This window comes from Salvelinus sp. IW2-2015, linkage group LG4q.2 (genome assembly GCF_002910315.2).
Source record: "Salvelinus sp. IW2-2015 linkage group LG4q.2, ASM291031v2, whole genome shotgun sequence".
In the NCBI taxonomy this organism is placed as follows: domain Eukaryota; kingdom Metazoa; phylum Chordata; class Actinopteri; order Salmoniformes; family Salmonidae; genus Salvelinus; species Salvelinus sp. IW2-2015.
In genome coordinates this window covers 10270362-10414540 of record NC_036843.1, presented here as the reverse complement: position 1 = coordinate 10414540, position 144179 = coordinate 10270362, and the positions used below count along the sequence as shown (strand labels likewise).

General features: G+C 43.1%; 2 protein-coding genes across 6 annotated transcripts; one reads left to right on the top strand and one right to left on the bottom strand.

Annotated features, from left to right (window-relative positions):
* Positions 1-63863: 63863 nt before the first annotated feature.
* Positions 63864-78556, bottom strand: LOC111963269 (transforming growth factor beta-3 proprotein-like). Of its 2 annotated transcripts, none has more exons than XM_023986600.1 (7): positions 77747-78556; positions 68980-69143; positions 67601-67730; positions 67331-67453; positions 66400-66571; positions 65786-65939; positions 63864-65438 (listed from the first exon to the last, which is right to left on the bottom strand). In XM_023986600.1, the coding sequence occupies exons 1-7, from the start codon at positions 78090-78092 to the stop codon at positions 65280-65282; spliced, it is 1248 nt and encodes a 415-aa protein (XP_023842368.1). In that variant the 5' UTR covers positions 78093-78556; the 3' UTR covers positions 63864-65279. The 2 variants fall into 2 exon arrangements, with proteins under 2 accessions (XP_023842368.1, XP_023842369.1); XM_023986601.1 differs by having other exon boundaries at positions 67346-67453.
* Positions 78557-92237: 13681 nt separating this feature from the next.
* Positions 92238-122474, top strand: LOC111963273 (Intraflagellar transport protein 43 homolog). 4 transcript variants are annotated; one of them, XM_023986606.2, is made up of 9 exons: positions 92238-92344; positions 92644-92748; positions 105670-105740; positions 109614-109652; positions 110891-110937; positions 120437-120509; positions 121498-121573; positions 121746-121808; positions 122185-122474. In XM_023986606.2, the coding sequence occupies exons 1-9, from the start codon at positions 92300-92302 to the stop codon at positions 122293-122295; spliced, it is 630 nt and encodes a 209-aa protein (XP_023842374.1). In that variant the 5' UTR covers positions 92238-92299; the 3' UTR covers positions 122296-122474. The 4 variants fall into 4 exon arrangements, with proteins under 4 accessions (XP_023842374.1, XP_023842373.1, XP_070299462.1 ...); XM_023986605.2 differs by having other exon boundaries at positions 109602-109652; XM_070443361.1 differs by having other exon boundaries at positions 121714-121808; positions 122185-122309.
* Positions 122475-144179: the final 21705 nt, after the last annotated feature.

Here is a 144179-nt window from a genome sequence, read left to right as displayed (position 1 = left end):
GAGATGGGCCTGACTCAAGGCTAGCTTCGGGTTTGGGCCACTCTGTAGCAGCTAGGTTCTAGCTATAAGGTCTAAAAATAGCAGATCCGTATCACATTGGGTGAGGCGGGTTGCTGGAAGGTATATTTAATTTTAAAATGGAAAAAGAGATTGAAGTATATTGAAATGTATACAAAAAAAGACGAACAAAACATAACATTTACACGGGACAACAACAAACACATCCGCACTGCTACGCCATCTTGGAACTCAATGAGAAGGGTGTGCTTGAAAGGATACACAAAGGATGCAAAGGATGCACATAACTCTGCAATGTTGGGTTGTATTGGAGAGAGTCTGTCTTAAATAATTTTCCACACAGTCTGTGCCTGTATTTAGTTTTCATGCTAGTGAGGGCCGAGAATACACTCTCACATAGGTACGTGGTTGCAAATGGCATCAGTGTCTTAACAGCGCGATTTGCCAAGGCAAGATACTCTGAGCACAGCCCAATCCAGAAATCTGGCAGTAGCTTCTGATTAAATCAAATCAAATTTATTTATATAGCCTTTCTTACATCAGCTGATATATCAAAGTGCTGTCAGCTGTACAGAAACCCAGCCTAAAACCCCAAACAGCAAGCAATGCAGGTGTAGAAGCACGGTGACTAGGAAAAACTCCCTAGAAAGGCCAAAACCTAGGAAGAAACCTAGAGAGGAACCAGGCTATGAGGGGTGGCCAGTCCTCTTCTGGCTGTGCCGGGTGGAGATTATAACAGAACATGGCCAAGATGTTCAAAATGTTCATAAGTGACAAGCATGGTCAAATAATAATCAGGAATAAATGTCAGTTGGCAAATATCTTTTAACAAACTATAGTTTTGGCAAGTCAGTTAGGACATCTACTTTGTGCATGACACAAGTAATTTTTCCAACAATTGTTTACAGATTATTTCACTTATAATTCACTGTATCACAATTTCAGTGGATCAGAAATGTACATACACTAAGTTGACTGTGCCTTTAAACGGCTTGGAAAATTCCAGAAAATTATGTCATGGGTTTAGAAGCTGCTGTTAGGCTAATTGACATAATTTGAGTCAATTGGAGCTGTACCTGTGGATGTATTTCAAGACAAACTCAGTGCCTCTTTGCTTGACATCATGGGAAAATCTAAAGATATCAGCCAAGACCTCAAAAAATTGTGGACCTCCACAAGTCTGGTTCATCCTTGGGGGCAATTTCCAAATGCCTGAAGGTACCACGTTTATCTGTATAAACAATAGTACGCAAGTATAAACACCATGGGACCACGCAGCCGTCATACCGCTCAGGAAGGAGACGCCTTCTGTCTCCTAGAGATGATCGTACTTTGGTGCGAAAGGTGCAAATCAACCCCAGAACAACAGCAAAGGACCTTGTGAAGATGCTGGAGGAAACAGGTACAAAAGTATCTATATCCACAGTAAAACGAGTCCTATATCGACATAACCTGAAAGGCCGCTCAGCAAGGAAGAAGCAACTTCTCCAAAACCGGGGGTGGAAGCATCATGTTGTGGGGGTGCTTTGCTGCAGGAGGGACTGGTGCACTTCATAAAATAGATGGCATCATGAGGCGGAAGATTGTGGATATATTGAAGCAACATCTCAAGACATCAGTCAGGAAGTTAAAGCTTGGTCGCAAATGCGTCTTCTAAATGGACAATGACCCCAAGCATACTTCCAAAGTTGTGGCAAAATGYCTTAAGGACAACAAAGTCAAGGTATTGGAGTGGCCATRACAAAGCCCTGACCTCAATCCTATAGAAKATMTGTGGGCAGAACTGAAAAAGCGTGTGCGAGCAAGGAGGCCTACAAACCTGACTRAGTTACACCAGCTCTGTCAGGAGGAATGGGCCAAWWTTCACCCAACTTATTGTGGGAAMCTTGTGGAAGGCTACCCGAAACGTTTGACCCAAGTCAAACAATTTAAAGGCAATGCTACCAAATACTAATTGAGTGTATGTAAACTTCTGACCCACTGGGAATGTGATGAAATAAATAAAAGCATAAATAAATAATTTCACATTCATAAAATAAAGTGGTGATCCAAACTGACCTAAGACAGGGAATTTTTACTAGGATTAAATGTCAGGAATTGTGAAAAACTGAGTTTAAATGTATTTGGCTAAGGTGTATGTAAACTTCCGACTTCAACTGTATAACACACTGTGGCTGAGGAAAGGCACTACTTCCAATATAAGTGAACCCCAAATCAATGTAGTTCTCATCATATTTCCGCCTCTTCGATGGTCCAACGTCCCTGTCTGTTTGGTGCTTTCCCGGGTAAAGGGGCAGTAGCTCTTTGGCTGCATCAGATTCACAACTGTCAGTGTCCATGCTAGTTGGGCTAACAGCAAATGTAGAATTACTGATGCTAGCATTGGATGTGCTCGTGGAAGCAGAACAGCTTGTGTCATCGACAGGTGCAGGTGTAGTACTGCTGGTAGAAGCAGTACTACCAGTAGAGCTGGTATGTGTCTCTATGGACACGGACCTTAGTTTTTTTTTAACCTTCAATACATTTTTGAGCTAACAGAATGAGCAGCAGCTATGTTTGGCTACATACGGACCGTTAGTGGAATTCCTGCGAGAGAGTAACGGTTAATGTGATTGGATGTTAATTATTTGACAAGGCTACCTGTATTTGACATCGTGTTTGTCATGTAGAGTAGGCCAGAAGGCTAAACTGGAAAACCTAACCTCTATCAAAATAAAAAGATGGCGGAGCCGTAAAAGTTAATCTGTGCAAGGGTGTTTATTTACATAGTGATTCCGGAATAAAAACAATAGTACTGCCATCAAACGTATACCTTATGGGACAGCTAAAAACAATGCTGTCCCATCCACAGCTCAACCCAAAATGCCTCTCATGAACTGAAAGAGAGGCTCCTTTTGTAGGGCTAGCCCCTCCCCTCAGAACAATTAACACTAATTAATTAAGCAATTACCTATTCAAACCTACATTTTCCATTTAACTAAACATACCAAAGTATATACATTGCAACAGGATTTTTATGAAACAATATCACAATATAATATTTACAAAATTACATCACTACTGACAGTGTCTTTCAATATGTCCATTTACACCTCTACTGACCCCCCCTCCCGGATCCGGGATCCTCCTCATCAGAAACGCTGACTAGCATAGCCTAGCCTAGCGCCACAGGGAATATCATATAATATAATTTCATGAAATCACAAGTCCAATACAGCAAATGAAAGATAAACATCTTGTGAATCCAGCCAACATGTCCGATTTTTTAAATGTTTTACAGCGAAAACACAACATATATTTATGTTAGCTCACCACCATATCCAAAAAAACACAGCCATTTTTTCACAGCAAAGATAGCTTTCACAAAACCCACAAATAGAGATAAAAATAATCACTAACCTTTGAACAACTTCATCAGATGACAGTCTTATAACATCATGTTATACAATACATTTATGTCTTGTTCGAAAATGTGCATATTTATAGCTACAAATCCTGGTTTTACATTGGTGCCATGATCATAAATGGCTCCAAAACAGCCGGAATAATTACAGAGNTGTTCGAAAATGTGCATATTTATAGCTACAAATCCTGGTTTTACATTGGTGCCATGATCATAAATGGCTCCAAAACAGCCGGAATAATTACAGAGAGCAACGTGAAATACAGAAATACTCATCATAAAACATTTATGAAAAATACATGTTGTACACATAATTAAAGATAACATCTTGTGAATCCAGCCAACATGTCCGATTTTTAAAATGTTTTACAGCGAAAACAACATATATTTATGTTATGTTCGAAAATGTGCATATTTATAGCTACAAATACTGGTTTTACATTGTGAACATGGCGCCAAAATGCTCCAAATTGTCCGGAGAAATTTTAGAGAGTCACGTAATCTAACAGAAAAACTCATCATAAACTTTGCTGAAAAATACATGTTGGACATATAATTAAAGATACACTGGTTCTTAATGCAACCGCTGTGTTAGATTTAAAAAAATTACTTTAGTAAAAAGCACAGCATACAATAATCTGAGACAGCGTTCAGCCATTCTCCGCCATGTTGGAGTCAACATATTCAACAAAAATACGAAATAACATCATAAATATTCTCTTACCTTTGATCAGAATGCAGTGCCAGGAATCCTTGTTCCACAATAAATCGTTGTTTTGTTTTAGAATGTCCATTTCTTCTGTTGAATTAGCAACTTTGGCTAGCATAGTGGAGCTCATGTGTCCATGAAAGTTTGACGCATGGAACGAAAAATTCTAAAAGTGATAATAAAAGTCTAATAAACTGGTCAAACTCAGTTGAGAATCCATCTTTAGGATGTTTTTCTCGTATGTATCCAATAACGTCCCAGACGGAGCATTTCTTCGTGTCTTCCTAAGGCATTGCAGACAACGATATGGTGCACCCAGGTGCGCAGCAAAATACTGCCAATATGGCTGACCTGTCACTCCAAAAGCTCTCATTCGGTCCCACATCAGGCTAGACACCTCATTCAACGTTCTACTGCCTGTTGACATCTAGTGGAAGGCGTATGAAGTGCATACATATCCATAAATACAAGGCAATTGAATAGGCGAAGCCTTTCACAGAGACCCATTTCAGAATTTTCACTTCCTGTTTGGAAGTTTGTCTGCCAAATGAGTTCTGTTTTACTCACAGATATAATTCAAACAGTTTTAGAAACTTCAGGGTGTTTTCTATCCAATAGTAATAATAATATGCATATCATATGATCTAGAACAGAGTACGAGGCCGTTTAATTTGGGCACTATTTTTTCCCAAAGTGGAAATGGCGCCCCCTATTAATTAATGAGCCATTCAGGACAGGCACTACAAAGTCAGCCCATTCCCTTAGCTCGGGTCCTTATCCAGCATACCCGGAAGCTACAGAGATGGAGAGCGAGAGGAACAGAACAAACAACAACGCGCTGATCCATAACATCAATAAGTATAATAAATATTGCTTATATTAAATATGAACACTTGTCTGTTTATTTCTTTATCCCATAACCGGTTACTGACGTGTGAAATGTATGTACTAAGATAGAGAAGTTAACTTGTGTGTCGACCCACATTGTTAACTTATCTGATAACGGAGCAGGGAGGAGTGATGAATGTGTGCGTGCGTTAAAGTACCAAATGCTGCCCGCGGCCAGTGACGGACTTCTACGTCACAGTGTTGTTATTTCGCTGAACTCGATGGGTATATTTTATTTTTGGCAGTGAAACGAGGCTATTAAGGCGAGGGGAAAAAAACTCACCCAAATGTATAGCACCGTTGGAAAATCTAAATGGACTGTTATGAAAATGTGACAAAAAAATATGTGAATCACATTTTTATTTGGCGTACCCCCGACCGCATTTCACTTATCTCTGGGGAATACCTGCCTTAGACCATCACTTATGTCCACAGATGCGGTAAAAAAATCTATCGAACTCAACCAAAACAATGGAATTGCCATGGATTTCCCCCCCAAAAAAATTGCCAACATTTAGGCTATTGTTTATATGTGTATTAAACAGTATGTTGAGGTAAGAATCAGAGTATAATGCTTGGATGGATGTCAACCCCAATACATGTTAATGTCATCGTTACCAATCAACTCCATTACAGTTTTAAAAAACGACTGACTACCATCAATGATTTCTGTATGTTAGCTTTGTTAACCAGCTTATATGACGGGAATTAGATTTAGCAGTGACTTCCTCTAAACCTGCAAAGGGACAAGTCCTACATAAACTCAGCAAAAAAAGAAACGTCCCTTTTTCAGGACCCTGTCTTTCAAAGATAATTCATAAACATCCCAAAAAACTTCAGATCTTCATTGTAAAGGATTTAAACACCGTTTCCCATGCTTGTTCAATGAACCATAAACAATTAATGAACAATTAATGAACATGCACCTGTGGGATGGTCGTTAAGACACTTTTTTTGCTGAAATTATTTTGCAGTGAAAATACCTAAATATATCCAAATCGGACACAAAGTAACCACATTCTGGACCTGTTACAATACATAAATCATGAATTTGACAAATATCCACTTTCTTAGATCAGATTTGTTGAATGTCAGCGTTTCATTGACTCCTTTACCGCATCTATAGCCTGAGTCGATAATCACATAATAATGAATTCCCCTCGACCACGCCCACAAATTGAGGAAAATAAACATTCTTTGCCATTGACCCCCATTGTAAAAGAGCCAACTTCGTCGTATAATTTTTTGTTAAACAGAAATAATAAAAAATGCCTAAAAAGCTGCAGTGTTGTTCAATGTACATGTAACCAGGTCAAAATTCCCGACCTACGGTTCGCAATGCTCCCGAGTAGGGATGTTATGTTAGAGCCCGCGTGAAGAGCCCTGTGGCTTCAGGTTATTCGGAGTGTGAAATGTGGGGACCCGGTGTCAAAGTAGGCTACATGTAGCTGTGTATGTTAAAACATTTCATCACAGGTAAGACATTTAACTTGTTAAGTATCGTCCGTTTGTAACGCCACTCACTACCTGTTGTCCTGGCTAGCTTAATTTTCCGGTTGGTAGCTAGCTAGCACTCACTCATGTGGCTGCTAGCACTGTCATGAAAAGGGGCATGAGGGAAGCCCTCCAATATTACTTTTTTTCTAAGTAGTGAGGACACTCGGGAGCAGGCAATGTTGAAAAGTGTAAGAAATTGTAATAGATACTGGTAACTTGTTTTAACAACTTCTCAACACTAGCTATACTTGACACAACATGCACCCATCCCCCACTATACCCCCACTCTTCGTACCCTTATAATAACCACAGACCCACACACACTCCCCTCCRCCATGAACAGGCCCCTGTTAAAACAAGCGCACATYCATTCTGCTCGAGGATGAGATTCTAAGACAAAGAACTGTGTMAAGAGCCAATGGAACGTCGACATCAGGCCCGGACAGGACTACCCACGACCCAGATCGACCAATCGGAAGGCCAGACTACAAGATCAACCTACTTTACTTGTTGCCTATATAACCAGCACAAACTGTTTTAGAGGTCTCTTTTCCGACGATTCCATACGAGTCAGACAGAAGGGGCCGTGCTGCACGATTTCTCAGATATCTTCACATCCGAATAAACTGTCTTACTATATACCGATCCACCCTGTCCAGCGTCTTGACTTGGTCTCATTTCTCTAGTAACGAATCATCAACAAAAGTAATGTTTAGACATTCTTAAATGTAGTTTTGTAATTGACTAAAACAAGCAGACAAAAATAAAATTGCGTTTGAAAAGGCCAAGTATTTGCTGTGAATCAGTGGGGTAACCACAGGTTGTTTTCCCCACAGGCGGGGGGCCCATGACGTCCTATCTAATACCGACTGAGTCTATTGGTTTAGTGCACTACCATACTCTGTTCATATACTGATAATGACTGTTTAGGCCACTGATTGCTTGTACAATGAGAAATTATCCAGGGTTGAATAAAGAAAGGCAGGGTGCCTGTCTGCAATACCCCTTGATACTGCATCTCCAGTGTGCACAGTTATTGGAATATTCGAATATCCGAACAGATGTTAGTATTCAAATACTTATGTGAGTATTCATAATGTTTTGTGCCCCAAAAAATTATAGGCCTACTTTAACACCGAAAATACATTTTCTAAATTAAAATATCCATGTGACATTGTTACATACAAGGATATACCATGACGTTTCAAATTATTAATTTAATAAAAACAAGCTTTTCAATGTAATGTAAACTCATACATCACCTTGGTCCGTACAATTGCCCTTATTTTAGCGCCCCAAAAACGTAATACTTCCAGATCAACTGTAATGTCAATACCATTGTAAAGCACAATTTCTCCCCTTTCCAACAGAATCTATTACATGACCTAAACGCTGCCTGTTTCTGCATAATTCTAGCAGGCAATGAGCCCTGTCGGGTCTTTTTAAAAATGGCGGGTGGGGAAGCGAAACTAATGCATGATAGTGAGAAGGAGAGATGTTGTGTGGGAAAATTGCTTTTTTTCACTCGATCTGTCCAACTTATCACCTTATCGCCTCTAAAATGTAAATAAAACACTATAAAGAGTTTATATAATGTGTCATTACATACAGTGGGGCAAAAAAGTATTTAGTCAGCCACCAATTGTGCAAGTTCTCCCACTTAAAAAGATGAGGGAGGCCTGTAATTTTCATCATAGGTACACTGCAACTATGACAGACAAAATTAGAAGAAAAAAATCCAGAAAATCACATCGTAGGATTTTTAATGAATTTATTTGCAAATTATGGTGGAAAATAAGTATTTGGTCACCTACAAACAAGCAAGATTTCTGTCTCTCACAGACCTGTAACTTCTTCTTTAAGAGGCTCCTCTGTCCTCCACTCGTTACCTGTATTAATGGCACCTGTTTGAACTTGTTATCAGTATAAAAGACACCTGTCCACAACCTCAACAGTCACACTCCAAACTCCACTATGGCCAAGACCAAAGAGCTGTCAAAGGACACCAGAAACAAAATTGTAGACCTGCACCAGGCTGGGAAGACTGAATCTGCAATAGGTAAGTCAAGCTTGGTTTGAAGAAATCAACTGTGGGAGCAATTATTAGGAAATGGAAGACATTTCTCATACTTTCTCATAATCTCCCTCGATCTGGGGCTCCACGCAAGATCTCACCCGTGGGGTCAAAATGATCACAAGAACGGTGAGCAAAAATCCCAGAACCACACGGGGGACCTAGTGAATGACCTGCAGAGAGCTGGGACCAAAGTTACAAAGCCTACCATCAGTAACACACTACGACGCCGGGACTCAAATCCTGCAGTGCCAGACGTGTCCTCCTTGCTTAAGCCAGTACATGTCCAGGCCCGTCTGAAGTTTGCTAGAGAGCATTTGTATGATCCAGAAGAAGATTGGGAGAATGTCATATGGTCAGATGAAACCAAAATAGAACTTTTTGGTAAAAACTCAACTCGTCGTGTTTGGAGGACAAAGAATGCTGTTGCATCCAAAGAACACCATACCTACTGTGAAGCATGGGGGTGGAAACATCATGCTTTGGGCGTTGTTTTTCTGCAAAGGGTCCAGGACGACTGATCCGTGTAAAGCATATATGTCAAGAGTCAAGGCCCGCGGGCCACATCCGGCCCGCGAGAAGGTTTTTTACGGCCCCTGGGATGATCTTGATTTATTATTAGAACCGGCCCGCAGACCGCAGCAAGCCGGCAGCCCCGAGATCTTTTAACACGCACCAATACTACATTTCCCACAATGCAACGGTGACGCACCGAGCAGTAGGCTGCTTATTTCAATATTTATTGGCAAGCAGTCGTCAGCACATCACAGTAAATTAACTTTCCGATACCCATAAAAAATGGCAAAACGGAAGGTGGACACTGAGAACCGGGGGTTTCAAACAAGGTGGGAGTCGGAGTATATGTTCACGGAGGTAGCTGGAAACCTGTGTGTCTTCTGTGTGGAGAAAGTGTGGCGGTACTGAAAGAGTATAATCTGAGACGACATTATGAAACGAAACACGCGGACAAAAACAAGAATATGGACATGGAACAAAGGCTACAAAAGGCAGAGGAATTAAAACGAGGCCTCAAATCTCGACAGGCTCTGTTCAAAAAGGGATTTTTTATATAAAGGAAATTTGTCTTTTGTGTCTGTTGAAAATTAAAGATTACTGACAGAGCCATAAGAAAATATTGCTTTATTTATCTGATCATATTGGAATATATTTGTTAGGTTTTCAGTAGGTTCAATTAGGTTCACTAGACTATATGCGTCATTTAAAAAATTTTCAATGAACATTCGAACAGTCCGGCCCTCGGCTTGTAGCTAAATTTTTTATTTGGCCCTCCGTCCATTTGACTTTGACACCCCTGGTGTAAAGGAAAGAATGAATGGGGCCATGTATCGTGAGATTTTGAGTGAAAACCTCATCTTTTTAAGTGGGAGAACTTGCACAATTGGTGGCTGACTAAATACTTTTTTGCCCCACTGTACCTATTTGAAGGTTTGTGTCGAATTTGAATCGGGTTTTTAGGGTGGTGCTAAAGTGATCATAGAAGTGAACAGCGGCTTTGAGAATGATGATCGCATGCAATGATGACGCAAAAAATTACTAGGTATCCCCCTTACCCCCGTCACTATCCATTTCTTGTTTTTAAACGATGAGTGAAGTGCTACACCTGGTGGAGAGAGATTGTAAGACAGTAATAGTTTCTTTATGCGTGCTGTACGTTGCGACATGACACGTCACAATGTAACGGAGGGTCCGTTTTTTAAACTTTTCTCCAACACTATAGAGCCATTACCATGTCGATCAACGCTTGAATAGAAACCTAGTTCACACCCCCGATTTTGAAGCTACAGTCCCATTAGTTTTCTTTGTAGCCTCGTGTGAATGTTGCGGTTGCGCACATTTGTACGGAATGGGGCGAGTTTACGTTAGTTTTTATGACGTGCGCACCATAGCCTTCACATGTGTAGCTTGTTGTTTATGTTGGCCAATCAATCAAAGTGGCTCAATGTGTAGCAAGTGGAGTGAGAGTTCACTAATGCAATGCTAGATGGAATAAAATTGCGGAATTAAACGTTTGCGAAATGAGGAGTAGGCTAGAACGAGCAACCAACAGGTAGGCTGTTGTTTTATCTGAGTGGGTTAGGGAGAAAGCACAGTGTGGCCTCAATTAGCCTAGCTAGCTATAGCTGGTTAGCTTAGCTAGTTTATCTAGGCTACTCCAGTCAAGACATGTACTGTTATATGGAATGATAAATAACATTGTGGCTGTTACAAATTAGCTAGTCTTGGTTGTAGCCGAGTAGCGTCTCGCTCTCTGCCGCCATCTGCTCGCTCCCACTCTGCAGCTGCAGCAATAGAGTGCCAGCCTCTCCCTCACACAGCAATGCTCAGGTTAAAAACTATGTCTTTTGGATATCCGACAAAAATTCATGATACTATTTGAATAGTAAAATAATTTCTCCACCCGTCACCAGCATACCAGCCGCTGAGGGGAGGACGGCTCATAAAAATGTCTGGAACGGAGAAAATGGAATTGCATCAAACACATGGAAACCATGTATTGGATACCATTCTACTCCGCTCCAACCATTACCACAAGCCCATACTCCCCAATTAATGTGCCACCAACCTCCCGAGTGGCACCACAACGGTCAAAGGCACTGCATCTCAGTGATCGAGGTGTCACTACAGACCCTGGTTCGATTCCAGGCTGTATCACACCCGGCCGCAATTGGGAGTCCCATAGGGCGGTGCACAATTGGGCCAGTGTCGTCCAGGTTAGGGTTTGTCCGAGGTAGGCCGTCATTGTAAATAAGAATTTGTTCTTAACTGACGTGCCTAGTTAAATAAAGGTTAAATAAAAACAATAAAAACAATGCAGCCACTTGTCCATTTGTCATTCACTTCACCTCTGTTCCTGAGACCTTTTGTGTTGCTTTGGGCAGCATTACCATTGTGCTTCACCAGTGGTATTTGCCCTCCCCAAAGGCTGTGGAGATGGAATGGTTCTTCGCAATCTCAACGAGCTTCACTGCCAAGGTAAACAGCCATTCCTCTCCTCAGAGAGACTGGAGTCTGAGATGCTGGGCAGTTGTATACAGTCACACAGAGCAGCAGGTTTAGAGTGGTGCTGAGGCAGTGGAGGCCTCATAAAGAATAGTCAGCTCTGTTTTTACAGACCTGCTCCTGTAGTTTACTCTGTGCTGCATAGCCACGGGAAGTAGGAGTGCTGGTGCTGCAGCACCCCCTGATAAATCTAAATAATTTTGCCAAAATTAGGCTGTAAAAAATATTTTACTCCTGACTGAATAGACAAATAAAATAATTCAAAATACTACACCATAGAGCATAATTTATATTTATCAATAGCTTCTAAAAAATATCTGTGAATTCATTTTTACTACACTTAAGTCGGGAAGGCCACAATTTGGGCAGCACACGTGCCAAATATAGAACAGCTTGTTGTATTGTGGCCATAGATATAATCCATACAAGGATTTTGGAACCTCTAACCCTGGCAATTTGACTGTTAAACTCAGTGGTACACTAGCAATGACTGCCAGTCCTGAATTGAATGGGGACTGCCATCTATGGATTATATTTCTATGGTTGGTTGCAGCTGTCAGTTTGCCTTTCACAAATTTCTAAATACAATCACGAGAAAAAACACAGGCCTTCCGTTTGGAAAGCAAATGCCTACTGCTGAAAGGAGAAGACTAATCTGTCTGTAGAAGCTTTTGAGCGATCATGAACGAACATCACTGTTTTTCAAATGAGCTTATCTTGAGATATTGGCATGAGCGCATCAGCCACCACTGGTGACTAGCCTCTGCTTCATCTTCATCATTGGGTGAGTCAGTGTCACTGGAAAGTTTATTTTGTAGCCTACACTATATACAGTGTCTTCGGAAGGTATTCTTACCCCTTGACCTTTTTCACATTTTGTTAGGTTTTACAGCCTTATTCCTAAATTGATGAAATAGTTTTTTCCCCTCATCAATCTGCACACAATACCTCAATGACAAAGCAAAAACAGGTTTTTAGAAATTTTCTTTGCAGATTCTCTCAAGCTCTGTCAGGTTGGATGGGGAGCGTTGCAGCACATCTATTTTCAGGTCTCTCCAGAGATGTTTGATCGTGTTCAAGTCATAGTTTTGATGTCTTCACTATTGTTCCACAATATAGACAATAATAATAAACAACCAATCTGGGCTTTATGTCAGAGTGGCCAGAGGGAAGCCACTCCTGAGAAAAAGGCACATGGCAGCACGTCTGGAGTTTGCAAAAAGGCATGTGAATGACTGAGAGCATAAGACAATCTATTCTGTGGTCTGATGAGACAAAAATGTAACTCTATGGGCTGAATGCAAAGCGCTATGTACGGAGAAAACCAGGTACAGCTCAGCACCCATCTAACACCATCCCTACCGTGAAGCGTGGTGGCAGCATCATACAATGGGGATGCTTTTCAGCGGCAGGGAGTGGGAGACTTGGAAAGATAGAGGGAATAATGAATGGAGCTAAATACAGGCAAACACTTGATTTGTGAGGAAAATAAATAAATGTTAGAATATGGCAGTAAAGCAACAAAAAGTGGAAAAAGTCAAGCGGTCTGAATACTTTCCGAATGCACTGTATATACAAAAATATGTGGACACTCCTTCAAATTAGTGGATTCTGCTATTTCAGTCACACTCGTTGCTGACAGATGTATAAAATAGAGCACACATCCATGCAATCTCCATAGGAAAACAATGGCAGTAGAACTGCCTTACTGAAGAGGTCAGTGACGTTCAACTTGGCACCCTCATAGGATGCCGCCTTTGCAACAAGTCAGTTCGTCAAATTTCTGCCCTGCTAGAGCTGCCCTGGTCAACTGTAAGTGCTGTTATTGTGAAGTGGAAACGTCTAGGAGCAACAATGGCTCAGCTACGAAGTGGTAGGCCACACAAGCTCACAGAACAGGACCGCCGACTGCTGAAGCTCCTAGCCTGTAAAAATTGTCTGTCCTCGGCTACAATACTCACATCCGAGTTCCAAACTGCCTCTGGAAGCAATTTCAGCACAATAACTGTTCATTGGGAGCCAAGTGTCAGCTGGAGTGGTGAAAAGCTTGCCACTATTGTACTCTGGAGCAGTGGAAACGTATTCATTGGGGTGATGAATCACGCTTCACCATCTGGCAGGACGAATCTGGGTTTGGTGGATGTCAGGAGAACGCTACCTGTCCAATGCATAGTGCAAACTGTAAAGTTTGGTGGAGGAGGAATAATGTTCTGGGGCTTTTTTTCATGGTTCAAGCTAGGCCCCTTAGTTCCAGTGAAGGGAAATCTTAACGCTACAGCATACAATGACATTGTAGACAATTTTGTGCTTCCGACTTTGTGGCAACAGTTTGGGGAAGAAATGGTGTGGAAGAACTTGACTGGCCTGCACATAGCCCTGACCTTAACCCCATCGAACACCTTCGGGATTAATTCGGGATTAATTGGCTGACTGCGAGCCAGGCCTAATCGCCCAGCATCAGTTCCCGACCTCACTAATGCTCTTGTGGTTTAATGGAAGCAAGCCCCTGTTGTAATGTTCTAACATCTAGTGGAAAGCCTTCCCAGAAGAGTGGAGGCTGTTATAGCAGCTAAGGGGGTATCAACTCCATATTAATGCCCATGATTTTGGGGTGAGATGTTCGACAAGCAAGTGTCCACATACCTTTGGTCATGTAGTGTATATCACGGCAAACGCATTACAGTTGGGACTTAATTTGGCCCCAAAAAATAGCTCAACAGAATTAAACAAAACACTTGCGAACTGGTTTAAACCTTCACAAAAGTTAACAGGCTATATCAATCAATCAAGTGTATTTATAAAGCCCTTCTTACATCAGCTGATGTCACAAAGTGCTGTACAGAAACTCAGCCTAAAACCCCAAACAGCAAGCAATGCAGGTGTAGAAGCACGGTGGCTAGGAAAAACTCCAAAGAAAGGCAAGAACCTAGTAAGAAACCTAGAGAGGAACCAGGCTATGAGTGGTGGCCAGTCCTCTTCTGGCTGTGCCGGGTGGAGATTATAATGGAACATGGCCAAGATGTTCAAATGTTCATAGATGATAATAATAATCACAGTGGTTGTAGATAGAGGTCGACCGATTAATCGGAATGGCCGATTTAATTAGGGCTGATTTCAAGTTTTCATAACAATCGTTAGTGAAATTTTCGTATTTTTGGACACCAATTTGGCAGATTTTTTGTATTTTCCTTATTTTTTTACACCTTTATTTACTAGGCAAGTCAGTTAAGAACACATTCTTATTTTCAATGATGACCTAGGAACGATGGGTTAACTGCCTTGTTCAGGGGCAGAACGACAGATTTTTACATTGTCAGCTCGGGGATTCAATCTTGCAACCTTACGGTTAACTAGTCCAACGCTCTAAACCACCTGCCTCTCATTGCACTCCACGAGGAGCCTGCCTGTTACGCGAATGCAGTAAGAAGCCAATGTAAGTTGCTAGCTAGCATTAAACTTATCTTATAAAAACCAATCAATCAATCATAATTACTGGTTAACTACACATGGTTGATGATATTACTAGTTTATCTAGCGTGTCCTGCGTTGCATATAATCGATGCGGTGCGCATTCGCGAAAAAGGTACCTAACCATAAACATCAATGCCTTTCTTAAAATCCATACACAAGTATATATTTTTAAACCTGTATATTTAGTTAATATTGCCTGCTAACATGCATTTCTTTGTGTCACTTCTCTTGCAACAGAGTCAAATCAAATCAAATCAAATTTTATTAGTCACATACACATGGTTAGCAGATGTTAATCGCAGTGTAGCGAAATGCTTGTGCTTCTAGTTCCGACAATGCAGTAATAACCAACAAGTAATCTAACCTAACAATTCCACAACTATACCTTACACACACACACAAGTGTAAAGGGATAAAGAATATGTACATAAAGATATATGAATGAGTGGTGGTACAGAACGGCATGGCAGATGCAGTAGATGGTATAGAGTACGGTATATACATATGAGATGAGTACTGTAGGGTATGTAAACATAAAGTGGCATAGTTTAAAGTGGCTAGTGGTACATGTATTACATGAAGATGGCAAGATGCAGTAGATGAATATAGAAGTACGATATACATATGAGATGGGTAATGTAGGGTATGTAAACATTATATTAAGTGGCATTGTTTAAAGTGGCTAGTGGTACATTTTTACATAATTTCATCAATTCCCATTTTTAAAGTGGCTGGAGTTGAGTCGGTATGTTGGCAGCGGCCGTAAATGTTAGTGGTGGCTGTTTAACAGTCTGATGGCCTTGAGATAGAAGCTGTTTTTCAGTCTCTCGGTCCCTGCTTTGATGCACCTGCTGACCTCGCCTTCTGGATGATAGCGGGGTGAACAGGCAGTGGCTTGGGTGGTTGTTGTCCTTGATGATCTTTATGGCCTTCCTGTGACATCGGGTGGTGTAGGTGTCCTGGAGGGCAGGTAGTTTGCCCCCGGTGATGCGTTCTGCAGACCTCACTACCCTCTGGAGAGCCTTACGGTTGTGGGCGGAGCAGTTGCCGTACCAGGCGGTGATACAGCCCGACAGGATGCTCTCGATTGTGCATCTGTAGAAGTTGTGGAGTGCTTTTGGTGACAAGCCGAATTTCTTCAGCCTCCTGAGGTTGAAGAGGCGCTGCTGGCCTTCTCCACAACGCTGTCTGTGTGGGTGGACCAATTCAGTTTGTCCGTGATGTGTACACCGAGGAACTTAAAACTTTCCACCTTCTCCACTACTGACCCGTCGATGTGGATAGGGGGGTGCCCCTCTGCTGTTTCCTGAAGTCCACAATCATCTCCTTTGTTTTGTTGACGTTGAGTGTGAGGTTATTTTCCTGACACACACTCCGAGGGCCCTCACCTCCTCCTGTAGGCCGTCTCGTGTTGTTGGTAATCAAGCCTACCACTGTAGTGTCATCCGCAAACTTGATGATTGAGTTGGAGGCGTGCATGGCCACGCAGTCGTGGGTGAACAGGGATTACAGGAGAGGGCTCAGAACGCACCCTTGTGGGGCCCCAGTGTTGAGGCCAGCGGGTGGAGATGTTGTTACCTACCCTCACCACCTGGGGGCGGCCCGTCAGGAAGTCCAGGACCCAGTTGCACAGGGCGGGGTCGAGACCCAGGGTCTCGAGCTTGATGACGAGTTTGGAGGGTACTATGGTGTTAAATGCTGAGCTGTAATCTGAAACAGCATTCTCACATGGGTATTCCTCTTTGCCAGATGGGTTAGGGCAGTGTGCAGTGTGGTTGCGATTGCGTCGTCTGTGGACCTATTGGGTCGGTAAGCAAATTGGAGTGGGTCTAGGGTGTCCGGTAGGGTGGAGGTGATATGGTCCTTGACTAGTCTCTCAAAGCACTTCATGATGACGGAAGTGAGTGCTACGGGGCGGTAGTCGTTTAGCTCAGTTACCTTAGCTTTCTTGGGAACAGGAACAATGGTGGCCCTCTTGAAGCATGTGGGAACAGCAGACTGGGATAAGGATTGATTGAATATGTCCGTAAACACACCAGCCAGCTGGTCTGCGCATGCTCTAGGACGCGGCTGGGAATGCCGTCTGGGCCTGCAGCCTTGCGAGGGTTAACACGTTTAAATGTTTTACTCACCTCGGCTGCAGTGAAGGAGAGCCCGCAGGTTTTGGTAGGGGGCCGTGTCAGTGGCACTGTATTGTCCTCAAAGCGGGCAAAAAAGTTGTTTAGCCTGTCTGGGAGCAAGACATCCTGGTCCGCGACGGGGCTGGTCTTTTTGTAATCCGTGATTGACTGTAGACCCTGCCACATCCTCTTGTGTCTGAGCTGTTGAATTGCGACTCGATTTTGTCTCTGTACTGGGACTTAGCCTGTTTGATTGCCTTGCGGAGAGAATAGCTACACTGTTTGTATTCGGTCATGCTTCGGTCACCTTGCCCTGGTTAAAGCAGTGGTTCGCGCTTTCAGTTTCACGCGAATGCTGCCGTCAATCCACGGTTTCTGGTTTGGGAATGTTTTAATCGTTGCTGTGGGTACGACATCGTCAATGCACTTCCTAATGAACTCGCTCACCGAATCAGCATATTCGTCAATATTGTTGTTGGACGCGATGCGGAACATATTCCAATCCGCGTGATCGAGAGCAGTCTTGAAGCGTGGATTCAGATTGGTCGGACCAGCGTTGAACAGACCTGAGCGCGGGAGCTTGTTGTTTGAGTTTCTGTTGTAGGCTGGAATCAACAAATGGAGTCGTGGTCAGCTTTTCCGAAAGGGGGGCGGGGGAGGGCCTTATATGCGTCGCGGAAATTAGTATAACAATGATCTAGGGTTTTTCCAGCCTGGTAGCACAATCGATATGCTGATAGAATTTAGGGAGTTTTGTTTTTAGATTAGCCTTGTTAAAATCCCCAGCTACGATGAATGCAGCCTCAGGGTGTGTGGTTTCCAGTTTACAAAGAGTCGATAAAGTTCGTTCAGGGCCATCGATGTGTCTGCTTGGGGGGAATATATACGGCTGTGATTATGATTGAAGAGAATTCCTTGGTAGATAATGCGGTCGACATTTGATTGTGAGGAGTTCTAGATCAGGTGAACAGAATGACTTGAGTTCCTGTGTGTTGTTATGATGATCACACACCACTTCTCGTTAATCATAAGGCATACCCCCGCCCCTCTTCTTACCGGAAAGATGTTTGTTTCTGTCGGCGCGATGCATGAAGAAACCAGCTGGCTGCACCGACTCCGTTAGCGTCCCTTGAGTTAGCCATGTTTCCGTGAAGCAGAGCACGTTGCAATCCCTGATGTCTCTCTGGAATGCTACCCGTGCTCGGATTTCATCAACCTTATTGTCAAGAGACTGGACATTGGCGAGTAGTATGCTAGGGAGTGGAGCGCGATGTGCCCGTCTCCGAAGCCTGACCACAGACCGCCTCGTTTGCCCCTTTTTCGGCGTCGCACAGGGTCGCCGGCTGGGATCAGATCCATTGTATTGGGTGGAAGGCAAAACACTGGATCCGTTTCGGGAAAGTCATATTCCTGGTAGGAACGATGATGAGTTGACGTTAATCGTATATTCAGTAGTTCCTCCCGACTGTATGTAATGAAACCTAAGATTACCTGGGGTACCGATGTAAGAAATAACACATAAAAAAACAGAATACTGCATATTTTCCAAGGAACGCGAAGCGAGGCGGCCATCTCTTTTCGGCGCCGGAAGTAGAAGGGTATATGCAGCAGTTTGGGCCGCCTAGCTCATTGCAAACTGTGTGAAGACTATTTCTTCCCAACAAAGACCGCTAACTTCGCCAAACGGGGGATGATTTAACAAAAGCACATTTGCGAAAAAAGCACAATCGTTGCACAACTGTACCTAACCATAAACATCAATGACTTTCTTAAAATCAATACACAGAAGTATATATTTTTTATATATAATCCAAGTTAGCAGGCAATATTAACCAGGTGAAATTGTGTCACTTCTCTTGCGTTCATTGCACGCAGAGTCAGGGTATATGCAACAGTTTGGGCCGCCTGGCTCGTTGCGAACTAATTTGCCAGAATTTTACCTAATTATGACATAACATTGAAGGTTGTGCAATGTAACAGGTATATTTAGACTTATGGATGCCATCCGTTAGAAAAATACGGAACGGTTCCGCATTTCACTGAAAGAATAAGTGTTTTGTTTTCGAGATGATAGTTTCCGGATTCGACCATATTAATGACCTAAGGCTCGTATTTCTGTGTGTTATTATGTTATAATTAAGTCTATGATTTGATAGAGCAGACGGACTGAGCGATGGTAGGCACCATCAGGCTCGTAAGCATTCATTCAAACAGCACTTTCGTGCATTTTGCCAGCAGCTCTGCTGTTTATGACTTCAAGCCTGTCAACTCCCGAGATTAGGCTGGTGTAACCGATGTGAAATGGCTACCTAGTTAGCGGGGTGCGCGCTAATAGCGTTTCAAACGTCACTCGCTCTGAGACTTGGAGTAGTTGTTCCCCTTGCTCTGCATGGGTAACGCTGCTTCGAGGGTGGCTGTTGTCAATGTGTTCCTTGGTCGAGCCCAGGTAGGAGCGAGGAGGGGGACGGAAGCTATACTGTTACACTGGCAATACTAAAGTTCCTATAAAAACATCCAATAGTCAAAGGTATATGAAATACAAATGGTATAGAGAGAAATAGTCCTATAATTCCTATAATAACTACAACCTAAAACCTTACCTGGGAATATTGAAGACTAATGGAACCACCAGCTTTCATATGTTCTCATGTTCTGAGCAAGGAACTTAAACGTTAGCTTTCTTACATGGCACTTTTACTTTCTTCTCCAACGCTTTGTTTCTGRATTATCTGCATTATTTCAACCAAATTGAACATGTTTCATTATTTATTTGAGACTAAATAGATTTTATTGATGTGTTATATTAAGTTAAAATAAGTGTTCATTCAGTATTGTTGTAATTGTCATTATTACAAATACATTTTGTTTTTTTAAATCGGCCGATTAATCGGTATCGGCCTTTTTTGGTCCTCCAATAATCGGTATCAGCGTTGAAAAATCATAATCGGTGGACCTCTAGTTGTAGAGAGTGCAACAGGTCAGCACCTCAGGAGTAAATGTCAGTTAGCTTTTCATAGCCGATCATTCAGAGTATCTCTACCGTTCCTGCTGTCTCTAGAGAGTTGATAACAGCAGGTCTGGGACAGGTAGCACGTCCGGTGAACAGGTCAGGGTTCCATAGCCGCAGGCAGAACAGTTGAAACTGGATCAGCAGCATGACCAGGTGGACTGGGGACAGCAAGGAGTCATCAGGCCAGGTAGTCCTGAGGCATGGTCCTAGGGCTCAGGTCCTCCGAGAGAAAGAAAGAGAGAGAATTAGAGAGAGCATACTTAAATTCACACAGGACAGCGGATAAGACAGGAGAAATACTCCAGATATAACAGACTGACCCTAGCCCCCTGACACATAAACTACTGCAGCATAAATACTGGAGGCTGAGACAGGAGGAGTCGGGAGACACTGGACACACCGACGATACCGCCGGACAGGTCCAAACAGGCAGGATATAACCCCACTCACTTTGCCAAAGCACAGCCCCCACAACACTAGAGGGATATCTTCATCCACCAATTTACCACCAACTTACCGGGGCGCTAACCCGGACAGGAAGATCACGTCAGTGACTCAACCCACTCAAGTGACGCACCCCTCCTAGGGATGGAATGGAAGAGCACAAGTAAGCCAGTGACTTAAACCCTGTAACAGGGTTTGAGGCAGAGAATCCCAGTGGAGAGAGGGGAACCGGCCAGGCGGAGACAGCAAGGGCGGTTCGTTGCTCCAGTGCCTTTCCGTTCACCTTCACACTCCTGGGCCATACTACACTCAATCATAGGACCTACTGAAGAGATGAGTCTCCTGTAAAGACTTAAAGGTTGAGACCGAGTCTGCGTTTCTCACATGGGTAGGCAGACCATTCCATAAAAATGGAGCTCTATAGGAGAAAGCCCTGCCTCCAGCTGTTTGCTTAGAAATTCTAGGGACAGTAAGGAGGCCTGCGTCTTGTGACCATAGCATACGTGTAGGTATGTACGGCAGGACCAAATCGGAAAGATAAGTAGGAGCAAGCCCATGTAATGCTTTGTAGGTTAGCAGTAAAACCTTGAAATCAGCCCTTGCCTTAACAGGAAGCCAGTGTAGAGAGGCTAGCAGTAAAGTAATATGATAAAAAATGTTGTTTCTAGTCAAGATTCTAGCAGCCGTGTTTAGCACTAACTGAAGTTTATTTAGTGCTTTATCCGGATAGCCGGAAAGTAGAGCATTGCAGTAGTCTAACCTAGAAGGGATGAAAGCATGGATACATTTTTCTGCATAATTTTGGACAGAAAGTTTCTGATTTTTGCAATGTTACGTAGATGGAAAAAAGCTGTCCTTGAAAGTCTTGATATGTTCGTCAAAAGAGAGATCAGGGTCCAGAGTAACGCCGAGGTCCTTCACAGTTTTATTTGAGACAACTGTACAACCATCAAGATTAATTGTCAGATTCAACAGAAGATCTATTTGTTTTTTGGGACCTAGAACAAGCATCTCTGTTTTGTCCGAGTTTAACCTCTCTAGGCTAGGGGGTGGTATTTTCACGGCCGGATGAAAAGTTTGCCCAAAGTAAACTGCCTGCTACTCAGGCCCAGAAGCTAGGATATGCATATTACTAGTAGATTTGGATAGAAAACACTCTGAAGTTTCTAAAACTGTTTGAATGATGTCTGTGAGTATAACAGAACTTATTTGGCAGGCGAAATCCTGAGGACAAACCATCCAGGAATTTATTTTTGGGGGTCACTCTCTTTTCCATGGTTTAAAAGGTCATTTACCACCTTCACAAGTGCAGTCTCAGTGCTATGATGGGGTCTAAAACCAGACTGAAGTGTTTCGTATACATTGTTTATCTACAGGAAGGCAGTGAGTTGCTGCGCAACAGCTTTTTCATTTTTTTTGAGAGGAATGGGAGATTCGATATAGGCCGATAGTTTTTAATAGTTTCTGTGTAAAGGTTTGGCTTTTTCAAGAGAGGCTTTATTACTGCCACTTTTAGTGAGCTTGGTACACATCCGGTGGATAGAGAGCCGTTTATTATGTTCAACATAGGAGGGCCAAGCACAGGAAGCCGCTCTTTCAGTAGTTTAGTTGGAATAGGGTCCAGTATGCAGCTTGAAGGTTTAGAGGCCATGATTATTTTCATCAATGTGTCAAGAGATATAGTATTAAAACACTTGAGTGTCTCCCTTGATCCTAGGTCCTGGCAGAGTTGTGCAGACTGAGCTTTGGAGGAATACGCAGATTTAAAGAGGAGTCCGTAATTTGCTTTCTCATGATCATGATGTTTTCCTCAAAGAAGTTGATGAATTTTTCACTGCTGAAGTGAAAGCCATCCTCTGTTGGGGAATGCTGCTTTTTAGTTAGCTTTGCGACAGTATAGAAAAATGTATTTTGGATTGTTCTTATTTTCTTCAATTAAGTTGGAAAAATATGATGATTGAGCAGCAGTGAGGGCTCTTCGATACTGCACGGTACTGTCTTTCCAAGCTAGTCGGAAGACTTCCAGTTTGGTGTAGCGCCATTTCCGTTCCAATTTTCTGGAAGCTTGCTTCAGAGCTCGGGTATTTTCTGTATACCAGGGAGCTAGTTTCTTATGACAAATGTTTTTTGATTTTAGGGGTGTGACTTCATCTAGGGATTTACGCAAGGTTAACTTGAGTTCCTCAGTTAGGTGGTTAACTGATTTTTGTACTCTGACGTCCTTGGGTAAGTGGAGGGAGTCTGGAAGTGCATCTAGGAATCTTTGGGTTGTCTGAGAATTTATGGCACGGATTTTGATGATCCTTGGTTGGGGTCTGAGCAGATTATTTGTTGCGATTGCAAACGTAATAAAAAAGTGGTCCGATAGTCCAGGATTATGAGGAAAAACATTAAGATCCACAACATTTATCCCACGGGACAAAACTAGGTCCAGAGTATGACTGTGGCAGTGAGTAGGTCCGGAGACATGTTGGACAAAACCCTCTGAGTTGATGATCGCTCCGAAAGCCTTTTGGAGTGGGTCTGTGGACTTTTCCATGTGAATATTAAAGTCACCAAAAATTAAAATATTATCTGCCATGACTACAAAGTCCGATAGGAATTCAGGGAACTCCGTGAGGAACACTGTATATGACCCAGGATGCCTGTAAACAGTAGCTTTAAAAAGTGATTGAGTAGGCTGCATAGATTTCATGACTAGAAGCTCAAAAGACGAAACGTCTGTTTTTTTTGTTGTAAATTGAAATTTGCTATCGTAAATGTTAGCAACACCTCCGTCTTTGCGGGATGGCAGGGGGTATGGTCACTAGTGTAACCAGGAGGAGAGGCCTCATTTAACACAGTAAATTCATCAGGCTTAAGCCATGTTTCAGTCAGGCCAAACACATCAAGATTATGATCAGTGATTAGTTCATTGACTATAACTGCCTTGGAAGTGAGGGATCTAACATTAAGTAGCCCTATTTTGAGATGTGCGATAACACAATCTCTTTCAATAATGACAGGAATGGAGGAGGTCTTTATTCCAGTGAGATTGCTAAAGCGAACACCGCCATGTTTAGTTTTGCCCAACCTCGAGGCACAGACACGGTCTCAATGGGGATAGCTGAGCTGACTACACTGACTGTGCTAGTGGCAGACTCCACTAAGCTGGCAGGCTGGCCTGCACCCTATCTTATTGTGGAGCTAGGGGACTTAGAGCACTGTCTATGTTGGTAGATAAGATGAGAGCACCCCTCCAGCTAGGATGGAGTCCGTCACTCCTCAGCAGGCCAGGCTTGGTCCTGTTTGTGGGTGAGTCCCAGGAGGGCCAATTATCTACAAATTCTATCTTTTGGGAGGGGCAGAAAACAGTTTTCAACCAGCGATTGAGTTGTGAGACTCTGCTGTAGAGCTCATCGCTCCCCCTAACTCGGAGGGGGCCAGAGACAATTACTTGATGCCGACATCTTTCTAGCTGATTTACACGCTGAAGCTATGTTGCGCTTGGTGACCTCTGACTGTTTCCTCCTAACATCGTTGGTGCCGACGTGGATAACAATATCCCTATACTCTCTACACTCGCCAATTTTAGCTTTAGCCAGCACCATCTTCAGATTAGCCTTAACGTTGGTAGCCCTGCCCCCTAGTAAACAGTGTATGATCGCTGGATTATTCGTTTTAAATCTAATACTGTGGGTAATAGAGTCGCCAATGACTAGGGTTTTCAATTGCAGCAATTACAAAGAAGGGCATATTGTACCCAACAAATGACAGCAATAGGCTAAAGATATTTATTTTTCAAAAGGCCTACTTTAGAACCTATCTTCAGCTAAATAGGGGCACACAATTAAAAAGACAGATCGAACTTCATTTAGCCAACGAAAATGTCTCTACAAAATACGTTTTGCATATTTAAAGAACTGGTTTAGATTAATAAATAAGCCTACAATAACAATGATACAAAAGAATGTTAAAACAAATTATAAATACAAATAAAGTTCCAAAATTACATCGTACCTGAACAGGGAGTTGCACAGTAGGCTGCATTTGGCCTTTTGTGTGGTATGAAAAAAATAATATGCTAATGTATTCTATCATGATTCTATCATGTTAAAGACGTAGAATTGCATGCAATGCGTTTATAAAATACACTTTTTTAAATACACTGCTAAAAATAATTCCCCATGTGTGGAAATCCTAAAAACGTGTCAGCTCAACTGTATGCCGCTACGCACATGAGATTTAAAGATACATGCAATTCTTTATAACATTTTAAAAGTTTTTTTACTGGACTAGATATTCACTCTTTTATGTCGGTCTGATGGTCAAAGGTAACTTATATTCCAAACTGCTGGGGCATTAGAAATATTGTGCTCTCTTTCTCTCGAAAGCCTTTATTGTGATGGATGGTTGCAACCCTTCCATTTTTTAGAACATCTCTGATCAGTGACTTGAACACTAATCAATAGAAGGCACTGTATTGGTCTAAAGGAAATGCCACATTTCTTTTTTACCCCCATGTGCCATCTGTTTTTACAGAAGCAGCTTGGATCACATCAGTCATTTTGGAGAGGGCTTTCCAAGTGTGTGTCTTGGGTGTGCTTTTCAAAGTTCTAGGCTATTCCTAATGCGAGTGCCTTTCTCTTGGTCTCCCTGATAGTGCTTGCCAGTGAGAGGTTCACAAGAGCTGTGCTCAACTCCTTGAGAGGGTTTTAGTGTGACTATTCTGACAGCGTCATTCATGTAGGTGAAAATTAACATTTTGACGATTTTCTGTATAATTTACTTTGGACAATTTTATAGGCGCTTTAGTTTGTGCAGACTATTTGGTCACAGTCAATAAAACCTTCAGGCAGGTTTAATGGTCTCTGAAGAACCTTTATATTGAAGACTGATAGTCTTTGGGAAAGTATTTTCAACTTCCAACACTTCTGGGCTTAGTGGGGTATTTTAATTAGGCCTGTGCATGAAAATAAACATTTTGTTAGCCGTTTTAATTTTGCTTTTAAGGGGCTAGCAGAGGAGTTGACAGATAGCTGCCTGGTGTGTGTGAAGCATCTTGGCAGCCTAATACATTGCATTAATAAGAGGGGGTCAGAGTCAACAATAAGTCAGCCACAGTCTGCTCCAGCCCTCCTCCGTAACCATGCTCTCCCCTCACATTGGGACAGTGCAGACTGCAGAGAGGGAGACTGAGAAAAGAAAGAGAGGGAGAGATGGAGAGAAGAAAAGTGAGCACATGGACACGTGAATATGTGTGCCACACTGTGTCACGTGAGTTCCGGGGCAGTTCAACCTGCTGGATGCTGCTTCTGGAAGAGGAGGCTGAGCAAGGGTTAAGCATACATGGTTGCTCTCTATTTTTACAGTGATATGTGAGTGACAATGTCTCAGACAGTTTGGCCCTGATCTCTGTTTTTCCAGTCCAGCCCTTCCTTATGTATGGAACTGTCAGGGAATTCCTGGAATGTCTGGCCCTTTCCCTTTTTAAAATGTTTTTATTTCCACAAACGAAGGAAGATGGGTTTAATAGAATTTATCTCAAAGAGTATTTGTATAGAGTTCAAGTTCACTTTTACATTTCACATTTTAAATGTTGCCTAATTGTCATTTGACCTTCATGGATTATCCTTCTTTCTGTTGTCAGTCCTTTTTATCTGATCCACTTTCTCCTTTTGTCTACCTTTTACACATTTTGACTCTATTTGGATCCCAGTTCATGTGAGGACTATTCTACTTTTTAACTGGAAATCCTCTCATAAAAAAACATATAAAAGACTGTTCTTGAGTGCACTACAGTAAGTTGCCATTTATGAGCTCTGCGGTCAATATTTCATAAGAGATTTTTATGAGATTCTTCACCTCGTCACTGGACAGCTCGGGTAAAAAAGTTCTCTGATAAGAACATGCCATCACTTTCTCTCTGTAACTTTCCATTTGGTACCCACTGAGCACCAACACAAAACCCTCTTTTTCCCCCTTTACCCGCAACAGTAAATTTGGCGCAGGGATCTTAGATTGCGGTATAACATTGTTGATGAGATATTAGGATAAATTACCTTGATTTCGACTTTGAGTGCTGTTTCTTTAATGTAGGATTTCCTGAGCCCCCTACAACTGGGGCCGGTGGTCTGTGCCAAACATACTGAAACCGTTAAGCACGCTGGTTCTTTAAGCAGCAACCACAGGGGTGAAGCATGATGGGTTTCAAAGAGTAGCTGGGCCCTTTGTTGTGCCGACACGTTGCCAGGATCTGCCAGGTATGCTGCCTCAGCACTCTGAGAAACAGAGAGAGAGAGAGAGACGCTGCTTCCCCACTCTTCTCCACTCCAGTCTGCTGACAGCCTGGGGCAGGGGGCTGCTGGCTACACTCACATTCATAAACACCATTATCCCTCTACTATGTATTACCCACCGCACCACTCACAACTCTGCTGTCAGGAGAAACGCTTGACTTCCCGGTTTTTGAATATTCCCGACCACATAGTTGAAATTATTATGTTTGATTTCTCCCAGGCATTATATTGACCTGAAAATCTCCAACATCAGGTTGAATGACCAATAGGTGCATGGTGTCTTGTTAGCTCTCTTTTGCTCGTTTACGACCAGCATATGCAGTAAAAGACGGACAGATTGTCTACAGCCTCTGATGTGTTCTGGTAATTTTACCCGATCCTGGATCAGACTCTTGGCTCAGGTAAGAATTCATTTCCAGTAAGTTATTGGGTACTTCTCTGGATTGGTAATAGTTGTGGTTTAAAATTGTGATGGAGCACCATGATTATTGTGTATTTTGGTTTGGAATACGTCATGGTTGGTGCATTCTACTCCCCTCAGTGAGGAGAACAGTGATGTGTGTCTCTCTACCTTGGCACCCAACCTCTTCACTCTTAGAAAAAAAGTGTTCCAAAAGGGTTCTTCGGCTGTCCCCATAGAATAACCCTTTTTGCTTCCAGGCAGAACCCTTTTGTGTTCCATGAAGAACTCTTTCCACAGAGGGTTCTACATGGAACCCAAAAGGGTTCTACCTTAAACCAGAAAGGGTTCTACCTAGAACCAAAAAGGGTTCTTCTATGGGGACAACCGAAGACACATTTTAGGTTCTAGATAGCATCTTTTTTTCTACGTGTGTACACTCTTAACTCCATCTCCTCCTTGATATCCACAGGGCCACCATCTCTGGTTCTGCAGTACTCAAGGACATGTCAGACCCTGGTCACTGCAACACACATACTGGTATTTTTGGTTTTGCTCAATATTTTGTCAGACTGTTGTTTTACTTGGTCGAAAGTTGTAGGGGCAGTTCATTCCAGTACATTGTGTGACTGTCCATTTGCAGAGCCAATTCGGCTCACCAGAAAACTCAAGAGAAACTTAAAAATGAACTGGGTAAAAAAAATGCACAGAAAAAATGGTTTGATGTCTTCCTCATTTTAATAAAAACCTAAATTGGACCCAGATGTAGTGCCGGGAGTGAGGCATCCCCTGAAGTAGGGGAGAGTGAAAATCCACCCTGGGATAAGGTGGCCATGCTAATGAGTCGACATAGACACCCTGGTAATAGCCCTGCCCCTCTCAGCAGGCAGCATGGACTAAACCCCTCTCTCCATCCATCTAACCCTGAATGTCAGTAACACACATCAGAGATGGGCTGATGCACACTACCATTCTGAACCCATCCACAAGCTCTGTGCTTCTCAATATTTTAGGCTCTAGTACTCTGTGTTTCATAGCTATCATACCCCACTAGGCGAAGGACAGGGAAGAGAAAATAAATAAGTTCTGGAAATACCACTGAGCCTGACGATGTCCATGTTGGCCAGCTAGACCAGACCAGGTCTTAGAGGTATGAACAAATGAAAAAATGAACAAAAAAAAAATGAACAAAAACAACTAATCCACTATGAAATCTCGCGTCTTGTGACGGCCGGCCGCCCAACAACCTGCCCGCTTGACCCTATCCCCTCCTCTCTTCTCCAGACCATTTCCGGAGACCTTCTCCCTTACCTCACCTCGCTCATCAACTCATCCTTGACCGCTGGCTACGTCCCTTCCGTCTTCAAGAGAGCGAGAGTTGCACCCCTTCTGAAAAAACCTACACTCGATCCCTCCGATGTCAACAACTACAGACCAGTATCCCTTTTCTTTCTTTCTCTTCTCAAAACTCTTGAACGTGCCGGTCCCTGGCCAGCTCTCCTGCTATCTCTCTCAGAATGAGACCTTCTTGATCCAAATCAGTCAGGTTTTCAAGACTAGTCATTCAACTGAGACTGCTCTTCTCTGTGTCACGGAGGCGCTCCGCACTGCTAAAGCTAACTCTCTCTCCCCTCTGCTCTCATCCTTCTAGACTATCGGCTGCCTTTGATACTGTGAACCATCAGATTCCTCCTCTCCACCCCTCTCAGAGCTGGGCATCTCCCGGGCGGCCCACGCTTGGATTGCGTCCTACCTGACAGGTCGCTCCTACCAGGTGGCGTGGCGGAGAATCTGTCTCCGCACCACGTGCTCTCACCACTGGTGTCCCCCAGGGCTCTGTGTCTAGGCCCTCTCCTATTCTCGCTATAACACCAAGTCACTTGGCTCTGTCATATCCTCACATGGTCTCTCCTATCATTGCTATGCAGACGACACACAATTAATCTTCTCCTTTCCCCCCTCTGATAACCAGTGGTGAATCGCATCTCTGCATGTCTGGCAGACATATCAGTGTGGATGACGGATCACCACCTCAAGCTGAACCTCGGCAAGACGGAGCTGCTCTTCCTCCCGGGAGGACTGCCCGTTCCATGATCTCGCCATCACGGTTGACAACTCCATTGTGTCCTCCTCCCAGAGTGCTAAGAACCTTGGCGTGATCCTGGACAACACCCTGTCGTTCTCAACTAACATCAAGGCGGTGACCCGTTCCTGTAGGTTCATGCTCTCAACATTCGCAGAGTACGACCCTCCTCACGCAGGAAGCGGCGCAGGTCCTAATCCAGGCACTTGTCATCTCCCGTCTGGATTACTGCAACTCGCTGTTGGCTGGGCTCCCTGCCTGTGCCATTTAACCCCTACAACTCATCCAGAACGCCGCAGCCCGTCTGGTGTTCAACTTTCCAAGTTCTCTCACGTCACCCCGCTCCTCCGCTCTCTCCACTGGCTTCCAGTTGAAGCTCGCATCCGCTACAAGACCATGGTGCTTGCCTACGAGCTGTGAGGGGAACGGCACCTCCGTACCTTCAGGCTCTGATCAGGCCCTACACCCAAACAAGGGCACTGCGTTCATCCACCTCTGGCCTGCTCGCCTCCCTACCTCTGAGGAAGTACAGTTCCCGCTCAGCCCAGTCAAAACTGTTCGCTGCTCTGGCACCCCAATGGGGGAACAAACTCCCTCACGACGCCAGGTCAGCGGAGTCAATCACCACCTTCCGGAGACACCTGAAACCCCACCTCTTTAAGGAATACCTAGGATAGGATAAAGTAATCCTTCTAACCCCCCCCCCTTAAAAGAGTTAGATGCACTATTGTAAAGTGGTTGTTCCACTGGATATCATAAGGTGAATGCACCAATTTGTAAGTCGCTCTGGATAAGAGCGTCTGCTAAATGACTTAAATGTAAATGTAAATGTATGATGGGCTGCAGCAGCATGATGTCATCTCAGAACAGCCTTTTCCCACATTCAGTGCTGAGTTAGATTGAGGCTGCACATGTGCTCAGCTCGCACTGCTGTGTTATTGTAAGTCATATCAGCATATTACAGTACGGTGAGCGCAGCAGGGATCATACTGACACCCACATGTTACAGGCAGACCAGGCAGGGAAGGCCCCAGGCTGCTAAAGCCTCACACATGTAGTGTACTGTACTGTACCAGTGATGGGAAACTCAGATGTGGCTGTTTTTTCCCTTCCCTATTTGTTATTTATTGTGCTGGAATTGAATAGCCAGGAACTGAGGTTCCTGATGTGGGACTCCGGGGATGTGTGATTTGGCCTCCCATGTAGCTCAAGTGGAGCGATACTGATAAAGACTAACGGAAGCATACAGTACTTGGAATAGTTTTGGGGGAAAATACTTAAATAATAATGAATGAAGATAAAACCATCCATCAGGATTTTGTTCTTGTCTTGTGGTCATCTACAATCTGTGGTCTTAAAGGGTTCACAGACAGACCTTTGATAGCAGCAGAGGGGGAAACAAGTTTGAATGGCTCTGGATTGCACCAGTTCTTTTTGCAATATACATGCCATTATGTGAAATGAGAAATGCATGGGCGGATAGCTTGTTCACATGACTTTCAGATCCCTTGTGTCTTTGTTTGGTTACGCCCGAAAGGAATATTTTTCATGTAGCCTTTGTGAGCGACACTGGATTATTTTCCCGCAGCGCATGTTGTTATTCAAGATTAATTGAATTCTAATTTCAGACCTTATCTCAGTTCTGTTCTAAAAATGTCTTGTCGAATTGTGATATTTCAAGTCTGATAATATTTTCTTTAACTCTTACTGTATGCAAATGTTATTGCATCTTATGGGAGGAATTTCCAGGAACTCTTCACTTTTTTGTGTGAAATGAGACCCTGGGGCTTCTATTTCTTTCTCTCCCTCAATCTCTCTCTTTCTTCCTTTACATGTTTTTCTCTTAGCTCCTTGTTCTTTAGGGCATAATTTGTTTGGCTGAAGGGGTGCTTTTCATTGTCACAGACTCTGCCGTGAACTTGGGAGGCGAGCCCTGACTCCCCCATTGCCAAAAATACAAAAGGCTTAGTACTAATGAGAGGTAATCCAGTTAGAAACGCGTGGAGCCGTTCAAAGGTTGGCTTTCCAGGTTGTGCCTTTGTGAGGCGGGAGAGGTTTCAATGTTTTCAATGAGCACCATGTTTGCCACGGGTCTACTCTCTGCTTTGCTTCTGTGATTGGTCAGTTTTGACAGGAAGACATCTGGGTGCAGTGGCTGGGGTGCCACACGCTGTCCTGTCCCCTTTACCTCTCGTTCGCCGTCTTACTACTCAAATGTGGAGAGAAATAGGCCAGTTAATGAGCTAATACCACATTTCAGTCTTGGTTACATGGTCAAGTGACTGACAATGAGAAGATGGTAGAAGGCCTAAATACTCACTTGACTAACCCACAGCAGTGGTATTTCTGTTCCACTGCTGTCTGAGCCTAACTTTTTGCATCAGAAAAAGCACTCTTAATTTGTCAAGCATACAGTACACATGAACTTTGGAACTATCTTTGATCTAATTTCCTCTGCTCCCATAGCCCCAGGCAGTTGCGAGATGAGGAGGGTCTTTGGGATGGGGAAACCAAGAGACCCTACAACCTGGTGAGAGGTGTCAGCCCCCAGCAGCATCCCACTCCAGGCAGATACCAGCTCCAGTTCGCCATCCTGCAGCAGCAGAAGTTCCAGTCCCTCCAACTGTTGGGCCAGAGCCACACCCTCCACCAGGTCAGTGAGCTGCAGACCACAAAATCACAGACTGGATGATAGGGTAACTCAGGTTGTGGAGTTTAGAGAGAAAGATTACTGCTCTTCGTGGCTTAAGATATGAGAGACAACAGTGTAGTTCTGGTTTCCTTGGGACTATTCAGCCCAATAAAATGAGACCTTGTCCTTCTGCAAGGAAGAGACATTGTCCTTCTGAGCATGGAAAACCTCATGTTCAGGTAGACCCAGATTATAAACCCTGCTAGACTATATACAGTGTGGTGAGCATGCATTAGAAACTCTCCTTCTCTGACTGGGCTGGAAGCTGCACACAATCCAATCCTTGGAACCTGTGTTCAGCTTTGTGCCAAAACCATTTTAGAGACTTTTTGTGATTTTCTCTGATTGGGGTTCAGAGAAACATTAGAAGTTGCAATTTATCCCTTTTCCTCTCTTGATGTTTCACTCTTACTCAAATAAAGCATAGATGTAAACACTTAGCTGGGCATTTGATTACTACTGGATTATAAATCAGGAAAACCCTCATCTCTTTTTGTCTGGGCAATATCAACTGCTTGTTTTTGTTAAGCAATGAGGATACTGTCTAAAAGTTCTGTAAAAAGGTCCCCCATCACTCGTGGACAAAAGCCTTGAAGTTAGCGTTTGCAAAGCTATTCTGGGAATTTGTCCTCCAACCGCCGAACAAAATGGTGCCCGGTGGGAACATCCTCACAGGGAGCTCGTTCCTTGAAAGCAAACATGAATTTTCACACCAAGAGAACTATTTGTTCTGCTGAGTCTACTGTTGGCTGTGCTTAAATTGGAAGGTGAGTAATCAAGGCTGGCTGTCCACAAGGGCTCTGGTGAGGCCACGCCACTGATTCGACAGCGAATAAGAAGTCTAATACCATCATTCACAGTTCATATCAGATTCTACATTCATTTTGGTTCGCATTTCAACCCTGACATTTTTTTCCAGGCATAACTATTCGAAACCTTTGTAGTTACAAAACCTATTAGTCATGCTTGACTAGTCGTCATGACAGATGTGATTTCTGCCATTTGCTGAAGGAGATTAAACTGAGAGCTTTGGGTTACTTGACAGTTATTTTGACACTGAGAAAACAGATAGGTTCTTGGTTTATCTGTATGTTTGCTTTGAAAGTGGATCCTTTCAAAGCAAACAGGAAATGTGTGTTTATTCTTCTTGCAGCATTTGTTGTAGTCGTTCTATGGACAAGGCGGCGTGGAGGCTGGGGAGAGAAGTCAGCTTTCGGGGTGGGATGATTGGATGCGCACATTCATTTAATAAATGTTTTTAATGCAGTTGCTCTCAAATCATTTTGTGGTCCAGGTTGGGTCTAATTAATGCAATTGAGGTGATACTTTTCTTGGCCCAGACTGGCTGTGTTACACAAGGCTCTCTGTGAAAGTGATCCCCTGTGAAAGTGATCCCCTGATCCCCATTCCCCTTCCATCCACTCCAATTACCAGCTCTCTGATTGAGCACAGTTTACCAGTTCACCAAGCCACACCAACCCACAGCCAGCCACACAGAATCCCTCCATCCATCCACCATTACCAGGTAGGGACTGGGGAGGAGCAGGGCCCACCTCTAACCCTGATTGTGATGCTAAATTGCAGGAAATGGTTTGCAGCATTAATTGCTGTGTGCAATCATATGCCATGAAGGGCGCAGAATTGAGAGATAGAGAGACCCAACCTGTTGTTCTGATCTCGAGTAACCCCTCCCATGAGCCCTTTACTGAGCTCATGGGAGGGGTTACTGTGCGCCTTGAGTCACTACCCAATCAGGGAACCCTCCTTTTAATCTCCTCTCCCTGATCCACCTGCTCTGATCCTCAGTCACTCTGGCCAGCTTGGCCTGAATGGGAGTCTATACGAACAGATGCCCTGCAATCCTGTAGCTTTTCCATGTGTTCCATGGCCTTAAAGCTCATTCATGTCTTGGGCTCAGAGTTGAATTGCCCAGTAAACCCTCCTTCCCAGACTGTGTCCCTCAATTGGTCAGAAAATAAGTCAATGCCTTGACCCTGCTCTGTAATGATGTGAAAAACCATCAAGGGTTTAGGTCTTATTGAAACAAATACTCTCTACATCCCTGCACTCACCTCCGCTGCCTTGTGGCCTTACGGGAGAATTGATTTAAGTATTTGGCTTAACTGAACACAAAAACGTGTGTGTGTCCAGGGGAGCTGTGTGTGTGCGTGTGTGTGTGTCCAGGGGAGCTGTGTGTGTGCGTGTGCGCATGTGCTGTTCCGGTGATCTACTTCGTGTTCCAGTTACTGGGTGCAGACTGCGCGGCTCCTCCACAGGCTTGGCCTGGGGCCACCTGGCAGCCAAAGAAAGGTGCCCTCCCTGGCCCTGCTCAACTGCTGCACAGCCGCAGACCCTCCAACCTGGAAATTCAGCTTCTCATTTATCAACGCAGAAATTACATCAAAATATTCCCTGTCAAGCTGCCGGCCCTTTGAAATCCTATGCTGGGAAGCTGGAAAACCATTAGGTTGTTAGATAGATATATAAAGTGGCAGAGAAAATAGCATAGACATGAGATGTGGAAGGAATGTCCGTGAAGCATTCCCCAGCAACACAAGCAAAGATAGCTCTTAAATATTGTCAGGAGGAACATGTTGTTTACCTGGTCTCTAGAAGTCATTAAAGAGACGTCTTGTCTAAACAACTATGTGTTGCACTGCGTCCAACTTCAAAATATGTAGAGCGTGTTTTGATAAAGGATGTCACTTTTCAAAGCTAATTGATGTAGTGGTCTTTTAGATCGGTGATATTTCACCTTATGTGACCTGGACCTGAAATCAAAGTCTGATCCTTTTATTGTTGTACTGAGAACATTTACAATTATGATAGATAGGTCATGTAGTGTACCTAACCACCTAAAGTATGTTGACACCTGCTTGTTGAACATCTTATTCCAAAATCATGGGCATTAACATAGAGTTGGTCCCCCTTTACTGCTATAACAGCCTCCACTCTTCTGGGAATGCTTTCCACTAGATGTTGAAACATTGCTGCGGGGACTTGCTTCCATTCAGCCACAAGAGCATTAGTGAGGTCAGGCACTGATGTTGGGCGATTAGGCCTGGCTCGCAGTCGGCGTTCCAATTTATCCCAAAGGTGTTCGATGAGGTTGAGGTCAAGGCTCTGTGCAGGCCAGTCAAGTTCTTCCACACCGATCTTGACAAACCACTTCTGTATGGACCTTGCTTTGTGCACATGGGCATTGTCATGCTGAAACAGGAAAGGGCCTTCCCCAAACTGTTGCCACAAAGTTGGAAGCACAGAATTGTCTAGAATGTCGCTGTAGCGTTAATATTGACTTTCACGGGAACTAAGGGGCCTAGCCCAAATCATGAAAAACAGCCCCAGACCATTATTCCTCCTCCACCAAATTTTTACAGTTGGCACTATGCATTGGGGCAGGTAGCGTTCTCCTGGCATCTGCCAAACCCAGATTCATCCGTCGAACTGGCAGATGGTGAAGCGTGGTTAGGGCTGTGGCGGTCGCAAAATTTTGTCAGCCGGGGATTGTCAAGCAAATAAAAGTTGTTCTCGTGGTAATTGACCGCTAATTAACAAACACATTTAGCATCTCCTGGATTCAAGCCATTGATGCAGACCTTTGGAACATCTACATTTTAAAAAGTGTAATAAATCCATGTAATATAGCCTACACCTTCACAATAAATCCATTATTTATTTTAGACAGGTCTAAAGAAGCATGACATGAAGAAAATGTAGTCTATTTCAGAAGAACAGCATAGCATACTCTGAGTTGTCCTTATGTTAGGGTCCTGATCTGGCTATGCCAAATGGCTGTGGGCTACACTAGTTAATTTAGCAGACAGGATTTGCTATGCCAATTGGCTGTGGGCTACACTAGTTAATTTAGAAGACAGGATTTGCTTAGAATTCCATGGCATTATTTTATAGTATGAAGAATACAATTGAACAAAGATGAATAAAATATTAATATTTTATTAAGCGCACATGCGGCTATTCTGTGTTTAGGTACTCCTATATGCTTAATTTAGAGCTGTAATGTAACTTTATTTGTTATACAATCGTTAGGCTATATGTTTAGATTTTTAATACATTGTAAGGCTGCATGATGCGACTCTAATGACGATTTGAAAAAAGTTGCTTGAAAGGCATGAGTTCTGCTTTGTTTTTTGTGCAGGCTGCACACATTATACATCAGTCTCTCATTCACAATTTGACAAGCACTTGATAATGCCTCGAATTTCAAGGCGGCATCCCCTTTGTGGCCATAATCCATGCCTTTTGCAGTCAGTGGCCGGAGTGCTGCGGTGTGCCCTTATGCCTGAGTGCTGCACGCTCCAAAGTAACTCTCACTCACATTGCTGTCCATCACGTGATCGGGTCTTTCTCACAGGCTACAAGTGAAGACAGACACATCGGGGACCCATCTGTGTGCATCCTTATCCAATTCCGAGGTGCATATTGAAGATATTGGATGAACTGTCCACATTCACTTTTCGTCAGCCAACAAGATGAGTAAGCCTAATGAACAGCTTAAGCCCTAGCCTGTGTCAATCTACTATCTCCCATAATACAAAAGTCAACCTATTCTATTCTTTGCGAGAAATAAATATTCCAAACATAGTCTGGGACAGTTGTGGGATGCAATAGACCCCAAATGAATAAAACCACTAGCATCCCCAATGTTTTCTGATGCAATGTGGCTGATGCAACAGATCAGAACATTTTGTTTAAAATGTTGCTAAATTATTAGGCTATTTCTTCACATTATAAGCGCAGCAATGCACACATGGTAGTAGGCTATAAGCACGAATGCTCCATTAGCAGGAAAACAGGTGCATTTTTGTGGTGAAAATTATCTTCCCCAAACTTGAAACTCACACGCTGCTTATGTATGCCAGTTAGGCTCTAAACCTATTGTAAAGCAGATGAATGTGCTTAGTTGTGATACAAACCTTATCAAAACATATAGGCCTATGGGCTAGGCTACATGAGGTGTGCGACTATGATTCGAAAAAGCCACACAAAATAAAAGGCAGATTCTTATGCTGGGCATCATTCACAAGTGATATATAATTCACAGGTGATAGGCTAATATTGTCACCAATCAGACTATTCTTGATTTAATTTTGTCTTTACATATACTTGTCACACCAGCCTTCACTTTGGCTCTCCCTCCTGTCCAGCTCAGGCGTTCGGCGTCGCTGGCCTTCTAGCTGCTGCTGGCAAACGCCCTTCACTCATCAACCCCGGACTTGTCTCGTCATCATTACACACACCTGGTTCCAATCCCCACTCTATTACTGTATATATACTCCCTCTGTCATTTTGTCTTTGTCGGTCATTGTAAATGTTGCTTGTTTTCCTGAGAGGAATCTCTCCTACTATTTCCTGAGTACTTTATTATTTTGCACTTTGGTTTTTGTCCCACTTTTATATATACAGTGGGGGGGAAAGTATTTAGTCAGCCAGCAATTGTGCAAGTTCTCCCACTTAAAAAGATGAGAGAGGCCTGTCATTTTCATCATAGGTACACTTCAACTATGACAGACAAAATGAGAAAAAAAAATCCAGAAAATCACATTGTAGGATTTTTTTATGAATTTATTTGCAAATTATGGTGGAAAATAAGTATTTGGTCACCTACAAACAAGCAAGATTTCTGGCTCTCACAGACCTTGCTAACTCTTCTTTTAAGAGGCTCCTCTGTCCTCCACTCGTTACCTGTATTAATGGCACCTGTTTGAACTTGTTATCAGTAAAAAGACACCTGTCCACAACCTCAAACAGTCACACTCCAAACTCCACTATGGCCAAGACCAAAGAGCTGTCAAACGACACCAGAAACAAAATTGTAGACCTGCACCAGGCTGGGAAGACTGAATCTGCAATAGGTAAGCAGCTTGGTTTGAAGAAATCAACTGTGGAGCAATTATTAGGAAATGGAGGACATACAAGACCACTGATAACTCCCTCGATCTGGGGCTCCACGCAAGATCTCACCCCGTGGGGTCAAAATGATCACAAGAACGGTGAGCAAAAATCCCAGAACCACACGGGGGGACCTAGTGAATGACCTGCAGAGAGCTGGGACCAACTTACAAAGCCTACCATCAGTAACACACTACGCCTCCAGGGACTCAAATCCTGCAGTGCCAGTACATGTCCAGGCCCGTCTGAAGTTTGCTAGAGAGCATTTGGATGATCCAGAAGAAGATTGGGAGAATGTCATATGGTCAGATGAAACCAAAATATAACTTTTTGGTAAAAACTCAACTCGTCGTGTTTGGAGGACAAAGAATGCTGAGTTGCATCCAAAGAACACCATACCACTGTGAAGCATGGGGGTGGAAACATCATGCTTTGGGGCTGTTTTTCTGCAAAGGGACCAGGACGACGATCCGTGTAAAGGAAAGAAGAATGGGGCCATGTATCGTGAGATTTGAGTGAAAACCTCCTTCCATCAGCAAGGGCATTGAAGATGAAACGTGGCTGGGCTTTCAGCATGACAATGATCCCAAACACACCGTCGGGCAACGAAGGAGTGGCATTTCAAGGTCCTGGAGTGGCCTAGCCAGTCTCCAGATCCAACCCCATAGAAAATCTTTGGAGGGAGTTGAAAGTCCGTGTTGCCCAGCAACAGCCCCAAAACATCACTGCTCTAGAGGAGTCTGCATGGAGGAATGGCCAAAATACCAGCAACAGTGTGTGAAAACCTTGTGAAGACTTACAGAAAACGTTTGACCTCGTTCATTGCCAACCAAAGGGTATATAACAAAGTATTGAGATAAACTTTTGTTATTGACCAAATACTTATTTTCCACCATAATTTGCAAATAAAGTCATAAAAAATCCTACAATGTGATTTTCTGGATTTTTTCCCCCTCATTTTGTCTGTCATAGTTGAAGTGTACCTATGATGAAAATTACAGGCCTCTCATCTTTTTAAGTGGGAGAACTTGCACAATTGGTGGCTGACTAAATACTTTTTTGCCCCACTGTATATACAGTATATAGTGCTTTAATATATTCAGTAGTTCTAAACCTGTGACAGCCTCCTGCCTACTCCTCTCTACACTTGTGACGGTCCAATTTCGAAACAGGGACAGCAGGAAAAAATACATGTCATCTATGCACTTAAATAGTGAATGGAGGATGCTTTTCCCGTGGTTCATTTTCATGCCAGCCAGGTAGGCCATACACCTGTTGTAAAGATAAACAATGTGCTTAGTATTAGGAAAGTTGAGAAATAAATATAGTAGGCCTAGCTTATAGAAAGCTGATGGGATCCTCCTCTTTGTAGTAGAGGCCATTTTCTCGCGCAATTGCATAGCCTATAGAAATGCTGCGCAACATGAACTTAGTCTCTCATGAAGTGTTTAATTAGATTTTCGAATACATTTGCATTGATGTCAGAGTGATTAGAGGGACAATAGGGTGCTGAGTACCAGGCAGTTAGCAAGTTTGGTAGACTACTAATGACCATCAGCAGCATCAGAGCTTGGAGAAGCCTGTGACATGACTTTCATTAATCTTGATGACTGTTAAGTATCGAATCAACTAACTATGTTTAATTGTTACTCGATTCAATTAATCATGTAACAATTAACATATTAGGATTTGGGGCACAACGGAAGAAGTTGTTTAACGAGTTACCATCTCCCGAATTAAACTCTAGATGTATTATAAGACAAATATCGATAAGTCATTTATTAATCATTACCTCATATCAGTCTCATAATTCTGAATGTCGCATACTCCTTGCATTTGCTCTAACCCCAGCTTTACTGATCATTCCGTACCACACAAATGTATTTAATTCTTTATTTACTAACTAACTAAAGGATAACACAGGATACACACACACACACACACGGTATAGGTTATTGATTAGAAACATAATACGATGGAAACCGGTCCCTAGTAGACTAACAACAACATGACTGCTTGTTTATCAAAAGAGGGAGGAGTAGAGAGGAACAAAGGGAGAAAGAAAGAGATACAAACTTATACACTTGGAACTATGCTCACAGTAATCATAATACTTTGCGCCGAACCGCCGCCCGTTTGGGCTAAAGAACTAATGAATGTATTTACGTGTTTGGATGTCTTCCTTTGTCGTGTATCTCTGTTGGACCCAGGCCTTCATGAAAAGGGTACCATTGGACCTTCTCCCAAACTCTAAGTGTAAGGCTCTGATTGTCCACAAGAGGTCACAATGTCCTTCTTCTTAGTTGTCCGTGGCTTTAATGCCTTGTCCTGTAGTCTTTAGCAGAATAACAGGATGGTGTTTACTTTCACGCGTTCTGGAAGAGTCGTCCTCTGAAGACAGCTAATCAGACAGGTCGATGATCCCCAATGGTGTGATGAGAGCAGTGTTGTCAACAATGTTTTGAGGAGAGTAACAGGATGGTCTTACTTCAATTTACTTTCTTAGATACAGTACTTAGAACAGCTACTCAACCGTAACCTTGATTGTTAGAGAGGCTACTTTGTCGTCTTCACCTCGTGTTGATTTTCAGGGTTGTAACCAATGGAGACCTAAGCTCCAGCTTGAGTCCTTCTGGTCTGATATGTTAATTCTCAACTCATCCTTTATACACTCTTGTAAAAAGGGGGCGTTTCCGTCATGCTGACACGCTCTCTGAGCTCCCTCGGGCATGGCTACTTTCTGTGCAAAGTATCATCAAAACTATGATCTCATTAGAAAACTAAAATCACATTCCTGTCTTAAACTTCTTATGGCTGCAATCCCGTTAACGGGATGATATGACAACAGCCAGTGAAAGTGCAGGGCGCCAAATTCAAACAACAGAAATCTCATAATTAGAATTCCTCAAACATACATATATCTTATGCCATTTTAAAGGTAATCTTGTTGTTAATCCCACCAAAGTGTCCGATTTCAAATAGGCTTTACAGCGAAAGCACCACAAACGATTATGTTAAGTCACCGCAAAATCCCAGAAAAACACAGTAATTTTTCCAGCCAAAGACAGGAGTCACAAAAAGCAGAAATAGAGATACAATTAATCACCAACCTTTGATGATCTTCATCAGATGACACTCATAGGACTTAATGTTATACAATACATATAGGTTTTGTTCGATAAAGCTCATATTTATATCCCAAAACCTCTGTTTACATTGGCGCCATGTTCAGAAATGCCTCCAAAATATCCGGAGAAATTGCAGAGAGCCACGTCAAATAACAAATACTCATCATAAACTTTGATGAAAGATACATGTTTTACATAGAATTAAAGATACACTTGTTCTTAACCTTTCTGCGCACAGATCCCGATTACGGGATCATTTCCCTAAACAACCGCTGAATTGCAGGGTGCCAAATTCAAAAATATTACAAAAAATATTTATAATCATGCAATCACAAGTGAAATATACCAAAACACAGTTTAGCTTGTTGTTAATCCACCTATCGTGTCAGATTTGGAAAATATGCATTTACAGAGAAAGAAATCCAAGCTTTTGTGAGCGTATCAATCAATGCTACAACAGCTAGCCCCAAATTAGCATGGTCACGAAAGTCAGAAAAGCAATCAAATTAATCGCTTACCTTTGATAATCTTCGGATGTTTGCATTCACGAGACTCCCAGTTACACAACAAATGTTCTTTTTGTTCGATAAATATGACTTTTATAAGAAAAAAACGCTGTTTGGGTTGCGCGTTATGTTCAGAGAACTACAGCCTCGTTCCGTTCGACGAACATTCCAAAAAGTATCCGTAATGGTCGTAGAAACATGTCAAATGTTTTTTATAATCAATCCTCAGGTTGTTTTTAACAAACATAATCGATAATATTTCAACCGGACCGTAACCTATTCAATAAGAGAGAAAAGGAAAATGGAGAGCTCCCCTCTCGCGCGCAGGAACTATTCAGAGGACACCTGACTACTTTTGAAAAATCTCGTTCATTTTTCAAAATAAAAGCCTGAAACTATGTCTAAAGCCTGGTCACAGCCTAAGGAAGCCATTGGAAAAGGAATATGGTTGATACCCCTTTAAATGGAAGAAAGACTGGCCAGGAAACACAGATAAAAAATAAAATAATATCACTTCCGGGTTATATTTTCTCAGGTTTTCGCCTGCAGAATCAGTTTTGTTATACTCACAGACAATATTTTGACAGTTTTGGAAACTTTGGAGTGTTTTCTATCCTAATCTGTAAATTATATGCATATTCTACGATCTGGACCTGAGAAATTTTCCAGCCGACGCTTGGCATTGTGCATGGTGATCTTAGGCTTGTGTGCGGCTACTTGGCCAATGGAAACCCATTTCATGAAGCTCCCGACGAACAGTTCTTGTGCTGACGTTGCTTCCAGAGGCAGTTTGGAACTCAGTAGTGAGGGTTGTAACCGAGGACAGATGATTTTTACGTACTACGGGCTTCAGCAGTCGGCGATCCCATTCTGTGAGCATGTGTGGCATACCACTTCACGGCTGAGTCGTTGTTTCTAGATGTTTCCACTTCACAATAACAGCACTTACAGTTGACTGGGGCAGCTCTAGCAGGGCAGAAATGTGACAAACTGACTTGTTGGGAAGGTGGCATCCTATGACGGTGCCATGTTTAATGTCACTGAGCTCTTTAGTATGGGCCATTCTACTTCAATGTGTCAGGACCCGGTGCGAGAAACAGTCACTAATAATCGTCAGAACCCAGAAGATGAGGCAGACACAGCAGTACTAGAGATGGTGGTTTAATTAAAGAACAAAATCTTCAGGCAAAGAAACTAAATCCACAATGTCCAAAAATAAAGCCGAGAGGCACAAAATGGAAATTCTCCAAAATACAAAAGAAACTCCACAAAGTGGTAAAAAACAGCAGGGAAAAACAAACCTCAAAAGACTACTCAAATAATACACAAGAACTAAACCAGAGAACCTCTGGAAAATCCAACAAGAGAAATATCTGAATAAAACAAGGCTTGGGCTGGGGCTGGGTGCTAACTTACAAACACTGAGCAAGGAACTGAGGAACACACAGGGTTTAAATACTAACAAGGGAATGACCTACAGGTGCAAACAATAATTAGAGCAAGAAAAACAAAAGGTACAAAAAAGGTGCAATGGGGACATCTAGTGACCAAAACCCGAACAGTCTTGGCCAAAACCTGACACAATGTTTGTCTATTGAGATTGCATGGCTGTGTGCTTGATTTTATATACCTGTCAGCAACTTTTGTAGATATAGTGTACATAATATGCCCTATTCTATAATTCCTCACAACTGTCATGTCCTTATAACTTACTGGACACTGAATCTGAAGCTAAAATGTAGTTTTGTTTGCTCCCTAGACCATGTTGGCTGCTCAGGCCATGATGCCACCCTATCATGTGACGGCCTCTCGGCCCCAGCCAACCAGAGCCTCAACAAGTAAGACCTGGAGCTAGAACTGCCTTCACACCACGCTACACCACACAACAGCACAGCACTGGGATGCTGCTGTTCAATACTCTATCACTAAAGAGTTCATTATTACCACATTGACTGGACCATGAATATGCAGTATGTGTGATGGCTAGTGGGTCTAGAGGACTATTGCTGTGCTGGAGGGGTGAACCAGGGTCCAGCAGCAGTAGAGAGTTTAAGAGGAGGTGGTGGTGAGGGTAATGAGAGTTAGACTACTTGAAGCGTGAAGCGTACGGTCCCAGTCCCTTGGCTTCAGGCTGTATCTGCCCTTTCAGTAAACAACCTCATCACAGGCCTGATTTGTGCCTGCTCAGTAAACACATTGCGGTTCAAATGCAGGGCCCTATTTATGAGCGCCATTTAAACCCTGTTTTGTTTGGAGATTAACAGAAGAAGAGAGGAGGAAAAATAGAGAAAGAAAGAAAAGTTAGGGAGCGAGAAAACGGAGCGGAGCCTGAAACTGCCATCTGTTTCCCACGATGCAGTATGACTTTATTACCCAACATCTGGCCAAATTACACAACGATGGCAGACCTCGGCGATAGGGCTGCTTGTTTAAAGCACATGGCTTTGGTGGAGGGCTCCTCTCTCCCAGTGTGAGGACAGGGCTCCAGCCCCTGTGAGGCGCAGCGGTCCTAACTCTGTCATTCTGCAGAGCCCCCCCCCCCCNGGTGTCTAGGCCCCTTACTTTCTTCAATCTTTACAGCTACTACAGCGACTGAAATGACTGCAACACTTAACAAAGAGCTGCAACTACTTTCAGAGTGGGTGGCAAGGAATAAGTTGGTCCTAAATATTTCTAAAACTAAAAGCATTGTATTTGGGACAAATCATGCACTAAACCCTTAACCTCAACTAAATCTTCCAATAAATAATGTGGAAATTGAGCAAGTTGAGGTGACTAAACTGCTTGGAGTAACCCTGGATTGTAAACTGTCATGGTCAAAACATATTGATACAACAGTAGCTAAGATGGGGAGAAGTCTGTCCATAATAAAGCAGTGATCTACCTTAACAGCACTATCAACAAGGCAGGTTCTACAGGCCCTAGTTTTGTTGCATCTGGACTACTGTTCAGTCATGTGGTCAGGTGCCACAAAGAGAGACTGCAATTGGCTCAGAACAGTGCAGCACGGCTGGCCCTTGGATGCACACAGAGAGCTAATATTAATATGCATGTCAATCTCTCGTGGCTCAAAGTGGAGGTGAGATTGACTTCTTCACTACTTGTATTTATGAGAGGTATTGACATGTTGAATGCACCGAGCTGTCTGTTTGAACTACTGGCACACCCATGCATACCCCACAAGACATGCCACCAGATGTCTCTTCACAGTCCCCAAGTTCAGAACAGACTATGGGAGGCACACTGTACTACATGGAGCCATGACTACATGGAACTCTATTCCACATCAAGTAACTCTATTCCACGTGCAAGCTGTAAAATTAGATTAGAAAAAACAGATAAAAATACACCTTATGGAACAGCGGGGTCTGTGAAGCAACACAAACATAGGCACAGACAGATGCAAACACACGTTAACATACGCACTATACACACGTACACATGCATTTTGTAATGTAGATATGTGGTAGTGGTGGAGTAAGGCCAAGAGGGCACACAGTGTGTTGTGAAATCTGTGCTGTGAATGTATTGTAATGTTTTTAAAATTGTATAAACTGTCTTAATTTTGCTGGACCCCAGGAAGAGTAGAGGAACTAATGGTGATCCATAATAAATACAAATACACCTTTTGGGGTGGGATGATGGGAGGCGCAGTTTCTTTTCTTTTTTTTCTTTGAGTAATGCAGTTGCTCTCACATCATCCTTTTTACGTCTAGGTTGAGTCTAATTAATGCAATTGAGGGGATGTTTTTCTTGGCCCGGACTGGCTGGGTTACGCAAGACTCTCTTTGAAAGTGATCCCCCTAGCTCCTGTCCACTCCCCTCCCATCGCCAGCTCGCTGATTGAGCACAGTTCACTAGTTCACCAAGCCACAACCACTCTCAGCCAGCCACTCACAGCATCCATCCATCCACGATTACCAGGTAGGGTTGAGCAGGGACCATCTCTCCCCCTGATTGCGAAATTGCAGGAAATGGTTTGCAGCATTAGTTGGTGTGTGTGTAATCATATGCTATAAAGGGCACAGTGTTAAGAGAGCAAGAGAGCCAACCTGTTGTTCTCCCCTTAACAAACAGCCCTTTTTACTGAGCTCATGGGAGGGCTGTGACTGTATGCCTTGAGTCACCACCCAATCAGGGAACCGTCCCTTAAATATCCTCTCCCTCTGCTCTGCCCCTCAGTCTCTCTTGCCAGCTTGACTTGAATGGGAGTATACTAACAGACGCCCTGCAATTCTGTAGCGTTTCCATGTGTTCCATGGCCTTAAGGCTCATTCACTTTGGCTCAGAGTAGAATTGCCCAGTAAACCCTCCTTCCAAGACTGTGTCCTTCCATTGGTCAGAGAATTAGTCAATGCCTTGACCCTACTCTGTAATGACACGTGAAAAACCATTGCGGGTTTTGGTCTTATTGAAATATGCGCTCTCCACATTCCAACACTCACCTCCCCTGCCTTGTGGCAGAATTTATTGAAGTATTTGGCTTAACTGAATATAAAACTATGTCCAGGGGAGCATAGGTGTGTGTGTGTGTGAGAAAGAGCTGTTCCGGTGCTCTACTCTATGTTCCAGTTACTGGGTGCAGACTGCGCGGCTCCTCCACAGGCTTGGCCTGGGGCCACCTGGCAGCCAAATAAAGGTGCCCTCCCTGGCCCTGCTCAACTGCTCCACAACCACAGACCCTCCAACCTGGAAATTCAGCTTCTCATTTATCAACACAGAAATTATATCAAAATATTCTCTGTCACGCTGACGGCCCTTTGAAATCATGCGCTGGGAAGCTGGAAAACCATTAGCTTGTTAGATAGATATATAAAGTGGCAGAGAAAATAGCATAGACATGAGATCTGGAAAGAATGTCTGTGAAGCATTCCCCAGCAACACAGGCAACCGGTGAACGGTAGTTCTTAAATATTATGTCAGGATGAACATGTTGTTTACCAGGTTTCTAGAAGTCATTAAAGAGATCTTGTCTAAACAAGTAAGAAATGTGAAGAATTTGTGTTGCACTGCTTCCAACCTCAAAATATGTAGAGCATGTTTTGATAAAGGATAGCACTTTTTTCAAAGCTAATTGATGTAGTTGTCTTTTAGATCGATGACGTTTGACCTTAGATGACCCGAAAGGCAGAACTTTATTTTGCTGAAATCAAAGTCTGATCTTTTTTATGGTTGTACTGAGCACATTTACAATTTGATAGCCTTTCCCATCCCTGATTTAGGTAGGGGATTAGGTACATAATGCCCTATTGTATAAATCCTCTTACGTGTAATGTCATAACTAACTTGATTGTGAATCTGAAGCTAAATGTGTGGTTTTTGCTCCTTAGGCCATGTTGGCTGCTAAGGCCATGATGCCACCCTATCCTGTGACGGCTCCTTGGCCCCAGGCTCCCACCGGCCCATCCTCCTCCAGTCCACCAGTGACCCACCCAGGCCGCCAGAACCACAGCCACGCCTGCGCAGGCCCAGGACACATCCTCAACCCCAAACCACCCAGCAGTGCCAGGGAGGGCCTGGTCAGGAAGACAGCCACCCAACGCCTCAACAAGTAAGACCTGGAGCTAGAGCTACCTCTGGGATGCTGCTGTTCATTAGTCTCTTACTAGAAAGTTCATTATTACCACTGTAATGTGGAAGCGTTGACTGGACCATGACATGAATATGCAGTATATGTAATGGCAAGCTAGTGGGTCTAGAGGACTATGGCTGTGCTGGAGGGGTGAACCAGGGTCCAACAGCAGCAGAGAGTTCAAACAGAACTGAGAGTTAGACTAGCCTACATGAAGCGTGGAGCGAACAGTACCAGTCCCTTGGCTTCAGGCTGTATCTGCCTGTTCAGTAAACAACCTCATCACAGGCCTGATTTCTGCCTGCTCAGTAAACACAATGCGGTTCAACTGCAGGGCCCTATTTATGAGCGCTGTTTAAACCCTGTTTTGTTTGGAGATTAACAGAAGAAGAGAGGAGGAAAAATGGAGAAAGAAAGAAAAGTTGGGGAGAGTGCAAACGGAGCGAAGCCTGAAACTGCCATCACTTTCCCACGCTGCAGTATGACTTTATTACCCAACATCTGGCTAAATTACACAGCAATGGCAAAACTCAGTGATACGGTTGCTTGTTTGTTTAAAGCACATGGCTTTGATGGAGGGCTCCTCTCCCCCAGCGTGAGGCGCAGTGGTCCCAGCTCTGTCATTCTCCTCTCCTCAACCTCCACCCCCTCTGGCCATGTGTGCTTCTCTAGTATTACATCAGAAAGATTTATATGGACCTGGCCATTTTAATTTGTCTTTTTTGCTAAGTAGGGATATTTATAGAACTGTATGGTAAAGCCATTGCTCTATGTGTCTGCTCCTACTGTGTGGGTGGGCATGTGTGCATGCCACTTGTCTTTCTGTCTGTATCAGAGGATCCGTGTTGATTCCTTTTTATCAGGGTTACAAGGATTTAGGTAATGGCACAAAGCCTGAGTGGCCGTCTCAGAGGCAGCTTTGATGTGGCGGCTGATACCAGCCAGGGAGCAGGAGAGGCCAGAGGGATGTGGCTGTGTTATGCTGCTGATGTGTGAGGAGAGCTCTCCTGGACAAACTGCACGGTCAGAGGGGAGGGAGGGCAGTGAAGAGTTAAGGGCAGGGGGATGATAGGTTAGGGCACGGTAGGTGCACTGTTTGCTCCTCTGTGTGTGTCTTCCTGGAAGTTTCTGTGTTTACCCTCAGCATGCAGAATTCCAGAGCCCCCTCACACTCTCCACTGTCCTGCATTTTTGTGGTCGGCCTGTGTGACAGGGGAGAGTGTGGGAAAAACGAATGCTTCAAGACCAAAAATGCACTGGTGGAAACAACGAAAGAAAGGAGAGTGGGAAGAAAGAATGACAGATAGAAAGAGATGAGATGATTGTTCGCAGAAAAAGTATAATCATTTGTTTCCTTTCATTTTAAACTAATTTCAGGGGCAACTCAATACCTTGGTTGAAAAACATCTGAAACCTGTTCCACTTTAGCCTTAGCTTGTCCAACTCATAATGAATCTCTGTAATACTGTAAGTATTAGAAATGTTCAAGGTTATTTCATCTTCAAAACACCCTTCCAAAAGCCAACTGCTGAACTCAAAAACACATTACATTAAGATACTTATCTCAAAACGTTGCCCCTGCCTGCTTTCCCCCAAGACGATACATAAATTGATGAACTCAGAGAGTTAGTCTTTGTTATTGAATCTAGGATCTGAATGACATGCTGTTTTAGATTTGTTTGACAATGGTGACTAACAAGGATAAAGATTAGCAGTTGTGTTTGGGAGTCAAATAAAGAGGGGAGGGGATTTATATGTTGGAGCAGCCAAACCGTCTCCTCTCTCTGTCCGAGGGCTGAGATGTGAGAAGAGAACAGCCCTTTCACTGGACCCACCACCAAGCTGCCAGCCAATCAGAGCAGAACATCATGAGGAAATGCCAACTCAGTTCAGCCACTGATTGGACAGACTTGTCAGCACTTGTTTCTGTCTCATTAAATGTTAACTGGTGAGAGAGAGAAGACCAAAAAAACGCGAATGGAACCACACACTAGTTTCGCAACAATGACTGCCTCTGTGAGATATTCTAAGAGGACACCAAAGCATCAACGCTTGTCTCTATGGCTATGGACAATGTCAATCAAATTCCAAACTTCACCCATATACTAACCAAATTGCTAGCTGTGACATACAGTAGGGGAGGACCTTCAAGTGTGTATTGGCCTGTCATGGTTACCAACTTACAGACTACAGTATGGTCTCAGACTGGGTATCACTTCAGTTACAAATTTGAAAGGCACGATTTGAGACACAAATAAATGTGTGTTTGTTATTTTGTTTAAGGGTTGACTAGTTTTGCCGCTGTAGCTACGGAAACCCAGGCTGTCGTATGGCATTCTTAATAGGGTGACAATCACAGCAGCACCATTAATGTCGGACCGGTTGCTGCTTTCACTGCCTATTAGAGTCAGCTGTAGGAAAGACTTGATAGTATAAACACACCATGCTGCCAAAACTCTGTTTGTAAATGAACACTAATCCCCCCTCAGTAAAACGTCCAGATAACATAAAGAAACACTCACTTTCTCCATATACAAAGAAACACAACCACAGGCAACCATGTTCCTGTAGTTCATTGTCTATCTGGAGAAATCCACTCAAGCCACTCTCAAGGAACAAGCATCTTACAAGGCATTACAGTTATTTACTAAATTTCCAACTGTAGGTGCATACTCCATGATGAGATACATGTTCAGCATTTGAGCCCTTCCATACTGTGGCGCTGGCCGATGTACACTTTATGACGGCGAAGTGAGACTGTTGACAAAGAAAGTGATATGTGAAGAAGGTCAAGCTTTCTCCAAATATTAAAGGGTTTCTTCCTGTATAGTTATGCCACACTTTAATGGGCCAGTCTTATTTGTGGTTGCATAATGGTATGAAGGAACAACTGTGCAGCCCCTACAAGGAAGCAGTGTGTGCCCTCATTACCTTGTTAATGCTGCTTTGGCAAGCCAATGTTATGGGGTGAGAGGTTAATACCAGCTAAGGTTATTTATTGTTCCCCCAAAAATGCTTAACAGATTTAATGTATAGAGTTACAGGCTTGTTAGCCCCTGCTTTACACCATTCTTCCACCCATATTGATTTAGTCTGAGAAGCTGTACACACATTCTCCCTGTGTAGTCTGCTTCTGTGAGAGCCAGTGTTGTGAGATGCAGTGCCATGTACAGATTGGTAGTACTTGCTGGATAGAAGTTCCATTGGTCCCTGGTTTCATGAAACATACAGTATCAGCCACAATGGGACCTCAAATCAAATCAAATTTAATTGTCACATGCGCCAAATACAACAGGTTTCACCTTACAGTGAAATGTGTTTTTACAAGCCCTTAACCAACAATGCAGTTTCAAGAAAAATACCTTTAAAAAAAGAAGAAGTCAGTGTACAGAGTCAGTGTTCGGGGGCACCGGTTAGTCGAGGTAATTGAGGTAATATGTACATGTAGGTAGAGTTATTAAATTGACTATGTATAGATAATAACAGAGAGTAGCAGCAGCGTAAAAGAAAGGGGGAGCAGAGCAAATAGTCTGGGTAGCCATTTCATTAGATGTTCAGAAGTCATATGACTTGGGGGTAGAAGCTGTTTAGAAGCCTCTTGGAACTAGACTTAGCCCTCCGGTACCGCTTGCCGTGCAGTAGCAGAGAGAACAGTCTACGACTGGGATGGCCGGGGTCTTTGACCATTTTTAGGGCCTTCCTCTGACACCACCTGGTATAGAGGTCTTGGATGGCAGGAAGCTTGGCCCCAGTGATGTACTGGGCCATACGTATTACCCTCTGTAGTGCCTTGCGGTCGGAGGCCGAGCAGTTGCCATACCAGGCAGTGATACAACCCGTTTGGATGCTCTTGATGGTGCAGCAGTATAACCTTTTGAAGATCTGAGGACCCATGCCAAATCTTTTCAGTCTCCTGAGGGGGAATAGGTTTTTGTTGTGCCCTCTTCACAACTGTCTTGGTGTGCTTGGACCATGTTAGTTTGTTGGTGATGTGGACACCAAGGAACTTGAAGCTCTCAACCTACTCCACCACAGCCCCATCGATGAGAATGGGGGCGTCCTCGGTCCTCTTTTTCATGTAATCCACAATCATCTCCTGTCCTCATGACTTTTCTATTTAAAAAAACACAGGTAATTACACAAATGGCACAGCTGACACCACAACCATATTGGCTAACCCTACAAGCTATGTGTTCTCAAAAAGAAAGGAGGACCAAGGCACTCTTCATATAATGAATTAAAATGCCTTTATTTGTATGGCATGTTCAAAAGAAACAAAGTTTTAAAAATCCGATGCGTTTCGGCTGCAGCCTTGGTCCTCCTTTCTTTTTGATGACCAATTCACCCCTTTTACCAAAGAGCACCTTCTGTCTACCAAAATGTACTATTGTGTACCTTAGTAGCGCTTCCCTTCCTCTTCTTTCTACTAGTTAAGCTATGTGTTCTGTTGGAGCGTTAGTGTTGAGGAAAACGTCATTCCTTCATCGAGGACTGAGAAACACAATTTGGATGTTTTCATCCCGTTTGGCCTGACTGCTTCACACCAGATTATGACTATTGCAAGGCTCTTCCCAGTGTACACAATCCCAGGCCTGACGGGTCTGTTTCAAAAGATTGACAGGCGGCGTCTCTGAATTAGGTTTCTACTAGTCTGATGATCTGCTGTTTGATCAGATAGGCTCCACGTATCTCTAACTGTAGAGGTCACATGACTGCTGGCGTAGAAAGGAGCATTAGTGTGATGGCCATCTTTCTTTTGTAATGGTGGGAAATAGACATAGTTTGGGCATTCCCAGCTGTTGGCCGTGCTTCCCATCCTAATCGCTGCCCAGCCACCTAAATCCTTGGCCAGTTGTGTCCCAGAAATCACACACAAGACTGAGCATGCCTTCCATAGGAAAACACCTTAGTTACGGTAGGTGCATTGTGGTATTCATTGTGGTATTCATTGTTGTACTCATTGTGGTCTCATTGCTGTATTCATTGTGGTATTCATTGCTCAACATTTTCTCCTGTTATTTTATTGCTGCTATATATTCATATTCAAAACCGGGTGGTTCGAGCCCTGAATACTGATTTGGCTGACAGCCATATCAGACTGTATACCATGGGTATGACAAAAATTCCTATTTACTGGTCTAATTAAGTTGGTAGCCAGTTTATAATAGCAATAAGGAACCTCAAAGGTTTGTGTTATATGGCCAATATACCAAGGCTAAGGCCTGTATCCAGGCACTCCATTTAGCAGCGTGCCTAAGAACAGCCCTTACCCGTGGTATATTGGCCGTATACCACACCTCCTTGGGCCTTATTGCTTAGATACGTAAAATGTATGCACACATGACTAAGTCGCTTTGGATAAAAGCGTCTGCTAAATGGCATATTATTATATTATTATTTTGAAAAGCATTATTTATTTTAAATTGCAGTCAACAGACCCTGCATTTGATTGCCATAATTCCAGTAAGTTGTGTGTGTGTACCGCCTTCTCATCCTGCAGTTGCTCAACTCTTTCCATCCTGGAGCCTGAGAAAGGGACTGGTGGAACTCTTTGAGTTTATTGCAGTAATGGTGATATTAAGCAGTTTTTCCGGATGCACATCTGTTTGTCTGATCAGGGCCTTTTTCCATAGTCCTTCTATACGTTAGCATTAGCGTATCACACCATTCATCATGTGAGCGTCACACTTGAGCCGACCCAGAGAAACCCAGATCAGCCTGCATCTGTCCAAACGGAGCTGGAAAAAGACAGCATCTATGCACCAACCCAAAAATGTGTGCCTCTGTAAACCAGAACATTTCTTTCTCTCTTTTTCTCTCTTCAAAGTATGAAGGTTGGCGTAGGTTAACAAACATCTTAGAAAGTCATCGATAACTGTAACTTGATCCGTGGGGAGCAGCTCCTGAATTTCATGAATGCCTATTTATCCTTATTTACGTCACCGGGGTGGGGGAGATGCTTGGCTCCTCACGTACAACGTGAAAGCAGTTAGCTAGGGAGAGAGAGGACAAAAAAACTTCAGTACCAAACCGCTTAACAAGCCAGCCCTAGACCAGGTTTAGCCATGCATTGAGAATGGAGCAGTCCCGAGGCAAGCGCTGGTATTGCTGGATTTCTGCCCTTTGTTTTTTCGAGTGGACATAGCTTTAGTGGAGCTTAGGAACACTGCCTGCCCAGTGTCCGTTTGTAGTGAGATGACTGGCCTCCTCTGATCCACTCTGACAGGGAGTTGGACTGGGTCCAAACAGACAGCATTCTCTCTGGTCAGCTGTCAGCCAATATTAATCGCACACTCACTCTCACTCTCTTTCTCTCTCTTCCTCACTTTCTCTTCTCTCTCTCAACCACCACTCTCTTGTGCATCCTCCACAAATGAGGGCCTATCAAAGCTTATGAAAATATTTATACTAATTGGCCCCAAATGTGTAAGATCTATCTCTCCTGAAGTGGGTGGTGTGCCACAGAAGGCAGCTGAAGGGAGATGTATTGCATTCTGTTTGAGAAGGAAATTAATGCTGCACTTGTGTCATTTTACTGAGAAACCGATCATGTCAAGAGCAATAGCTTATTTTTTTGTTGCTTAGCTAGCCAGGTTTTTTGTTAGTTTTGCTTTGCTGGCACTTTGCACTTAAAGACAATTATAAGTGAACCAAGCAGGGTCGGAAATGAACTTGTTGGTCCACCAGCCACCATGGCAGGTACAGTACCAGTCAAAAGTTTGGACACACCTACTCATTCCAGGGGTTTTCTTTATTTTTACTATTATCTACATTATAGAATAATAGTGAAGACATCAAAACTATGAAATAACACACATGAAATCATGTAGTAATCAAAAAAGTGTTAAACAAATCAAAATGTATTTTATATTTGAGATTCTTCAAAGTTGCCACCCTTTGCCTTGATGACAGCTTTGCACACTCTTGGCATTCTCTCAACCAGCTTCACCTAGAATGCTTTTCCAACAGTCTTGAAGGAGTTCCCACATATGCTGAGCACTTGTTTGCTGCTTTTCCTTCACTCTGCGGTCCAACTCATTCCAAACTATCTCAATTGGGTTGAGGTTGGGTGATTGTGGAGGCCAGGTCATCTGATGCAGCACTCCATCACTCTCCTTCTTGGTCAAATAGCCCTTACACAGCCTGGAGGTGTGTTGGGTCATTGTCCTGTTGAGAAACAAATTATAGTCCCACAAAGCGCAAACCAGATGGAATGGAGTATCGCTGCAGAATGCTGTGGTAGCCATGCTGGTTAAGTGTGCCTTGAATTCTAAATAAATCACTGACCGTGTCACCAGAAAAGCACCCCCACACCATTACACCTCCTCCTCCATGCTTCACGGTGGGAACCACACATGCGGAGATCATCCATTCACCTACTCAACGTCTCACAAAGACACAGTGGTTTGGATTTATTTAACACTTTTTTGGTTACTACCTGATTCCATATGTGTTATTTCATATTTTGATGTCTTCACTATTATTCTACAATGTAGAAAATAGTAAAAATAAAGAAAAACCCTTGAATGAGTAGGTTTGTCCAAACTTTTGACTGCCACTGTATATATACCGTATCTATCTGAACAAAAATATAAACACAAACTGCATCAATTTTAACGATTTTACTGAATTACAGTTCATATAAGGAAATCAGTCAATTGAAATAAATGTATTAGGTCCTAATCTATGGATTTCATATGACTGGGTAGGGGTTCAGCCTGGGAGGGCATAGTCCCACCCACTGGAGCCAGGCCCACCCACTGGGGAGCCTGGCCCAGCCAATCAGAATGAGTTTTTTCCCCACAAAAGGGCTTTATCACAAACAGAAATACTCCTCAGTTTTATCAGCTGTCTGGGTGGCTGGTCTCAGACGATCCCGCAGGTGAAGAAGCCGGAAGTGGAGGTCCTGGGCTGGGGTGGTTACAAGCGGTCTGCGATTGTGAGGCCGGTTGGACGTACTGCAAAATTTTCTAAAATGATGTTGGAGGCGGTTTATGGTGGAGAAATTAACATTCAATTCCATGGCAACAGCTCTGGTGGACATTCCTGCAGTCAGCATGCCAATTGCACACTCCCTCAAAACTTGAGACATCTGTGGCGTTTTGTTGTGTGACAAAACTGCACATTTTAGAGTGGCCTTTTATTGTCCCCAGCACAAGATGCACCTGTGTAATGATCATGCTGTTTAATCACTTTCTTCATATGCCACACCTGTGAGGTGGATGGATTATTTTGGGAAAGGAGAAATGCTCACTAACAGGGAAGTAAATACATTTGTACACCAAATTTGAGAGAAATAAGTGTGTTGTGCGTATGGAAAATGTATGGGATTTTTTTTTCAGCTCATGAAACAAGGGACCAACACTTTACATGTTGCGTTTATATTTTTGTTCAGTATATATACATATATTATTTGGCTTTATGTATTTTTAGATGTAGGCCTATGTAAATGTGTATTATTGTTGCGTCACCATCTGTATTGCAAACATAACTTAAAGCTACACATTATTTTGACAGTGGTAATGAACTGTCCATTGATCAGCACAGCAATTGATAAAACGGGGACCATGATTGAAACACAAGTGGCTTTGAGCTTATGCCAGTATTGCACAGGTAAGCTAACAGTTACAGAAAATAGGAATTCAGACAGGTTCTGTCTATCTGAGCTACTGTGTCCAACACACCACCCCCTGTTGTAATGTTGGTCACCTACTAACCAAAAAAGGATTTTGTTATGATTACTTGTTTTCAATGACACGTAGGTTTAAGGAAATACAGGCATGCACCGCATTACTACAACACAAAACAGCTCAATCAAGCCTGATGGGCTTGTAAGTATAAAAGCAACGCTTGCTTTCATTTAATAAAAAAAAGCATGAAAAGGTAGTGTAATGGGAAAATGTCTTACTGTGGTGTGTGAAGAATCCAATACTTTACCTTGTATGCGTTACAAATCACATTATTGTGGAAGCACCTCCTCTAAGAGTTTGAATCAGGCAGTTTGAGAAGGTTTGAATCTTAGCAACCTGCCTAAACATACACTTCCATTTGGGGTCACTTAGAAATGTCCTTGTTTTTGAAATATTATTTTTTTTTGTCCATTAAAATAACATCAAATTGATCAGAAATACAGTGTAGACATTGTTAATGTTGTAAATGACTATTGTAGCTGGAAACGGCAGATTTTGAATGGAATATCTACATAGGTGTACAGAGGCCCATTATCAGCAACCATCAATCCTGTGTTCCAATTGCACGGTGTGTTCGCTAATCCAAGTTTATCATTTAAAAGGCTAATTGATCATTAGAAAACCTTTTTACACTTATATTAGCACAGCTGAAAACTGTTGTGCTGATTAAAGAAGCAATAAAACTGGCCTTCTTTAAACTAGTTGAGTATCTGGAGTATCAGCATTTGTGGGTTTGATTACAGGCTCAAAATGGCCAGAAACAAATAACTTTCTTCTGAAACTCGTCAGTCTATTCTTGTTCTAAGAAATTAAGGCTATTCCATGAGAGAAATTGCCAAGAAACTGAAGATCTCGTACAACGCTGTGTACAACTCCCTTCACAGAAGAGCGCAAACTGTCTCTAACCAGAATAGAAAGAGAAGTGGGAGGCCCCGGTGCACAACTGAGCAAGAGGACAAGTACATTAGAGTGTCTAGTTTGAGAAACAGCCGCCTCACATGTCCTCAACTGGCAGCTTCATTAAATAGTACCCGCAAAACACCAGTCTCAACGTCAACAGTGACGAGGCGACTCTGGGATACTGGCCTTCTAGGCAGAGTTGCAGAGAAAAAGCCATATCTCAGACTGGCCAATAAAAGATTAAGATAGTCAAAAGAACACAGACACTGGACAAAGGAAGATTGGAAAAAAAGTGTTATGAACAGACAAATCTAATCTCTTGAGGTGTTCGGATCACAAGAAGAACATTTGTGACACGCAGAAAAAATGAAAAGATGCTGGAGGAGTGCTTGACGCCATCTGTCAAGCATGGTGGAGGCAATTTGATGGTCTGGGGGGGCTTTTGAGATGGTAAAGTTGGAGATTTGTACAGGGTAAAAGGAATCTTGAAGAAGGAAGGCTATCACTCCATTTGGCAATGCCATGCCATACCCTGTGGACGGCGCTTAGTTGAAGCCAATCTCCTCCTACAACAGGACAATGACCAAAAGCACAGCTCCAAACTATGCAAGAACTATTTAGGGAAGAATCAGTCAGCTGGTATTCTGTCTATAAAGGAGTGGCCAGCACAGTCACCGGATCTCAACCCTATTGAGCTGTTGTGGGAGCAGCTTGACCGTAAGAAGTGCCCATCAAGCCAATCCAACTTGTGGGAGGTGCTTCAGGAAGCATGGGGTGAAATCTCTTCAGATTACCTCAACAAATTGACAATGAGAATGCCAAAGGTCTGCAAGACTGTAATTGCTGCAAATGGAGGATTCTTTGATGAAAGCAAGGTTTTAAGGACATAAATCATTATTTCAAATCAAAGTGTATTTGTCACCTGCGCCGAATACAACACCTTATTAATGCTTACTTACAGGCTCTAACCAACAGTTACATTTTTAAGTTAAAAAAAGGTATTAGGTGAACAATAGATAAGTAAAGAAATAAAAACAGTAAAAAAGACAGTGAAAAATAACAGTAGCGAGGCTATATACAGTAGCGAGGCTATAACAGTAGCGAGGCTATAACAGTAGCGAGGCAATATACAGTAGCGAGGCTATATACAGGCACCAGTTAGGCAGGCTGATTGATGTAGTATGTACATGAATGTATAGATAAAGTGACTGCATATATGATAAACAGAGAGTAGCAGCAGCATAAAAGAGGGGTTGGGGGGGCACAAAATGCAAATAGTCCGGGTAGCCATTTGATTACCTGTTCAGGAGTTTTATGGCTTGAGGGTAAAAACTGTTGTGAAGCCTTTTTGTCCTAGACTTGGCACTCCGGTACCGTTTGCCATGCTGTAGTAGAGAGAACAGTCCATGACTGGGGTGGCTGGGGTCTTTGACAATTTTTAGGGCCTTCCTCTGACACCGCCTGGTGTAGAGGTCCTGGATGGCAGGAAGCTTAGCCCCAGTGATGTACTGGGCCGTACGCACTACCCGCTGTAGTGCCTTGTGGTCGGAGGCCGAGCAGTTGCCATACCAGGCAGTGATGCAACCAGTCAAGATGCTCTCAATGTTGCAGCTGTAGAACCTTTTGAGGATCTGAGGACCCATGCCAAATCGTTTTAGTTTCCTGAGGGGGAATAGGCTTTGTCGTTCCCTCTTCACGACTGTCTTGGTGTGTTTGGACCATTCTAGTTTGTTGGTGATGTGGACACCAAGGAACTTGAAGCTCTCAACCTGCTCCACTACAGCCCCATCGATGAGAATGGGGGCGTCCTCGGTCCTTCTTTTCCTGTAGTCCACAATCATCTCCTTAGTCTTGGTTACGTTGAGGGATAGGTTGTTATTCTTTTACCACCCGGCCAGGTCTCTGACCTCCTCCCTATAGGCGGTCTCATCATTGTCGGTGATCAGGCCTACCGCTGTTGTGTTGTCTGTAAACTTAATGATGGTGTTTGAGTCGTGCCTGGCCACGCAGTCGTGGGTGAACAGGGAGTACAGGAGGGGACTGAGCACGCACCCCTGAGGGGCTCCAGTGTTGAGGATCAGCGTGGAAGATGTGTTGCTACCTACCCTCACCACCTGGGGGCGGCCCATCAGGAAGTCCAGGATCCAGATGCAGAGGGAGGTATTTAGTCCCAGGATCCTTAGCTTAGTGATGAGCTTTTAGGGTACTATGGTGTTGAACGCTGAGCTGTAGTCAATGAATAGCATTCTCACGTAGGTGTTCCTTTTGTCCAGGTGGGAAAGGGCAGTGTGGAGTGCAATTGAGATTGCATCATCTGTGGATCTGTTTGGGTGGTATGGGTTTCTGGGATAATGGTGTTGATGTGACCCATTACCAGCCTTTCAAAGCACTTCATGGCTACGGACGTGAGTGCTACGGGTCTGTGGTCATTTAGGCAGGTTGCCTTCGTGTTCTTGGGCACAGGGACTATGGTGGTCTGCTTGAAACATGTTGGTATTACAGACTCAATCAGGGACATGTTGAAAATGTCAGTGAAGATACCTGCCATTTGATCAGCACATGCCCGGAGCACACGTCCTGGAAATCCGTCTGGCCCCGCAGCCTTGTGAATGTTGACCTGTTTAAAGGTCTTACTCACATCGGCTACGGAGAGCGTGATCACACAGTCGTACGGAGCAGCTGATGCTCTCATGCGTGCCTCAGTGTTGCTTGCCTCGAAGCGAGCATAGAAGTGATTTAGCTCGTCTGGTAGGCTTGTGTCACTGGCTAGCTCGTCTGTAATAGTTTGCAAGCCCTGCTACATAAGACGAGCGTTGGAGCCGGTGTAGTACGATTCAATCGTAGCCCTGTATTGAAGCTTTGCCTGTTTGATGGTTCGTCGGAGGGCATAGCAGGATTTCTTATAAGCTTCTGGGTTAGAGTCCCGCACCTTGAAAGCGGCAGCTCTAGCCTTTAGCTCAGTGCGAATGTTGCCTGTAATCCATGGCTTCTGGTTGGGGTATGTATGTACAGTCACTGTGGGGACGACGTCCTTGATGCACTTATTGATAAAGCCAGTGACTGATGTGGTGTACTCCTCAATGCCATCGGAAGAATCCCGGATTGCAGTCTGTGCTAGCAAAACAGTCCTGTAGTTTCGCATCTGTTTCATCTGATCACTTTTTTATAGACCGAGTCACTGGTGCTTCCTGCTTTAATATTTGCTTGTAAACAGGAATCAGGAGGATAGAATTGTGGTCAGATTTACCAAATGGAGGGCGAGGGAGAGCTTTGTACGTGTCACTGTGTGTGGAGTACAGGTGATCTAGAATTTTTTTCCCTCAGATTGATTGCACATTTAACATGTTGATAGAAATTAGGTTGAACTGATTTAAGTTTCCCTGCATTAAAGTCTCCGGCCACTAGGAGCGCCACCTCTGGGTGAGCTGTTTCCTGTTTGCTTTTATAACCTTGTCAACGTCTTGACTATATTTCCTATTCATTTTGCACCTCATTTCATTAATGTTTTCATGGAAAACAAGGACATTTCTAAGTGACCCCAAACTTTTGAACGTTAGTGTAGTTTGAAGTACAATACCGACACAGCTACTGTAGGTCAAAGCTGCATGCTGGAAAATCTTGGTAGAGCATAGGTGGAATAGTTATTGTGGTACTCATGTGAATTTTCTTTCTTTTTCAGTTTCAGACCAATGCCTATTCTAATTTAAAATGTTGTTTTTTTGTTTTTAATATACATTCTTACTTGCCAATGAGAAAATCTACCCGTGTGTGGCGGTGTTAATTTCCAACCCTTCAACCAAGTAAAGACACATCACTTGGCAAATTTTTTACCCAGTTGTCATGTTCAATTCAGAAAATTCTCAGGTCCTGGTTTCTCACAGTAATCTAGTATCTGTTTTGTTTTGTGTTTCATTAGGTTTTGTTCTGCATTAGGCTACTATCAGGGGGAAATGGAAGGGGAATATTGGCCTTTCTCTCTTTCTTTTGCTGAGCTAGAAGAAGACGCTTCCAGCGGTCATGTCATCGGATTGGAAATTGGGGAGATGTTTTGGCTTTCCAGCTCCGTCAGGCCCCACGGTGTAAAAGAGCACCAAAATAAACAGTCTGCTGAGAGGGAATGAAAGGGAATACTGTTTGGGAGCACAAACACAGCAGCTCCAACTGTACTTGGAATTCCTTTTATACTGGATGCCTGGCTCTGGGCCAGGTGATATGCAAGAGGGCACGGGGTGATGGGACAGCAGGACAGGGGCTGATGTCCAGTGGCTGCCTGGGCAGGTCCAGTGATACTTGCGTTGGCCATGAAAAGTAACAAGGCCCTACCAGGACAGTGTGCCAGCTGATTCCTCTCTTTCTCTCCATTGGTTTTGCACGTTCCTTTGAAACTTTATAATGTTTAGCAAATATTTCTATATCCAATACCTCAGACTATTATATTTCTAATAGTTCTCAGACTCATTCTTCTGGCTATAACAATTTAAACATCTAGCATACTGTTGCAACCATAAAATTCCATATAGAAATTTTCAAGTTTGGCTCAACTCCTCACACTATTTGTCTTTGAAATTGGCTCCAAATGCTCCTTTTTGAAGTGTAAGATACACCAGTCATCACTATGGAGTACATTCTTCCTCAGCTTTTGCCCTGACCTGCTCCCACGGTAGTATAGTTTCTAACTACTGCACAATGAAGAGCGGGCCTTGAAATCGCAACATTAGATGTTAACCCCAATGTAGTTATTGTGTTCATGTCAGTTATCTTCTTTCCTCTGCAGGTCTTTCTGTGTACAGCCAACTGTTTCAGGGCCAGAGGACCAAGCTCAGATGACAGAGAGAGGTTGGGAGCGACGCCACTCCACTTTGCCGACAGAGGTGTATCTGCATATGACCACAAGTGCATGCTGGGTAGGAAACAACAGACAGATACCACCACTGTGACAGCATGACAGTATGTCTGACATCACATCAGGGCCTGTTACTACAGTATGTGAAGGAGGCGCAAACATGAAAGATAGCCTACCCTGTCAGGAATCCCTGCCTGACGCAGGTCGGGATCCGTTGCACAGCCCAATACTTTCCAGTGCCCTTCTGTATCTCCCCACCACCCGGCCTCCACTCCATAACCCCTATCGCAGCAGTTGTCCTCTCTCATTCTTCCCTTTTTGTCTATGCTATAGAAAGACAAACACCCAGCAACAGCTGGTTCCCACCAGAGCCCCCATGGGCACTAATACTGGATCTCAGAGTATAGTCTTTATACTTTATAGCAGTTACTGTACATCCAGGGAGAAGTGCTCCACCACTCCCCTCATTCTCCGTTTAAAAACAGGTTTGCTATGTAAGTTTAGGATGGCAATAGATATCGCCTGCAATTGATCAGTATTTTAGAGATTGTCTCAATGATCTCTTGTATTATTGAGAAATGAGCAAGGAAAGGAACTCCTGTCAGGTAAGGCAGTTTTGAAGTAGTTTGGGAACCAACCACCCCCCATCCACTCATTAATTAATTTATCTGAGAGTATCACAAACAGTTTCCAATCATGTATACTGAAGGGATTCCTCTCTTCACGAAGACTTGTTACATTGGCTTGAATGAGTTTTATTGTTGCCTTTACAGTTCTCACTTTTTCACTCCATGGTTTGTCTATACTCTACAGCATGGCTCCAACCATGTTCATTGAGAGATACTGTCCTGGCACACCTGATTCTAATATTTAACTGGTTGAAAAGTTGAATCAGGTTAGTTCCAACTGGGGTTGGAACTAGAACCTACAGGAGGGTAGCTCTCCAGGAACAGTATATACCAGGCATTTTCCACTATGAACTGTAGTGATGTGCACCAGTTATTTCGCCATTCTTTGTGCGTTAGGGCTTACAGTAGTAATATACACTACCGTTCAAAAGTTTGGGGTCACTTAGAAATGTCCTTGTTTTTGAAAGAAAAGCAAAAAAATGTGTCCATTAGAATAACATAAAATTGATCAGAAATACAGTGTAGACATTGTTAATGTTGTAAATGACTATCGTAGCTGGAAACGGCTGATTTGTAATGGAATATCTACGTAGGCGTACAGAGGCCCATTATCAGCAACCATCACTCCCGTGTTCCAATGGCGTAAACTGGCTCTAACCAGTTCTCAAACTAGACACTCTAATGTACTTGTCCTCTTGCTCAGTTGTGCACTGGGGACTCCCACTCTTTCTATTCTGGTTAGAGACAGTTTGCGCTCTTCTGTGAAGGGAGTTGTACACAGCGTTTTATGAGATCTTCAGTTTCTTAGCAATTTCTCTCATGGAATAGCCTTAATTTCTTAGAACAAGAATAGACTGACGAGTTTCAGAAGAAAGTTCTTTGTTTCTGCCCGTTTTGAGCCTGTAATCGAACCCACAAATGCTGATGCTCCAGATACTCAACTAGTCTAAAGAAGGCCCGTTTTATTGCTTCTTTAATCAGCACTACAGTTTTCAGCTATGTTAACATAATTGCAAAAGGGTTTTCTAATGGTCAATTAGCCTTTTAAAATTATAAACTTGGATTAGCTAACACAACGTGCAATTGGAACACAGGAGTGATGGTTGCTGATAATGTGCCTCTGTACGCCTATGTAGATATTCCATTCAAAATCTGCCGTTTCCAGCTACAATAGTCATTTACAACATGAACAATGTCTACACTGTATTACTGATACATTTGATGTTATTTTAATGGACAAAAATTTTGCTTTTCTTTCAAAAACAAGGACATTTCTAAGTGACCCCAAATTTTTTGAACTGTACTGTAGGTATAATGTTAGAACCCTGCACTGTAATCGGCATTAACTTTATAGTGTATTACTTTGTGTTACTGTAGGCTACATAGTACCCAGTAGTTTCTGGCTGTAATGCAATGACAATGTTGACCATTTAAAGTGCGTTGGCACCTTTACAACCTGAGAGGTAAAAAGCTATTGAATGTCTGTCTCATGGCCCCTATGCTCAGAGCATATTTTTGTAGTGAACGTACTCAGGGTTTGATGTTTGGCAGAAGTACTGTCCATTACACAGATGGAGAATGTTCTCAATATTTAATTTAGATTCAGAAATGTGATTGGTGTTGATTGACAAGTACGAAACCTATGACAGCATGCTGTTATCTAGAGTAGAAACAGTGGGTTGTGCATGTATTGCAAGGTAATACTAATTTAGTGGATTATTAATAGCCTTTTGCCTGTGTCTCCCCAACTGTTGTACTGTAAGGACCAAACATTGTGGTGACCAATAGTGACCATTTCAAAGCAAGTACATTAATATCGGTAGCAATATGTTGATCATGCCAGTGTCTATATGTACTCTAAATGGTTGCAGTAATATCTTTTAAAAAAAGGTTGTCAATCAAATCAGTTTCTAGCAGAAAGTGAACACTTTTTATCAATACGCTTCAGGACTAGGACCTCAATATGAATAGCTGTATTGTTGAGCTGAGCCTAAATGCAGAATTTACACTGATATCCACAAATTATGATTACTTTCAGATAAAAACATTTAATAACATCTCTTCTTCCAAGACCATTTTTTTATTTAAAAAAGGTGTTTAAGATTAATAGCAATAAAAACATTTACGTGTTCACTTAGTGACATTTATCGTCTTATACAACAGAAAAGTCTGCTTCATTTGAGAAAAAATCCCTAAAAACATGATTCTGTTGCATATTAGAGGTAAACATAACCATGAAGATACGTTGTTGAATAAAAGTTGTTTTCCAGCATGTAGTATTTTTCCTAAGATACCGGTAATTTGAGTCCATCAGCATGTGTCCTAGATGAACAATGTCAGGGAGCTGTGGTGCGCACCGCGCTAGTTTCCAGCATAGACAGTCTGTTCTGTGCGTCAAGGCCTTGTGTTATGCCTCCATTAAAAAGGATGGTTCTCTTTAGGAAGCAAAAGCCTGACAGAGCTTTTGCTTTAGCCCTTTAGATATATTCATTTGCACTGTAAGTTCAGGTTCTCAGTGGGTCTCTCTTTTTGACTGCAACTACTGTATGTCCTTGAGTAGGCAGTGGTCAAACAGCTTTCGTCTGTTCTTTTCCTCTGTTCAGAGGTTGGCTTTGAATGCCCGTGGTCATATGGCAAAAAGGTACAGGCAGTTCAGAAGGCTGAAATATTGACAAAAGAATGAGGAAAACACTTGACGTTGAAAAGAAAAAAGCCATTGTAAAAGGCCAATAAAAAGTTATGTTGAGATTGCTGGGTCTGGAGTGGTATTTGAAAGTCATTTGGACACAGCCTGGGGATTGTGGGTAGAGTGGTGGGCTGCGTCTCTCTCTGCAGGCCCTCTGCGTGTGCTCAGCTAAGGAATGAGGAGGGTGGAGAGTGTTATGAGGGTGGACAGAGGTACTCTTGTGGTGGGACAGACGGCACGCCACCCTCCACTCCCTCAGTGCCGTGCAGGCCCTGTCAGATCCCAGTGTGCTGGGCTGGGGCCCTTAGCTGCACTTGCAGGACTTGACTATCATGTTGGAGAGCTGCTCCACCTTGGGGGTGCGGCCCACGTAGTAGAGGATGGTGAGGGGCTCCAGGTCCTGAGGCACACAGCAGGGAGAGGCAGACGCCTCAGGGTTCAGGGTGTTGTACAGACTCAGCATCTACGGAGGAATAGAGGGGATGTCAGACCAGGGACAATCACTACAAAAATCTATGTTTTTCATTTCATTTGGATAAAACATGTGTTAGACTCCTAAGTTAGACATGTAAGTTGCACTAAGACTAGGAAATGTGATGATGAACTATGGGTAGGTATTTGGTCATATTGACATGGGAAAGCGCAGGGTATCAAATTGTGAGAGTATCTAGGTGAGTGTTGTCTGTTTAGGTGTGCCAACATGCATGCTTGTAAGTGCCTGCATTCCATTGTGTCAATTAGTGTTTGTGTGGTAATAATATTTGTAACACAGGGTAATGAGTCATTAGTGGTGTACAAGTCGTGTCTCACCGAGCTGTGTGTGGTGTCTGCACTCCGTAGGTAAGGGCAGGGCCCGGAGCAGAAGTTGGCATAGTATCCCTTCGGCTCGTGGATCCACCTCCAGCCCAGATGCTGGCGGAAGTCAATGTAGAGGGGTCGCACACAGCAGTTCTCCTCATAGTTACTACAGCAGGCAGGGGAGAGAGAGTGATAATTATGAAGAAATTACATACATTACCTGAAGGAGAAACACTCTATTCCAAGTTGGGTATATTTCACTACATGCATGCAGTCTGAGAAGCCCAGAAATACCACTGGAAGGTGTGTCCTTATTTCACTGTCAGACACGTTAACACAAGGACAGATCTCGACTTGTGATGCCTCTGCCTTTCCAGAGACTATCTGACAGCAAATTAACCAGCTTATTCGTATGCGTAATGCTCCTCTGCCAAGTAAATTAGAAATGAGAGAACACACATTGCCATTTGAAATCCACCTTGACCTACTATATTGCTTACAGGAGTAATTAGGGGCTATTCATCTATTGGACACATGTCTACTCATCCTGCAGCAAGTTTTCATCTAAATATATGACATGCACTCTAAAATCGTGATTGAATTACTAGAGTGAGGTGGTTACTTACGAGAAGCAGTAGTTGGTGTCCAGGGCTCTCTTGCGTCTGCGGGATGAGGACTGGGTGTCTAGCCTGTGAGGGGGCAGCATCATGAGGATGAGGTGAGGGAAGAGCTGCTCCTTCTGCTTCTTCAGTCTGCTGCCCAGGTCCCAGCGACTCTCATCGTAGTCACTCTCCACACCTACAGGAGGATGATCCAGGGATGTCAGACGTTTCAGAGGGAAGTGTCATCAGTGGATGAAATGGTACATAGACCAAGACCATTCCATTGCAATATTCCATATTCAAATTGGACAAAATTTGATAATTTGTTTAATTCAAGCTGAAGTGCAGTCCTAGTCCATTAGAAAATTGTGCATAAGTGTGTCTGAGTCAGTTATACCAAATTTCAATTCATCACTGCTGTTTTAGTCATAGTACTTTCTGTAAAGTTTTAAAAGCATTGTCTTCACTGGTGAGAGGCTGGACTTGAGACATCACCCACTCAGCCCCACTCCTCCTCCTCCACCAGTCAGAGCTGGTCCCTCTGTCCTCCCCCTGGGTTAGTGTCTGCTCATCCAATCTTCCCCTGATAGCAAAAGCAGTAGAGAACTCAGGAGAGACGCTGCCGGTGGATACGGACGCCCTTCTTAATTCGGGGCCAAGCATCTGAGCGCCGTGGAAGCACATTCCTTGTGGCCAAGCCAGTCAAGGCAGCGTTCCCAGGACCAGGGGCCCCCAATCCTAAGTGAGATACCAGACCAATTGTATTCCCATGATATTTTCTCTCTCTCTCTTTCTCTCATAAAAAAGTGCCAAATAACTATCAACCATTGAGGCCCATGTTCACTGGATAAGACTTCAGAGGGTCTTTTTCTAAATCAGAGCTCGTACGGAAAGAAAGAGGGGCTGTGAAGAGCAGTGGAAAAGCCAAAAAGGATTGTCATACAAAATGAGGCACCTCGTGTCATCTGACCTCTGAACTTGACATCTAGCACCTCGTTGACGTTTTCGATGATGTCACCATTGGGGTTGAAGGTGTGGCAGGGGCAGTGCACACTGATCTCCAGGCCCAGGTTGGTCTCTGAGGGGAAGAAGAGGAAGTGGTATTTAACTTTGAGGCCATTTTTCTTTGTCCAAATGAACTTGAGTTTCCAAATACCCTTTGCTCATGCTTTGATATGCAACATATGGTATGAGACAGGGAACATTGGGGCTTTAGTCCACTCACCTCGGTACATAAGCCATTCCCTGACTGTGTCTGTGACATCGAAGGAGACCCACTCTGGCATTCCTTTGGTCAGGGCGTTCTTGCCCCCGATGTAGCGCTGCTTGGCTATGTGGTCGTCTGGCCGCAGGATCTGCCAGCCAGAGGTAAGAGAGTGACCCAGCTGCATATGCTCACTCTCTCTCCCACACACACACACACCAGACGGCAACCCAGCCAGCTCTGCCTGAGCCAGACGCTCCAGGATGCCCTGGGCCAAATGTCTTCTCCTCATGGAAAAAGTGACTCCCTGTGTTGATATCCCCATTTTGCAAGTTAATGCCTGTGTGTAGCTCTACTGCCAATGAGAACCTGGCTGTCCCTCCCATCTGCACTTCAAACAATTGGGCTCTCAACATTTTGGGTTTCCTTACACTGGTCTAGTCAGGATGAGGCACTGCATATGGTGCTAGAGACGCCATTGATTCAGATCTCTGAGCCTCTCTGAGTATGTGCTGTATACCAGCATGAAAGTGTACTTTACTCTACGTCTCAAATTGCGGGACTGAGGCATAGGATGTAGAGATCCACACTTTAAACAACACCTAAGGTTTCTGTGAACAGGGAGAGGCCAGTGAAGTTGGGGGCTCAGCGCCTAGTCCCACAGCAGGCTGGATAACCAGGTTCCTGAACATTGTCAGCATCTAATCTGGCTTCCTGTGGGAACAGGAGACCCAGCGAGAGAGTGCGGCCAGTGCCAGCCCCTGCCAATCAGCTCCCAGCTATGTGTGGGGGCGCCGCTCCGTTTACTCCCCCAGTCAATCTAAGCTGAGCTCGGCCCTGGCCAGAGCAGAGCTCGCCTCAGGCAGTATGTGGGCCGGAGACGCTTGTCTCCCTGGCAGGAAATGTTGGCACCTGATCATGGCTCCAAGTCTCTCACTGGAGATGAATGAGAAAACTGAGCAAAGACCCATCCCTGCCACCCCACAATCCCAGGAAAAACACACATAATTTAAACACACAAATCCAGGTGCAGATGTCTGAATCCCCTGTTGAAAACATCTAACGGAACTTGAAGAAAGGTTGGTTGGACAAAAGCTTGGATGATTGACAGCTGTGAAAGGAGAGATAGCAAAACGGTAATCTTGAGTTTCTCAGTCTGCTGTAGCACACTCAAAGTTTTACAAATGGACTTATGTAGAATCCATTTGACTTGAGGCACATGGAATAATGATCATCACTTAAAGAGGAGAGGGGAATTAGGGGAACTGTATAAATAGGTGTAGACCAACACTACATGTAGACCAACACTGTCCCATGTGCATTGAGCCATATGGGATAATTGGATCACGACCCCCCTGTATGCTTGAGTACAGTGGGAATGAAATAGTACATTCACACACCTGGTAGAGCTCAATCCTCTGCTCGTTCCTCTTGGCGCTAGAGTTGGGGACACGAAGGGCTCGGAACTCGGCTCTGAAGAGGTTGGTGGAGTTCTTCTCCATGGCGGAGACGTTGAAGCGGAATACCTTAGACGTGATGCCCTTGGGGCAGTAGGGAAGGTCATCTGCAGGGCAGGACACAGAGACAAAGTGACTCACCTTAAAACACAACTCTAATGATGCCATCCTCACTGCTTCCACACAGCAGGACTATGACAAAAGTCTTCACTCTTGGTACACAGCCTAAGCTCTGTTTTGAAATTAAATAATTTTTCAGTTGATCTCTATATCTTCTCTATTTCATAGTTCGACATTCCAAATGAATGTCCTTTACAACAGAAAAAATACAGTTAACCATTCTCCAACCATTGCCAGTGAATAAAATGAAGCCTTGGGCCATCTGTTTATGCTTTGTGCAGTCCGAGTTAGCAACAAGTTGAAGTCATGAAATGAAAACCAAATGTCCCATGTGTTGGTGGAACTGAACAGGCTGGGCTGAGATGGCAGTGTGCTCCTCCTCCCTGCCTCCTGCTCCAGAGCTCGTTCAGAAGCCAAGCGTTCCCTAGAACAACCAACCAGTTTAGCTCAGTTCAGCTCACATGTGCAATCACATGCAGGTAGATACAGAACACTAGCTCAATCAATGTGTTGTTTGTAAGGGAGAGAGTGCTTCAGTGACTGTTTGTCAGGGGGGCTGATTGTATAACTGAGAGAAACAATTTAAGGTTATTTTAACCATCAATTGGAAGGGGAACCAGTCCTGTCAATCTGTGTGGTGTGGTTGTGTAAGGCAGACAGTGAACTCCGCTTCAGTAGTACAGTAACAGCCACAGAACACTTCTCGATGGCCCTCTTCTGAAATACTTCCTGTTGCACTGCCAGTCAAGGAAGCGTTTATTTTTTTCCAATCCTAATACCATTGAATTGTTTATTTTAACAGGCCGAGCGCATGCAGTGTTGAGCAAAACAAGAACACGGCAAGCATTTTACGAGCTAAGTGGAAACACTAATTTACAGCCAAGCCATCGCTAATTTATTACCCCAAGCCTGAGCTTTAATAGAGACCCTGTGATTCGCTGTGGTGGTTAACAAGGACATTGCACCTTTGGTTGACATCTAGATCTGTTTATAACAATGGAGAAGGATGTTTGTGTATAATGGATTGTGAGCTTACACGTCTACCTAAACTTCCTATGACCCGTAATCCTATTTCACTGCGGCTTTGCCATTATCCGATATTTCCATTGACTGTTTCCCCCCCCCCCCACTTTTTTCAAGTGACCTTTTCAGTCTTGACTCTTCACCCCTAGCCAAATATCTGTCCTGTGCTTCCTCACAATCTATAAGGGCTCAGTACTCCCTTGGCCTGTCCCACACACCCTTTCTCTCTCGTCTCCTGTGTCCCTCTGCCTCCCCCACAGAAGGTGGAAAGCCCCACTTTTGAGAGGAGATTTGAAATTCTAATCAAGTCTTTAGTTTCCTTTTGGATGACCTCATTTTTCCCATTGCAATGGTTTTAGGTGGATTTCGCATTAAGGCTTATTTTTGCCAAGGGTCTGAAGGTAATTTGTTCCATGGCTGTGAGTGCAGGGGATAGCTAGTATAATTAGAGTGAAATACACAGCAGGATAATTGACAGTCTCTCTCCTCTCCATTATCAGATCTGGTTCTAAGGCCAGCAGCGTGAAGATGCTGATATCAGCGGAATCTGGACCTGAACTTTATCTGGAACAACCAAAACATTTCCCAAAGAGCTTCTCTAGGCCCTCAAAATAGAGTATTTGTCAATGCGACAAACTTTTATTACATTGTAGCCCTCCCCATTTCTCAAGGTTGTTCACTGTTCTTTCGAGATTCATTGTGAAAATAGTAACTTTTTTTTGTGGAATGACATAAACCACAAACAGGTATCACAGTTAAATACTACAAACAAAGTACTATTTAGAATTGTATATCTACACTGTAATTACACTAATCACCTGCCTATGTAACTACTATGTAAATACATGGTTTTCATGGCACTTAACATGAAGTGGTACAATCACCTCTCCCACTTTTCCCAAGGGACTGAAACTGAGGTCCTGCTTTTTGTAACCTCTTTTCTTTGGCAGTATGTCATCAATAACTTCCATGGAGTCTGGACTGTGGAGCTGAGAAAGCTGACTTCTGAGGACCAGTTGGAAACCATCCACTAACACTTTGACAGAAGTGTGATGTAGTCAAAATGTTGAGCAGTTTACCAGATATATTTATGTTCTAGGTCAGGGGTACTCAACTCTTACCCTACGAAGTCCGGAGCCTGCTGGTTTTCTGTTCTACCTGATAATGAATTGCACACACCTGGTGTCATAGGTTTAAATCAGTCCCTGATTGGGGGGAACAATGAAGAAATGCAGTGGAACTGGCTTAGAGGTCCAGAGTTGAGTTTGAGGGTTCTAGGTCAATAGAAGAGTATTAGGTAAGGGTTGCAACAGTAGTGAAACCCTCCACATAGGAAGGCCTAGGGACAGACTTCAAATATCTCTGCTCTAAAACTTCTCATAAATCTTCCACCCCAGACTGCTCCCCCTGCGCCCCCCTCCATCCTCCACCCTCAAACCCTCTGCTTCCTGTGTCTGGGATGCCCCACCACACTAGCTCCTCCCTACCCTGGCAGGTGACATCACATAGAAGCTCCCAGCAATCAGCCTATTCCCAGTGCCATGATGTCAGTCTCTCCAAAGCTATGTGAAGGTAAACAAAGGAAATGGGAAGCATAGAAAGCAGGTGCTGGTCAGCTGCTGAGGAGTCTGGACCTTGTTTACCAGTGAAAAACGTCAACGGCGCTGCAAAAACTGGTATTATAATGTATTTAAATTACCTATCAAATTAATCTTAGAAGACTTATCAGGCCATAAATATTACAATGTTTTTCAACTTACGTTTCCATTTTAAAATAATAAGTAACCAATCATGCTTTCTAATCTGTCAATAAAAGAATATAGCTAACTCCAGATGACTAATTGGAATAACTTGAGCAGTAAATTCCAAATTCTTGCAACTGAAGTACTGATCATGCTCATAGAAACAAACTGTTATGTCAAAGATTTGATCACCTGTGTGTGGTACTATCATTTAACCCTTGTGTTGTCTTAAGGGTCAAAAATGACCCGCCACTATGTTTAACAGCAGAGAAAACCACCTAAATTCTATTTTTTCAACTTGAAATTTGTTGACTTTTCCAAGAGTGACCCAACATTTGAAAAAGTGAAACATCGCCTTTGTTCATATTTCCATGAAAGCTGTACACCACCAGGGTACAAAGATTGTCTTAGGGTCATTTGTGACCTGGCAGTTAAAATCATTTACACAACACACACACAAAATGAGAAATTGAGATTGTGTGCTACTGATTGAACTCAGCCAGCAGCCCCTAAAGAGGAAGATCACCATGGTTGGCACAGTTAGAAAGAACAAGCATGAGCTCCCCCCTGCACTCCTCACAACAAGGGGGATAGGCCTTCTCATCAAAGTTTGCCTTCACCCCACTACCACTCTAGTTTCTTACCTCCCAAAGAGGAACAAGAATGTGGTCCTCCTGAGCACACTGCACAAAACGGCTGAGATCAGTGATCGTGAGGACAGGAAGCCAGCCATCATCCTGGACTACAACCACAACAAAGGAGGCGTGGACAACCTGGACAAGGTGATTGGAACTTACAGCTGTGGGAGGATGACTGCCTGCTGGCCCCTGGTCATCTTCCATAACATCATTGATGTGTCCTCATACAATGCCTTCGTGATATGGAACAAGATCAACCCTACCTGGATGCCTGATAAGCGGAACAAGAGGGGTTTGTGCCTGGAGCAGCTGGGAAAGACACTTGTAACCCCACACATTCAAAGGGAGCACCTCCCCAGCACAGCAGCCTCTGCAGCGCTTGTGAAAACTGTTTAGGGGGCTGAATCTTGTCCTGATCCACCTGAGGCTGCAGCTAGGGCAGGCAAGAGGAGGAGATGCCAATTCTTCCCCCCAAAGAAGGACTGTAAAACAAATACTTTGTGCTGCACATGTGAGAAATACATCTGCAAAATCCATGCACACATACATTTGCATACTGTCCTTACACGTGCTAATTAGAGTTGACTGATTTATGTTCTTCACGTTTTTGTATCTATTATTTTATTCTTATTGTTGTTGCTTACACACCTTGTGGGTGGGGCAATGGTTTAAAAAATGGGAGAAGACTAGTATGTTGTAGTTGAATTCCTCATTGTACAGTATATAATAATATATCACTGTTGCCAAAAAAGTTCAAGATTGTTATTGTTTCCCTTCAATACAATGCATTCAAAACTACTTTATGCACATTTCTGCTACTTTCTTAGGGTATACAAGTGCTATCTCTTGCTAAAAAATGTTTTTACACCTATGCAGTACCTTTAGCAATAATAATAATAATAAACCTCTACTTTAGTAAAGAAAACAATTATGACAGGTGTGTTGTAATAAAAACGAGTGTTGTCCACTGATTAAATTCATTTTTTTTTATACCTTTAGTTAACTAGGCAAGTCAGTTAAGAACAAATTCTTATTTTCAATGCCGGGTTAACTGCCTTGTTCAGGGGCAGAACGACAGATTTTTACATTGTCAGCTCGGGGATTCGATCTTGCAACCTTTCGGTTACTAATCCAATGCTCTAACCACTAGGCTACCTGCCGCCCCGTCTTTCTGTGTTGTGAAGAGGGAAAACCCAGATATTCACAAAGTTTGATGAATGACAGGTTGTTTCTTCATGAAAAATAGATTTGGGGTTTAAAATTCAATTAAGCTGCTTTATTTTAGGGGTTTAGTGAAAGGTGAGTCATTTTTTACCCTTAGGACAAGGGAAGTATACAGAATGTTAAGACTACACAAGGGTTAAACACAATGCTTTAGTGTGGACCAGGCCCTCCTGTCCTGGGTAAGTCTCTACACATGGAGCCTGTGGCTGACTGCGTTAGATGAGATAATGTGATGGAGTTCTCTGCTGAAGTAAGACAGCTTTTTTCCACTTGATCAAGGATGAAGAGGGAAAAATGGCTGGGGAGGCGGCGTCTTTCGGAATGGACCAGAGAACTCTGTGTCTGTTTGCCTGGGATGACATCACTTTTCTACTATTCCATATATCAGAAACACTACTGTCCTCAGCTCCGGTCCACATCCTTCTATCCTCCCGACGATGAATCAATGATTGCCATATGCCAGACTGACCACTCACTACAAGCTTTTCTTCTAAAGAAACCTGTCTCTGCCTAATTTTCAGCTATGAGAGCCAACAGGTGGTTTTCTTAGATGGTTCAATGGTTGCCTTTGGACAGTCTTACTATGTTACGGCAAACAAAGACAGTGAATGAGTACTAATATATGTGGAGGAGTGAGTACAACTGGAGTTCTTTCCCCAAACCAAACCTAAGACTGAGTGTTGTGGGTTATGGAGATGTTTGGCTCCTCTACCAGTGTTTGCCAAATGGCTCCCATCTGCACTTGTCATATCCACAGCTTTACTGTTTATGAACACTGTTTATATTCAGAGATACCTAACTAGTGGTACAGTGAATATTTTGGCAAATTATTCTAGCTATTAAAGCATATGAGTCTGGGAGGAAAAGTCTCTGCTTCATCTTACACAGCCCTGTAACTGAATAATAAAAAGAGTGAAAAAGCACCACTGACAATAATCCAAGACATTCCCACTTTCCAAAGAGTATGTATAACCCATTAGATTATGGAAATGGCTTTAAAATATGCCTTACTGTATTACCGTGGTTGCTCGTTCTAATATTTCTATATTTCTTAATTCCTTTCTTTATATTTTGTTGATTTCAAATCAAATTAAACTTTTTGTCACATGCGCCAAATACAACAAGTGTAGACTTTACCATGAAATGCTTACTTACAAGCCCTTAACCAACAGTGCAGTTCAAGAAGAGTTAAGAAAATATTTACCAAGACCAAAATATAAAGTAATAATAAAAAGTAACACAATAACGAGGCTATATACAGGGGGTACCGGTACCGAGTCAGTGTGCGGGGGTACAGGTTAGTTGAGGTAATTTGTACATGTAGGTGGGGGTGAAGTGACTTTGCATACATTTGTGTGTATCTTTTTGTATTGTTAGGTATTACTGCACTGCTGGAGCTAGGAACATAAGCATTTCGCTACACCCACGATAACGTCTGCAAAATATGTGTACGAGACCAATAACATTAGATTTTGGTGACAGACATTACACTCACTGATACTTCTTATGAAGATTACATAATGGAAAGTGAAGGGAAGAGAAAAGTGGTTATTCGTCCAAACTGCAGGCCTTGTTAATGAGAGGATAAACACTCTCCCTCCCTTAGTCTACTCTGGAGGGTGTATCTGGACATTAACAAATAAAATGATTAAACAAACAAAAAACAGGGACAAAAAAGTGCATTGTACGCTACATTTACGTAAGTGTATGAAAAATAATTTGTCTAGTTCCATAGCCAATGAGTGACAACTGTAGCCTATAGGCCTTGTTTATTTACTTTGATCATGACTGACAGGGTGATGTGACTAGGGCTCCTGACCATGACTGGTGCAGCCCATAGCTCACACATCAGACCTCTGTTTGTTTTGCGGACTCTGACTAAGGCAGTGGCCTAGCCATAAATTAGTTGGTGGGTGGGACTGCAGAAATTTGGGTGGGCACCAAAAACCTGCCAACTTTGTACACATTTTGCCATGGGGCACATAGAAAAATGTGCAGCTTTATAGCTAATCTCATGTGGCCTCTACACATTTTGCAATGAGGCTGAGAGAAAATGTTGCTTTTTAAAATCAAATTTCCTACAATTATACACATTTTGCTATGGGGCAGAGAGGACAATGTGCCGTTGTATAGCTCATCTCATGCTATTCTACACATTTTGCCCTGAGGCTAAGAGAAAATGTTGCATTTTTAAAGCTGATTAAAGACAAAATAAAGTTGTGTTGACTGTGATAAAGTCACAGGATTATGAGCTGTCTTGTTTGCTAAATGAACAAATGAAATAGGCAGTGGTATGGTGTATATAGACATAGAAGCACTGTGACATACGCCTCTAGGTCATATTCGTGGCTTATTGGGGGTGTGGCTTTCAGTTAGTTTTTTTGGGCAACCCATCCCATGAGAGTGAATGCCATTCCAGGTCATCTGTTCTGTTATATTTCATCAAATCTGACTAACACAGTGAATTGCTTGCTATGAATTTGATCTGATGGTGTTTGCTTGTTTAGATAAAAAGACAAATAATGTCTTGTTTGGAACACTGACAAGTAAAGAGCACCTGTCCCTACACCCCTTGACCAAGGTGGTTGTAGTAGTTATTATTTTCAGAGTCAGATGCACTAATGGGACCCAGGAAACAGATTTGACACAGGGGCCTGAGCTGTTGCCAGAGGAAGCACAGCTCTGTCTTTGAATAGCATGAAACACCTGCCATGTTGATCTTAAAGTAGTAACATGCAATGATCCAGCCCCTGAACAGCAAATAGGCCTGCTTCCAAGTCTTCCACTTAGTAAACAACTCCCTTCCTGAGAAAACTCACTGCAATAGAGAGGCAAGCTTCCAATAAACGTCTCACTCTGATTAGACTGGAAAAATCAGTTGTGAGTGGTTTATACAGGTAATGCCAACTAGGATGAGCAATTTTGCTCTAGTGCACAAGCCAATTTGCAGCTGAATTAGCTGTGTTTTAACTTTTCAATAGAGACAATATCTATATATTTTTGCTGTATTGTACACAATACATAATCAAACAATTAATAAAAAAGGTTTTGGATAAATGCATATTTGGACTTGGGAAAGAAAGGGTAATTGGTACAGTAGTTGGAGGAATGCTCAAATCGATGGAGTCCTAGAAAAAAATGGTTCCAATGGCATCTCAGATGGTCGTGTACGCTATTGGGAGTTCCCATGGCTTTTGAGTGAGGTATGAGGGAGGAATGGCGCTTACGCCAATTAGACTGTTTGCTTTGCCCTCTCCAATGCGCGCGGTCTTTCCACTGCTCAGAGACGCGAGTGTGCGTTTAAGTTGTGTTGGCCAATTCATTTCAGACGGATGGAACGCTCCCCAAGCGAAGGTGTTCTTGCGTTCTTTAGTATAATTTGTTAACATTTCCTCTAAGTGTTTGCAGTATTTCGCCTATGCTGCAGATCTACGGATGCTTTTATAATTTAATTCCGCTGAAATTAACATATGGCCAGTTGAAGAGAGACAATGACAAATTCTATAAATAAAACACAGACAAATTGCATTGCACACAGACACATCTCTGTACTCTGGAGGGGAGTCAGAATAATTATATTTTAAAGCGGAGTAAAAGAAATTGGCTAAATTGGCTTCTTCGGGAAATCATAAAGTTACTGTCTTGTTTCTTTATTGGAGAGGTATGCTCCTCGATTATTTTCACACATTTTCATGGCAAACCACTATAAATTGATATTACATGCATGCGCTGCTCACCAGCTGTGGCATCCAGGTTAAGAAATGACGCATCATCAGACCTGGACTGCTTAGACTTTCACCATGGAACAATGGGCTATTTACGTTTAATCAGGCTTTTGATCAGTAGGATACCTAACATAATAGAAGCCACGGTGGCAACACGATCAGCTGTTTGGTAGGATTATGATAGAAAAAATGGCCTTCATGAGTAAAACGCGTAAATAGATATATGAACATTACTTACTGTTTTCTGGTGGTCCATTAATCATATTGAACTTGTAAATCTCTTTGGCGTAATATTCAGTCTCCGTGTTATCCTGTCCACAACTTTGATGTCTGTCTCTCCCCAACTCCTCGATCAGCTCCTTCGTACTGTTATAGAGCGCCAGCACCTGAAACGGTACCTGATTCGGGCCCACTGTTTGCGGCGGGCTGGTCATTCGAAGTTTACTAAGAATCTGTCCTCGGATTGCCTCTACTCTCTTTTTCTTTATGTGGTCTATGTCCACAGTGGTGCAAGTGGATAGTGACAAAGTCATTGTCACACAGTTCAACAGGAGGAAAAACAGAAGTGCTTTGCCCAAATGCATATTTCTATCTGCCCTTGCTTAGCTAATAATATGATGAAATCTGTTTTTAAAAGTATGGTAAAGTGGAAACAGAAAAATACACCAAATAATTTGGACTAAATTCCAGGAGAAATGTTACCCTCTATCTCTTTGCATTCAAGTGGTCAACGAGTTTTTTCCCCCGAGGAATCCCATCTTGTCAAGATAGGGCTAGTGTCATCTGGGTGCTAACCGGCTGTGCATTCCAAGAATAGTCCAGATCATTCTTGAAATTGTATCTTATATGAGACCCCTTCTCATTCAACCTGTTGTCTTTCTGTTCTTCATATGTTCTGTCACAACCTTGACGTCTTCCGTTTTCTCTCTTCATTAGTTCATCATGACAAAATTCACTTTCTCCATTGCTTTTTATTTTTCATCAACTGTTGCTGGTGTTAAGTCAGTGCCGGTCTCCCTCGCGCTCCTGCCCGTTTTGCACAACCAGAGTCTCGTACTCAATGGGCGCGCAGACCTTTCACTGATACTTTATAGTAAACGGTAGTTGTGACGTTTGGGAAGGAGGGACTGCAGATCATCATTGCAGAAGTACATTTCGGGGAGAAGCATTTCACACTATGTTTATGTCTGTCTATCTGGAGGCCATGTGCCAAGTTTTACAGATAAATAAACAACTTGTTTTGTTTGCGATTGAACTTTGTAGTATTTATCCAATTTATCCAAATAATAGCCTACGCTGGCACGTCAGGTCACAAAATAGTTTGGGTTCACACAAGAGCAGTGTACATTTTCAAGAAGTGAGAGTATGCCCCCTAGTGGATATGTGAAGCTAATGTGGAAAACATGAGGGGAAAACCAAACCAGTGCATATTACTTGATTTTCAGATAATTTTGTGATAGAATGGGCGTACTTCTGTCATACCTTTATAATAAACCTGTATGCTGACAGTATTTGTTTGTGATTGAAAGCCTAATCATGTTTCTCTGTAGGCCTATATAATTTAAACGTTTTATGTAATTTTATCTCGGTTTGGATTGTTGTTTGTTATAACACAGGGCACAATTGAAAAAGAAATCCTGGTCTCAAATGGGATTCTCTGTGTAAATAAAGGGTAAATAAAATAAAAGTTTGAGTTATTGGTTCTGAGACATAATGTCCAACAAGTGCCTATGTCCTTCAACTTTGCTAAAGTTGTTTGTCGAATTATTAATACAATCAAATGTCAGCAATGTCGCTTTTGGTGTAAAACTATTCTCAGCATGCTTCCCTTGGGACTGCATGATAGGATATTTTACATTGCAGAAATCTCTACCACTAAAATGTATTGAGACGTAGCATGATTTATTTTAGGTCATGAATGACATGAACATATATAGTGGTATGAAGTCACTGGTGTAGTTGCAGGGAGAGATTCCATATCAGTATCTCTATATATGGAACTCCAAGAGCCTTAAATCAACATTCACTGGAAATAATCTAGTAAACAATACTGAACCTCCAGTTGCTGGCATGCACCCAACTATCCATTGACTAACAAAAATATACTGCGGTTCAGATGCCATAAACTCATATGAGCTATACCAAAACTTTTACAGCGATGCCAGACTACAGGGCATATAAAGCTAACATGCTGACCAGACCGGACACGTCGCGTGCGCGAGCGTCGCAAAATAAATTTAGAAATCCATGTTATTCAATTATTGCACCCACACTGCTTGCGCGCGCCAACGAGCGTCTGCGACACCAAGGGCTAAAACAGATGTCGTTCCTATTTCTGACGCAGATCGCGCTGCAAGTCCTGCCTCTCCCATCTCCTCATTGGTTTATAGAAGCAGGTACCCACGTGCCATCTCCTCATTGGTTATACCCACGTGGGTGAATGAAAGACGAACTGTTTTGCCGGTAGTCGTGGTAATACAATGAAAGTTTAGATGCGATCACCATATAAATTAAACGATGAAAAAGCCTGGAAGGAGGATAGATGACTAGAAACGATTCGGTTGGCCGTTTTATGTGTGGATTAATTGTCGGAGTAGAGGTCCTTGTGCATTTCAGGTAAAATAACAACTCAATGTTTTAACCTGCGTGTAGTGATCGCGTTTGGTGTGCGGGGGCAAAATACATTTATGCACGATAGCGCGGCACGCGCGCAGCCGGTTTGGGTTCCATGTAACATGCTGACCAGACCGGACACGTCACGTGCGCCGCAAAATAAATGTAGAAATCCATGTTATTCAATTATTGCGCCAACGAGCGTCTGCYACYRCAAGGGCTAYAARAGAWGTCGTTCCTATTTCTGACGCAGATCGCGCTGAAAGTCATCTCCTCATTGGTTTATAGACGCAAGTACCCACGTGCCATCTCCTCATTGGTTATACCCACGTGGGTGATTGAAAGACGAACTTTGTTGCCGGTTGTCGTGGTAATACAATGAAAGTTTAGACGGATCCCCAAATAAGTTCAAAGATGAAAAAGCCTGGAAGGAGGAGAGATGACTAGAAACGATTCGGTTGGCTGTTTTATGTGTGGATTAATTGTCGGAGTAGAGGTCCTTGTGCATTTCAGGTAAAATAACAACTCAATGTTTATATCCCAGGACAAATTAGCTAGCAACAGCAAGCTAGCTAAATAGGACAAATTAACGTTAGCTAGCAAGTGCAAGCTAACTAGCTAAATTGCCATACATGTTTAATGCTTTTCGACCTGTCCCCAAATTAATGTCATTGGTTCAGAGTTTGTTTTGATATTTTAACCTGCGTGTCGTGATCGCGTTTGGTGTGGGGGGGCAAAATAAATGTGTGCACGATACGCGCAGCGGGTTTGGGTTCCGTGTTAAGAATAACAAAGTTAATACGGGCTCCTTTCCTGACTGATAATTGGCTCAAATTATGAAGATGAAAAAGACAATGTAAGCCTACATAGCACGTTTCCATATTGTTTCTGGGCTAATTGGCTGACTTTATCTACATTACGTTACATTTCATTTGGGCGCTAGCAAGTTACATAGCGTTCCTTACGCTATTTTATTGTTGCTAGGTAACCTTAGCTAGTGTTTATAAACCTTTTCAACTGTCAAAACAATAACACGTTCTATAGGCACGCGCAACCAGGTTCCCCAGTCTACATCATGTGCTGCAGCGCCATCATTTCTAACTAGCTACTTAGTTGGTTAGCTAGAACACATTTATAAATTCGTATGTCTTGATTCAACCAAAACAATTCACACATTAATTATATACACACACATTGTGGGTATAACCAATGAGGAGATGGCACGTGGGTACCTGCTTCTATAAACCAATGAGGAGATGGGAGAGGCAGTACTTGCAGCGCGATCTGCATCAGAAATAGGAATGAGTTCCATTTTAGCCCTTGGCGTCGCAGACGCTCGTTGGCGCGCGCAAGCAGTGTGGGTGCAATAATTGAATAACAAGGATCTAATGTGTTATATTCTCCTACATTAATTTAAAATTTCCACAAACTTCAAAGTGTTTCCTTTCAAATGGTATCAAGAATATGCATACCAGATCCACTAAACAAAATAATCAGACAACGTTTATTTCCCGTTTGCTCTGGTGGTGTTACATTTGGCTAGCACATCAAATAACCACAGTCGAGCTAGCGTAATGTGAGGGAGAGAAAGATTAGTTTACCTTGATAGCCAGTTAGATACATTTCTCTCACGACAGCAAACAATATAACTAAACTAAACGTAGCTAGCATTCGAGTCCAATGTTTGACGGCCGCATTGTTTACATCAAAGTTGTCTAGCAGCACTAATTACCCCACTATCAACCTCTCTCCCCTTCACTAATCTCTCTCCTAGCTTTTCGTCTGCTTCCTCCAAAACGCAACTATATGTTACCCAGGTATATTGCCCACTTAGCTAGTTTCAATTAAGAAATATAGTGTAACGACCCTGGGCTTATAAGCGCGGAAATCGACTCTACCGCACGAGCATGCTTTTGCGGCACAGTCGATAGCGCGCCGGACCTCGGGCTAGAAGGTCGAGGGTTCGAGACCTGTTTCATTACAATACTGTTGTTTTAATGAACCGCTAGCTTGTGCTAGGCATGTCTTATTGACCTTACGTTACGAGACCAAGCTAGCGGTTTGTAGTAAAACAAATGCTAGCGCTGACACCTTGTGGTGATAATGTTGAACTGTATATGAATTACACCAGGATGATACATTACGTGAAGCAAACAAATATCAACTTTATTTCAAGCAACATGTATTTTGAAATTAAATCAAATGAACCCTAAAATATTCCTTTCTGCACACCCTCTTGTTCCGCATTGCGTCCAACAACAATATTGACGAATATGCTGATTCGGTGAGCGAGTTCATTAGGAAGTGCATTGACGATGTGCTACCCACAAGCCAACGATTAAAACATTCCCAAACCAGAAAACCGTGGATTGACGGCAGCATTCGCGTGAAACTGAAAGCGCGAACCACTGCTTTTAACCAGAGGCAAGGTGACCGGAAGCATGACGAATACAAACAGTGTAGCTATTCTCTCCGCAAGGCAATCAAACAGGCTAAGTCCCAGTACAGAGACAAAATCGAGTCGCAATTCAACAGCTCAGACACAAGAGGTATGTGGCAGGGTCTACAGTCAATCACGGATTACAAAAAGAAAACCAGCCCCGTCGCGGACCAGGATGTCTTGCTCCCAGACAGGCTAAACAACTTTTTTGCCCGCTTTGAGGACAATACAGTGCCACTGACACGGCCCCCTACCAAAACCTGCGGGCTCTCCTTCACTGCAGCCGAGGTGAGTAAAACATTTAAACGTGTTAACCCTCGCAAGGCTGCAGGCCCAGACGGCATTCCCAGCCGCGTCCTCAGAGCATGCGCAGACCAGCTGGCTGGTGTGTTTACGGACATATCAAACAATCCTTATCCCAGTCTGCTGTTCCCACATGCTTCAAGAGGCCACCATTGTTCCTGTTCCCAAGAAAGCTAAGGTAACTGAGCTAAACGACCCGCCCCGACACTCACTTCCTCATCATGAAGTGCTTTGAGAGACTAGTCAAGGACCATATCACCTCCACCCTACCGGACACCCTAGACCCACTCCAATTTGCTTACCGACCCAATAGGTCCACAGACGACGCAATCGCAACCACACTGCACACTGCCCTAACCCATCTGGACAAGAGGAATACCCATGTGAGAATGCTGTTCATCGATTACAGCTCAGCATTTAACACCATAGTACCCTCCAAACTCGTCATCAAGCTCGAGACCCTGGGTCTCGACCCCGCCCTGTGCAACTGGGTCCTGGACTTCCTGACGGCCGCCCCCAGGTGGTGGGTAGGTAACAACATCTCCACCCCGCTGATCCTCAACACTGGGGGCCCACAAGGGTGCGTTCTGAGCCCTCTCCTGTACTCCCTGTTCACCCACGACTGCGTGCCATGCACGCCTCCAACTCAATCATCAAGTTTGCGGATGACACTACAGTGTAGGCTTGATTACCAACAACGACGAGACGGCCTACAGGGAGGAGGTGAGGGCCCTCGGAGTGTGGTGTCAGGAAAATAACCTCACACATCAACGTCAACAAAACAAAGGAGATGATTGTGGACTTCAGGAAACAGCAGAGGAGCACCCCCCTATCCACATCGACGGGGGCAGTAGTGGAGAAGGTGGAAAGTTTTAAGTTCCTCGGTGTACACATCACGGACAAACTGAATTGGTCCACCCACACAGACAGCGTGTGTGAAGAAGGCGCAGCAGCGCCTCTTCAACTCAGGAGGCTGAAGAAATTCGCGCTTGTCACCAAAAGCACTCACAAACTTCTACAGATGCACAATCGAGAGCATCCTGTCGGGCTGTATCACCCGCTCGTGTACCGCAACTGCTCCGCCCACAACCGTAAGGCTCTCCAGAGGGTAGTGAGGTCTGCAGAACGCATCACCGGGGGCAAACTACCTGCCCTCCAGGACACCTACACCACCCGATGTCACAGGAAGGCCATAAAGATCATCAAGGACAAAACCACCCAAGCCACTGCCTGTTCACCCCGCTATCATCCAGAAGGCGAGGTCAGACAGTGCATCAAAGCAGGGACCGAGAGACTGAAAAACAGCTTCTATCTCAAGGCCATCAGACTGTTAAACAGCCACCACTAACATTTAGCGGCCTGCCAACATACTGACTCAACTCCAGCCACTTTAAAAATGGAATTGATGGAAATTATGTAAAAATGTACCACTAGCCACTTTAACAATGCCACTAATATAATGTTTACATACCCTACATTCCATCTCATATGTATATACTGTACTCTATATCATCTACTGCATCTTGCCATCTTTATGTAATACATGTACCACTAGCCACTTTAAACTATGCCACTTTATGTTTACATACCCTACAGTACTCATCTCATATGTAATATACCGTACTCTATACCACTTACTGCATCTTGCCATGCCGTTCTGTACCACCACTCATTCATATATCTTTATGTACATATTCTTTATCCTTTACACTTGTGTGTGTGTATAAGGTAGTAGTTGTGGATGTTAGGTTAGATTACTTGTTGGTTATTACTGCATTGTCGAACTAGAAGCACAAGCATTTCGCTACACTCGCATTAACATCTGCTAACCATGTGTATGTGACTAATAAAATTTATATTGATTTGATTTGATAGTAATAAGCATGTCATCCTAAAGATCCGCCCCTTTTTTTCAAACGTTTGCCTAAAATGACATACCCAAATCTAACTGCCTGTGGCTCAGGACCTGAAGCAAGGATTTGCATATTCTTGATACCATTTGAAAGGAAACACTTTGAATTCTTGTGAAATTTGAAATTAATGTAGGAGAATATAACACATTAGATCTGGTAAAAGTTCATTCAAAGAAAAAATAAATACATTTTTCTTTGTACCATCATCTTTGAGATGCAAGAGAAAGGCCATAATGTATTATTTCAGCCCAGGCGCAATTTATATTTTGTCCACTAGATGCAGCAGTGATGTGCAAAGTTTTAGATGATCCAATGAACCATTGCATTCTGTTCAATATTTTGTATCAAGACTGCCCAAATGTGCCTAATTGGTTTATTAAAACATTTTCAAGTTCATAACTGTACAATCTCCTCAAACAATAGCATTGTATTCTTTCACTGTACTATATACTGTAAATTGAGACACACAGTTAGATTAACAAGAATTAAGCTTTCTGCCAATATCAGATATGTCTATGTCCTGGGAAATTTTCTTGTTACTTACAACCTCATGCTAATCACATTAGCCTATGTTAGGGGGGCGGGGGGGGCACTGATCCTGTAGAGGTTTTAAGGCCTACCTTCATTACAAGGGTTGTGCTTGCACAAATACATTTTCTGACGGCATGTAAAGAGAAAGGGAAATGGGATACCTAGTCCGTTCTCCAATTGAATGTATTCTACTGAAATGTGTCATCCCGCATTTAACCCAACCCCTCTGAATCAGAGAGGTGCACAGAAGCCATAGAAGTCAAATCTGGTATCCTTCAACATGGTTGGCCTTGTTAATTGTCCTTCAACATGGTTAGCCTTGTTAATTGTCTAAGAAAAAAAGAAAAACCCACACACTGATCTTGCCAGTATCAAACCAGACTTGTATTTTCTTTCAAGTTATTAGCAAATGATTAATACACACATTCTCAGATGTGTGAGTGTTTTTCCTATTTCTACAGTATCATTTTAAATGGAGAAAACATATCAGCAAAATGTAAACTTTACATGGGCTGCAAAGTAGCTATGTAATGTATAAATTCCATCCTTGTATGGCTGACTGGGCCAGAAACCCTAATCAGAGTACACTTGTAGCTAGCATACCAACAACTAGAGAAGGAGGACAATAAGTGTAGCAAAATGAAGCAAATCAGTGCAAAATTAGAGGACATCCTCCAGCAGCCGAGATGCTTACAGCATTAAAATATAGATCAATTCATGATAGACTGGAGGAGACACGACTTCAAGTCTCAGGGGGATGACATTACATCACAGTGGCTACCAGAACTTATCTGCAGTTCACCTCTGCTACAGTGACACCCATTTCACCTCCTCCTACGCCACCAACTCTGATCTGACTCAATGTAGCAGAATTAAATTAGATTGACTCAGTTCACAAAGTCTGCTCTGCTGGCTGCTGAGATTGATGAGGAGAAGGAGGTCAGTAAGTGTAGCTGAAGGGTGAGTGTGTAGCACACGTGAACTAGTTGACAGGGGAGTGCTAGTCACTTTCTCAATTCATCCTTCCTTGATTCCTCTCCTCATCTCCTTCTAAAAACCCACTGGAGAAGAAGGTCAGAGGGGAGAGATCTTGTATCTTCTCCTCCAATACAATACAGGTGAGGAGATAATCAAGGAAAGACAAAGTGAGAATGCCCTAGTAGCCATCGTGTGGTGAGGTTACCCACCCTGAGACATAAAGTACTGTTATCCTAGACCAACCAAGATCCTGGTTTTGGAATGATAATGGATGGTGCTTTGTGGGTATGAAGTGCTGCTATGGACAGGGGTTGCATCCTAGGTCAGTCATACAGGGATTGTTACACCCACACCAATGATCAAGGACATCAGCTGCTGCTCAAATCTGTGCAGTATCATCAGACAAAATGAAAGTGAGTAACAACCAAATAAAACAGACAAACAGGGAATGTTCAATGACCAAAAAATACACTTTACATAAAATAATCAAAACTTTATTTTATATCATACAAAGAATGCCTATGTAAATGGTTAGTGGGTTTAGACATTCATCTTTCTCAAAAACAATAGTTAAATGAGTAGTGTTTAATACAAATAAAAAGCAGAATGTCAGGGATAGGGTGGAAGAGAAACCTGCACAACCATTAGCTAGATCTCTAGAAGCAAGGATCACCATGCATATATAACACATGGCGATAGTCTCTCCAGGACTTGATGAACACACACCCTTCAGTCTCTCCAGGACTTGATGCTTTCTTTGGGACCTTCATCCACACAAGGTTAAGCAGTTTTCACAGGTCTCTGTATCTGAGATTAGAAGCATAGACATTAGACCAGGACTTGCTTCATTATTCTCAAGTGATATAACATTTGATATTTTGTTGTAATTTAGTTTTTGTATTGTCATAGTTCTCTCTTTGGGACTGGAAATCAGTTCATTAGCTACAGTTGAAGTCAGAAGTTTACATACACCTTAGCCAAATACATTTAAACTGATTTTTTCACAATTACTGACATTTAATCCTACTAAAAATTCCCTGTCTTAGGACAGTTAGGATCACCACTTTATTTTAAGAATGGGAAATGTCAGAATAATAGTAGAGAGAAGGATTTATTTCAGCTTTTATTTCTTTCATCACATTCCCAGTGGGTCAGAAGTTTACATACACTCAATTAGTATTTGGTACCATTGCCTTTAAATTGTTTGACTTGGGTCAAATGTTTCGGGAAGCCTTCCAAAAGATTCCCACAATAAGTTGGGTGAATTTTGGCCCATTCCTCCTGACAGAGCTGGTGTAACTGAGTCAGGATTGTAGGCCTCCTTGCTCGCACACACCTTTTCAGTTCTGCCCACACATTTTCTATAGGATTGAGGTCAGGGTTTTGTGATGACCACTCCAATACCTTGACTTTGTTGTCCTTAAGCCATTTTGCCACAACTTTGGAAGTATGCTTGGGGTCATTGTCCATTTGGAAGACCCATTTGCAACCAAGCTTTAACTTCCTGACTGAGGTCTTGAGATGTTGCTTCAATATATCCACATAATTTCCCTTCCTCATTATGTCATCTATTTTGTGAAGTGCACCAGTCCCTCCTGCAGCAAAGCACCCCCACAACATGATGCTGCCACCCCCGTGCTTCACGGTTGGGATGGTGTTCTTCAGCTTGCAAGCCTCCCCCTTTTTCCTCCAAACATAACGATGGTCAGTATGGCCAAACAGTTCTATTTTTGTTTCATCAGACCAGAGGACATTTCTCCAAAAAGTATGATCTTTGTCATCATGTGAAGTTGCAAACCGTAGTCTGTTTTTTTATGGAGGTTTTGGAGCAGTGGCTTCTTCCTTGCTGAGCGGCCTTTCAGGTTATGTCGATATAGTACTCATTTTACTGTGGATATAGATACTTGTGTACCTGTTTCCTCCAGCATCTTCACAAGGTCCTTTGCTGTTGTTCTGGGATTGATTTGCACTTTTCGCATCAAAGTACATTCATCTCTAGGAGACAGAACGCGTCTCCTTCCTGAGCAGTATGACAGCTGCCTGGTCCCATGGTGTTTATACTTGCGTACTATTGTTTGTACAGATGAACATGGTACCTTCAGGCGTTTGGAAATTGTTCCCAAGGATGAACCAGACTTGTGGAGGTCTACAATTTCTTTCTGAGGTCTTGGCTGATTTCTTTTGATTTTCTCATGATGTCAAGCAAAGTGACACAGAGTTTGAAGGTCGGCCTTGAAATACATCCACAGGTACACTTTCAATTGACTCAAATAATCTAAATTAGCCTATCAGAAGCTTCTAAAGCCATGACATCATTTTCTGGAATTTTCCAAGCCGTTTAAAGGCACAGTCAACTTAGTGTATTTAAACTTCTGACCCACTGGAATTGTGATACAGTGAATTATAAGTGAAATAATCTGTCTGTAAACAATTGTTGGAAAAATTACTTGTGTCATGCACAAAGTAGATGTCCTAATCGACTTGCCAAAACTATAGTTTGTTAAAAAGAAATTTGTGGAGTGGTTGAAAAACGAGTTTTAATGACTCCAACCTAAGGGTATGTAACTTCTGACTTCAACTGTATATTTAATTTAATTACTGATCCATTTATTTGTGTATCATATAGTGAATATGACTTATATTGTTGGAAAAGGAGCCCGTATAGCCAGTGATGAGCTTGAACTGGGTCTTGGGAGAGGGAGGTTTTTCAGGAAGTTGCCTCAGACCCCAGCTACAACTATAGATGTTGTAGATTCACAACATTTTTGCTCTACTCAGGTGCCTAACGCCACACCTTCAGCTCCTGTAATTATGCCTAGTGACACCCCCTCAGATAGTTCAGAGGTGGCCAATCCTGACTTGGGAAATCTTATCACACAACTCGCTCATCAGATAGGACAGTCTATATCAGCTCAATTTAGGAAGGAAGGTGAGAGGAAGGAGGATAGAGGAGCACATGCTCAGAGCTCCAGTGCAGGCTAGACATTGACTGACACACCCTCCCTTCATTTATCTGGTATGAAGTTGGTCATGCAGTCTGACATGAGAGAACCTCCATGTTTCAGAGGGAGGGGTCTGACAAGTACTCAGTACATGAATGGGGGGAGCTCATCGACGTTTACCTGAGAAAGAGGGGCGTGCCGGTCATAGAACAGTCACAGGAGATCATGTCCAAGCTTATGGGGAGCGCTAGAGACATCATAAAGATAACACTCCGCAGCAATACATCTCTGAAACCTCACGAGAACTATAAAGTGATAATAGATATACTGAAACAGCATTTCAGTGAGTCAACATATTCATCTATGCCTCTTCACGATTTTTATAACACTTTGCCCATACTAGGAGAAAATACCATGGAGTACTGGATCCTTCTGAGCAAGGTAGTAGATGTGTTTGAGGAGACAGGGTCGGAACATTGAGGACTCCAGCCGAGAGGTAACGATGATGTTTGTGAAATACTGCCCAGATCCTTCTCTTTCTGCAGTTTTAAAAGTTCAAAACAGCTGATAGTTGGATGGCAGCCGAGATACAAGAACGTCTAGAGGATTATCAGTCTGAAATTAAAGCCTGAATGTTGATCAGGTCAAAGCGCCAGGTGGCCACACATATCTAGATGGCTGTACTTGAAGATGAAGTGACAACTTGTCCAGTGTCTCCTGGCCAGAGTGAGGTACTTGTCATCTATCACTCCAGTGTTTAATTGCTATATTGTAATTATTTTGCCACTATGGCCTATTTATTGCTTTACCTCCCTTATCCTACCTCATTTACACACACTGTATATAGACCTTTTCTATTGAATTATTGACTGTATGTTTGTTTATTCCATGTGTAACTCTGTGTTGTTGTTTGTGTCGCACTGCTTTGCTTTATCTTGGCCAGGTCGCAGTTGTAAATGAGAACTTGTTCTCAACTAGCCTACATGGTTAAATAAAGGTGAAATACAAAAAAATTAAAACTTGTCACACCCTCTAATCAAACTCAGGGAAACTGCATGCAAACCTTGATAAGCCTACTTGATCGTGTGCTAATGCAGAACACTCAGACAACAGTAAGACCGCAGCACCCACCTAACCAAGGGTACTATTACAGGAAAACTGCAAGGTGTGTAATGGTACAAACCACTCTACGTTTGCACACTGTAGAAGGGAGGGTCTGTGTTTGCTTTGAGTCAGGTCACTGGAAAAAAAACTGTCCGACGCCTGGGCCCAGATACAGTGAGGAGCCCACACAAGCAACCCATGGTGCGGAGCCGTTAAACTAGCAGGCCCACATTTGGAGGGGGGATATGTGGGTTAAGAGAAACAAACCCTAGAGTGTGATGAAGATTTAGAACTATGATATGTGAACGGATGTAGTGCAGCACCAGGAGGGGTTCGGGTCATAGCGCAGAATATACAAAGAGTAACGAAATTTGACAAACTGTTTTATGCCCCAGTCACTGTAAATAACCAGTTCCAAATGAATGGGATGCTTGACACTGGCTCCATGGTCTGTACTTTAAGCGAGGCAGCAGAGCAAAGCATGCTTGCGGAAGATATTAGTCTAGAGAAGAAGCCACTGTCAGAGCCAGTGGACAGATGAGACCCAAGCCGCTGAGGCACGGGAAGGGGAAGCAGTTTCCCTGCTGGAGCGTGCCGGGAAGATTTAGTTTGGGCACATACGGAGCAGGAGTTGACATAGCGAGCGATGTGCGGGTGATACCTGGGTGTCCAGCGACGAGAGATGTTTGCGCCCAGGTCAACAGCCCATCCCTTATCCCCATAGCCTAGTGAATGTCCACATCTATGTCCCAAAGCACGGGGGCAACCACTCGGGAGGGCGGTATGATTGGTGCACTCAGGACAGGAACTTCTCCCGAATCGTAGACACTGGACAGGGCATCGGCTTCGATGTTCTTTGAACCTGGGCGATATGACAAGGTGAAGTCAAATCTAGTGAAGAAATGGGCCCACCTTGCTTGGCGCGGGTTCAGCCGCCTCGCTGTCCGTATGTACTCCAGGTTCTGATGGTCGTGAGGATGAGAAATGGGTCCTTGGTGCCTTCCAGCCAGTGTCTCCACCCCTCTAATGCCAACTTTCTCCACCAAGAGCTCCCGATCGATGACATCATAGTTCCTCTCTGCAGGAGACCGTCTTTTTTAGTAGTATGCACATGGATACAATTTCTGTGGGTTACCTTGACATAGGGACAGGATGGCCCCCATGCCCAATTCTGAAGTGGCCACCTCCACCACAAATGGCAGTGTAGGATCTGGGTGTTTCAGCAACTTTAACTTTCACTGTTACTTGAGTCATTTTCTATTAAGGTGTCTTTACTTTTACTCATGTATGACAATTAGGTACTTTTTTCCACCACTGGCACATAGTGCAGTTGCTAGGGGATTTGTGACAACTGCAAAACTGAGATTGTGATGCAGAACAATGCGCTGGAAATAGAACTTTCAGAATAAGAGTTGTTGCCACGGTGCTCAATAAAACTAATAGGTGTGAAAAAGGCCCTAAAAAAACTTTGGCAAGTAGCAGGGACATAAGGTAATATTATGAAATGGGGCTCCATGGCAGATGCAATTAACTAGTTTTATATATATTAAAAAACATGTTTCCAGCCTAGATGTAGGCTACAGAAAATGTCCTCAAAAGTAAAATAAAAAGTTATACTATAGGTAACCTGAAGTTACACAGGAGTAGAAATACCCCCCTATCACGGTTATGCTAATGAGGCGTCTGTAGGTAGGGTTATAATGAAAATCTTTGTCTGATGTGTCTCTCTGTCTATTGGCCACTTCTACCCAATGATGGGTAGCCTCAGCATCTACCAGACCAGAGTTTTTGAAAGGTTTGGATGTAGCTCCATCATGTAATTTTGGCTTGCCTCTAACGTCACGCTCCCTGCCACTCGAGCATGGACTACTTACGCCACTCCCCCTTATTGGTGTCACCATGGAGATGGTTGCGGTGTGACGCTCCTGGTCCCCAGGAAGTAGCTCCATCTGTAAACGCAAGGGAAAATGGACGATAATCTTCAACTCGGAGACAGTGGAGTTGGAAAGAATGTAAGTGATTTACGATTTCAACTTGTACACAGAGTCTTTACATAATAAGTAACGTTAGCAATGTTTAGAATGTCATTGCAAACCTTGAACTTGAATTATGGTTTCTCTCTTGTCGAGGCAGCCTTTTCCAGGCAGTTACTTAGCTAGCTAACGCGTTAGCATTGCCTTCCAGCTAACTAAACACCGCTTTACAGCAATTGTGTGATAAAGTTAATATTTAACTAATGCTTCAGAGTTACGACCGTGTTCATGTCATTTTAAGATAATTTTTAGTGACTCGAATTATGATATTCACTCAGGTTGCAAAGTTAGGTCGACGGGCTCGCCAGGCTGCAGAGCAATCATCTTCAATGGAGGAGTCTCGACACGTCAGAAAATCCTCTTCTTCTACGTCGATGGGAGAGGTAGCTATGATTTATGATTGACTATCAGTGTTGCTTGTAATGCCTTTTTATTTACCTAAAACCAAATATCATATATTACTTGTCATGGCCATTAACGTCACTGCATACACTCCACCTAAATACATGTGAATCATTTCTTATGCATGAACCAAGGAAGAGGAAGAGGTATTGTATGAGGGCACTTAAGTAATGATATGGCTTGGCAGTATTCATTTTCCAACCCTACAGAGTAACTTTATACCACAAGAACATATACTGTACCCTCATAGATTGAATCCATGGGGCGGCAGGGTAGCCTAGTGGTTAGAGCGTTGGACTAGTAACCGAAAGGTTGCAAGTTTGAATCCCTGAGCTGACAAGGTACAAATCTGTCGTTCTGCAGTTAACCCACTGTTCCTAGGCCGTCATTGTAAATAAGAATTTGTTCTTAATTGACTTGCCTAGTTAAATAAAGGTAAAGTAAATAAATAAAATACACAAATCCATACACATATGATTTGAATGTAGTCATTCTACATACTAACTCAGCTGTCACTGAGTGCCTCACACTGTGGTATTAAGTTACTTCATGTTGCTTTCAATTCTCTATTCTGCTTTATAGATGTAGGCATATTAGTGTACAGTTGTTTCTTTGGATACTGCAACTTTTATGTAAAATGAGTTTGAAGTGAATCCTGCACAGTGGTATAGTGCTATTATTTTTTTTAGACGAGGGAGTGCAAAAAAAGTAAGTAATGTCATAATTTCCTCAGTTTTTACCGACAGATGTAGCCAATTGAATAGCCTATCATTATAGAATATGCATAAAATGGATCCTCCAATTGCAACATCTGCATATGCTCACACATACAGTATTGTCTAAAAAATAATAATACTCTCAAACACCGAATTAGGCATATGCTACCTCATTTCAAAATAGGCCATCATCACTGTCAATCATGAATGATAATTCTTCATTCTTCGTATTCCCCGTTTCATGGGCATATGCATTTAGGTCTTCTTGAATTACGGTTTCGTGAGCGAATTAGAGCTCATGGTGTTAACAAACGATTAGCCTTTCTTGTATTTAATTTCAATCAAAGCATATATCCTGCCAAAACTCTGTTGCATTATCTTTTTTGGGGACCATTCAGCTTCAGCTAACAATGTTTTTAGTGTAACAGTAACGTTGTAGGCCTACTATGCTATGGTATTATATTCGGTTCTGTAATGTAAAACGCAAATTAATCATTATGTAATCTTGCAAAACATTGAATCAGCTTTGATCTACTAAACAAGCACCATTGTGAGAAGTGATCATTAAGCAATAATGCCTGAGGAGGTGTGGTATATGGCTAATATACCACGGCTAAGGGTCGTTCTTAGGCACGATGCAACGTGGAGACAGCCCTTAGCCGTGGTATATTGGCCATATAACACAAACTCAAGAGGTGCCTTATTGCTATTTATAAACTGGTTACCAACGTAATTAGAGCAGTAAAAATAAATGTTTTGTCATACCCGTAGTATACGGTCTGATACAGTGGCTTGCGAAAGTATTCACCCCCCTTGGAATTTTTCCTATTTTGTTGCCTTACAACCTGGAATTAAAATAGATTTTTGGGGGGTTTGTATCTTTTGATTTACACAACCTGACTACCACTTTGAAGGTGCAAAATATTTTGCACCTTCAAAGTGCAAAAAAGGCAAAAAACAGACCTTGAGCCTGCATAACTATTCACCCCTCAAAGTCAATACTTTGTAGAGCCACCTTTTGCAGCAATTACAGCTGCAAGTCTCTTGTGGGTATGTCTTTATAAGCTTGGCACATCTAGCCACTGGGATTTTTGCCCATTCTTCAAGGCAAAACTGCTCCAGCTACTTCAAGTTGGATGGGTTCCACTGGTGTACAGCAATCTTTAAGTCATACCACAGATTCTCAATTAGATTGAGATCTGGGCTTTGACTAGGCCATTCCAAGACATTTAAATGTTCCCCTTAAACCACTCAAGTGTTGCTTTAGCAGTATGCTTAGGATCATTGTCCTGCTGGAAGGTGAACCTCCGTCCAAGTCTCAAATCTCTGGAAGACTGAAACAGGTTTCCCTCAAGAATTTCCCTGTATTTAACGCCATCCATCATAACTTAAATTCTGACTACATTTTTATTTTATTTTTTATTTCACCTTTATTTAACCAGGTAGGCTAGTTGAGAACAAGTTCTCATTTACAACTTCGACCTGGCCAAGATAAAGCAAAGCAGTTCGATACATACAACAACACAGAGTTACACATGGAATAAACAAACTTACAGTCAATAATACAGTAGAAAAAGTCTATATACAGTGTGTGCAAATTAGGTAGGATAAGGTAGGTAAGGCAATAAATAGGCCATGGTGGCAAAGTAATTACAATATAGCAATTAAACACTGGAATGGTAGATGTGCAGAAGATGAATGTGCAAGTAGAGATACTGGGGTGCAAAGGAGCCAGATAAATAAATAAATACAGTATGGGGATGAGGTAGTTGGATGGGCTATTTACAGATGTGCTATGTACAGGTGCAGTGATCTGTGAGCTGCTCTGACAGCTGGTGCTTAAAGCTAGTGATGGAGATATTTTTTCAGTTCGTTCCAGTCATTGGCAGCAGAGAACATGAAGGAAAGGCGGCCAAAGGAAGAATTGGCTTTGGGGGTGACCAGTGAGATATACCTGCTGGAGCGTGTGCTACGGGTGGGTGCTGCTATGGTGACCAGTGAGCTGAGATAAGGCGGGGCTTTACCTAGCAGAGACTTGTAGATGACCTGGAGCCAGTGGGTTTGGCGACGAGTATGAAGCGAGGGCCAGCCAACGAGAGCGTACAGCTCGCAGTGGTGGGTAGTATATGGAGCTTTGGGGACCAAACGGATGGCACTGTGATAGACTGCATCCAATTTGTTGAGTAGAGTGTTGGAGGCTATTTTGTAAATGACATCGTTGAAGTTGAGGATCGGTAGGATAGTCAGTTTTACGAGGGTATGATTGGCAGCATGAGTGAAGGATGCTTTGTTGCGAAATAGGAAGCCGATTCTAGATTTAATTTTGGATTGGAGATGCTTAATGTGAGTCTGGAAGGAGAGTTTACAGTCTAACCAGACACCTAGGTATTTGTAGTTGTCCACATATTCTAAGTCAGAACTGTCCAGAGTAGTGATGCAGGACGTGCGGGCAGCGATCGGTTGAAGAGCATGCATTTAGTTTTACTTGAATTTAAGAGCAGTTGGAGACCACGGAAGGAGAGTTGTATGGCATTGAAGCTCGTCTGGACGTTAGTTAACACAGTGTCCAAAGAAGGACCAGAGGTATACAGAATGGTGTCATCTGCGTATAGGTGAATCAGAGAATCACCAGCAGCAAGAGCGACATCATTGATGGATACAGAGAAGAGAGTCGACCTGAGAATTGAACCCTGTGGCACCCCCATAGAGACTGCCAGAGGTCCGGACAACAGGCCCTCCGATTTGACACACTGAACACTATCAGAGAAGTAGTTGGTAAACCAGGCGAGGCAATCATTTGAGAAACCAAGGCTGTTGAGTCTGCCGATAAGAATGTGGTGATTGACAGAGTCGAAAGCCTTGGCCAGGTCGATGAATACGGCTGCACAGTAATGTCTCTTATCGATGGCGGTTATGATATCGTTTAGGACCTTGAGTGTGGCTGAGGTGCACCCAGGACCAGCTCTGAAACCAGATTGCATAGCGGAGAAGGTACGGTGGGATTCGAAATGGTCGGTAATCTGTTTGTTAACTTGGCTTTCGAAGACCTTAGAAAGGCAGGGTAGGATGGATATAGGTCTGTAGCAGTTTGGGTCTAGAGTGTCTGCCCCTTTGAAGAGGGGGATGACCGCGGCAGCTTTCCAATCTTTGGGAATCTCAGACGATACGAAAGAGAGGTTGAACAGGCTAGTTCCTAACTGCCTGTGTATATTGGTTCCTAACTTCCCAGAAAAGTTGCATATCACGGGGGCTATTCAATGCTAATGCAGAACACCACAGGATGTTTTTGTGCTGGTCAAGGACAGTCCGGTCTGGAGAGAACCAAGGGCCATATCTGTTCCTGGTTCTAAATTTTTTGAATGGGGCATGCTTATTTAAGATGGTGAGGAAGGCACTTTTAAAGAATAACCAGGCATCCTCTACTGACGGGATGAGGTCAATATCCGTCCAGGATACCCGGGCCAGGTCGATTAGAAAGGCCTGCTCGCTGAAGTGTTTTAGGGAGCATTTGGCAGTGATGAGGGGTGGTCGTTTGACCGCAGACCCGTTACGGATGCAGGCAATGAGGCAGTGATCGCTGAGATCTTGGTTGAAAACAGCAGAGGTGTATTTGGAGGTCAAGTTGGTTAGGATGATATCTATGAGGGTGCCTGTGTTTACGGATTTGGGGTTGTACCTGGTGGGTTCATTGATAATTTGTGTGAGATTGAGGTTATCAAGCTTAGATTGTAGGATGGCCGGGATGTTAAGCATGTCCCAGTTTAGGTCACCTAGCAGCACGAGCTCTGAAGATAGATGGGGGGGCAATCAATTCACATATGGTGTCCATGGCAGAGGGTGGTCAATAGCAAGCGGCAACGGTGAGAGTTTCTGGAAAGGTGGATTTTTAAAAGTAGAAGCTCGAATTGTTTGGGTACAGACCTGGATAGTAAGACAGAACTCTGTAGGCTATCTCTGCAGTAGATTGCAACACCACCCCCTTTGGTAGTTCTATCTTGTCGGAAAATGTTATAGTTAGGGATGGAAATGTCAGGGTTTTTGGTGGTCTTCCTAAGCCAGAATACAGACACGGCTAGGACATCCGGGTTGGCAGAGTGTGCTAAAGCAGTGACTAAAAAAAACTTAGGGAGGAGGCTTCTAATGTTAACCTCTCTTGGGTACGTGAGAAGTTAGCGTCCCACCTCTTCAACAGCCAGTGAAACTGCTGGGCGCCAAATTCAAATACAGAAATACTCATTATAAAAATTCAGAAAACAAAACATATTTTACATAGGTTTAAAGATTAACTTCTTGTGAATCCAACCACGGTGTCAGATAAAAAATAAATAAAAATGCTTTACGGCGAAAGCATACCTTACGATTATTTGAGAACATAGCCCAGCAGACAAATCATTACAAACAGTAACCAGCCAGGTAGAAGAGTTACACAAGTCAGAAATAGAGATACAATTAATCCCTTACCTTTGATGATCTTCATATGGTTGCACTCAGCAGACATTCATTTACTCAATAAATGTTCCTTTTGTTCGATAAAGTCTCTTTATATCCAAAAACCCCCGTTTTGTTTGCGCGTTTTCTTCAGTAATCCACAGGCTCAAACGCAGTCAAAACAGGCAGACAAAAAAATCCTAATTGTATCCGTAAAGTTCATAGAAACATGTCAAACGATGTTTATATTCAACCCTTAGGTTGTTTTTAGCCTAAATAATCGATAATATTTCAACCGGACAATAACGTTGTCAATATAAAAGGTAAACAAGAAAGGCACTCTCTCGGTCGCGCGCATGAAAAAGCTCTGTGACACTTTATAGGGTCCACTCATTCAGACTGCTCTTACTTCCTCATTTTTCAGAATACAAGCCTGAAACAATTTCTAAAGACTGTTGACATCTAGTGGAAGGCATAGGAACTGCAATTTGAGTCCTAAGTCAATGGATACTGTAATGGCATTGAATAGAAAACTACAAAAACAAAACAAACAAAAACTTCCCGAATAGATTTGTCTCAGGTTTTCGCCTGCCAAATCAGTTCTGTTATACTCACAGACACTATTTTAACAGTTTTGGAAACTTTAGAGTGTTTTCTATCCAAATCTACCAGTTATATGCATATCATATCTTCTGGGCCCGAGAAGCAGGCAGTTTAATTTGGGCATGCTTTTCATCCAAAATTCCGAATGCTGCCCCCTACCCTAGAGAAGTTAACATGCATGAAACCAAGGCTTTTACGGTTACAGAAGTCAACAAATGAGAGCACCTGGGGAGTAGAAGTGGAGCTTGGCACTGCAGGGCCTGGATTAACCTCTACATCACCAGAGGAACAGAGGAGGAGTAGGATAAGGGTACAGCTAAAGTCTATCAGAACTGGTTGTCTATTACGTTCGGAACAGAGAGCAAAAGGAGCAGGTTTCTGGTTGCGATAGAAACATCTCCACAGCTTGATGCTGCCACCACCATGCTTCACTGTGGGGATGGTGTTCTCGGGGTGATGAGAGGTGTTGGGTTTGCGCCAGACATAGCATTTTCCTTGATGGCCAAAAAGCTCAATTTTAGTCTCATTTGACCAGAGTACTTTCTTCCGTATGTTTGGGGAGTTTCCCACATGCCTTTTGGCGAACACCAAACGTGTTTGCTTATTTTTTTCTTTAAGCAATGGCTTTTTTTCTGACCACTCTTCCCTAAAACCCAGCTCTGTAGAGTGTATGGCTTAAAGTGGTCCTATGGACAGATACTCCAATCTCCGCTGTGGAGCTTTGCAGCTCCTTCAGGGTTATCTTTGGTCTCGTTGTTGCCTCTCTGATTTAATGCCCTCCTTGCCTGGTCCGTGAGTGTTGGTGGGCGGTCTTCTCTTGGCAGTTTTGTTGTGGTGCCATATTCTTTCCATTTTTTAATAATGGATTTAATGGTGCTCTGTGGGATGTTCAATGTTTCTGATATTTTTTTATAACCCAACCCAGATCTGTACTTCTCCACAACTTTGTCCCTGACCTGTTTGGAGAGCTCCTTGGTCTTCATGGTGCCGCTTGCTTGGTGGTGCCGCTTGCTTAGTGGTGTGGCAGACTCTGGGGCCTTTCAGAACGGGTGTATTTACTGAGATCATGTGACAGATCATGTGACACTTAGATTGCACACGGTTGGACTTCATTTAACTAATTATGTGACTTCTGAAGGTAATTGGTTGCACCAGATCTTATTTAGGGGCTTCATAGTAAAGGGGGTGAATACATATGCACGCACCACTTTTCAGTTTTACATTTTTTTGAATCTTTTGAAATAAGTAATTTTATTTTTTTATTTTACTTCACCAATTTGGACTATTTTGTGTATGTCCATTACATGAAATCCAAATAAAAATCAATTTAAATTACAGATTGTATTGAAACAAAATAGGGAAAAGGCCAAGGGTGGGGGAAAACTTTTGCAAGGCACTGTATACCACGACTGTCAGCCAATCAGCATTCAGGGCTTGAACCACCCAGTTTATAATATTATATTTGTAATAATAATAAGTGATGAGTATGACTATTAGGCGTAGGCAACAGATCTTGATGAGATGTAATTTTAAGCGATTGGACCGTCCTTCATGATGCTGAAAGGTCAGCACCAGGATCACGCAATGATGCTAAAGAAGTTGAACCAACTTGTGGTGCTGAACGATAGCTCTGCCATTTGGCCAGTTCAGAAACAAACAACAATCATTTGCAGTAGGCCTGTAGCCTAATAGGCCTACGACTATGTGGTATACCTATTTGTAGGCTATAGCCTAATCTAAATACAAATACATATAGCTTAATATCATTGCACTGTTTGCGAGGAGCGCTTTATTGCGAGTAGACATTTCATTGTATTGTGTATCTTACACGCTGTATCATAAGTAAACTCTGATTAGCTTGAATTCATGGTTACAGTATACCCTATTACAGAATTTAAGGAAACAGAGGTGAACTATCAATTCCGAGAAGTAATGAGCATAAATTATCACTATGTAGAATAGTAGGACATTTGTTTTAAAACAGGCCATGAAATCAAGCTTTTGGTGTGGTATATTCATGCATCTCAATAAACAATAACCTAAATATATTATTACCTCCAACTTGGCCCAATTCACATTTCCAATTTCCCACCCTGACATACCAAGCTAGAACGGGCCCTGCATCTCAACCAATAGCCAATGTAGGCTAAATATCCCAAGCAGGGCTACAGCAACTTACAGAGAGGGTCAGGCTCTTTGGGTTTGCAGTGGCCACTCTGGTTTGGGTGTCCTCTGCATAATGTAGTCGCCTTAACCAAGTGGTCACATATCGTTCTGGATTCTAATGCACAACGGGTCCTTGGAGTTTGCCCTTTTTAATATATTTTTTTAACATTCTGATTGGCGAAAGTGGTCAAGCCTCCGACGGGCCTCCGAAGTGCACGTAGCCTATACTTCTTCATCATTCTTGCCACAACCAGAGAGAAGACTGCAATACATATTTATTTGGTTTGTCAATCTATCGTTTTTCATGGATTTTTTGTAGTAATTAAATAGAATTTAGAATTTATCCGCATGAATTTTCCAGAAATAGTTTTACCAGCTCTGTGTATTCTCAAATAGAAAAAAGTGAGGGAGTGCCACTCCTCCGCGCACCAGCAGCACTACACCCCTGAGCCTGCAGTTTCTTTGACTTAAAAGTTGTCCTACGTACCTGGTGGTCTTGAGTTGCTTGTTTTTTATGCAAACGCCCAGCTACCCAGTTCCATCACATAGGAAATTGTAGGAATAGGGACTAGTGGTACTTTTCAATTGAGACTTACCCCCACACCAGGGGATCATCAAGTAGATTCAGCCAAAACATAATTACAAATTATTTGTAGATTGAAAATTGACTGCAAGAAGCCCAGACAGATATCATAATTATTTGACTAAAACATAACCATTTCAAACTTTGCTTACATTTGTATACGGCCACATATATCTCTATTATGTGTGGTCTGTGGGAATACTTTGGAACAGATTTCCAAAATGAAAATCACTTGGAGCTGATTTGCTTTTGTTTTTACAACCAAAAATGTTTTGCTCAGAAAACTTGGGTGTCCAAATAAAATCACCCGCGGTCTGCCAGTTGGGGAACCCTGCTCTAGTGTAATTGTGTTTCCATCAGGAGTGTGACAGTAAAGACTTGGAGCGTACAGAATCAACAACCTCTGCATCATTCGACAGTTGCTTTGTGAGAAGGTGTTAAAGTTCACAGTTAGCTTTTATTATGTAAACGCTAGCTGAAAAGTACCCAGATGCCTAGGTTTGGCCTCAAGTCCGGGCAGGTCCGCCGAAGCCATGAGACACGGTGGCCGGTCCGCATAGATGCAAACAGAGTATTTTTGGTAAAACACCAGGGTAAATCCTCAGTGGAAACTCACCATATATGTTATTTTTAAATTGGCCTAGGCTATTTGCTTTGGTACATCGATGCCTGTTCTATATCTTCGGCTGTTATGAAGAGAGAGGATAGATTTCAGTTAGTCTGAAGTTTGTTCAGTGCCGTGTACTAATTCATACCTGCACTTGCTCCTGGACCCTCACCTCTCACAGTCACACAGAAAATGATTACAGGCGTAAGTGCTTTCAAAATTATATATATTTCTTGCTGAGTTTAGTTATTTTTCATGTTCAAATAACTCATCATAAGCTAAAGATAGGCCTTCATCTTCAAAGATCAACTGCTTTTGTATCGTCTTTGTCATCAGTATTTATCCTCATTAATTCCTAATTACATAGAGCGCTCTGAGTGTTCTTTTTGGTAGCAGACTGTAAAAGTAGTATTTACCCAGAGGAATTTAATACTGTTAATAAGTTGCCACATTTGTCATTCATTTATCCTCCCTTGTTCTTGTTGAAATATTTTTCCTTACTTTTTGCATGAAATTACTTGCTCAGCCTCAACCTCCCAGCTTAATACCATCAGCCAGCCTCCCCTTCCTCTGTAGACGCTGACATTCACATTTATAAATGGGTTTGCTGAAGGTACCAGACATGAAAGATGTTTTCCTCTTTCATGTCGAAAGTAAGAAATTCCTCCTGACCAATATGTCCTTTGCAGACCCAATTTGGTAATGAGAATGTTGTGCTTTTTTCCCAAATTCATTTGTCTGCTGCCTACCCTTGTGTGCTCTGAGGAATTCATTCATTCAAGTGCTGGTCCCCAACTCCCCGGGCCCCGGTCTCAGGACCACAATCCAAATTCAATTCACTATTTTCAGTACTATTTTCAGAATCAAAGAATGAGAGGGAGAGGGTCATTTTTTTCATGTGAAGCTATTTTAGGTCAGACTCGCAGTCCACCCGGGCTGTCCTCTGTGTGGCAGTTCCCACACTCTGCTCCATATGTTCAGGCTCTATGATTGGACAGGAGTTAAAACCATAATAAGCATCACAATGGTTTGCATATAGACGGCAAGACGTTGTGCATGCCATTCCTAAGTATTTTGTATGTGGGCTTAGTGAGAAGGCATGTAATCTTTGCCAGAAACATGCATCTATCTATCTGTAGCATGGTATAGTGCATAAAACAAATGACAGAACACTGATCAAATATAGAATTAGAATACTAGAATGACAATGAACCTTCTTATGATGTTATAAAGGTCAGCCATTTTGGTCAGGGAGTTGGTAAACCATGGTTTGCCAGTGCTGTGATAAGATATTGTGTAAAATAATGACTTTGAAGAATGTTTGTTAGCTACCTAGCCAGTCAGTTTTAGAGGAATGGTTCCATTAAGTTTTAAAATGTACTGCCTATATGCCAACATTCCATTAAAACAATGCAGTCAATCACTGGCTGAAATCAGTTGATGATGCAACAAGTACTGATATTATATCATATAATAGCACTCACAGCTTTCCAAGAAAACAAAAATTGAGACATTTATGGCCTGTTCACATATATTTTAGAGGCTATTTATACAGAACATGTATAAAACCTGTATAAACTATTTCTAAGCCCCACCCCCTTGGTTACTGTTGCATCCTTGGACAACATTTTTCCGGGAAGCCCAATTCCCCCTTCTAACCACTGGCGAAATCCGCTCACAATGATCTCAAACTGTGTTTTTAATACACAATTAAATTAATACTAGACTACTCAGGATCATCTTGGGTATGTTGTGGTGAACTGTCATTACAATTGCTTCACGTCAACCAGGTGAAATGATGTTTGTAGTGTGGCTAGCCTCTTAATGGCTCTGAATGCACTGTGCATGCAGTCAAAGCTACAAACCACTTTTGGAGCCAATCGTTTGCTGATGTTGACAGCAGATGAGAGTTATATTCCTAATATAGCCGATTAAGCTAAGCTAAGTTTGGACACACCTACTCATTCAAGGGTTTTTATTTATTTATAATATCTACGTTCTACAGAATAATAGTGAAGACATCAAAACTATGAAATAACACACATGGAATCATGTAGTAATCAAAAAAGTGTTAAACAAATCAAAATATTTTTCATATTTTAGATTCTTCAAAGTAGCCACCCTTTGCCTTGATGACAGCTTTGCACACTCTTGGCATTCTCTCAGCCAGTTTCACCTGGAATGCTTTTCCAACAGTCTTGAAGGAGTTACAACATATGCTGAGCACTTGTTGGCTGCTTTTCCTTCACTCTCCAGTCCAACTCATCCCAAACCATCTCAATTGGGTTGGCGTAGGGTGATTGTGGAGGCCAGGTCATCTGAACTCTGTGAAGCATTTATTTGGGCTGCAATCTGAGTTAATCTGCAGTTAACTCTAATGAACTTATCCTCTGCAGCAGAGGTAACTCTGGGTCTTCCTTTCCTGTAGCGGTCCTCATGAGAGCCAGTTTCATCATAGCAGTTGATGGTTTTTGCAACAGCACTTTTGCAACAGCACTTGACTGACCTTCATGTCTTAAAGTAATGATGGACTGTCGTTTCTCTTTGCTTATTTGAGCTGTTTCTGCCATAATATGGACTTGGTCTTTTACCAAATAGGTCTAACTTCTGTATACCACCCCTACCTTGTCACAACACACTGATTGACTCATTAAGAAGGAAACAAATTGCACAAATTAACTTTTAACTTTTAACAAGGCACACCTGTTAATTGAAATGCATTCCAGGTGACTACCTCATGAAGCTGGTTGAGTGAATGCCAAGAGTGTGCAAAGCTGTCATCAGGGCAAAGGGTGGCTACTTTGAAGAATCTGAAATATAAAATATATTTTGATTTGTTTTAACACTTTTTTGGGTTACTACATGATTCCATATGTGTTATTTCATAATTTTGATGTCTTCACTATTATTCTACGATATAGAAAAATAAAGAAAAACCCTTGGATGAGTAGGTGTGTCCAAACTTTTGATCGGTACTGCACATTTCGAGGGAACTTTATATTAAGGGGCTAGCTAGCGTCAGCAACATTTGGTGGTCAATGAATGAGACTGAGAGCTAGCTAGTTATTTGAAAAATACTCCAACTGGCTCTGTATTTCAGGAATCACAGTGGCAAGTACCCCAGGTGCACAATTATTTAGCCATTTAAACAATAATAAAAAATAAAACTCTGTTTTTCCCACTGCCCTCACTGGCTTTCATGCGTTTCAAACATGAGCTTGTCCGAGTTGTCGGACTCGAAAACAGTTGCTATCCATTGGTGTGCTGCGATTGGTTGTCCAAAATCCTGGGGCGGGGTTTAGCAAATACTCAATTAGAGTGGTGTGAATTTCGCGCTGACCAATAATACTGCCATTTTCACCCCATTCTGGAACTTTTAGGGTTTATGACATATTACCTATAGTAACTTAAAAAGATCTCTGAGATAAAATAGTCTCTCCCCAGTGATATGGGATACCAAGGGTTACTTGGTCTGTTGTACTAGCCTACAACTCCAGAATACAGTTCCAGGGGCAGTTTATGTTTTTAAAGATAAGAGGGACCTCTCTTGAATTGTCTCAAAATGTATTAGGGTCTGCTCAGTTTTGGAACTAAGCTTTTACTTTATTTTTCTGATTAAGCTTGACAGAAAGCATAATTTTCACATGGATTTAGAGACCATTACATGCCACAACACCCTTTTGCTATTTTGGACCCCTTTTCCTCCTCCTGTATGTTTTCAGCCGAAGTGTAGAATTTAGCCTAATAGTTTAAAGAAGTTGTCTGTTATGCCTGTAATTAAGTATCTCTCTAACCTCAGGTACCCCCTCCTAAACCAGCCCGCAGGCAGGGCGGCTGGGCTGAGGAGACTTCTGGATCTGGATCAGCCAAGTGAGTATATCCTTCGCTCTACTCACCTCCAGCCTGTAGACTAGGTAACTCCACCTCACAGTCTCCAGAATGTGTGTCTCTGGCATGCGTTTGAGATTGGGAGCAATGTTCTTTTGTTACTAATGATCTCTCATGCTGAAACAGAGAATAGGTTCTTTATCAATGCAGATTTTTTTCTACTTTGCACTCTGAATCAACAACATTCCAGGGAGCCTATCTGAGTAGTGAACCCCACAAATCCTCTTCAGCTGAGCGAGAGGTGGCAATTGACATGGTTCATGTATCAGCCACAGGAGGGCACTGTTAGTCAGTTATCCACTTCATCACAGGGTTAGGCCACTTTATCACCTCTTATGATGGCTGTCTAACCAATGCATGCTCTCTTTTAAAGGCACAGGTAGGAATATTTCCACAGACACATGGAATGTGTTTTCACAATGCCTGTACTGGTTGCAGTAACAGCTTTCCTTATATTTCTGATGCAACAAATGCGTACTTACTACTTACCATATGAGCAACATTTGAGAGCAGCAGAACAACAATGTGCCCGTAACGTACCCATCTTCTGGCTGTGGTTCAATGTGGAGTAGTACTGAAGCAGGACTTCCATTCCATAACAGTTTGACATGTAACAGTTCCATTTCCTTCACTTAGTCATTACTAGTGGAAGCATTCTAGAACAATTAAAACCACTGTTCTGAACTAATATTTATACCAAATGTTTTAGGGTCCATACACAAATAGCTACACATCCATATCATACAGGTCTTTTTATCCTCCACGACACAATAAGCAAGATAAGAGTTAGCTACTGCTATGTACCTGCTATGGCAAATATCTTCAATCTCTAACACTAACGTTACGTTACTTACTACAATAAAGAACATTGACAAGTGATTGACAGCAAGGCAACCTGACAATATTGTACATTCAATTAGCAGTAAATGCTTTCTAGGTAGATTATGTACATCTGCTGGTTTTCACAGATGACGGCACTGGTTTGCTGGTTTGCTCAGAAGTCCCTAAAACATTAAACAACTACAAATTACAATTCATGCAAATGTCAAACGCCCATATAGCAAGCTAAATGTATAGCTAGTTGGCTAATGTTAGCTAGTCAGCTAGCTTGTTAAATAGCGATTTTCGTAAATTAACTTTATGACCAAAAATATGCATAATTATTTGTCTCTACATTAAGTAACATATTCCTCTTAACTGTCCATTTTTTAATGATTTGAAAAGGGGGGCCAACTATAGGACTGAAAATGCACTACCCCTCGCTCGTTACTGTAAGTCTCCCTATGTGCTGTCAGTGTGACTGTAGTCAGACTGTGGAACTGGCTCTGTACTCTTCCAGATGGCTCCATCCACCACTCTACTCCAGTCTCTGTGGGGAGGAGAGCCGGGGAGAATCTATACATTGAAGCGAACAAGCTGGTTCAATTGTTTTTTTTTGCATAGTTATTATTTATTTGCAGAGCCAGTAAAGACAACAGCAAACTAAATATATCTTTCTCACTCTGGGAAGGTCAGAGTGTCTCGTCCTTGCGTTAGCGTAACTCGTCTTGATTCCTGCGTTCAGAGAGATTGGAATACCGGAGGTGTTAAGGGTTTCTCACGTGCATTGATCCTCTCTGAAACAAAGTAAGTAATGGGCCCCCCTGGAACCGGCAAGGACTTTTCCCTTCAATGTCAACCCTTGTGCTCAATCACCTCCTCCCACTAATCCCAGCCCAGAAATCCCAGGATTTGTCGATCTATCACTCCTAATTGACACTAAATGATCTGTCAGTTTATTGATGAACCTTTTGAAGCCGGGTTGTCACAATATATTTGATCCCTAACAACTTTTTCCAGACAGTTTTACCATGTCTACTACTTCAGTCGACATGAGTCTTAATCAAGGGGCCTGTAATGTGTCTTAAGCGTCACCAGCCCAGGACACAGTCCAAGGGCAGCAAGGTGGGCTCCCTCTCTGATCTCTCTCTGACCATCAGGCTCCAGAGCTGATCACGATGCTTCTGTTGCTATTGTTGTCGCTTTGAATAGCATACAAATATGGGAAAAAAGGATAGACAGGGTGGGTTAAGGTGGGTTGGACTGAAGTATTTTTTTATTGTATTTGTCTCAACAAAAAGATCAATAAAGGCTGTATAAATAAAAGCTAAAATTATAAATAAATGTATAGCCTTTATAAATGAAGGCTAAATAAACAAATACATAATACAGCAGAGATCAGGTTGCACAGCAGTGAAGTGTCCCTAGCGTAGCTGGTTGTGGTGTGGACTAGAGGGTGGATGAGGACCATGTGTGAGGCTCTGCTGAGTCTGTTTCCGCTCCCCTCCAGACGAGGCCCTAAGGCCAGGGGGTTGGCTCGGGGGGCATGTCCGCTTTGTCTCTGTCTCCCCTGAGCTCTGTCTGGACCCTGGCCAGTGTCTGCCATCTACACTACTGGTCTCCTGCTTCTCGATGGAGGAGCCCTTAACACTCCTATGGACCTGTGGTGGCTTCAACCCCAGAGAATATGCTGATCTATTGTAGAGAGGGGAGCCTCCAGAGATTATTGAATGGATTATTCATGAAGTACAATTTATAAACATATATAATGTAATTTAAATTTTTTTATTTAGGTTATTGATACACACTAGTAAGGAATAATAAGAAATATATTTGTAGGGCAACATTCTCTTGCCTTAAAAAGCTGTTTTCAGTCCAGAGAATTTTACAGTATCTGTTTTCTTCAAAACCAGTAGGGGGCACTCCTCTACCAGTAGAACCTGCCGGTACCGTGTATCTCCTCCAAAACATTATCCTGAAACACTCTTATGTCAAAGTAACTTTGTAAAAAGTTGTCTTCATAGCCAAAAATTCACAGACTGTCCTTGGTCTAAAATATTAAGATTTTAAGACTTGATTTGCCGTTCTAATGCTGCTTGTGGTGAGGATACATTTATTTGACAGTAGCCCTGTTTTGTGTAATATTATCTCCCCTAACCCTGGTGTGAAACAGTGTTATGCCAAGAATAGTGTGTTGAGGTGAGAATGTGTGAAAAGACAGTGATTCTGTCAGTGCGTGTAGGGCGTGGCATGCAGTCAAGCTGGGCTGTGTAAATGGAGGTGTCTGAAAATAGCCCCGTGGTCCAGCAGGGGAGGAACAACAGAGAAGAGGAACAACAGAGAATACAACCTAGGACAGGGATGAGCAACTTTGATGGGGGTTGGGGACACAAAAAAATCAGAATTCATCATGAGGGGACGCAGTGGCTCGCAGGGTTGCGTACCCACATCCATACTTATACATGCAGTCAGAGCTCTAGCCTTTTAGGAGCCCTTAGTGAAATTTGATTTGCATTCCTGGTAATACACTCATGTCCCCCATGGACCGGCTCGTACAGATAAAGCATCCTCCATTCAGGAGGCATAATTGTCTGAAAATCCGAAAGTAGTTTTATTAAGACATTACACATATTTTCCTCGTTTTTTTCCGACGTGTTGCCATTAACACGAGTTAAGGAGGAAAGTTGTGCCTTTTGGAGCCTGAATCTGCCTAGGCTAAGACTCTGACTCTGTTTCTATTTTCATTTTTGGGAAATTGATCCACGGGCCTACAAAAGGGGGGCTGCCAGTTGCCCATCCCTCACCTAGGCCTTAGGAGGCTCCAATCTGACAGAGCAACTAGCCTACATCAGAAACCATTAGTGGTTTTAAGATTTCAAATATAAATACAACAACTGTTCAATAAGCTAATTGGTCATTGGTTTGTCTGTTAAAATTGAATAGATTTTAGTTATTTTATTTATGTGGCACAAAAGTATTTTGTCTGTGTTCCTTTGTTGTATAATCTATCAATTATGTTCACTGTTTGTTTCTTAGGTCTGGAAGAAGGCCTGCCATGGTGGAGGACGTGGAAGAGTAAGTTCACTTAGTCTCGTCTTTTCACTCTGAAATATTTCCCTCAGTTGTTGATTAAATTAAATAACTATTTGGTTTTAAAAAATACAGGAATCGAAATTGGACCAATTTAAATGTTTGTGCCCGATGCTCTGATTTGGAAATTGCTGTACTTGGTTGCAACTAATCCTCGCCTTCCAAGGACAATCACTTAACATGATTAAAAGCCAGTGTGACTGAGTTGTCATCACTTTTATTGTTGTTGGGAGCCAAGTTAGCCTGTTATTTTAGTTCTTCCATGTTGCCAACTTGCATATTAGGCCTTGAATAGACAGTAGTGAGATGGAAGGAGACTAGAGGACATGGTGTGTTTTACTCATCACGGCTGGAGGAACATGCTTGACCTGTTCACCGGACGTGCTACCTGTCCCAGACCTGCTGTTTTCAACTCTCTAGAGACAGCAGGAGCGGTAGAGATACTCTTAATGATCGGCTATGAAAAGCCAACTGACATTTACTCCTGAGGTGCTGACTTGCTGCACCCTCGACAACTACTGTCATTATTATTATTTGACCATGCTGGTCATTTATGAACATTTGAACATCTTGGCCATGTTCTGTTATAATCTCCACCCGGCACACCCCTCATAGCCTGGTTCCTCTCTAGGTTTCTTCCTAGGTTTTGGCCTTTCTAGGGACTTTCCTAGCCACCGTGCTTCTACACCTGCATTGCTTGCTGTTTGGGGTTTTAGGCTGGGTTTCTGTACAGCACTTTGAGATATCAGCTGATGTAAGAAGGGCTATATAAATAAATTTGATTTGATTTGTTGAGACACAGGCTTTGAAAGAAATACAGGCAGCGCTACAAAATAGTCCTTTTGATCTATGTTCTTTTCACCACCAGCCCATCTTAGTTCCATTTATTTGCTGCCTCCGTTGTGTTTTTGATTCATTCTTAGAGGGATACTGCTGAGTTCACTGAAGCCCTGGGCTGCTCACAGAGACAATCAGCCAGGCAGTCCCACTGATGCTTTTAGGTGGTGTCTGCTGCTGTATTGTAGAAACAGTCCCAGTCAGTCTGCAGCAGACAGACAGAGGCAGAGCAAGCCTCCTATCAGGCTGATCTAGAGCCTCACTCAGCCCACAGAAACCGGCCCATCATCAAAGCACAACAGCCCGGTCTAAGTCTGGCTCCCTGTGATGACCTCACCACTGAAAGCCTTCAATAATTCATACTCTCCCACTTCCTGTTTCTGCAGCCGACGCCTTCGACCACAAACCCCCCAGGGCTCGGATGATGAAGGAGGTGAGAGCACCCTTGTATCCCAGTTCCGTGTCTCTTCTGGCGGGCAGAGCTAAGTCCTCCAGTCCCTCCACAGCACATTCATCCAAAATAGAGCAGATAAGCTGCCTCTCGTCTTATCGCTTTCTTTAACACTCCCAACATATTTGTTCTCAGTGCTAGTGAGGAATCCTCTGTAGCAAATCTGCTTCTGACCACCTACTGTGAGACACCCAAAATTTACCAGAGAACACAATCGTTTAGATGAAAGTGACAGGTGAATATGTTAATTTGGTAAGTTTAGAGAACTGTAGCTGATCACTGGTTATCCCCTCATTCAATCACATCACTCACAGTCCATAACAGACCTCAAATACAGTATTCACTGAATGAATTATCCTATTCAGTGGCTGAAGCAGGATTTAAGTGTCTCTTCCCTTTGAGCGTTTCACACACACACACACACACACACACACACACACACACACACACACATAGGTACACTTCAACTGTGAGAAACGGAATCTAAAACAAAAATCCAGAAAATCACATTGTATGACTTTTACGTAATTAATTTGCATGTTATTGCATGACATAAGTATTTGATACATCAGAAAAGCAGAACTTAATAAGAGCAATAAAATGCAAATTAATTACTTAAAAATCATACAATGTGATTTTCTGGATTTTTGTTTTAGATTCCGTCTCTCACAGTTGAAGTGTACCTATGATAAAAATTACAGACCTCTACATGCTTTGTAAGTAGGAAAACCTGCAAAATCGTCAGTGTATCCAATACTTGTTCTCCCCACTGTACATGCCAATGGCCGGGCTGGATGGCGTTGTATAAGGAGGTTTTCTTTGAGGTATTAAACTGACATATTGATGAGGAACAGAAGCACTGTGTCTGCGGCTGTAGTTACTACTCTCATACTTAATGAAACACCTACCCACCATTATAGCCCTCTTCTGTGGATTTACAGTGCATTCGGAAAGTATTCAGACCCCTTGACTTTTTCCACTTTTTGTTACATTACAGCCTTTTATTCTAAAATTGATTATATATTTTTTTCCCTCATCAATCTACACACAATACCCCATAATGACGAAGCAAAAGCAGGTTTGTAGATATTTTTGTCAGGTTAGATGGGGAGCATAGCTGCACAGCTGTTTTCAGGTCTCTCCAGAGATGTTCAATATGGTTCAAGTCTGGGCTCTGGCTGGGCCACTCAAGGACATTCAGAGACTTGTTCTGAAGCCACTCCTGCATTGTCTTGGCTGTGTGTTTAGGGTCGTTGTCCTGTTGGAAGGTTAACCTTTGCACCAGTCTGAGCTCTTCAGGGCTTTGGAGCAGGGCTTCATCAAGGATCTCTCTGTACTTTGCTCCGTTCATCTTTCCCTCGATCCTGACTAGTCTCCAAGTCCCTGCCGCTGAAAAACATCCCCACAGTATGATGCTGCCACCACCATGCTTCACCTTAGGGATGGTGCCAGGTTTCCTCCAGACGTGATGCTTGGCATTCAGGCCAAAGAGTTCAATCTTGGTTTCATCAGACCAGAGAATCTTGTTTTTCATGGTCTGAGAGTCTTTAAGTGCTTTTTGGCAAACTCCAAGGGGGCTGTCATGCCTTTTACAGAGGAGTAGCTTCCGTCTGGCCACTCTGCCATAAAGGCCTGATTGGTGGAGTGCTGCAGAGATGGTTGTCCTTCTGGAAGGTTGTCCCATCTCCACAGACGAACTCTGGAGCTCTGTCAGAGTGACCGTCGTGTTCTTGGTCACCTCCCTGACCAAGGCCCTTCTTTCCCGATTGCTCAGTTTCGCCGGGCAACCTGCTCTAGGAAGAGCCTTGGTGGTTCCAAACTTCTTCCATTTAAGAATGATGGGGGTCTCTGTGTTGTTGGGGACCTTCAATGCTGCAGAAATGTTTTGGTACCCTTCCCCAGATCTGTGCCTCGAAACAATCCTGTCTCGGAGCTCTACGGACAATTCTTTCGACCTCATGGCTTGGTTTTTGCTCTGACATGCACTGTCAACTGTGGGACCTTATATAGACTGGTGTGTGCCTTTTCAAAATCATGTCTAATCAAATGAATTTACCACAGTTGGACTCCAACCAAGTTGTAGAAACATCTCAAGGATGATCAATGGAAACAGGATTCACTTGAGCTCAATTTCCAGTCTCATAGCAAAGGGTCTGAATACTTCTGTAAATAAGGTATTTTTGTTTTTATTTGTAATACATTTGCAAACATTTCTAAAAATGTGTTTTTGCTTTGACATGATGTGGGATTGTGTGTAGATGAGGAAAAATGGCAATTTAATCAATTTTAGATTAAGGCTGTAACGTAACAAAATGTGGATAAAGTCAAGGAGTCTGAATACTTTCCGAATGCACTATACGTGCTTAGAATCCTAATAAAGTGTATTTGCACGTTTCATCTTCTAGATGTTGTAGGTTTAGATGTTATGAACTTCAGTACTGGAATTAGATTTACAAAATAATGTGAACATTTGACATCTTTTAGTTTTATGGCCAATTTGTTTTTACAAAGCCTTTTTCATTTTTCATTGTTCTTCTGTTTTGTTTTTACGATTATAACAAATGGTAATAAACGTTTTTGACAATGCTTTTATGTTGCTCACAAGATAACACACACACACACAGTCATAATCACATTCACACACACACACACATGCTTACACACACCCTACCTGAAAGGGTCAGTTGTGCTGAGACCCCAGTGGTACCGTTCTTACCCAGCAAATGCAGCTGGAAAGATAATTCCTCAGTGGAGGGCCACCTCTTAATACAGTGCCGGCGGCTGGGGCAGTGGAAATTGCAGTGCTGAGGGTTAGTGAGATAGCCCCTCCGATCTTGATTATGTCCCCTACCCTATCCCTTATGTCCACTGGCTAGAAGCAGAGAGAGAGAGGGCTAGCCCTTTCCCCCTCTCCCCCTTGGCTGGCTTTCAGTCCCCTGCCAGTCTCATTGCAAAGAACTGCCATTACAAACACACTAATCTGTTCTCAATCTGTTTCTTTTCTGTCTCTGTCTCTCTCTCTCAGTCAGTGATCTGCTGAATATTGTCCCATAAGCTTTTCAAATGTAGTCCGTGCCTAGGTAATCATCCCATAGCCTCCCTGCTTAGATTATAGCAACCCTGCCTGGTGATGTGTGGAGGTGTCCCCAAAGTCGCTGACTGCGGCGTGCCTGCTGGGAGTATGTCTACATTCACAGCAAATTATCCCCTTTTGATATTTACATGCTTCAGCGAGGAAACTCGCCATGACCGTGTAATAAGGATAGGCTTTGCCCAGTCGCCGCCAGACAAAGCAACCTTGATAGATGTCCAGGCTGCAATGGGGAACGGAGGAAATGTATCAGGTAATGTGTGCCAGCAGTGCTGGGAACAGACGTCTCTTTCTGATGGCGTTGCCCTTTCCTTCAGAAAGAAAAACGGCAGCTTGTTTGCAGCTCCTATTAATACTCTCTTGACGTCCAGTAATAGGTTGAATATGAAGCTCATTTTAAAATGTTTTTTTTTTTTTATTCACTTAATAATAGAGTTTGGGTAACACTTTACTTGACACCCAGCGTCATAACACGTTATGACACGATCATAACCACGATCATAACCATGTCAACGGCTGATTTCTTTTGATTTTCCCATGATGTCAAGTAAAGAGGCACTGAGTTTTAAGGTAGGCCTTGAAATACATCCACAGGTACACCTATATATATATATTTTAAAAATGTACCATGTTCCATTGTAATTGCGCACAGATTAATGTCAGACATGCCCCTACCCCAGTGCCCTGTTGCTGAAGACGGATGAATGCAGGAGCAGATTTCAGGAGCAGGACAAGACACCCTCTTTGTTACTGATGACTGATATAAGAGCATGTACGTGATAGGTCTATCTGGCGTATATGATTATGATGGTCATAAATGCTTCTTGACAGTGTCTTAAAGTGTATTTTCTTAGTCCAAGTAAAGTGACACAGGATGGTCATAATGCTTGTTGACAGTGTCATAAAATCTATTTTCTACAAGTTATTTGAAATATGAAGAAAAAAACATGACAAATAATGAAATACAACAACAAAAGAAAGGAAGGACACTTCTTGGCAGGGAAAAACTTATTTGAAAATATGTGGTTTTTGACACTCTTATGTACCAGCCATAAAATAATGCAATATATGTAACAACAGGTATAAATACAGTACTAGTCAAAAGTTTGGAGACACCTACTCATTCAAAGGTTTTTCTTTATTTTTACTGTTTTCTACATTGTGGCATAATAGTGAAGACATCAAAACTATGAAATAACACATATGGAATCATGTAGTAACCAACAAAATGTTAAACAAATCAAAATATATTTTAGATTCTTCAAAGTAACCTCCCTTTGCCTTGATGACAGCTTTGCACACTCTTGGCATTCTCTCAACCAGCTTCACCTGGAATGCTTTTCCAACAGTCTTGAACGAGTTCCCACATACAGTTGAAGTCGGAAGTCTACATAGACTTAGGTTGGAGTCATTAAAACTCATTTTTCAACCACTCCACAAATGTATTGTTAACAAACTATAGTTTTGGCAAGTCGGTTAGGACAATTACTTTGTGCATGACACATATGTAATTTTTCCAACAATTGTTTACAGACAGATTATTTCACTTATAATTCACTGTATCACAATTCCAGTGGGTCAGTAGTTTAAATATACTAAGTTGACTGTGCCTTCAAACAGCTTGGAAAATTCCAGAAAATGATGTCATGGCTTTAGAAGCTTCTGATAGGCTAATTGACATAATTTGAGTCAATTGGAGGTGTACCTGTGGATGTATTTCAAGGCCTACCTTAAAACTCAATTTCCAAATGCCTGAAGGTACCATGTTCAACTGTACAGACAATAGTACGCAAGTATAAACACCATGGGACCACGCAGCAGTCATACCGCTCAGGAAGGAGACGTGTTCTGTCTCCTAGAGATGAACGTACTTTGGTGCGAAAAGTGCAAATCAATCCCAGAACAACAGCAAAGGACCTTGTGAAGATGCTGGAGGAAACAGGTACAAAAGTATCTATATCCACAGTAAAACGAGTCCTATATCGACGTAACCTGAAAGGCCGCTCAGCAAGGAAGAAGCCACTGCTGCAAAACCGCCATAAAAAAGCCAGACTACGGTTTGCAACTTCACATGGGGACAAAGATCGTACTTTTTGGAGAAATGTCCTCTGGTCTGATGAAACAAAAATAGAACTGTTTGGCCATACTGACCATCGTTATGTTTGGAGGAAAAAGGGGGAGGCTTGCAAGCCGAAGAACACCATCCAAACCGTAAAGCACTGTCACGAATCCCGCCGAAGATGGTGCCTCTTCCTGTTCGGGCGGCGCTCGGCGCTCGTCGTCACCGGCCTACTAGCTGCCATCGATTCCCTTTTTGTTTCTGTTAGTTTGGGCTGATTGGGTGCACCTGTTTTGAGTTTAGTTTTGTGGGTAGGCTATTTAAGGGCAGTAGGCCCGCTGGCTTTTGTGCGGGCTTGTTCTCTGTTATTTGGTGTTGGATTTTATGTGGATTCTATATTTTCCGGACAGCTTAGTCCTGTGTGTTTGGACTGGTATTTTCATGCGCCCGTGTGTTTGGGCATGATCGTTTTCGCTGTCTACAGGAAATAAAATCCACGTTCTTGAATACCTGCTCTCTGCGCTTGACTCCTCCACCCAGTACTCCTAGCAGCTCTAACAAGCACGGGGGTGGCAGCATCATGTTGTGGGGGTGCTTTGCTGCAGGAGGGACTGGTGCACTTCACAAAATAGATGGCATCATGAGGAGGAAGATTATGTGGATATATTTAAGCAACATCTCAAGACATCATTCAGGAAGTTAAAGCTTGGTCGCAAATGGGTCTTCCAAATGGACAATGACCCCAAGCATACTTCCAAAGTTGTAGCAAAATGGCTTAAGGACAACAAAGTCAAGGTATTGGAGTGGCCATCACAAAGCCCTGACCTCAATCCCATAGAAAATGTGTGGGCATAACTGAAAAAGCGTGTGCGAGCGAAGAGACCTACAAACCTGACTTAGTTACACCAGCTCTGTCAGGAGGAATGGGCCAAAATTCAACCAACTTATTGTGGGAAGCTTGTGGAAGGCTTCCCGAAACCTTTGACCCAAGTTAAACAATTTAAAGGCAATGCTACCAAATACTAATTGAGTGTATGTAAACTTCTGACCCACTGGGAATGTGATGAAAGAAATAAAAGCTGAAATAAATTATTCTCGCTACTATTATTCTGACATTTCACATTCTTAAAATAAAAAGTGGTGATCCTAACTGACCTAAGACGGGGAATTTTTACTAGGATTAAATGTCAGGAATTGTGATAAACTGAGTTTAAATGTATTTGACTAAGGTGTATGTAAACTTCCGACTTCAACTGTATGCTGTGCACTTGTCGGCTGCTTTTCCTTCACTTTGCGGTCCAACTCATCCCAAACCATCTCAACTGGGTTGATGTTGGGTGATTGTGGAGGCCAGGTCATCTGATGCAACACTCCATCACTCTCTTTCTTGGTCAAATAGCCCTTACACAACCTGGAGTTTTGTTTTGGGTCCTTGTTCTGTTGAAAAGCAAATTATAGTCCCACTAAGCGCAAACCAGATGGGATGATGTATTGTTACAGAATGTTGTGGTAGCCATGCTGGTTAAGTGTGCCTTGTATTCTACATAAATCCCCAACAGTGTCACCAGCAATGCACCATCACACCTCCTCCTCCATGCTTCATGGTGGGAACCACACATCCGTTCACCTACTCTGCGTCTCACAAAGACACGGGCGGTTGGAACCCAAACTCTGAAATTTGGACTCATTAGACCAAAGCACAGATTTCCACCGGTCTAATGTCCATTGCTTGTGTCTCTTGGCTCAAGCAAGTCTTGTTCTTATTAGCGTCCTTTAGTGGTGGTTTCTTTGCAGCAATTCGACCATGAAGGCCAGATTCTACAAGATCTACAGGGCTATCTTCTTTATACCACCCCTACCTTGTCACAACACAACTGATTGGCTCAAACTCATTAAATCAAATTCGACAAATAACTTTTGACAAGGCACAGGTGTTAATTGAAATGCATTCCAGGTGCCTACCTCATGAAGCTGGTTGAGAGAATGTCAAGAGTGCAAAGCTGTCATCAAGGCAAAGGGTGGCTACTTTGAAGAATCTCAAATATAAAATATATTTTGGTTTGTTTAACACTTTTCTTTGGTTACTAGATGATTCCATATGTGTTATTTCATTCATTTAGTTGTCATCACTATTATTCTACAATATAGTACAAGTAAAGAAAAGCCCTGGAATGAGTAGGTGTGTCCAAACTTTTGACTGGTACTGTATATGGGTCATGACTGTGTTATGACCAAATTATGACAGGTTATGAGAAGTTATGTCAGCTGTTATGACATTATAACATGTTATGACACTGGGTGTCAAGTAAAGTGTTTGCATATAGAGAACCTAACCCTTGCTGCTTCACGTTGAACTCTCGTAGAATAGTGTTAATAGTGCATTATTGGCTGAGAGAGTGGAGGGGGAAACAACCCAGGAAGCTATTTGCAAAGAGCTGGACAGCGAGGCTTTTTGATGTCATTGCGCTAAGACCATTAAATTTGATTGGGGGTCCGGAGGGGATGGATTCTGCTGAACACTGTACTTTGTAAATGAGAGGACAAAGTGTCACCGAGGCCTCATGAATATGAAATACCCGCGCTTGCGTTTATTTGGATATCAGAAACACAGATGAATCTTGTCAGCGGCTAAACGAGTGTGGCATTTTAAATTTTATTTAATTAAAAAAAGAGAACGGAATTAGTTATCAACTGATGATGATGTTTGTTATCTGTGTAAAGTTGCTGGGATTTGCTGGGGTTATTTTCTGTTTCCTTCAACTGATGAATCCTTCATAACCTTAATCGTTTTGCTCATTTAGCTCATTCTAGGAACATAAATAACTTCCTTTTTAACTTTTTCTTTTGTCATTGCTGAAATATTTGCTTAACTGTTATATGAGAATAGTAGACTAACCCTCCGAGAAAATATGTATTTTGCAACCACCAGTGTATTTTCTAAGAAGTATTTTGAAGGTATAGTGACAGATCTACAGATATTTCCTCCCATCAGATCGTGCCTCCCATCTCCTGGCCTCTATCTAGCTCCACTATTGACTTTCCCCTCAGGGTGCAGCGCTGTGTTCAGAGATTACTGACATTCCTGCTCCCTCTCTCCCTCCCGCTCCCCTGCTCTCTCCCAGCCTCTCCACTGACACCTAGCACACTGTCTGTCTGGAGGAAGTCAGAAGGAAATGTAGCTGCACTTTTCAATTGCCTTCAACCAAAACCAGTATTGAATTAAGAGACAAAACAACAGAAAATCAGACCTCTCCTCTGAGTGCACATGAGTTGTTTCTGTCTGTTTTTTTTTGCTAATTTAGAGTTGTTACATGGCAACAAGGATTAGATAGATTTCTGTGACTTTGATGTTGACAGGCAACTCTAATGGCCAAGTTTGCACAAGTATGAATTTATTGTTTTCAGTTGTGGAAGTAGCGGAGACCACCTTCCCTCAAATATGATGTAATATACTTGTAGTTCATCTATTTCATATTTTGTAATGTTTGTTTCTAGCATGGTATAATGCATGTATTAATTTCATATGAATTATACAGGTGCATTTAAATGTCTTTAACATTTCAATATTCATCTTATTTCCTCAGTCTGTCTGCCCCCCCCACACACACACACACACCTTCGCCCACTCTAACAAAAGTGCTGTGAAAGTTTGCCCTGTCCTTCTTGGGAGCGGAGCCATCCTCTGTCCTGTTGCGTTTTGCCAATTAAAGCGAGTTCCCACTGTTTGAGCAGCGGGCTGGCGGCTCCTGGCACCGCAGCCCCTGCCAGGCCGCACCGTGACTTCCGACCCCACACAGATGGGCCCGCCAGCAAATACTCTTGCACATGGCTGGATGCCGCCCCGGTCCGAGTGGCAGAGTGGTCACGGAGGTCGGCCTGCCGGCCACCGCGGGTCCTGGGGGTGGGCGGCGCTGACAGGACCCAAATGCTGGGGTAGCGGGGGGTGCTTTCCGGGGAGCCCCTGGCCAGCGCTCCTCTCGCAGCAGGAAGAGCTGCTGCCTGGCCTCCTGAATATTCATGGCCGCCTGGCTATTGTGACAGGGCAGCTCTACGGAGGATGTAGGGAGAGAGAGGGAGGGGATGAATCAGGTGCCAATTTACTCTGAGACACTCACACATACCCACACAAACACACACAAACGGTCATACTAAACACAAAGCAAACTGTATCTTTGAAATGAGTGTTTCTGTAATCCATGTCCAGTTTTTATGTGATTGACCACTATTGCGTCTCAGTTAACACTTTAGATGTACAGATTGAATGACTAAATAATGGAGAGGGTGACATTGATGAGATATTGATATGTTCTGTATGTTTTGTTGTGTTTAAGATATACCAGTGATCCCAGACCTTGATGAAGTACAAGAGGAAGACCTTACCATGCAAGTTGCTGCTCCTCCAAGGTACTGTAAACAACACCAGCCTCCCCTTTAGTTGACTCCAGTTACTCAAACTCCTAGATGGTATCCCATCACTCTGTTTTCAGAGTTGATGAAGTGTATCCATTTGGTCTGTCTTGTGAATACAGACATGCCTCCTCACCCTCACTGGCTGCATAACTGTTCATGTCTCTGAAGTGACCTAATAGGACCTGACAGCTGAGTTCAGATACCTCTGGAGGGTTACAGACCCAGCCCATCCTCAGTGCCATGTACAGTACCTGGGATACATTTTAACATCAAGGAGAGTTAAAGATACTAATACACTGGTCTTAGATGGTGTCTTGACTGTTACCTTGCCTCCTCTCATCATGGTAATGAAGGTGTCTTGGCATATTGGGCCGTTATGCAGAAATAACAGTTAAGGTGTGATTTATGCACGGCTGTTAGCGGGGCCCTTACTAGTGGGGCCCTTTGATTTACAGGGCAGTGAGAGATGCGCCGACATGTGTCCGCTATGTAGCGCGGCTATGACAGCGGCAGGGGTTATTAGGCTGGGGCCCGCTCTGTACGAGATAATATCCACATTGAACTTATTGAGGGGGCAATGTAGCGTGTAATGTGCAGTAAGTAGGACTGACATGCACTGCTAGGCCCTCGCCACTTTCAGAGCCCTCCTCTTAATTCCAACTACAGATAAGCAGCTGGGTTTCAATTTGAGGCGGTTACCACTTGGCGCCCATCTCCTGATCTCTCTGTCCTTTATGAACTCTCCGTGCCCTGTAAGCACTACCCTAAACTTCTGAGAAGCTATCTGTCTCACAGAGTTATACTTGCAAGTTGTACTGTACTATGATACAGTTTGTCGATTAGTCTGGTGATATCTTACTGATGCAGGTAGTGGCTACTGTATTTGAATAGACAGCCTCTAATGAGGAAAAGCATGCCAACATTTAGTATAGCACGTCTACTATAGGATTTTTGTTTACTTAGTGTTTGTTCTTCTCCTCAGCATCCAGGTGAACCGGGTAATGACATACAGAGATCTGGACAATGACCTCATGAAGTACTCTGCCTTCCAGACCCTGGTAAGACAACTCATATGGGCCCCACACACACAGCCAGGTTTCAACTGCTCATTTATTTTTCTTTGTAATAGATTACCCAGCCTGCCTTTTAAGGAGGTCCTTTTAGGATGCATCCAATATCAATCCCCTCTCTCTGACAGGGTGTTCTCATAAGGTCTATGCCTCTCCCTAGGATGGGGAGATTGACTTGAAGCTCCTCACCAAGGTTTTGGCTCCAGAGCAGGAGGTGCGGGAGGTGAGTGAGTTTTTTTGTAAATATAGCTGCTGTGTTCCCTGTGAGGGGGGTGTCCAGCTGTTTCTGAAGCACCAGGGGAGGTTGCCTTCCATTCTCCTAGGTAATCAAGATTTATGATGTGTGCATTAACACGCTCTACTATCTTTCTCCCACCTTCCCTGGGATGTTCGCTCTGTCTTGCTCTGCTTCTCCCCCTCTATTATTTTCCTCGCTTTATTCTTTCTCCCTCTTTTTCTTCATCTGCTCTTCCTCCCTCTTTTTCTCTCGCTCTCTCTCTCGCTCGCTCTCTCTCTCTCTCTCTCTCTCTCTCTCTCTCTCTCTCTCTCTCTATCTCTCTCTCTATCTCTCTCTCTCTATCTCTCTCTCTATCTATCAGGAGGACGTGGGTTGGGACTGGGATCATCTGTTTACAGAGGTGTCCTCAGAGCTGCTGACGGAATGGGATCAAGGAGAGAAGGAGGAGCAGGTTCCGCTGCCTGTGTTATGATGACGAGCATCCCCAGGATGGGATAGGGTGGACCAGGACGCCTCCTCTGGGACCTGGGTGGGTGCATGTCAATGCTCTGTCCAAACATAGGGACCATCAAATATATGTAGCTTGTTGTTCATATTCAAAATTCAATGCAAAATGTATTTATTTTTTCAAATAAATTTAAACACACCACATTTGTAGGTATATTTATTGTGAAATTAATTATTGTAATTTCTATAGTAGGTTGCAAATTAAATTATCTTCTCTAAGACACAGAAGTTTAACGACACGTATTTCACTGCAATGCTATCTGTTTGAATCTACCAAAACTGCTAGAAGACAACTCACTTTTGTTTAAAAATGCTGAATGCCTAAATGGTCTGATACAGATCAAAATGCCCTCTCATCTCCCGCCTGCATTATCTACCCCCCTACATCCTCAGTCAGATACTAGTCCAAGGTTGACAATCACCTAAGCTGAAATCTACTTGATTGTGGTCAAATTAACGTTCTTCATTAAAGCCCACAACTTTATTGTTATTGACTGTGCCATTGACTTTATCTTCCAGCTCTTCGACAAGAGCTGCCCCCTCTTCACTATTATCTCAAATGAATTGAACACACTTCCTATTGACAAATGGGGGATTAGCATACATTATATAAAGAAGACATCTTCCTCCTTTGGAGATGGCTGGAGGTGTCCAGATGCATGCTCTCTCCAAACTTACATAACAACCATGCATCAAACCCAAACCACAGGGCCTTAGGAGAGGCTGTAATACTATACATGCCTATGGGCCTGAACATGAGTCCAATTCAACATAATACAGATTATTAGTAGCAAAGAAGCCCTCAGTGGAGTATGTCCTCTGCTCTTTACCTTTTTATATGTAAGGATGGAATCATTTATACCTAAGATCCTCTCACTGTCATAGTTTGCACACAAATGTTTAATATGTATCAGTGTGTGTTTATGCCTTGTCTCCACTTGGATTGGTCTTTGGATCATGTGTGTGAATAAAGACGCAGGCCTCCAAAGCTACACTGAGACTATTGGGAAAACAGGTTTAACATTTACAGACTGTGATTAGGTTTATTTCTCCCTGAAGCAGAGAGTGGTCTCGTGACAGTTGGGGATACGCCAACGGCCTGGAGGACACAATCTACGCAGCTCACAGCTCAATTATCTCCAGTCACACATAGATAACCATTCAGCCAGTCATTTCGTAGGCCTCAAATCAGTCTTCATGGGTATTACAGATGGAGGGGATGTTCAGAACTACTGTAACGAGTGGTCAGCCTTTCTCCCTCTTCCATCTCTCTTTTTCCCTCACTCTCTCTCTCCAGCACTTACACACACTTACAGTCTCTCCACAATTGGCTTATTTAGCCAGCCTTAATGAATTCTGCCCATATGCCCCGAGCAGCTGCCGCGTTGCCCCTTCCTCCCACCCCCGCGGAGCTGCGAAGTGCCCAGCCATGTAGAGACAACCTCTAGCTGTCTCTCTGGAGATGGCTGTGCCTGCCAGTCCTCTGCTGGCGCCGGGCCGCTGGCGTTTGAGGTGGACGGCTTACGGGCGGAGGACCCAGATTAGGGCCCAGTGATCACGGGTTGTGGCCTGTCTCAGACGATTGGCTGGAACACCAGTGGATCATAGTGGGGATTAGAGAGGGAGAGGAGACGCTGTTTGGCATGTGCCTGCATCCAGCTCCTCAAAGTGACCTCTCTCTGTCCCTCATACTCTCCTTTTTCTCGCTCTCGTGCTCCCCCTCCCTCTCTCTTTCTCTCCATCTCTCTTCCTCTCTCTTATATCCTGATGCAGCAAGGCTTAGAATGACCTCTCGGTAGCTGGGCGCACAGAATTTAATCACGTCAAACCATCTGTAACACATACGTTATTTGTACGAAGAGAGACGGCCCTTGCTCCTAGAGCTCCTCGCAGTGTAGATGTATTTAGCTCCAGAAGAACACCGTGTCACGCAGAGGTGAGCAGAGACTTCTTTGTGTGCCTCTGATAAAACGTAGGGAGCTATTTTAGGAGGATTAGGTCTCATTTGTGTTGAGGTCATCTTTGGGAATGGTGAATGATTTTGTAGTGGGATCTTCTGACCTCATTAGTACAGAAAAAAATACACAGTATTTAATGTGGAATATGATATCCTTATTCAGCAGATTGGAATAAATAACTGTTCGTTTGAACTCTTTGTCAGGGTCCCATATAAAATGTAAATATACATCAGTTATGTAAAAGTTAAGTTCTCATCCGGCATTTATTTATTCTCATGTGAATTATTACTGGTTATTTTTTTATGGATGTTTTCTTATATTTGTAGTCCAACTGTAGAACCTTGAGAGTCCAATCTGAGCCAGCGGACTAGGACCAGTTCTCAGGCCGTCGAGTTTACTGGGTCCTTTATCTGAGTTTTTATTGAATCCCTGTGTGGAAATGACTTTTCATTTTGTGGCAAAGAAACAAACAGGGGAAGTAATACAATTTTAATAAAACTGGGCCAAGGCCTCCTAAAAAATGTATTTTCCTGCTCGGGGTTGATGGGCTTGTCTTAATGTATTTTGATACAGGGCGCTAATTGGAAGAAGGAATAGAGGTACTATGCTTCCAACTCTCCCTAATATGCTGTGGTGTTGACAGAAGTTTATACATCTTATCTGGTCTCAATATCTGCCTTCCATATGGCCCAAAAGCAATATGTTGATGTGTAATTAAAGTGTTAAGAAAATGGGGAGATGTGAAGATAGCCGGGGCCTTCAGCCAGGGCCCGTCACACACAGAGTGACGGGTGAGGACAGACACGCCAAAGCTCACGGGATATTAAGACCTGACCTGCTCGTTCCACCAGGGGCCAGGCGCCTAGCCTGTCACAGGTCTTCAGTCAGTCACTGGCCTGATCAGGGCTTTACAAGCTGAGTCAGGTGCCATGAACCAAGCCTGGATGTCCAGCATCTCTGATGTTGGTTTGATTATTCCAGAGATGCAGTAAATAAGTCATCAGACCCTGAGTCTGTTCATTATTAGGCTTTGTAGGCTCTATGTAGGATGAAACATTAGCAGTGTTTTAACTCTAGGGCAAATGTCTACCACACTACATACGTTCTGTTTACATAGGCAAGCTGAATTTGTATTTTATATGGTTGAAATAAATGCAAATGCAACTATATTCAAATGGTTTCAGTGCACTTTGAAAATGACTTGAAAAAGGAGAGCTGTTTAGCCCCTGTATTAATTTGCCACACAGACTGGATGATATTTCAAGTTTGAAAGAGAAATCCCTGTCATAGACAGAGGCAGGCAGATCAATATCATTCTTTGATCAAAAGGGGATTTGCGTTTGAAAGTAATAGATTAAACAGATGTTTTATTTTCCATGAGATATGCTGCACCTTTATCCTGCGGAGCCACAGGGGCCTGTGGGGGGGGGGTCTCTCCTGACCACATTAGAGACAAAGGCTTTATATTTAAGAGTCCAGAGTTGTGTGAGTTGGTGTTTTCAGTTTCGACAGTGCTTTTCCCACCCCCCCCTCTTTTGTTAATATTCTATCGCTCTTGGTCCTTTTTTGTTTACCCCAGGTGGGCTTGGACATGAAATGACTGGGACGGTGGCAGCTTGGAATGCCCCTGGGCATTTTACAGGTGTCATGTTGTCAAGGGCTTGGGAGTCGGGAGGGGGAATGAGAGGGGCGGGTGGCGTTTTATGGGAGTTTTTTTCAAGTACAAACCAAACGAGAAAAAAGCCGCTGTTCTTTTTGTAACGCAGAGATTGGCTGAATTAATTATGCTTTTTTTCCTCATTCTTCTACAATTTTGGGGAATTGGTTTGGGTTGGAGGGGAGGTGTGAACATGAATTACAGTCAGGGTCCACATTTGCCATGGATTTTATTATTTCCTCTCTTCTCTCAGTCCAGGACATGAGGCCCTTCATTTTTCACATGAGTGGTTTTCTTATCATTGTGGGCCTCTCTACTGGCCTACGAGTGACTTAAAGGCAATAAAACACAAAACATTCTGTAAAACACGGGCGACACTCTCATTGTGGAGGCCCCGCAATTCCTCTCTGGGAAATTATGATAATAACTCAGCGGCGGTCAGAGAGGCTGGGGGGACCGGGGGGGCAGGGGACAGCGTTCACTGAGGCCTTATAGACAGGGACAGGTCAAGGTGGGGGACTCAGCCGCGTGGTGCGACGGCACCCCCATGTAAACCCTCTCCATCACAGAGAACACTGGCTGCAGCAGTGTGTGACCTGCAGCAGAACCTGTTTGTCTTGTAGCTGCTGGCGATAAAGAAGGGGCTGATGGAAGGGAGAGTGGTAGTGAGGGCTGGGCCCCATGGCGGTGGTGAGGTCAGAAGGAGAGCTTATCATCACCAGCAGTGGAAAACACTTGAGTCAACAGGCAGACAGTTTGCCCTCAAAAGGGGCAAAAACATCTACTTTGGTTATTGTACTTTGATCTTGGTACTTCATATTATTTGCCATACCTCATGCTTCATGTGTTATATCCAATTCAGTCCACAGCCAGAGTCAGTCAATCATCTGTCAGTAACCTCTCATCTTTCATCGTCGGGGCGGACTGGCCATCTGACATATCTGGCAAATGCCAGAAGGGGTGGTCCATTTTTTGCCAAGTGGACCTGTTTAACTTGTTTTTTTTGTGGCGAAAGTGATAATTATAAAATGATTTTTTGGCGAAAACATTTGACCGTTGTGGGGGCCTCTGGGAAGAAATTTGCCAGGGTGTTAGAAATGGCAGAGACGATTTCTGGTCCCAGTTCGCCCCCGTTCATCGTTTTAGTGAATGATAAAGCCTGGTTTGTCAGAATATCTGGATCTAAAGAGATGTGAAATGTACTGTAGTGAACATGTCTTTGGTTAGTGAGTGGGAGGATGTGTCCTGTTACCTCAGCACAGACGGTGTCTAAGTGAGGAGGAGCGAGGGCAGGAAGAGAGTGCAGAGTGTGGGCTCCACCACTGAGGTGCTGACAGGGGGGAGAGAGAGGGGCTGAGATCACACCTGCTGCAGCCCAGCATCTCCCCAGCAGGGCTCCACTGGAGGCCCAGGCTTCTTCTGGCATCTGTGACGGAGGTTAGTTAGGCCAGTCCTAGCCCAAATCTCCTTGCCTTCCTGTGGAAGAGAGGAGAGAGAGGAGAGCAGGAGGCTCCATCTGCTGAGCGCCTGTGGTGGTCACAGCGGTCCGTCAGTGGGCGGGGGGCACCAGGCCTCAGTGGTTCTGCCGTGGGAGTCTCACAGTGGCAGACCACCCCACGCTGCACCCCACACCACGCCAGCTGGCCAGGACATTTCCTTTTACCTTTTATACAGAGACTAATGACCACAACACACAAATACAGCGCCTCAATCCACACACACTAGGTGAAGTGTGAAAGAGAGAGAGTTAAGGGGAAATGAGTTGGTTCAGAGTTAAGGGAGACACACATGCCAAAGGGTCAAGTGGTTAAAGTAAAGACTATGATGAGGACTGTGTTCTGCTGTGCGATATGGACACAGTAGAGAGCATGAGGCTTGTGACAGTAAAGGCCGCTCACACAATCATCATGTTAAGGTATGTGAGGGACATCTGAACATGCACAGCCCCCCAGCTACACCCTGTTGGGGACTACTGTACTGTCTGTCTCTGAGCAGGTACGTACAATTCAGAGGTTACTTCACAAACCACTCTGAGAGCCCACTAAGCATGCTCAAATCCTCCGTACTGGCAGAAGCCGTTTGAGCCCAATAGCCAGGCTCAGAATCACAATAGGAGACCGCTGACTCCACTCTGTAAGACGGGGCTCTGAGTCCACTACATCAGAGTCCGACGGTTCCCTCTAAGTCTGTCACTTCATAGGCCTCCTGCCTGCTCCTCAAGCCCTTGGAGCTCAACCCAGTACACCCCACAGAGCCTGTGAAGCTCAGCGACGTACAGAACACAACTATCTATGAACATAGCACATGATCACTGTGTGGAAACACTGAAAACCTTATTTTAATTATTGGCACAGGAGGTATTTTTACTATGACGAAGCTACTTCATCTCCACTTAATTAATTAGGCTGTTATACCCTTGTGCTGAGATCTGGGGCTAACATACTGTATATAGATGTCTGCTGGGAGTCTCTGGAATGTTATATGAATGGACAGTGTCAAGGGGCCACACCCCCTCCCAACCAACCTGTCTCCTTGTTCCTGAACATTAACATTTATCATATTTGTTCAATTACAGATACTGGACGAAAGCAGTGGCTTTGAGTTTGGTGTCTCCACATTCAATGACAATATCAAGGAAACTTTGTCCTCTTTTATCCCATCCGTCCCCTTCATTCTATATCTCGTTGTCTATGCCAGCCGCCAGTGCTGTCTTTTTACCAAGCTTACATTTCTCACGATCTTCTCTTTCGATCAAATTACAAATATGTTTAGCATCCAGCACTAGATAATTTCATTTGCCTTACTATCTCATTTGACGTCTACCCCCTAACGTCCGCAGCAACACATGCATTTATATATAAATAAATAAAAATATATAAAAGCAGGAAATGCGTAATGTGACATTGAGTGTTATTCCCTTGTCCCACGCAAAAAGAGCTAGCAGGTCATGCAGTGACGGAGAGCCATTGGCAGCCCAGCCCTCGCTGGTCCGCTGGAGTGACTTAACTTCATCTACAAACTCGCAATAAATATCTGGCCGTCATTTATTTTAATTCACTCCTTTCTTGCTCAGACGGAATGGATTCTTAACCTTGTAGGACAAGGACACCCGCATGCTGGCTGCCTTGCCTTCGCTGCTAAATGATTATTTATTCTTCTGGGGGAATAAAAAAGGATTCCAGCAGAGTAGCTCAAACTGTCACCTCCACTGAAAAGCTTGCTTGAAAACGTTCACTGTACCCCTGGACAAGGTAAAGAGGGGGGACAGTGAAAGACATAGTGGGAGAGGTGGGGGAATGAGAGAGAGAGCGAGCGAGAGAGAGAGAGAAGCCTCCAGAGTGATTTATTTGCCAAATCAGGACACAATGAGTCGATTATGAGTCCTCTAATAAGAGAGAGTGTTTGGGGACCCACTAATTGGGCATGATTGAGTTGCAGTCTGGGAGCCTGTCGAAAAGGGAACCTGGTCGGCGGCTGTCATGCAATCATCAGCTAATCAGAGCTTTGAAATTAAAACTGTGTGTTTGGGGTAGAGGAGGGGATAATGGCAGGGTGAATCAGTAGCTGTGGGTCTGACTGAGTGTTCGTGTGTGTGTGTGTGTGTGTCAGAGGAGGCTGGTGGGAGGAGCTATAGGAGGACGGGTTCATTGTAATGGCTGGATGGAATAAATGGAGTTAAATGTGTGGTTTCCATATGTTTGATACCATTCCATTGATTCCATTCCAGCCTTTACAATGAGCCTGTCCTCCTATAGCTCCTCCCACCAGCCTCCTCTGGTGTGTGTGTGTGTGTTTTATTGTTTGTTTGTACACGTGCGTGTGTACATCTGCGTGTGTGAATGTGTCAGTATCCTCTTTCCTGTGCATCTTGTGTGTGTGTTTGCGGTGGGTGGGGGAGATAGTGTGTAACCAGGGAGAAGAGACAGGCTCTGTGGTGTGGCCTCTTCACTCTGGCTGGGGTCTGTGCTGCTCCTGATGAGGAGGGTAAAGGACCTATCATGTAATTAGGCTATATAACCATTATGGCCACTGCCCTCCCTGGAACGTGTATATAGTATATCTGTGTTTATGTTGTTCTCTTTTCTAGTCTAACATGATTTTTATTTAAATATATAGAATATATAAATGTTTTGGAATAAAATTAACTGTAAATACAAGGATACCTGATATTAAACCTCTCACTGCTGACAATAGGCTTATACCTCATCTTATATTTTACAATATACACCTCCATGTTTTTGGGACAGGTAATAGTAATTTGTCAGTATATAAGCCCCATCAAATAATGTTTTACTCTTTTGGACAGGCAGAAATGTATGTTGTAGTCATATCGTTGTTACAAACAACAATGAGATTTATAGTGAAAATCCTACTGGGTATATAGGCTCGATTTGCTTTTTGTTAATGAATGCTTTCAAAGCTGCTGTGTATGGAAATATAATAATGTGTGCAATTATGTTTGAATAAAATAATGTGCAATTTTCAGATTTTTTAAAAGGCATTTTTGAATCGTCATTGTTTTTGTATTTATCAGCAGGGGGCAGTGTTTATCTGCAATTCCGAGAGGGTCGGAAGACGCTCCAGTGTGGTTCACTTCGTATAACGCAGTGGCATGTCAAAATCCGTAGCCTATTTCTGGCTTCAGTTTTGTTCTAACAGTATATTGTGTTTTGACGTAAATTGGCTGATTAGGATTTAATACATTCTGATCACATAATTACAGGTTAGATTGGGGTTTTCTTTGTTAAATGACAGGTAAATCCTGCAACTTTATTTCAAAATTGCAGCAGTCTCAATAAGCCTAACATTGCTCTTATGCTTCATTCATATTCATATTTAAATTATTAGGCCCTACTGTAATAGTCGTATTATTGTAATTGTATAATTTGCATGGCCAAATGTATTTAAAAAGAATGGCGAAACAGCAGACATTTACTTATGTTCGGTAGCCTTTATTCAAAATGTCAGATTTTGTCGGATTTCCACAGCTGGCCTAAATATAATTAGGTATATTATTTCAACAAATGGAACAATTGTGACCGTTTACGCTCTACTTTTTTTGACAGTGTTTCATTTGAATGGAAGAAAGTCCATGCATTGATATTGTCTATATACAGCACGCGCTGTTTCGTAGTGACAGCCAGGTGGATTGTGTATGGCCACCAGCTAGGCTACTGCTATGCGCTGTAAAACTGATGCGTTATAAAAACGTTTGCAAACTACAGGCCCATCGAGACTGAGGAACTTTTTTTAGAATGATTGTTTTATTTTCACCAAAACAACAATGTTATTCTTAGAATGACAGAAGTTTGAACAAATGTATACATGAAAACTTTATATAAAAATACAATTATAGGCCTATGGGCTAAACAAATCAAATGCCTAGACCAAACATAAAATCTATGTACATATTTTTTCTTACATTATTTAATTGAAAACAGTGTTATATTTCAGACGCTAAAACGAAGCACGGTGTCGAGCCAGTGCTTGTTGATGTGTTGCGCGGTCATTTTGATTACTTTGGCATGCCTTCACATCAAAGTGCCTCTACTGTAGACTAGATCTAATGAATTTAATCCATTGAATGAAAAATCTTCCATAAATACCGACAACAATGCTCACACCTTTTCTGATCAAGGAAGAAGATTATTGGAGTTTAAGGTAGGCCTAGATATAAAAACAAAAACATTTTTATAATTGTAGAGGGCAATATTTTGCTCTGACAGAACTGGGGTGTGTGTCTGGGAAATGACAGTGACAAAATATTTGAGATGACTATCCTTTGAAAAAACATTTTTAATTTAATTTGGTGTAGGCATAGATTTGGAGAAGACAAAACATAAATTTCTAACTGTTCAAACAGGTGCAGATACAGTCCAAAATGAAGGTTACCTACAGCAGGGTTTCCCAAACTCCCCTTTGATTATTTGAATCAGCTGTGTAGTGCTAGGGCAAAAACCACAATGTGCACCAAGGGGGGACCCCAGGACTGGAAACCCTGGTCTAGTGGACACCTGGTGAGAATCTTTCTTTCAGATTGTTTGAGTGTGAAATCAGTATGTTGAATGTCTTTATTTGTTCAGTGTTTATCCATCTGTTTGATTATTTCCAGACACTCTGCTATATCTCTCACATCTGTTCTACTTACCAAGAAACAGCCATACTGTGTGCTCCAATCCTCCCAGTGCCTTGTCTAATTGTAAATGCGCCTTACATCTTAAGAGTACCTCACTATAACATTTTGAAGTGGGTTTAGGCATAAATAGGATTAATTCCCAAACAATGTCCTTTGCTCTTCCTCCCATAATTTCATTTGCAGGGTCCACGGGATGAATAGCCAAGCAGGCAGTGATGTGGAACCTGGAGGACGGGCCATACCGGCGGCCCTGCGCCACAGCACCGCAGCCTTCAGGTTATGTTACATTGATAATGTCACAGCTTCAGGAGCGCCACCACCCACAGCCCACCGTACAGGACAAAGCTCGGAATCCAATTATCCTCCCTATAATTTGTGGGAATTTTACGCTTCCCTTTTTATGCTCTGGCTGGCTCCAACATTCCACTGTACCTGTGCAAGCTACAAGGCAGGTTGGAGGGACTATTTTTCTAGCAGAGATTTTGTAGATTAGGAGCAGTGTCCATAGAACTCCAAAATGTGTGAATTGAGATTGGGAAACTGGATCGTTTCAGCTGCCATCAATTATTCTATGACTATTGTATTGTGATGTAGCCTACATAATTCCAGATTAAAGAAAGTCTAGATTTTCATTACCCTACCAACATCGTATTACTTATTTTGGCTGATTGGGAAAGACCAAGAAAGGTAATTTTTGTGTTAAATCTTTACATGTTAGTATGGGCACGGGATGTCAACTGTCTATATTTTGAATAGATTTTCATGGAATCAGTGGGTTACACCTCTATGGTAAACTACAGTATGCTGGATGTCCTGTCTGCCTCAAAGGCACTGCCATGCAAAACACACTTAGAGAGAACAGTGAAGTACACTAGCTAATGGATTACCAAACCCAAACCAGAGTTTTACCAGCACTCAGGTTTGGCGTGAAGTCAGGCAGGTCTTTTTGAGGTATGTACGCGCAGCCCCCCCCCCCCCCCCCCCCCTGCCCGGCCCCCGACTGGGTTTGATTTAATTAAAAGGAAGAGGGTGCATCAATTTCAGCAGCGTCGCGGGGAGATGACAGTACACAAATTGAAAGTAAGCAGATCGGCAGGGCCGGGAGGGGGCCAGTTCATTAACATGGAACACAATTCTGTGTGCAATGTAACAAGATTAGAAACATTATTATCATTCCACCCCCAGACATAAAGTCCCTGTCACAGCCTGAGAGAGAGGAGAGAAGAGAGGGGGGATCCCATGTAGCCACTCAGCTTGTGACAACACTGAGAGATGGTGTGGAATAAACGCATAGGATTTGACGTGAATACAAGTATTCTGATATATTTTGAATAGGATATGGGGGAAAGCTTTTTCAGCTATTTGAATGGAGCATATTCAAAGAGACAGTTGGATGTGTGACAGTGTCTAGATCAAGAGAAACAGTTGGACTAGATCAAGCGTCTCAGTTGGAGAGAGATATAGAGAGAAAGTGAGCATGATTTCCTGTCAAAAGCATTAATTCCTGTCATCCGGATCTGGATTCAGGGATTGATGTAATGTATGATGGAACGTGTGTGTGTGTGTGTGTGTGTGTGTGTGTGTGTGTGTGTGTGTGTGTGTGTGTGTGTGTGTGTGTGTGTGTGTGTGTGGTGTGTGTGTGTGTGTGTGTGTGTGTGTGTTGTGTGGTTGTGTGTGTGTGGTGATTATCAGGGACAGGTCTGTTTACCCACAGCGTCCTATCATAGCATGGTCAATAGCTGTGATGCTAGGCCAGGATTAGGTCCTCAGCCCTGTGACTGCCATGATTACATCGCTTCACACACTTTTACTCACGACAGCCGCAACTGATGTACTTATCACTTCCAGACTCTCTGACATACCCCTCCACTGCTGCTGCTCCTGCTGCTCATCACATGGAGGGATTAGATTTGTTTGAGTGAAGATCTTCCTATACTGGTCTGAAGGAACATGTACTGTAACAGTCCAGAAACGAGTTTCAGTTTTACCGAAAAACATATCCCTTTAGTGAACTGAATGTGGTTTTTAGCTTTATGTAGAATCTCTGATGCTGTGTATCCATCCCTTCTGTTGACTCTTCAGATTAGATCGGGGGTTATATGCTAGTGTTCCCTTTCAGGAAATCCAGAGGAGGAATGTGAATGCGTTTAGTCTGTTAATGAACAGTAAAGACAGATGAGTCTCTCTGATGCCAAGCAGGTCGCATGAATTGGATTAGTGTGACCTGAGATTGGGATGGATAGCTGTCTATGTGCCAAGTGGTCATTAGCTTGGCAGCACCACCACATGCTAATAATACTGTACTCAAAACTGGTTCCCCTCAATACAAATTTGGAGCACCGGACCTCCAAAGGAAAGAGAGCAGCTAATCAGGAAGAATAGTTTAGATGTCTGTATTTCATTTAGAGTGGAGCATGGACAGGAATATTTTTAAATGTTTTACCTTTATTTAACTAGGCAAGTCAGTTAAGAACAAATTCTTATTTTCAATGACGGCTTAGGAACAGTGGGTTAACTGCCTTGTTCAGAGGCAGAACGACAGATTTTTACCTTGTCAGCTCGAGGATTCGATCTTGCAACCTTTCAGTTACTAGTCCAACACTCTAACCACTACCTGCCGCCCCTTTGGATTTTAAAGTGGGCATGTCATGGTGTCTGTGTTCTAAGATGATTACCTTATACTAAACATAAAAAAAGAAAATCATATCAGCATCTGGTGAATACGATTTATCAATGGCTGTCAAAGCATACTTTATGAATGAAAACCTTGTTGAGTTTGTCTCCAGAACACTCCAGGGGTTCAGCATGCTGCTGCTGTGTATTTAACAGGCTAATGTCATGTTCTCCAGTAGGGCTGTGGTAGGCACCAGTACAGGAGGAAGTGGTCTCTGCCTCACCCCATTCTCCAAATGGGCACCAGTATGAATCAGTCCCTGCCTGGATGTTGTTATCAATCACGCTGGGTCCCAGGGGGGGCTGGTGAGGGGAGGGGAGCCTCCCTGATCCTGGTCCATATAAAAGGCTGTGATGTATTAGAGCAGATGAGCATCGGACTGTTCTGACACATGACTGACATCTCATTTGACAGCCCCGGGAAAGTGCGCAGTGGAACTTTCAATCTCATTTAATATTGGGAAAGAATGGAATTGTGGTGGGGAGATTTAAAAAAGATTTTGTTTCACCCCCTTTAAGTCAATTGTAAATGAGATCTTGTTCTCAACTTGCCTACCTGGTTAAATAAAGGTTAAATAAAAAAATAAATAAAAATGTGGTGAACCCCTGGTCCAGAAAAGCTACAAGCCAACAAGACTCTGAGCTAACTCTCAATCAGGAACCGACTGATCCCTGGCCTGAGTCCCTCAGGTAAGAATCACCCTCCTCAGGTTTAGTTAGTCAAGTTACAGCAGAAAAACAACAGAGTCCACAAAGCCAGGAAAGAAAACAAAAACATGCATAAATCAAGTGGCGCGTGGTCAGACTGGTGCTTTCCAAACAGGTCATCTCTGTCATTCAATCGCTCCACGGCGAGGCGCGGTCATGAAATAGGATAGCCACAAAAACAGCTACAGCACAGAGCTCATCTCTCTCTCTCTCTCTCTCTCTCTCTCTCTCTCTCTCTCTCCCTCTCTCTCTCTCTCTCTCTCTCTCTCTCTCTCTAGAAAGGCCATCTACCACTGTCAAGTCCCTTTCTATCTGAGAGGCCTATTCCTTTCTGTTGTATCTGTGTTTTTACATGACTTATTTCACAGTCATTTAAGGTCAGTAAAGTCATATAACATCTCTTAATTACATGAGAAATGTTGAATTATTTCAGTAGAAAAACTCAGGGGTCTCAAATGTCCCAATGTGCCTCTCAATGATCAATCATAGTAGGGTAATTAGCCATTTTACAGCTATTAAAAAGACATGCAGCCCTTTTCATTATGTCCAATCTATTTTTATATCACCATTGTTCATTATTACATTTCTCTTTATTTCAACCTTTGAAAGTTATTTGAAACTTTGTGCGAGTGCTTTGAGGTTTGGAATGTAAAAGCCAAAGCCAGCGTTCCCTGTCCACCATATACAGTACCCCACCTCCTCTCCACCCCTCCTCCAAAAGCCCATGTTCTAAATGAGGTCACCAGCAGCGCCTCAGGAGTAGAGTGTCAGCTGCTGTTTTTCCATTGCTGCTGGATGGGACAGGTCGCACCACACCACAGCAACAGCAGCTCTGGTTCCTGAACCAGTGTCTACCTCTCTGACAGCCCTGAACTGACGCCACACCAGCCCTGTCACTCCCCAACCAGGCCGAGCAGTGACCACAGACAGAAACCTATCCCACAGACGCAAGAAAATGTATCTGCCCCGTATCAGCTGGCCTAGCTGTCCCTATAGCCCTGTTTATACCTGGTTCTGACATGCAGCCTTTATCCTAATCTTGTCCACATTGTGATTGTGCTCACCTTTTTAGACAAGTGTGGACGATTAAAAGATGAAATGTGCTCTGATTGTGAAACAGACAAGATCAGTTCAAGATCGGGACAACATCAGGACAAAGGACTCATGTTAACGGCAGGTATAAACAGGGCTTCTGTCACATTCCCCTGTTTGTCTCCTACTCCCCACATCTCCTCTCATCTCTCCTCCTGTCTCTGGTCTGACTTTGATGGCATCCATATTTTCCTGTTAATGTGGTGGAAGCCACGTGAATGTCCGTATCGTCTAAGTGATCATTAAAATGTATTGCAAGCTGACTTCATCCAGGTTGCTAGGTTGTGCTGGCATAAGTCATAATTATGTGGTGACAGTGTAAGAGAGAGTGGCAGCATTGGCCACTCATCCAGGCCAGTTAAATTATATAATTAGCCCAGTAAGAGGTGAACGCTCCAGATTGGATAAATTATTAAATGTTTGGATGAACCTGAGCTCCATTTACCTAACTATCTTTCTTTCTTTCTCACTCTTTCTCTCTCGCTCTTGCTATTAGCCCATTAGCAGTTATGTAATACTGTATACTGATGTGGCAGTGGACAGGGAAAGTGGTTAAATTAAGCCAGACCAGTGGTCGTCTTATAGCAGCTCCTGGCTGTCTGTCACAGAAGGACAGAGGAAGACTGAAGAGACTGAGAGCATGCAACTATGGGAATTTATAGTAATGTGAGCTTAGCTATTTCTGTAAAGTTTAAACCAAAGATGACTGGCATGCCCTTGGTATAGAGCTGAGACACTGCACTTTTGTATTGATGACCCCCTTCCATCCAGTAGAAGTTATTTCATTTTTAACACGAGTCTATAATTGCACTACAGCATTGTAAGACAACAAAGTGAGTCAAACGATATACAGTAACACGTCAAATCGCTCAATTTGTCCCTGGTTAAGCTGTAATGGAGGGGTCGGAGTGGGGCTGACAGCCTGCCTGCCGCTGTGCTGCTCTGCACCAGGCCCCCCAGCCCCCTGTGACACTCACATGTGTGTGTGCACGCTGCCAGATAGGGTCTCGCAGAGCGTGACTGTGTGTTATTCACACTGACGAGTTCCGCTGTTCACTGTCACCTCTCATTGTGAGAGGAAATAAGCCAGTGGAGGAGAGCCGTGGCCAGGGGAAGGTGGAGGAGAGGAGAGCCTACGGAGGGGGCCAGGGCAGGGGAGGGTGGAGGAGAGGAGAGCCTACGGAGGGGGCCAGGGCAGGGGAGGGTGGAGGAGAGTTACGGAGGGGCCAGGAGAGGCGAGGGTGGAGGAGAGCCTACAGAGGGGGCCAGGGGAGGGGAGGGGGAGGAGAGCCTACAGAGGGGGCCAGGGGAGGGGAGGGTGGAGGAGAGCCTACGGAGGGGGCCAGGGGCTGGGGAAGGTGAAGGAGAGAAGAGCCTACGACAGGGCCAGGGACAGGGGAGGGTGGAGGAGAGGAGAGGAGAGCCTACGGGGGGAGCCAGGGGCAGGGGAGGGTGGAGGAGAGCCTGTGGAGGGGGCCAGGGTAGGGTGGAAGAGAGGAGAGCCTACGGAGGGGGGCAGGGGAGGAGGAGGAAAGAAGAGAGCCTACGGAGGGTGGAGGAGAGGGGAGCCTGTGGGAGGAGCACCCTCAGGCCCAGGGCCCAAAGATCAGTTACCCTCCCAGGGAGAACAGGGCTCCCAGCTGTAAGCATTTGAATGGTTATGTTTCATTCAGATATTCAGTGAGCAGTGCTGTGCTGCTCAATTCATTCTGGATGAGCACCAGAGTTTGTTAGCACATTCTTCCAGACAGCGGAGGGCCCCCAGCTGTGTTCAGGGAGGCGGTGTTATGGTGTTTGATTTGTTGTGAAGACTCAAACAGCAGGACACAGCAGACTCCAGGTTGACCCAGCAGGCCTGTGGAGAGTGACACTTCCTCTCAGTGTCTGGTCCTGCAGCGCGCCGTGCCAGCAGAGCCCCAGTGCTGTGCCGCCACTCCGTTTATCATCACCACAACCACCCACTGTGGGCGGCCAGTGGGACGAGAATCAGACGCCTCTCTAACTCTCACCCCTCCTTCTCCTCTTCTCCTCCCCTCCCTATGGTCCCTCTCCAGAGAGACTGAAAAAACCTGATTCTCTGTCTGATTGTTACAGTGTGCAGGCAAATAGACTGTGGCTTCTTATAAAAGAAGATGCTGGATCTCATCTGATCTTACGGCCCTAAAGAGTGGCCTGGCCTGAAAGGTAGTGATTGGAAAATTACAGGGCTTCTCCTCAAGCATTGTCACAAGTCAGACTCTTGTCTGCTCAAGTGAACGAACATCAGCTGAATGGTCGCAATTCATTCAATTTCGATCTTTGTCGCCATCCATCTGGCAATTCTAGAACGCTTAGTCTGTAAACTCTGTAGGAGAATGTTACGAAACATCAGCGCAAGTCTGAAGGTTTCAGCTCCTCTGTAAGTGAACAGCTCATTTTATAGGGAACACATGTCAATCTGTAATACTGTGCCAACATTCACACAAGATTCAAAATGTGTGCGGCAAACTTTACATAACGTGATTGTGTTAAACTACCGTAATGTGGTTGTCAAACAGAGTAGTTTGAGATAGCAGTCTTACAAAAACGTAAATACCTGTTGTATTGCCAGTGTGATGATTATTGTTACCCTCCCCACCCCCTCCACTGGAGTGGCGTAGTTTAAATGATTAAAATTGGGAAGGAGTAAATCAAAGGCCTTTTCAGAACAGACTCTCTATCAGGTTTGAAGTCAATTACAGCTTGTGTGTGTGTGTGTGTGTGTGTGTGTGTGTGTGTGTGTGTGTGTGTGTGTGTGTGTGTGTGTGTGTGTGTGTGTGTGTGTGTTGTGTGTGTGTGTGTGTGTGTGTGTGTGTGTGTGTGTGTGTTTAAACTGGAGTTACCAGAGCCATCATCATGCCTGTGATCAGAACTGATCAGAATAGTTGTGTGATCAAAAGAGCCCAGCACCCCACCAACACCCTCTTCCATCTTTCTCTTTTTCCAACTATTAACACCCAACTATCTCCTTTATCCTCCCAACCCTGTTCTATTGTTTTTTCTTTGTCCCCCTTCTCTCTTTCATCCCTCTACGCCTCTCTCTTTCCTCCTCGCCCCCTCCCTCTCTCCCTTTCTCTTCCACCCCTCTGCCTTGGCCCTCTGCCTGCTCTTCCGTTCACCCCCATGTTCGCAAATCACTTCTTCCTGTGTCAGCAGGTAAATTGTTTTGTCCTCCCATTCCCTGCTTTCATTACCTTGTGTAAATTAAGCGATATGTCGTCCACTGGTGCGCGCCAGAGCACCCACCGTGGCAACGCCAAAATCATGAGATTTGGCATAATAAATGAAGACAAACTGGCAGTAGCACTGCTCCTTCTCCAGGCGGGCTCGCCTTCATTATTCGCTTAACTTGCCGTAGAAAATGACTTAACCCTGACCTTTGTATTACGTCCCATATTCACTCCAGATAAAAGCCTTTTTACAGCGCACAACAATTTATATTCCAGCAAAGAGGCTGCTTTTCTCTGTCAGTTTTCCAATCTCAGCTCCTGAACACACATCATTTAACTTGTCTTGCCTTCCTGTATTTGTCCATCAGTCCTTCTTTTTTACATAAAATCTGGCAGCATTATTCTGTGATTTGATGGCACCCACTCATTTTTTCCCCTTGGAATGTTTGATTGGAAGAAATATAGCCGGCTGGGGCTATCTCCTCTCTTCTGTGGAATCATGCGCTTGATGAAATAGTGTTCCCCCAGCAAGAATAATAAAAACAGACTTGTGCATTACGGGAGGCTCTCAATCTGCCAGCTCGGCTGGAGCAGAGCGAAAAAACCTCCCCCTGCCTCCTGACAGATTTCTATAGTTATCCCACCAGATAAATGGAAGCGGGTGACCAGGCTGGGGAAGGCCATAATGGAGCCAGGCATGGGGTGCAGAGCTGAGTTGGCCAACATGACTGCCTGCTGTGAATACTCACAGGTCAACCAGGGGCTGCTAATGGAGAAATTAGTTATTTTACCCCCAGCCCTTCCATTACCAATTCACTCTTTGGAGACATGTAAGGGCCACACCGAATATATAGAGAACCCATTGCTTTTCAGTGAAGAATGTCACAAGGTGTATTGATATTTGAATAAATGGACTTGAACTTTATTGTGTATTTCTATTTATTATGTAATTTCTATTGGGGGTTGGCAACAAAGAGTACACCCTGACTCACTCCAGCTACTCTGAGGATAGAGGGGAGCTTTTCCATCAAATGCTCATGTCATTGTTGTGTCTGTGGAGGGGCCCTACTCATCCCCTGGTCTGCCTGAAGAATCAATCATGTTCATCAGCATCTCTCTGGCAGACTGTTGTTGTTTGTACTGACACAAGACTGAGATATCAAAATGTGAGATAAAGGATCAAATGACTGCGGTGAACCCTGGCCCGCCCCTCTGCCAAATTGACATGTCAACCCTGCCTTCATTGGGACAAGCTGACATCACTAACTGTAGGAAACAACACAACTGGAACAATGTGCTACAATAAGGTCTCCAGGTACAGAGACACAACAAACCCACTCACCACTGTTTAATTTCCTTGACAACAAAAACAATGCTCCTGAGGTCTGTGTTGTTAATAATGTGGCCATCTGGGGGCAGAAAAACAGAATCCTTTGAATCCTAATGAGAGATATTTATTGGCTTTTGTCATGTTGTTTATGTTGGTGTTTCTTGTCTTACAGTGGTTGTTGTAGCTAGCAGTGACTGGATCAACAATAACGGTCAACAATGTTTCCTTTATTTTGAAGGAATGGGAAACATCAGGATGTATTTCTTTGATGAAAATGGTTCTGACCTTGTCAATGAAATCAGGGGCCTTCAAGCCCTGAATGTGACCAAAACAAACAATGATATGATTGTGGGAAACATTGGTATCAAGGGCCCCATTTTATATCAAATCAGTGAGTTGTGTTGAGCGGCCACAGGATGCTCCAATACAAAGCTGCAGAGAAAATAATGAAAAAACGTAGCATGCAACTCATTTGTTACTGTGTAAAAGTTTCACAAGGTCGTTTTGAGAGCCATGTTAACCCAACACCTGAATACAGATTTGTTTCCTTGTTCTACAAGTCACGGAGCCCCAGGTCCTTAAGCGATCATTATTACCATACAAATAGACAGATCTATTTAACAACCCTCTTTTTATCACATAACACTTATTCTTTAGTGTTGCTCCTTGAAAGGCATTGAAATGAGGCTCCCCTTTTTGCAGCGGAGCGTCTATGGGTTGATAAAGGCTCAGAGCAATAGACGAAGCAAGGCTGACATCTTCTTAAGAGATGATAGGGAAGCCAAATCAAATAGGATGGAGCAGTCACTCTTTTCACAGATAGGTAGCTCATTTCTGCTGGCTGGGAGTTTGCTTCCCTAGTGACGCTCTGCCTGGGAAAGATAGCTCACTCGGACTCCATTAATTATTTCATTCCCTGTCCCTCTTTTTACAATTTAAGCTATTTCTTTTTGGCTTTAATGAGTTATGTATTTTTCCATTTTTGATGAGGATCTTGGAATTTAGATTTTTTTTGGGGGGGTGACAAAATTCTTAATCACATTCCTTTTTCATTTATGTGAAAGAGGCAAAAATCAATTATTTTTATTAGACAAAGCAGAATGCAAATGAATGGAATGGGTTGCATTAAGAAACAAAGGATCCGGAGAGGCCCTGATAAGTGTTATTCTTGCCCCCTGAGGTAAAGCGTGTGTCCTGGGTTATTAAACACTTTGCAAACAGTTTCCCTCTCATCCAGGCAGCAAAATAAGAATTATAGCACCACCAAACAATGGTCAAAAAAGTAATGGTAATAATTTCAGCTATACTGTTTTATAAATTCTTTTCAAAGGGATTTGTCAAGAATGTGTGGGATATGATAGCAAGTGCTTTTCGGGAAGCGCCAAGCCGGACATCCTGTAGAGTTGTGCATGCCAGATGCAACAGCAAGTGCTACAGCATAAGGATGCCTAGGCCGTGCTAGAATAGCTGTCTGAAGATGGCCTTTTTTACAATCTCCATTGGTCATCACAGTCATATTTAACATGTGATGCAAGTTTCTTGCATGTCTGTTCAGGCTTTTGTTGGCCTGACATTCAAAGACCCATATGCCCTTTCCTGTGGAGGGGAGAGTCTCCTCTGTGGCAGAGTTGCCCCAAGTTTTCTTACAGACTATTTACTTCTCAACTTAATCAAGCATGCACAACTCTACAGGATTTCCGGCTTGGCGCTTCTTGAAAAGCACTTTGCTATCATATCCCACACATTCTTGACAAATCCCTTTGAAAATTATCTAGAAAAATTTACTTCTCTTGCAGAAGGCTCATTGAAAAGAAGACTTACATGACAGATAAAAAAAACTTTATCACCAGTGAAAGGCTAGACAATGTACGTTGAGAAATTGGGAAGATGGGAGAAACAATGAATATTAAGTGCCTTAGAATCTAAAGCTGTCCTGCCGACTAAATTGAAACTGTATATCCTGAGGGGGCAAGGTTTCCAAATTGCTAATTACCGCCTCTGAAAGGGGGCTGTTTCTGATATGTTTGCTTGTGAAAGGCTGGCATTTAATGAAGCAGTGGCTGAGTTTTTTTTATTCCCCCTCTCTGGCTTTCAGGCCTCTCCCCAGACTGCCTCCCAGGCCAGAACAATGGCGGGCCCTGGAGCCCAGCTCTCCCACAGGCCCGGTGAGAGGAGGCCGGGGGCTGGGTACTGAGGGAGCCGCTCAGCATGCTGACATATGGAGAGGACCGATAAGGTGGCAGCGGCACAGAGAGGCCCTTTCCCATGGGCCCAACGGGAAATGTGCAGTTATTAAGAGTAAGATGAGAGAGATTAAATGGCTTTTGTGCTAATTTTCTCAGAGAATTAAATGTTTTATTTTACTTAGCCTGGCTTCATTTGAGAGTTGAAAGGAGTGGTAAATGACTTTTCATTCAGCCACACGTTCGCTTTGAAGAAAACTTCCATTATTGGCACTTGTCAGACATTGTCTAAAAACACTTATTTCTATTGTTTTAAAAAGTATGCACGTATCTAATACATTTAGAATTGGTCTTTCTCAACACACAAGGAACAATGTCACTTTGAGGGAACTATTCTGCAAACCACTAGGAATACTTTTTTCATACTAGCTGTATTATAGGCCCATCTATTGCCTGCCTGGTCAAGAAAACAGTTTACCTGACATGATGTACTGTTATATTGCCCTCTGGGAAGTTTCCTTTAAAAAATACAAAATAAAGATATTCATTCTATTCCCTTGTTGTATGATGTCTATAACTAGACTCTGGTAGCCTATGTGCTTCAAGCCCCCATGCATTACATTTACATGCAGTCTTTGTAATAAATGTTTTAAGTCATCACGGTATGTCTAATAAATCTATGTGTGTGTGTGTATTTAATGAAACTAACTCCAAAATATATTTGTTATCATTTATTTCCCTGAGCCTCCATTGGCCCTTGAAATGCTCAGTCTGATTGTATGGGTGTTAGGAAGCACATTTGATGATATTTACATATCTTCTGAATGGCTGATAGGATGGTCAAGAGCCCACCCCCTTACCCAGATGAACAGTCATTGGTCTAATATATAATCAGATCACTTTGTGACACCATGATGTGGCTAA

Bases quoted from the DNA above. Each gene is read 5' to 3' on its own strand.
- LOC111963269 (XM_023986600.1), bottom strand. From the start codon at position 78,092: ATGCATTTGGGCAAAGCACTTCTGTTTTTCCTCCTGTTGAACTGTGTG. The intron at 69,144-77,746 runs GTAAGTAATGTT...CCTGCCCTGCAG, and splicing joins TAATGGACCACCAGAAAACA to ATGACCTTCCCTACTGCCCC. The intron at 65,439-65,785 runs GTGAGACACGAC...ATTCCTCCGTAG, and splicing joins CAGACACCACACACAGCTCG to ATGCTGAGTCTGTACAACAC.
- LOC111963273 (XM_023986605.2), top strand. From the start codon at position 92,300: ATGGACGATAATCTTCAACTCGGAGACAGTGGAGTTGGAAAGAAT. The intron at 105,741-109,601 runs GTGAGTATATCC...TTATGTTCACTG, and splicing joins TCTGGATCTGGATCAGCCAA to TTTGTTTCTTAGGTCTGGAA. The intron at 121,574-121,745 runs GTAAGACAACTC...GCCTCTCCCTAG, and splicing joins ACTCTGCCTTCCAGACCCTG to GATGGGGAGATTGACTTGAA.